Source organism: Fringilla coelebs (genome assembly GCF_963513975.1).
Source record: "Fringilla coelebs genome assembly, chromosome: 3".
Classification (NCBI taxonomy): domain Eukaryota; kingdom Metazoa; phylum Chordata; class Aves; order Passeriformes; family Fringillidae; genus Fringilla; species Fringilla coelebs.
This window is the reverse complement of record NC_140030.1, coordinates 77,900,848-78,017,716: the sequence shown is the minus strand read 5'-3', so window position 1 is coordinate 78,017,716 and position 116,869 is coordinate 77,900,848. Positions and strand designations below refer to the sequence as shown.

Genomic DNA, 116,869 nt, shown 5'->3' with positions numbered 1-116,869 from the left:
CATTTCACGTATTTTGCTGGCTGTACTGGCTGATTTGCCTTGGCCGACCTCCACATTCTCATCTAGTGTAGGATAAGGTGTAGCTAATCCTTTTAATAGCTGTTGGTTTTCTTGGAGTCCCAGCTTTTGGAGTCATCTGAGAGTACCATTTCACTTCAGAAACCATGTACCATAACCCTTTGCTGGGGTTCCTAAGAGGTTTATAATTCTAGATTCAGTATTTTGTGTGAGGAGGGAGGATTGGGGGTGACTGGACATTCCCCAGTCAGGAAGCCCTCCAACCATGAGGCAGATACAGACTATTGGAAGTCTCATTTTCACGTTGAAGGGTGCTGCAGAGGTCACAGGGCTGTGATGAATTTTCCTCCCCCTCCCAAGTTAGGCTGCCTGTGCCTTTCTAAGCTGGCTACATGCAAGCCTAACACTAGAAAGAGTGTCTTGTTTCTCTGTCCCCGTAATTAATGATTTTATTCCTTGTTCCCTTGAGTAGCAGCTGCTACCACAATTTAATCTTCCAGCCTAATCTGCGCCTTGAAACACGATCTTCTTGTCAGCAAGGGACGCCTGGCAAAGCACAGGCAGCGCAACCCACGGTGCTGCTGCGGGCTGAAGCCTTCACCAGGGTGTGCATGGCTGGTGTCAAGCTCCCTGCAGAGCTAGATTAGCCCAGCCCGCTTCCTCCTGGCCCGAGGGAGGGCCCGGGGGACAGAAATTGGGCTGTCACCGACCAGTCCCCGGGGCCGGGACCGAGTCGGGGAGGCGCGGCAGAGCCGTGAGGCGGCGGGCGAGGGGCTGGCGCCCTCTGCCGGCGCTCCAGGCCCGCGGCTCCTGGTCGGGCTGGGCCTGGCCGGGCCCGCAGCGCCTGCCCGCGCCTGGCACCTGCCCGTCCCTGCCGGTAGCTGCCGGCACCCCCCAGACCCTTCCCGTCCCTGCCGGTAGCTGCCGGCACCCCCCAGACCCTGCCCGTCCCTGCCGGCGCCCGCCCTCCCGGGGTCGCACAGTGGCAGAGGCGGACGCTGCCGAGTAGTGCCACCACATCTGTGACCTTTATAAAAGTCTCACCGCGACAGCAGTACAAGCAATAGAAAGGACATCTCTTATACACATCTGAATAAATACAGCCTGCACCCTGCGGGCGCAGCCGGGCGAGGGGGTGGCAGGGCGGCGGCGTGAGCTACACATGCGGCGACGGGGACAATCACAAGCGGCCGACGAGGCGTGTGAGGACACAGAGACGTGTGTAGAGATTCGCTTGGAGCAGGCTCCTGTGCTCAGAGCCGAGGGAGGCATCGGCAGGAGGTGAGATGTGTGAGAAGAGGGCTGGGGAGCCCAGCCGAGGCTGGGGCTGGCGGTGCGCGGGACTCTCCTCGGCAGAAGCAGGCAGGGTAGCCCAGCTACATTTCTGTTTCTGCTAAGAGGCTGTCACCGAGGCCTGATGTCATCAGGACCATCTGGGAGCTGGAATCTGTGTGGAGAGAGGGAGAGAACCATGAGCTGCTCGGGCTGCCGGAGAGTGCAGGGCTGTGCTCCAGATCCAGAGGTGAGGATGAGGAATTAGAACAGAGCAGGGTGGGAAGAAAACTGCTGAGAGAAGTGGGAGATTAGGTAGGAGCTAGGCCTGCTCTGGCTACACAGCAGAACAGAATCGATTTGCGGAGGGGGAGAAAGCACAGAGAGCAGCAGAAGGCCAGAGGAACATCAGGTCTGAGTACCCCCGACATGCAGGTGATCCTGGTTGCACTGGCCCAGCCGTGCCCTTACCCGACCCTGCACAGGCCTTTAAATCTGCATTCATCGAGTGTTTCTCAGTAGAGAAACAGTATCCAGGTGGGGCAGGCTTCAGGCTGCAAGCCAGCCAACGCCACACACGGTGGTGGTGGTGCCTTCTCAAAATCAGGGAAAGCTGTGGGCAAGCAGCCATGTTACAGCAGCAGAGGCCTGGAAGTACTGACTTTCTGCACTGCATGAATGGAGGGTTTGTGCAGCCCTCCCCTGCCTGCCTCGGGGAGGTGAGGGCAGCTTGCTGGCTCTGCCATGGCTCAGAGCCACAGCCAGGAACACTGCGACTCTCCCCACAGCAAGTGAATCAACTGCAAGGAGAATGGGCCTGCATAGCAAGTAAGAAACTTAGCAGGGTACCAGTTTCCCATCCAGAAGCCTTTTGAAACGGAAAAAAAAACTCCTGTTTTTTCCTGGGTGGGTGGGAGGAGATCTCTAGTAGCGGTCCTGCACATGGAAAACTACTGCAGGAGAATCTCTATTTCAGGAATCAATTTCTGGAAGCAAGACCCAAAACTTGGCCAAACTATCACTAAATTATTTTTATGAGTTTAATAGATGAGGATCCAGATGTTTTGAGGCTTAAGGATTGGTTGTGTTTGTCTACTGGTAGTCTGATATGAGAATTGTGAGGGGTGAAGGACAAATGAAGGTTAAAAAAAAAAGCAAACCCTCAAACCAGCTGGATCACAAGGTAGGCATGACAAAATACAATATCATATATGCAAACTACACAGAACAGGCTACTTCTATCTCTGTAATACACCTTTTTTCCATTACAAGCAACAGACAGACAGTGGCACCTGGCTAACCCCTCGCATGTTTGGGACGTAGAGATAGGAACAGCTGATGCTGTGCGGATTGCAAAGAGGTTCTGGAAACAGTGAGGAATGACACAAGTTTTGGCTAGGATATCTGGCAAAGGCTCCCAAGATCTTTAATATTCCTGCCCTTGAGTTTTAAGACTTTCAGATTTCGTTCTGCAGCATCAGGAAAAAGCCTCAGAGGTACCGTTTCCACTCTTTGCAGCAGCCGCATTGTCCTTGGAGGCTGCCTTTCCAAGAGAGGCGCAGCCCAATGCTGTTTAACATGAAGGTCGTGCCTGGAGGTTGTATGTATTCCATGGAGGTTGTATGCATTCCAGTTCATGGGAAAAGGGACAGGCACATCCCACTGCAAGAGGCCAGTGCCACTGGAAACACCCAAGACACCCCAGGAGCCTCTCAGCTCCTGCCCCCCAGCCCAACTCCAAGAGCTCTTACTGTTCTGGCAGATCCAGGGGTTCTTCTCCCTGGCTGTGACTTCATGGACCTCTGTCTCCTCCTCTTCCTCGCCCTCTGAGAGAAGATCAGAGATCTGCTGCTGCAGCTCAGGACTAATGTTGTTCTCTGCCAGGATAAGTGTCCGTAGGGCTGTGGGGTAATTCTCTACCATGTCCAGCAAGGTCTAGGGGGAGAGTAAGATAAACAGGTTGACAAGCTGAGCAGAAAGAGTGTCAGTGCTTTGTCTCCCTGCAAACTCCAGCCCTCCTCTCCTTACTTCTACCTTCCCTTGACCTCCCTTCATCAGGCTTTATCAGAGACTGAAAATTTCCCATCTTCCTGTGGGAAGAGGAGAGTTTAGATTTTCTGGCTCTGTCAAAAGAAGAAGGGACCGCTCTGCACTGTTGCTGTCACATATCTAGGTCTATTCCCTCTTACCACTAGAAGCTGGAGATCTGACAGGAGAGTGTGCAACTGAACCTTGGCCTGCATTTGTCCACAGAGATTTAGTTCTGATTCTCAGCCAAAAATCCAACCTCATTTCTTCCAAGAAAACAGACAGGGGAAAGCAAGAACCCCCCTGGGTGCAGGAAGGGAAAGGGGTGCATGTGGATTCCAGCGTGTGATTGGAGGCAGGTGTGAGTCCTGGAGCCACTGCAGACACCCCAGACCTGGACCCTTGAGGTGTTGGTGATGCTGTAGAGTAACTGTGAATTACTCACCTGAGCTGACTGGTTGGTAAGTCCTGTTCCCTCCAAGTCCAGCACTTCGAGGGTTCGACTGGAGGCCACAGCAACAGCGAGCATCCCGGCTACCTGGTCACCTGTGGGAGGAGCACACCAGGGCTGTCAGCAGAGCCTGCCTTCCCTCATGAAATGCCACATGCCCTCATGCGCCTGAGGCTGCCATGGGAACACCCTCTGAGACAACCTTCCAAATCTGTTACCTCATTGTGGGAAAAAAGCTGTTAACTGAGAAAAGAGACAAGGAGAGGTGCACCATTTTGTGATAATGGGAGCAGTAACTGATTATCGAGGGAACACAAAGGAACACCATGAGATTGGTTTTATTCCCCAAAGAACCATATCTTCCCAAATCTCCTTCCTACTCAAGGAGGCAAGGGCCTTTAACAGTCCCTGTAAGGGCATCCTAGACACAGAATAGGAGCTTAATACTTCAGCCTAGGGAAAGGCTGTAGTCAGACAGAGGACTCTGCACCAGCTGGCAGACTGCCTCCCTGGAAAGGGAGTAGACTTTGATGGGGGATGCAGCAGGATGAGGAGCATTGAAGATTGATGTTGGTGAAGAGACAAAACTCCAGAATGTGTTCTGACATTCTCTGTCGAGTGTCAAGATGCCATACAACCGCGATACCTTCTCTTGGAACAAAACCCAGCCTGCTGTCAAGTACCACCTGGGGCTTTTCCTGTCCAAGAGGAGGTACCTGGTTAGAGAAGAGGGCCTGGGGGAGGCTCTGCTGGCAGACAGGTTGAGGAGGGGAGTGTCATCCTGATGCTCAGGCATGGCCCGATCTCCTCCTCACCACCTTGCAGCAGAGCAGGAGAGAGTTTGTTTCTATGGCAACGAGTGCCAGGCTCTCCTCCTCCTCCTCCCTGCTCCCCCAGTAAGATGAAGGGGGGAGCGCGGGGACATACTGCATCTGCCAAGCCAGCTTCAGCGCCCAGGGCTTCAGGAAAAAGGGAGACATGGAGGGTCAAACGTGACGACAAAGGCGGTGGAGTGGGCAAGGCACAGCCTCCTTTCTGCACCTCCCCGCAGGGCATGTGGCCACCTCACACAAGCAGAGCAGTGACCGTGGCTTCTCCTAGAGGTGAAGGTGCCTGGCAGGCTGAACTTGCTGCTGGGGATCAGAAGGCACCTATGCAAGGAACTGCCCCATCCTGCTGTTGATGCTCTACCGCCTTTCCAGAGCTTGGTCCTTGGCCCCCCACTGGTGCAGGTCACACAAATGCTCAGAGGCAGGAGTGCTCCTCCTCCCCAGCCCCCCCCTTACCTAGGGGGTTGTAGTCCAGGTTCAGCACGCGGAGCTGTGAGCTGTGAGCCACTGCAATGGCTAGGCGTCCCCAGCCTTTACTTGTGATGCCTGGGTTGGCGCTCAGTGTTAGCTCTTTGAGGCCTGGAGAAGAGAGAGAAGCCAAACCAGAGCCTTAGGGTCCCCAAAGCAGTCACAGGAGGACTTGTTCAGCTCACCAGAACAGGGTTGTGTTCCCTGTGCTCTGTGGGGCTTAAGGGCTTGGTTTGCTCTGACAACTGTCATGACGTATTTCAGTGATCAGTGAAATATTTCAGCCTTCAGCTGTGGCCCTTCATTTAACTGTGCTGCAACTGCCCCATTTATCTGCCCTCCCTACCTGCATCCTGCTTATCCTAGATAGCAAGCACAATGGAAAACACAATGGAAACCAAGGGGTGTGTGAGACAACTGACTGGGCAAAGAAGGTGGCATGAGGTGACAGGCTGGAGAGAGGATAAGAGGGACAGTAGGCTCTGAAGCCTGCCCCTGAGAGAGGTGGCCAGCAGAGATAACAGCATCAGTGGCATTGTGCACACACAGAGGAGAAGGTGCTGGGAAAAGGTGGAAAGCACTTTGAGAGTCAGAAGAAAGGAGTGGTATTACCTCAGCACATGCCAGCTCTCAGCTTGAGTGGGTTACTGCCCTCACACCACTAAAGATCATTCCCTGCAAAGACCTGAGTCTTGGCACGAAGGCTGTGACCATGAGCTACACACTCATGGAGTGCACCACAAGCAGGGACAACTCCCAGGCACTGATAATAAAGCTAAGTGCTGAGGTAGGGGTGCACAGTATATTTATCTACAGTGATTATCAACACACAAATGCAAAATAATAAATTCCAATTCCAAGCTGTCCTCTCTTCCAATTTCAAATGCTGCTGACATGAACCAGAAGCAACCTGTTAGTCCCTGAGCTCCAAACTGCCAGCAGGACAGATCAGTAGCAGAAACCCCAAACCTGCCCAAGGGAACCACTCGTCTATTGCTTGGCTTATCTGCTTTTCTTAAGTTAGGGGAAAGAAATCCTTAACCCTGGCAAACCATAGAGCCTGCCTCCTCCAGGACTGAGGATTTAGTGCTGCATCTCTGATCTACGTGAAAGCTCCACCAGTCATTGAGCAGCCCACAGCCCCTGGTGCTTACCAGACTTGGCCCCATCAGGCGGCAGGAGCCCACAGATAAGGTTGATGCCTTCATCACCCAGCATGCAGTCTCCTAGATCCAGAGCCACCAGCGAGGGGTGGATGGAGAGAGCAGGGTTGAGGAGGGCCAAGCCTGCATCTGTCAGGGGACTCCCATGGAGGCTGTGCAGGTAAAAGGGAAAATTACTACGGAGCCTTCTTCCTGGGGGCTAACTAACCTGACAGGGAGGAAGAAGCAGACAAAATGAGGTGGATGACAAATACTAACCCCAAGTGGGCAAAAAGCTTTGGAAAGCCTCTGTCGCTAGGGTCTGTTGGCCGCTACGGTGGCCCTGCTCTCCCGGCCGGGTAGAGGGGTGCAGGGGATGCCAGCGTTGAAGGGGCAGCCCCACCACCGGGGCTGGAGGACCGAGACTGAGAGGCAGGGCCGTGCCCAGCCGGCGGGGGCAGAGGTGGCTCCCTCCCAGCCAGGTGATGGGCAGGGGCTTATCCTCCGCAGCATCAAGGGCATTTTCCCTCCGACAAGACTCAAATTCAGGGACGGGCCCCGAGCTGATAGTCCCCCGAAAGAGCCGTCCCCGCCCGGGAGAGGACCGGGACGCCCTCGGCAGCCCCGCCGCACTGTACTCACAAGAGGGACTGAACGGAGCGGTTCGTCTTCAGGGCCTCGGCCAGCTGCTTGACGCGGTTGATGTTGGAGACGATGCCCAGGTTGAGGTTGAGCTGGGCGAGGGAGCGGGACTCGGCCACCCCGCGGCAGACGTGCCCGAAGTCCCGCTCGGAGAGCTGGCAGCCCCGCAGCGACAGCAGCCGCACCGAGTTCTCCCGCAGGCTCTCGCAGATGTCTCGGATCTCCGCCCCCGACAGCGTCTCCCCGGAGATCTGGATAGACCCCGGCAGCATCTTCCCCCGGCTCGGAGCGCCGCCGATCCCGGGGCCGCGCAGCCCGGGCGCCGGGGGAGAGCCGCGCTGTGCGCTGCGGGCCGGGGCGGGCGCCGCCGCTGCCGCCGCCGCCGCTGCCGGGCAGTCCCGGCCCGGCCCACCGCGGCCCCGGGGGCGGCACCGCGCTGCCTCACCGGCGGCCGCCGGGCCGCCCCGCTCCGCCCGGCGGGGCGGTGTGACCCAGGGCAGCCATCGGCGGGGGCTGATCCGCACCGGGACGCAGGGTCGCGCCGCCCCGCAGCGCCGGGCGGGGGCCGGGCAGCGCCGCGGATCCCCGCCCCGCTCCGCCCGCACCTGCCGGGCCGCCCCGCCTTCCCCCGGCCGCCGCTCCAAGCCCTCCTCCCCGCTCGGCCGGCGCCTCCCGGCGCAACGGAGCAGGCGTGCAGGGGGGTCCGGCATCCCTCATCCCACCCTGGCATCCCGCCCGGCACCTTGGGCCCCGACGCCACTCAAAGCCCGCGAGGGGCGACGGCAGCGCCCGCTGGCACCTGCCCGCTGCCCTGAGGCGATGGCGGGGCCAGGGCCGGCCGGGCTGGGTCCCCGACACTGGGGATGCAGGAGGGGAGGGAGGGTGTGAGAAGCACCTGGGAAAGGCTCTCCGTGCCAGCCCTGCTCCCACCTGGGGAAAGGGGCCCAAGCCATTGGGCCATGGTGCACTCTGGGTGCTTGGTCCGAGAAACTGTGGTGTTCCATGGCTTCGGTTGCTTTTAATACTTAAACTCACTAAACCTGAATCCTCGACCCATGACTTAGTAGTGAGGTCAGTCTGATCAGCTCCGCGTGGCCCAGAGCATGCAAGAGCCAGTTCTTGGAGGCAGCTGCTTGGAGGTGAAAGTTGGAGGGCTGGGGAAGGGCCACAAACTTCCTTATCCCTGAGCACACAGCCTCTGCCCTCAGCCTGACCTGAGGTATACGGGGCACACCCCACCTCCTGCTAATTCACAGGTATGGATCATAGGGATTTGTCCGCTCTCTCCCCATTGAGTAATCCTGTACTTGGAGAGAAATAGGAAGCAGGGCCCCTGCGTTTTCAACTTCACTGAGCTGAAAAAGGAAGGCACTGATGTGGAAATTAGGTTAAACCGCCTAAGTAGGCAGCTTTCTGCACGTAACTAATCTGGCTGCTGCATATAGCAGTGCTCAAATGAATTCCAGCCCAGTGGGTAACACTGGGACAAAACCAGGCTCCTCTGCTTGGTTTGCAGGCCAGGGCCCAGGAGAGGGGGTGGAAAGGGAAGAGAAAAATAGGGTGTGGAGGGGGACATGGAGCACTTCTCCTCCATTGAAATGGAGGAGCAGATCACCTGAGCAGAAGATGCATGTTAGGTCCTGGGTAGGTAAGGGGAGCAGCAGCTTTAAGACTTTGGCTTAAACTCCCAATGTGGGTATCCCCATCCCCTTTGAGCAATCCATCGCTGTTCTCTAGAGTACCTACACAGACTCCTCTTTCTTTCCCTGTTGCACAGAGATGCATGACCTTGATACTGTTCTGCAAGATACACCAAGAACAGATCACTGGCCTCGCAATTAATCTGTGCTGCAATATGAGCAGCAGCTGCAAGCAACCAGACGTGGTACAGCTGTGGTATTGTGGCTTTCCGAAAAGCAGCAGCTCATCTCTAAGGTCACATTAAAAGACACAGGTGAGTATGTGATCCTACATATTGCAGGATGGTGAGGGACAGAAAATTGGGTTTCAGAGTTATAGGCAGGGGGTAGCCAAGAAAATCCCAGCTGCTTCTACTCCATGCAGGTCAACTAGAAGGCTACACTCAGACTCACCTCTCAATTACATCCAGGCACTACTCAACTCACGCTTTTTTAAACAGACTATTATTAGAGAGGTGCTTGGAGGAGAGCCCTTGGGACATGTCCCACTTCCATTGCAGCAGCAGTCCTGAAACATTGATGAAGATGCTCTAGTGCTTCTTCACTGCCTGTTGTCAGGAGCCAGAGCACATTGAGGAGACAAGTATCCCACCTACTTAATGCTCAATTCATTGAAAAAGTGGCACAGAAGCTAACGGTCCAAAGCTTTGGCTCACCAAACCTAATGCAGGACTATGCAGAGGGGACTTTGGCAATGCTATTTTGTGTAGAACTAGGTATTTCTTCCTTGTCATGTGCAGTTACCCAGCACGTATGAGGAAGGTAATTTATTGGTTACCTACTGGGGGCAGAAAGAATGATACCATTGACAGTTAACACACAAACAGAGAAAAACAGTGGATGAACAGCAACTACAGTGAGAGTAGACATAGGAAACAAATGGGAGAAGAAAGAGGCTACCTGTAACCCAAAATCACAACTGAGGTGACCATTAGTGCAAAAAGGATGGACTGTAAGATGAGTTGGACACTCAGGTACTGCATAGGAGAAGAGGAGGTCATAGATGCTTTAATATAAGAGGAGGTCATAGATGCTTTAATATTAATTTTCAGCTTTAATACACAGCTTTCTCTTTCTAGTCTGACAGCTTTGAATGTTCGTTCCATATTTAATAGAGGGGCTTACACAGAGCTACCTTTATTCAAAAGGGGGAAATGATGAGTGGGTTATTTCAGATTTGCTGCAAGGGAGAAGGGTGAAAATTATTTGAGATTTGCTGCAAGAGCTGTGGCAGGAAACAAAGACAGAGATAGTATTGCACGATAGGGTTGTAAGGCTTGTTCTGCTTACTAGAGGACTTGAGTAAGCACTGAGATGCCCTCCCACAAGGACTTCATTAAGCCTGCGTGCTCAGCATGCTCCCTGGAACTGCAGCATGCATGCATTTCTCTGAAAAAACATGTCCTTCTCTGTCAGTGAAAGGCAATGCTGAAGCTCTCAGCCGAGTACTGAATTTCTGGCAGTAAAGAACAGTTCAGCTTCCAGCTGCTGCTGCACAAAGAATTAATCAGGGCTGAAGAACTGGAGCAGAGCAAGCCCCACAGGTTCCAAGAGGGTGGTTGGTTGTCACCCTGATCATGTCCCCAGCTGACACAACACACAAGCTGCTCAGGGGAAGCATGAGGAGTTTGCTTACTGCTCTCCTCTGTGCTTTGAGTGAAAACACGGGGCACAGCTTCATCCCTCTGGTTCAGCCGAGTGGCTCAATACAGGAGGGAGTACAGCTGTTCTCCAATTGTGTCATAAATCAGCAATGGTACAAGTTTGGTGCAGAATGATTTTTTTCTTCTCAGCTGAACTTACTCCAGTGACAATTGTTTCTCCTTTGCTTCCCCCCCTGTCAGTACTTCCAGAATTTGTACCAAGAGAAAGAGATCCTTTCTAGGCTGCCAAGGCAAGAACTTGGAATTAGAAACAAACCTCCCATGGAGATATAAAGAGGGAAATACCAGAAGCAGCATTACAAACTATCATTTCCATTTTGTCAAGTTTTGAAGTAATGAAATTCTAGGAGCTTAAAGTGGTTAAATTGGTCCAAAAAGCCCCATGGAGACTACTAGCCAAAATAATTAACAATTCCCCCAAGTAGCTTGCTCTGAGTGCTGTTCTTCAGCCAAAATGTTTCCCAAGGAAAGGAGTCAGGAGGGGAGAAGAGAATGAGGGAACCTGTCTGTTACACATGTGATTGTTAGCAGAGAAGCTTTTTGCTCTTGAAAAGGGAACAAATTATGAATGTGGGAATAAGCAAATAGTGGAAAGTAGGTCTGTGACTGAAAATAATCAAGTCCTGTCCAGTGACTTTTTTTTCAACTGAAGCAGATGAAAAACCTGATTACAGTAGTTGGCACTATCTTCCTCTCTTTCATTGCACCTTGGCACTAGTCTGAATGCCACTACAGCTGCATCCTCTCCCATTAATATCAACAAGGGACCAAAGAGTGCAGTTCTGACATACTGCCTTGTGCACTTGTGGGCACACCAAGAAAGGGCCATATCCTGGGAGTTTTTTAATGCCTGAGTTTAAAGATGACTTTCTCTGAGGGGTGGCTCCTCTCCCCAGACATCCAGAACCACAGGGAGAGAAAAGATGAAAGCAGACCAACAGAAGTGGGAGCAGTGAGGGAAGGCTGAACTACTCAGTTTTGAGTTACTGCAGTGCAGGTAAGCCTAGACTGGGCTGTTTTGCTTACCCATCCTTACTGGAGATTTCCTGCATCAGTACACTGGAGATTAATATAGCCACTCTATTTCCATTACACACTTTGCTATTTCTCCCTTTGTTAAATGGAAACACTAGAGAAAAGCTTGCCAGAGACCCTCAAGGCCCCAAAAGTCTTTTCAAACAAAGGGCTAGACTCAACTTGAAAAGCCAGGCAGCACACAGCAGAATGGATGTCTGGGGAACAGAATGCCACTCCTCCCAGAGGTGACAGTCCCATGGCTGGGAGACGTGAGGGCCAGCAGCACAAGGGTGGGCTGAACTGGTGTCCTAATAGAAATATCCACTGAAAACCATGCACAAACATGCTGCCCTGCTTATCTCACAGAGCAACATGGGCAGAAGGGTGGCAGGAACAAAAGGTACAGTGAAAGCATGGGGACAGATACATTCCTGACATACAGTGCAGAAGGGATGCTGAGGTGAGCTAGCAGCTTGGACCAAGTGAAGAGAGAGGGATCAACAGGGAACATGACAAGAAAGAGCATGTGGTTAAACACTGTGCTGTTCCTGAAAATCACCAGAGAAAGTGAAGTTTTTGTGCCTTTTGAACTACTAAGCCTTTGAAAAAGGTGCCCAAAACAGGACATGTATCACAGAACGTTTGAAGAAGGACAGCAGAAAATTGCAAAAGATCCTGCTTTGAGTCTAGGACAGGACAGATGAAGGCGCAGAGACCCAAACACCATGCTCCCATTAGACAAGCAGGCTCAAGCATAAGACATCACTCAGCACCAACATCAATTTAATTCTTCCCTCTTCAGGACAGGAACAGGGCAGATACTCCTGGAGTTACATCAGCAAGCGGAAAGAGGGCTAAGGAACAAACTGTGCTGGGAAATCCCAGCTAAACATGCAGGCAACAGAACCACTCTACTCAAGATAGCCCACACCTGGATGGGGGAAGAGTACAGCTCTTCTGAGTCACTGAGGTGTGACTCACCTCTGCTGAGTCCACTCAGCTGCCCACAACCATAACACAGAGGACAGGTCCAGGAAAACAAAACCAAGTTGTCTTCTTGCTGTTCTGTCCTGTTCCTAACAGGCAGCAGGTTACTGTGGCCCTGTGCAGCCCCAAAAGTAGTGAAGGAAGCAAGTCCAAGTCTGTAAAACTAGAGGGTCAATGCAATGGCTTTGGCTGTTGTGTTCAGTACAGCATTGGAAACAACTGGAATGTCTCGGGCAACTCTCTGGAAGGGCGGCATGTTGGGTCCTTCCAATGTGTCCAGGATACCTGGAGAACAGAAAAAAGGGGGGAGAGGCAAGAGTTAGTTCAGATGATAGTAGATGGCACATTTCTTCTTGCTTTTCTCTCTGTCCAGGTAGTGGTTGAGGGTGGCAAGGCCCAGAACAGGCAAAGCTCTTGCAGGCAATGGGAGGAGACATCTAGCCCCAAAGACTGAACAGGAGTAAACACTCCCATCCAGAGACCACAGGGTACACATCAGAGCTTGTGCTCGGGGCAGAAAAACTGCATGTTCCCAAAAGGAACACAGACCCTTTTGCTTTGAGGGTGTCAGATCCAGTCCCCTGCCATTTGACCTGAATGCAGGTACTGCCAGAGATGTTGTGCTGCTGAGGGAAATTGATAAAATCCTGTTTCTACTCCATCCCAGCACAGATATCACTCTTAGACCAAGACTCACTTTCATCCTGAGATACACTTGCAGACTCACATCAGGAGCTGCAGCTGTGCTGCAATGTGGAATTTTTGTCACTGCAATGCAAACAGACCATGCTTGGCAGGAAATACACAGACCAATGCAATTGTTCTCAAGTCTCTGTCAATTACCCTTTTAAGACTGATAATCAGTTTTGGAGTGCTTTGAGGAAAATTGCTTGGAGTATATTTTATTCTATTTAATCTGCCAAAAAGCTGCAGATCAGAACCTTTGCCATAAGAACAGATTCAGGAAAGACAAGATTTATATCCAAAAGGACTTGTAATACTATTAAGCTAATTATGCAGATTTATCAGAAATATCACAAATGGGTCTGGCTGCCTAAACTCATAGAAGAGACTTGCAGAATTGCATATTTAGGGATATTTAGGAATCTGGAAACTCTCTAGAGATGGGGTGGGAGAAGAATTTTGCTTTGTTTTTTTTTTAAGAAGGTTAAGACTTTGTTGGGAGAAAAAAAGAAGAGATAGAAGGAAGACGTGAACATGCATGGCCTGGTTAACAGTACCAGCTGGGGAAGATACTGCTTCTGCTATTTTTGCTATACAACACAAGATACAAAAAGATGTTACACAAAGAAGGAAAAACACTTATAACACATTTCCTAATCAGAGAAAAGCAACCTGACTTCAACAATATTTAGAAAGGGGCTGAACATCTGCATGCAAGAACATTCAGCGCTGTTACACTTCACTTGTGGGGAAATAATTAGGGTCCTGCCTCACAAATTGGGTCTGAAGTGCTAAAACTCAGTGCACAGTAACTACCCCAATGTTTACCTGCTGCCCTACTTGAACAGCTTTTTCTAAAAAGCTAGTGGTAGTGATTTTAGAGTTAGAAACTGGCGCAGATGCCCTAAGGACAGATTCAACTGTCCATCCTTTCTCTCAGAGAGAGAAAAAACAACTTCTCTTCCCCCAGATCTAACAGGATGTCTTTGTATCTCCCTTGCTTACCTTCTACCACCTTGTGATAAGCAAAGTGCAGATAGAGGAGGAAAAGCATATGCAGAGCAGCAAGCGTCCCACACAGGATGAGCCGCTGGGTATGTCCCACGGTGCGTGACACCAACACAGCAACCTAGGAGACAGGAGGTGATCAGAGACAGGGCACCTGCTACCTGAGCCTCTGGCACTGCAGTCAGGAACACATGGAAGAACAGGTCAGGCAGCGAGAATCTGCAGGAATACTGCACTAAGTCTTTTTTGCAGTTTTCACCAACAGATTTGGAGTAATTTGGCACTGTTTTGTGTAGGTGAACCTTGCCCAGTCTTGCCAAGAGTTCAGGATGCTCAGGCATGGCTCTCCACAGCAGCAAGGGCTGTAAGGGAATAAATGAACCTCCTGCAGCTGTTAGAATGGGTGAGGATATTAATCCAAGCAGCACCTCCATACACCAGCGGCCAAATTACACAGGAGCATAATTTTCTCCACAGCAGTTCGACTGGCTGTGAAATGAACCACCAAGGCCAAGGAACAGAAAGCAAACACCACTTCCCTCCCTTTTTTTGTCCCAGGGAGGAGAATCCCAGGCTACCTGTCCCTTACCATTCGTAGTGTAGAGAGTCCACCAACGACCAACCAGAAGATATAGAAGAGGGAGTGGAAGTGGATGTTATAGGTGACAAAGAGAGTGATGCAGTGTCCGAAAAGACCGTAGCCCTGACAAAACAAAAATGTCCATGTTACAAGCACCAGTCCCACACAAAGGGCCATTGATGTAGAGCATCAACAGCCTATTCCTGCAACACTTCACCACGGCAAAGCCTCACAAACCACTCATTCACTGCCCAACAGTCAACCAGAACAACAACAGCAGCTCACACATAGATAATCTGTCTGAAGGATTCACAGGCATGTCAGAGATTGCGACAACATGGGAAACAGAGGAAAGATCCTCCAATCCCAGAGAAATTGGAGTGTCCAGGCTTTTTACCACCAGGTTCTCAAATGAGGAAGTGCAAAGCAGGAGACCTGCACGAAGGAACTGCCTCTTTGTACTATCACTGTGCCTGGGATGGGGCAGGTCAGAAGAATATCCTGGAATTCCAGGTTGTCCCAGTGCAGTTACCAGCAGTTTACAAAGACTTTTCCTGTTCTTTGTACAGAAAAACTTGTTCTGGAACACCGTACAGCCAATGTGCATCATAGGGCAGCTCTGTGAGTACATACCAACAGTGACAGCATCTGCACCATCGTGATTTGGGCATTGCACAGATATGCCAGGAAATACATGAAAGATGAGACGCCCAGCCAGTAACCAAAGCAGGTGCCAATGGCTGTGCCCATCAGTGTGCCTTCCCTCTGTGGAGACAGTGTCAGGATGAGAACTCAAAGGAGTGACCTGCCAGCACCCAAATTAACCCCTGAGAGTCCCAGACACTTTGTAGGAATTATCAAATAGGTGGCCAGCAGCATTCAGGGGGCCACAGGACCTATACTCCAAGCTCTCCCAGCAGTAGAGTGTCAAGAGTTTCTGGAACATCTTTCCTCCCACCCCCAAACCAACATCCTCAAATCTACCTGCTTTTCAGCAAGATGCTTATTCAGTTATAGAAGAGGTTTCCTCTCCTTTTCTAGTGTCAGTACAGCAACCCAGAGCCCAGTGAAACCACCACTTATCACTGAAACTCGACATACAATGATGGTGTCTGAGGTCTTCATTCCATGCAAAAGAATGGCCACCAGTGTGAAAACCAGCATGAGGGGTCCATACAGCTCGCCTGCAATCTTCTACAGGAGGAGACAGAGGAGGGAAAGTTTGGTTAGAGCCCCTGAATATCAGGGTCCCCATCACAGGCGATGTGAGAAGTGCACTGGATGGAGTTTATCACCCAGCTTATCACCTGAGGTCAGGTGACAGCATACTGAGGTTTGGAACAACCATGGAAAGGAGTTACCAACGTTTTCCAGGAGAAGAACACCTAACAAACTCAGTCCTTAATAACATGGATAATGGTAAGTTTTACAAGGTGTCTGTGGGACAGTCACTTGGCCATGGAGTCTGATTCAGCAAAAGGGAACTCACCTGTGGGAAATTAATCATCTTCACAGGAATCATGGACTCCAGCAGTCTGCATCACAGGAAAATCGGGAATGACAACAGGAGCAGGAAGAACAACAGGATAGTTAACAAAATGCTTCATAAGTAAAAGATACCATATACCCATTACCAGTGTTTGCTATTGTGTTGACAGGCCTTGAGGGACAGAGGTTTCTCTCTAAAGGGTGAGTCAAGGTCACTAAAGAAAGAAAACCTTACTGTCAGTGAGTTAACTTTGCTGAGGAGGGGCAGATTCAATGAAAATGTTTAGGAACCCACTCAGGGATGAGAGATCATTGACATAACAGCAAGAAGGAAAGGTAACTTTCCTCATAAAGGCTCACAAGACTTTGCCTTGTTGGACACAACTGTGTTGCAAACCCAACAGAAGCCACACAAGGCAGCCAAGTACAGAACGAGCCCCTTCTCCTGCCCTGAGCAGCAATGCCAGGTGACAGGGCTGCCAGCCCAATCACAGGACATCACTAAGGCGAGCAGGAGAACGCACAATGTGTTTGCCCATATGTGAGTCTTCCTGCAGGGCTGCCAGCCCACTGCTGCTTGCAGGCTCGGAGCTGACAGCCAGACTTCCGCAGGCACGGAGCCGCTGCCTCCCCGCGCCGGGGCTGCCCACCTGGCTCGCACTTGGACGGGCTCCACATCGAAGTAGGGCCGGAGGATGTCGATGTTGGCGTAGAGGCTGAAGGCCCTGGACGCTTGTCTCTTCCCCACCTGCCACATCTGCGGAGAGAAGGGAGCGGGCAGCGGCCGGGCGGGCGGGCATGGACCCCGGGGCCGGGGACGGCCGGGAGACAGCGCTCACCTGGTCAGCGACCTGCCGGCCCAGCTGCCCCCGCAGCCCCTTCATGCCCAGGAACTCCCCGTCCTCCTCCTCGCCGGCGCCCGCCTCGCCCTCCGCCTCCTCCTCCTCCTCCTCCTCCTTCATGCGCTGGTGCATCTCCCCCATGTCCTCGAAGCTGGAGCCCGACGTGTCGTCCATGTTCTCCATGTCGATGACGGCGGAGCCGCCACCCTGCGCCGGGGCAGACACGGTGTCAGCACCCGCTCGGCCCGGCCCCGCCGCCCCGCCGCCGCCCCCGGCCCGGCCCCACCTGCATGTTATCCTCGAAGCCGCCCCATTCGGCGGCGGGGGCACCGCTTCTGCCGCCGCCCGCCGCCCCCGGCGCGGCCATGGTGCCCGTCCCGGCCCCGCCGCGCTGGCCCGGATGGGCGGGAGCCGGATGTGACGGCTGCCGCGGAGCCGCGGGCAGGGCCCGGGAGCACCGCCCATCGCTCTCATGGCGGCCCGGCGGGGCACGGATGAGATGCGGGACCGCGTGGTGCTCGGCGAGTTCGGCGTCCGCAACGTGAGCGAACCCGGCGGGGCGGGACGGGGGGCGGCCGGCGCCCGCAGCCCCTCACGGCCCCGCCTGTGCCCTGTTCTCGCAGGTCCACACCACCGACTTCCCCGGGAACTACCCCGGCTACGACGACGCCTGGGACCAGCGGCGCTTCGAGGAGGTGGGTGAGCGGCGCCAGCCGCCGGGGCTTTCGGTGGGTGTGCGAGGTCGGGCCCTGCGGCCGGGGCTGTCTGTGGGTGTGCGGGGTCGGGCCCTGCGGCCGGGGCTGTCTGTGGGTGTGCGGGGTCGGGCCCTGCGGCCGGGGCTGTCTGTGGGTGTGCGGGGTCGGGCCCTGCGGCCGGGGCTGTCTGTGGGTGTGCGGGATCAAGCCCTGCGGCCGGGGGCTGTCTGTGGGTGTACGAGATCGGGCCCTGCGGCCGGGGGCTGTCTGTGGGTGTGCGGGATCAAGCCCAGCGGCCGGCTGACCCGCCGTGCTCGGCTCCCGCAGGCATTCCGCGTGGACGTGATCCGTGAGGAAGAGGACACCCTGGAGTTCGACATGGTGGGCATCGACGCCGCCATCGCCAACGCCTTCCGCCGCATTCTGCTCGCCGAGGTACCGGCGCTCACCTCGGGGTGCCCGCCTACGACTTGCTTGATAGGGAGCATGGAATGTCCAGCTTTGCCAGCCCTTGCAGACAGCTGCGGAGTTTGGAAAAGCACACACTCGTTCCGCATGTGTGCCAGGAGCCCAAAGTGAATTAGGGCTTTAGCAGCATGGGCCATACCGCTTTCTGGTTCTAGGTGCTGTTGGTAGTGCATGCAGGTCAGCCTTTTCGACACAGCTGTGTTGCCAACCCAACAGAAGCCACATAATGCTGCCAAGTACTAAAAGGTTGAGGATGCCCCAAAGTCCTTTCTCCTGCCCTTCACCTCTTGCGATTGATTGTGTAAAAAATGGGGATGGGAATAGATGGGATGTATCTAGTCTGCATGGCAGTTATTTGTGGGAGAGGAGGGGCACTTGAGCTTGATGATCTCTTGGCATGTAGTTCGACTATTGTCTTAGGCTGACTTGATCTCTTGTCTCCCTGAGGTGCCAACGATGGCTGTAGAGAAGGTCTTTGTGTACAACAACACATCCATTGTGCAGGATGAAATTCTGGCTCATCGGCTGGGCCTCATCCCTATCCGAGCTGACCCTCGGCTCTTTGAGTACAGAAACCAAGGTGAGAATCTTCAATAGAGTAGAAATATTGAAGGTTTCTCTCAAAGTAGGAAATCAGGGTTGTGTAAACTGAGCAGAAGTGTGATTTCGTATGCTTCTTCCCAGGAGATCAGGAAGGCACTGAAATTGATACTCTGCAGTTTCAGCTGAAAATCAAATGCAAACGAAACCCTCAGGCTGCCAAGGAATCATCTGATCCTGATGAACTATATATCAATCATAAAGGTGAGATTGCTCCTAAAAATAGGTGCTGTTTTTTCTTTTTGGTCTTGGAAGACAGGTCTTGGACTGTTTTCTCAAATTTATGTGCTTACAGGGAGAGTTGATTTCGTTCTGCTAAACTTACTTTTTGCTATCTCCAGTCCTGTACAAGTGAGTGACCTGCTCTGAGGCAGCAGCTGGCTGATGCTTGTGGCTTCTCTTTGCAGTGTACAGTAAACACATGACATGGGTGCCCTTGGGGAATCAGACAGACCTTTTTCCAGATGCTGACTTCCGACCTGTTCATGATGACATCCTCATCGCACTGTTGCGACCCGGACAGGAAATAGATGTGCTTATGCACTGTGTCAAGGGTATAGGTGAGTCCTGGCTCCTGGGGCAGTGGGACAAGGAATGTGAGTGCTTGGCCTAGGGCACTGCAGTGTGATGGGGAGGGATGGAGAACTGGCTTTTCCCCTGGAACTTTAGGCCCCAGCATCCTTGTTCCCTGAGGCCTTCTCTCATCCCTGACTCTTAACTCTTCATATAGGTAAGGATCACGCCAAGTTTTCTCCTGTGGCCACAGCCAGCTATCGACTGCTTCCTGACATTACTCTCCTGCAGCCTGTTGAGGATGAGGCAGCTGAGACATTGCAGAAGTGCTTTACTCCTGGAGTCATTGAGATCCAGAATATCAATGGTACTTTTTTCCTGTGCTAAGTGCCTTGTTCCTTGCAAGATTTAGTAGAGACCGATTGGAGCTTAGAGCCAAACTTTGGAGAGACAAAACCGCATTGTGCTGTTGCCTTGCTTATCAATGGCTCCTGCTCTTCTGAGCCTGGTTTTATGGATGAGTGGCTGCAGCGCGCAGATGTGTTGGGTGATGAACAGGGATGTCCCTGAAATAAATTGGATACCTGTCTACAGAGCTCTGCAGCTGCTGACTGTAGCTTCCAGTGCTGTTCAGTTGTGACGCTGGGTAGTGAGCTTGCTAGTGAGCTGGAAAAGCAGCTGAGTGTGGAAACTTCTTGTGTCCTTCCAGAGGTGCATGTAGGCTTAGTGTTTGGTTTTCCTGCCAGGTTGGAGTTTCATGTTGGGTAATTCTTGATATTGGTGTCTCCCAGCCTTTGGTGAGGGGGGAGTGCCTGTTTGAAGCAAGCACGTGCTGTGACCATAAGACACCCACCTGCTGCAATTTGCCCATCTTGTTTCATCTTCCCTTTAGGAAAAAAGGTGGCAAGAGTAGCCAATGCACGGCTGGACACGTTCAGCAGAGAAGTTTTCCGACATGAGGGTCTGAAAAACCTTGTGCGCCTGGCAAGAGTACGGAACCATTACATCTGTAAGTGCCCCGTTTTCCAGAGTGCTGACATGGTTTGTGTGAACAAGCAGTGACTGGCCAGCATATGTGGCTGGCTCTGTGCCTCTTCCCACCCTCAGCATCCATACATTCAGAATGCGGTGGGTAACTACTTGCTTTGGGATGGAATCTGTTGGTGCTTTCTGCTGGCAAAGGAAGCTGCCTCTCTGGCTGTGAAGATCTGGCTTGTTGCTGTGGGGTGTAAGGGAAGGTGAGGGACAGCAGCATGGAGCCAGGTGCACGGAGGCTGAGGCTGCCTGGTGGCTCTGCTGACTTGTGTCTGTGTCTCTGTGCAGTTTCTGTGGAGTCGACGGGTATCTTGCCTCCAGATGTGCTGGTGAGTGAAGCCATCAAGATTCTGATGGGAAAGTGTCAGCGTTTCCTCAATGAGCTGGACTCTGTGTCTATGGAGTGACCAGGCTGTAGCTGGGAAAGCAGAAACCTGCACTGCTCTTCTGGGCTTCCTGCACCTGCCTCTAGGGGGGATTCCTCTTCCATAGGCAGGAGGCTTGTTAGGGGCTTGCTAGCCAAGGACTATCTCTTTGGATTTTTTGGTTGGTAATGAAACGCACTGAGAAGATGCACTAAAATAAAGGCTTTTTTTTTTTTTTTTTAAAGCTGTCTCCTGTGCCATTCACAATTGTGAAACCATAATACATGGAGAAGAAAGTGGCAGCATGTCTAAAGATGAGTAACATCATTTATTTTAGATGGTGTGCAGTGAGGATGACTGACAGGGCAGCATAGTAAAGCACTTCACAGCAGGTCAGTGAGGTTTAACGAGTTGCTATCAGAGCATGGCTGTTTTGTGGTGTTTCACACCAGCTCAGGGATAGTTAATATGGTAGAGAAAAGGCTGTACTATCAAGAGGACTGGAGCACTTCTCCTATGAAGAGAGCTGGGATTGTTCAGCCTGGAGAACAAAAAAGCTCCAGGGAGACCCTATTCTGGCCTTTCAGTATATCAAGGGGGCATGAGGAAAGACTTTACCAGGGTCTGTAGTGACAGGCTAAGGGCCAACAGTTTTGAACTTGAGAAGGTAGACTTATATTGAACATTAGATATTTATATTTTTTACAATGAGGGTAGCGGTAAGTTGTCGCAGGTTGCCCAGAGCTGTGAATGCCCCATCCCTGGAAGTGTTCAAGGCCAGGTTAGATGGGGCATGGTTTGAGCAACATGGTTGAGTGTTAAGAGTTGAAAATGTATTGGAGTATTGGTGTGTCCCAGTTGCTGAAGTCAAAGCACACTATAGTGCTAGACCTCAGCAAGTAAGTAGAATGAAAGTTTTGTTTCCTTGGGGTAGAATTGCTTAGAGTGTAAACATCCTGTTAGGGTGAACATGCTGTAGGGAGGAGGTACACACCCCAACCTGTCCCATGCCATACTGCAGACCCAGGCATATGCTGCACGTGTCTATCACATGTTATCTTTGTCTCTCTCTCTACTTCTCTCTGCCACTGCTTCACATGCTTATGGGACAGACCCTTGAAAAGCCTAAGGGTTTTGCTTTGACAGCACATACCCCTCAAGCTGTAAGCTAGGACCTCGAATCAAAATAAACTAGCAGTCACCTAATTAAACTATATAGCCTGGAATGGTTCATCCCCTCCCTGACAGTTTACTAACCACCAGCAAAGTTGCCTCCTTTTTGGTAACTGGAATAAGGAATGCTGAGAACTCTCCAGGCAGGCAGTCTGGTCAGACCAGAGGCCTCAGATCTTACCAAAACAGATAAAAGAATAAAAATGAAACATGACACCATGTGTATGAAACTGGAATAGCTTTACTGACATTCAGGTGTAACACAACCAGTTCAGAGACAGCTTCGGATTTAAACATTCCTACAAAAAAGGTTTAAAATCCATTTTACAAAAACCCCTTGTGTCTAGCATGAAGTCACAGAATGTTAAAAATATCACAACACAATAAATACACCCAGCCTTTGCTAGAGCCAGGAGCCATGTTAGCTCAGAGTTTAAAAAAGTTTGAGGCTAGGAATAAAGTGGAGGGTGCTGGTGGAACAGCAGGGGCAGGAGGGTGAGTGGATGCCCAAGGCCTGCTCTTCCTATCTGCACTCCCACACCTCCCAACCCCAGCCTTTTTGTCCAGTCTGTCCATGTGGAGACATCACTTCTCCACCTACCACAGTTTTATTACTTGTTTTGTCTCCTGGATGGCAAAACTGGCAGCTAGCTCTGGACAGACCCTCCTAGCTCCCGTGCTAACTCTAGGATAGATTGTGTAGTATTTGTCATGTAAGAAGAACCAGCTTTGCAGACTGGAGTGGCTTCATTAGAGTCCCACCACATCTAAAACCCAGTTTCTGACCTGACTCCCCCCTGTAAACTGCAGTATAAAGCCTACCCCTCCTGCCCCACCATGCAATTCTCTGGGAAGTACCAGACTGGGTAAAAACAGGGGCTACTGTCACTTCCACTGCAACAGGGCAAGGAGATCCCTTTTGGATTGCAGGTGCTTAGGTATTGGTCCAGATTTTATTTACCCTGCGCTGGCCAAGTTCTAGTCTGCAGGGCATGGAAAAAAGAAGAAAAAAAAATAAAGAAAAAAAAATGTCCTGCTCCCCCTGAGATTTGTCCAAGAAAGGCTGGCACAAAGTAAAAGCCTTCCATTTGGCTCTGGGTAGAACAAGCTGTATGATCATATCTATACATACATATGTATATATATGACAGTGTCTGCCTCTTTCTAGAGAGCAGCTGCACCTTAGAAAGGCTGATCTCACAGGAGATCCTAGAGCACTGCTAGGCTTCCTGGCACGCAGCCCTCAGCCCAAGGCTCAGCATCCTGGAGGGAAACGGATTCAGCAGAATTCCAGTCCGCTAGGGACAAGTGCTGATAAGCATGACAGGAGTGTCCGATGTGTTCCCTACAAAGCCTGGCTACTAGCACCCAGAGGAAGATTAGATTAGGGTAGCCCCTTTTCACATGGCACACTACTCTGCCTTTTGCATTAATCCTAAACCCCAAGGGCTGAAGAGGTGGAGCAAGAGTGACCCGAGGCTACACGATGACAGGCTTTACCCTAATGAGGTCTATGGACTCAGCTCCCACCTTGCAGAGAAGCAGAGGTCTAAAGATGCTCATCCAATGGAGGGGAAGGAGTCACGAGAAGAGCTTAATATTGACTGGTTCAAGTGCCACCGCAGGCCCCATCCCAGTGTATGGAAGAGAAGGGGACAGGACCCGTAAGGGGCTTTATTCAGACAATGCTTGTGGAGGCAGTGACAAGGAGAATCTAATGTGCTTACTATGAGGAGAGACAAATTATAAGGTAGGGGAGGAGATGGTTGCAGCATCCCAGGCTCAGGGTTCAAAGAGTACATTGAAACCCTCTCCATCCTCGTTTTCTAGCACATCTGTCTCCAGTGATGGCTTCACCTTTTTGAAGAGAGACGGAAGGTTCCGGATATGAACCTCCTTGCGGAACTGCTCCCCGATGGGCTTCTGCAAAGGACAGACAGGCAGGCATCAATCATTACTGTCTTCATACCCCCACGCAGCTCAGGGGCAACTTGCTTGCACAAGAGGCAGACCCCAGGTTCTGAGCAATCCCTAGGCCTGGACCCTGTGCTTGCATTTTGAGGAATTTCAGGCCTGGCCTTTCCCAAGTGCCAGGGCACTGAGCTAACCTTTAGAATACCAGCTCCTCAGCTTCCAATTCAATGTCAAAGGCTCCACCACCACCATCCTCACAGAAGTCCAATGCCCACCCAGCAGCTTCAACCAAACATTTTAACACCGTTTGCCCCTGCACCCTTGTGCAAGGTACCCGCTGCCTCTCAGTGAGAGGCCATTGCTGGAGGGGCTGCTCAGGACCTCCAGAGTGAAGAGAGGCACTAAGAACAAACACTAAGAACATGCTGCAACAGCCTCCTGGCTGGGAAGGGGGGTGGTTGGTGAGAAGGCAGGCCTGGCCACCCCATCACTTCTGCAGCATAGAGCTGTGAAACTTTCCTCCAGGCTGTCACTTACCCCAATGCAACCTGAGATGAGGCGCTTGAAGTGATCCTTCCGGCGCTTGTCTGCCACTTTTTGCAGTGTTGGGTTGAGAAGCTTTGAATCAAACTGCTCCAAAGAGTCCAGCTGGATGTCTGGGATCTGCTCCATCACTGCCTTCAGCTCACCATAGCGAGGGCGCTGCATGGAGAAGTACCATTAACAGCTCTGCTAGAGTAACAGCCTGGCCCTCACTGGGGTCATTAACTGCTCTGCCCCTACCCACTAGGCATGGGATCACTTTTCACCATTCCCCTCACATTCCTCAACCTCACATTTGGATGAAGAACAGAATTTCTCACCAAGGCCTCGTAGATCTGGAAAGCCAGGTGGACAAGAGCTGCCATGCAGCCATCGTGCTGCCCATGTACCTGCAAGCCCTTGAGCACACTTGTGAAAAACCAGGACACAGCATCAGGAAGGAGGTTTCCTGGAAGCACCTGGGGAAGAAGCACTGTTAGCACTGAAGCAAGATACTGGTGGTACATAACCACCTTTCTGCAACAGCTTGCTCTTCCTGAGGGAGAAGGTTCCCAGGGATGAAGCAGCCACAATTCTCACAACATTTAGAGCTTCCTCTTCCAACCCTGCCAGAACTAATCCTTTCTTCCTCCCAGAGGTACCTGTTTGAGCAGTGGCCAACAAAGTTGTGTTGTGGTTCTTTGGCAGGACAAGGTGTCCTTCCAGGACAGGGATGTGTAGGCAGTGATCAGCACTGCAGTGCAAACATCCTGAAAAGGAATCAGAGAGGAAAACCAGTCAGAGGAACTATTTTCTACTTCCAGCATTCAAACCTGATGGGAGCCAAGAAGCAATCCAGAGAATCTGTAGGAGCTTCTGAGAATCCTGCATCTTACTGCTGCTCTAGCAAAAGGTGTTCACCCAGTGTGCACCATGAGAACCATGAGGGACCAGTGTTAAGTTAAACTGCTCCCTTCATGTTCCTGGGAAAGACCCTGGAGCATCCATGGACTCCCCCCCAACTGCTACTCTCAGGTCACTACAAAGCTTCTACAAGAGCTTCTGAAGCATCCACAACAGAAAGTACAGGAAAAAAAAAAAGCTGGATGAAAACTGGGCCCCAGGATAAAGGCAGAGCCAGGGAGCACCCTGAGGCTGAATATCCAGGGCCTCTTCCCCAAAGGGGCTGAAGCTCTGTAGCACTGTGTTAGAACTGGATCCCAACCCGCATTTGCTTTGTGGCTTCTGCGAGGCCCTTAAAAGACATATATGTTCCTAAGAGGTGATTCCCACATGCGGAACGCTCCAGCAGCCTAGATCTCTGCAGCAGTGTCTGCTGCAGAGCAGACAAGTGTGACAAAGAGTACGGAGAAAGGATGGTGGCAGTCAGAGCACACGCTCTTACCTCTTGCTTCATCAGACACTTGCCAAGCTCAGTGAGCTCTGCGTTGGCAGGGGGAGTCACCTCCGTGGCCATCGCCTCATCATCTGCAGAGCAAAGGCTGCACTGTGAACGTGGCCTCCCAAGGACTGAGGGGGACACAGGGAGGCTGCAAGAACTAAGCTGGGAGCTAGGAGACAGCACACAGAATCAGTGTCCTGGCACAGCTTACCCAGAACATCTCTTTTCAAGCAAAAAGCACCCACCCTTTGTGGGGCAGGAGGGGCATGTAACTGGCTACCTTCAGCTCACATCCCCCTCTGCTCCTCAGCCCACTTCTCAGAACCTTAAGAACCAGCTGTTCCAACAGGCCACCTGTGAGCCCTACAGCACATTCATTTCCAGGCTACACTGGGGTCTTCTGTGCCCCCCAGGCATGCTGGGCAGGACAGAGCTGAAGGCTTCTTTCCAAGCCTATAGCCCTGACACAGAACTTCCAGCACCAGCCCAGCCTCCCGCTCAAGAAACCAGAAAGGAACAGTGTTTGTGTACACCAAGGGCAGGAAAGGCAAAGGTAGGCATTTACTTACCATCTCCATCTACAGCAGCAGTAGTGTTCTGTTCAACACCTTTCTTAGAAACACAGCAAACAGCTGCAAAAACAGTTGCAGGTCAGAGGAGCAGAAAAGGTAAGATGCTACTGCAGAACATGCAGAGATTATCCTACAGACTCCGATGGGCTCACACCTGCTTCAAGCTCCCCCAGCTCTTACAGGGAATCTGAAGAATCAGAAAGCCTAGTATAAAAGCTCAATACTGCACTACCTGGAAGGCTGTAACACCCCACCCACAGTACCTTCCCACAGTGGAATCTGCTGCACAGTGGTTGCTTCCTACTACTGAGAACCAGGAATGTGCAAAACCATCTGAAGCCCATAACCCAAGAAGAACACTGACTTAAAGCAAAAAGGCCACTCAAGAAAGGAGACAGAAGATTGAAATCTGTAATCTCCATGAAATCAATTTCCTCAACCTTCCTGTACAAAGCCACGTGGACACAAAAATTATGTTGGAGAAGAGGAACAGAAGGAAGACTGCTTTGGAGGATGGACTCCTCCCTTACGTCTGCTTAGAGACATGGCAATTGCCAGCAACAAAACTGCTCTACACTTGGCTTGTCCACAAATCCATGTCCCGTACAGGGTTCCAAAGCACAGAATGGGAGACCCCAATTCCCTACAGGACTGGATTTTTACAGGAACGGTGCCAAAACCATGGAGCCCTAAAAGCTAAAAAATTAAATAATATCTCTGAAGGTTTTCAATTATCTCAAACTAGGTTTTAGCTAAGATTTTGGCAGGGCTGTCTCATATCTGCCTTCTCATGGTTATGTTACATACTACTGATGGTTATAATTAAGGTTACTGCACATTGGGAACTCCTGTTGTCCACTCCAGGGAAAACTTCCCAAATATCTCAGCAGACCTAATCTGATTTCACTTACTGGCAAGATCCATGACTTCTCGAGTCAGCAGCCTGACAAGCTGTTCCTCAAGCATCTCCTGAGACTCAGGGTTGTCATCTGCAGCATCATCCTCACTGAGGAGAAAAGGTTTTAGTTTGACAGGAGCCAATGTCTTCAAGTACCCCTCCACCCAAACACAGGGAATGAGTCACCAGTGTGTCTTCCAGCCCTTGCTGGCAGGGCTGCTCCTGGGCAAAGGGCCACATAAAAGACCCTATTTCCCTCTTTGTACCAAGGGGTGGAAGCTTACTTACCAGAGCATACTTCGCTGGTTGATCACCTGCCATTTCTGGGACAACCTCTGCTCAAGACAGAAGGAAAGATTAAATCTGAACATAATGCAAGGAGACCCAAGCAGTATCTGCTGGCAGAAGCACAAGAGCTTTAAATGCCAAGACCCATTTTGAACAGCAGGAGAACTGGTACCAAGTGTGCTGGAATGTGAATGAGCTGTCATGAAAATGAGAGGACACGGGGGAAAAAAAAACCCCAAAAACATAAACAAACCCAAAAACTATCAGGGCTGCAGGTTGAGGAGTTCATGTCCACAGATTTGAACTCACAGCAATGGGTGCTGTGCAACAGCCAGGGTTCAATGCACTTTAAAGCCCCCTCTAAACATCATCAAAATCATTAAGCATCAAGGCTCTGCCCTTGTCTCTGCTGGCTCTGTAGAGACAGACATTCCCACAAGCTGCTGCCAGCTGCTATAGGGAGTCAGAGCTGTCAAGGAACAGGCACTGAACAAGCTATTTCTTACCATGTGCAGATAGGTAAAGAGTGGTCCCAGCATGGGGCAGACAAGGGTTTCGTAGTATTCTGCAGGGCAGGAAAGTACCAAGGGCTTCACAAACACACCTGCACAGACCAGTCAAGGAAGAGATCCAACACAGCCAGCTGTGCCCAAGCCAGCTCATTCCACTGGGAGGCCAAGGGACAGGCACTTGGAAGCCCACCTTCTCACAGCCCTGAACTAACAAGTGGCATCCCTATACAGAAAGAACGTCAGTTATTCAGCTCTTTCCCCTGACAATTTAGCTGAGAAAATTAAGGTTGCTTAGCACCCACTTCCCAGCTGTGAGACTGAATGTCCAGCCCTGGAAAGCAGGTTGGGAAACCCACGATCTCCCAGAGAAGCATATCCTAATGTCAAGCTCCTCACTATCCAAGCCTCCTTGCCCCTTAGAGGCACTTTTCACCTCTCACAGTGCCTCCAGAACCACACAAATCCTTTGCATTTATTCTGACCCCACACACTGCTTGTTCTGCTTGTGTCCTCTTAGCATCACACCTCACCTACACCAGGTGTATCCCTGTTTGTTTACCTCCTCAACCACCCTTCTTTGTCTTGGCCATACTGAAAACAATGAAGGGTTTAAATTTATGTCTTCAGAGCCTGCCAAGCTGGCCTGAGACGGTGATGGAAGGATACGGAGCATGGGACGCAGTCTGTAATCGGGAATGTTGTTGAGGTTGTTGAAAGCAGAGCTGAGGAGTTGGGTGGCAAGACCCTCAACAGTGTAGAAATCCTGTTGCATGGAGGGGCCTGCATTTCCCAGGATGTGAAAACTTTAACAAAAAACAAGTTAGTTACACGTCTGCCAGATAACAAGTACCACATCTCTGATCTGCAAAGGCTACAAGTACTATCATCTTGAGACTACACAGCTGTCACATGCCTAAACAAATATAGAGGAATTTCAGTACACTATCTCTTTTTTTCTAGGATACCTGCAGAGGGACAATGAATTAAGCATTTAAGTACTACAACGTGCTTTTAAATGCTGATGTACGCTGACACATAATGAGAAGTGGCAAAAGAGACAAACTAGGTCAGGATATCAGGTAAGTGCTCCAATCTGACTACCTAACTGCAGAAGAGCTCAAAGCAGATCCCCATTTTGAGGTACTTTTTCCAGATTGTTCCATGTCTGTGTGGCAGGTTACAACCACTGTATATATGCCACCACTGCAGCTTGTACTTGGGTATTGCAGGATACAGCTCACATCAAAAGTCTACTCTAAAGGAAGCTAGGACCCCACAATAACCTGCTGCTCTGGCTGTGCAGTGCTGCATTGTGGTGAGAGATGTGGTGCTCTTACCAGTTGTCATAGAGGGTACAAAAGAAGCCCTGCATCCTTTCTAAGACTGTTTTGTAAACAGGAGAGTCATAAAGCTCCAACAAAGGCTGAGGGAGACCTGTGGGAAGGAATAAGCTGCAGTTACATTAATGAGAGAGCATGGTGCACCTTCAGAGCATGCTGGGCAGGCCCCAGCCAGCTTGACAACAGCAAGGGAAGATCTTGGGAAGAGCCAAATACAAAGTGGTGCAGGAACTCTGGGGCAGAAAGTCAGAGGTCAGCCAGGTTCAGGTTGGTTGCACCCAGAGCAGAGGTGTTTGCACTAAGGTTGTTGTAGCTGCCTTATTTCTCCAAAATAGAACTTACTTGAGCTATCAGAACCTAATCAGCAGCAAAGCTGACAGTTGTTGCAGCTCCTCTAATAGCTCATCTCTTCAGATTTGTATTCTCTGCCAGGATACAAGCTACTCTTGAACTATGATATTAAAAAGTTTAGAGCAGAGATCAAGGCCCAGCTGCTTTATGTGCCGGGGCTCACAGAGTTTTTAAAGTCACAGAAAACAGGTAAAGGAACTGTGTTCTCATTTTATAGATAGGAAATGGAGAAAAAAAACCAAACCAACTTCCCCAAAATATTTCACTGTTTGTCAACCTGACATTAAACCCCAATTTCCAAAGTTATGATCCACACTTTATCCACAAGGCCACCCACTTCTGCTTGGCTAGAAAGGTTTCTGTGTTCACAAACTCAGATCTGTTTTAACTCAGATCTGTTTTAAGTAGGCTCCAAAGGCTTCTTTCTAATATGCTATCTGGAAACAAATGCCAGGGCCACACTGCACAAATTTGCTCTTGCCCTCCAGGACAGGTCTCTGCACCAGCACTCAGGGCTCCTTCTCCACACTAATTCTGCTCAAAGGCAGACAATTACAGCACCCTCCAGCCTCTGCAGCCTGAAATGCCATGTTGCAGAGACCACCACTCCACAGATGGGATAAGCAGTTTGGTAGTGTAGCCTACAATGCATGCAGAAGAAACCAATGTGTCTGAGACTAGTAACTTATTTACATCTTAGTTTCAGCTGGTTCGAATCACAGCTGAGCTGCAAATACTATGAAGAAGCTGGTCCTCCAGCCCTATTTCACTTCCACTGTTATGGACAGATCACTAACTCAAATATCTCTAAGAATCTGCCTACACATTCTTCCTAAAGAGAAACCTCTTACCTAGAATGGCATTCTTCTCCACCTCCAGCATGTCCAAGGCCTTTGCAAATGTATCCCCCAGCCTGGCCACCATCTCTGGCATGTAGAGGTTGTTGTGAGTCCTGAAACAGAAGAGCACTTGGTTTATACTCATGTAAATAAATCCCTTTTTGCCCTTGACAGTGGAATCCTCTCCTTCAGCTTGTGGACAGCTCTTCTGAGGCAGATGATGAGGAAGGTGAGACCACGCACATGTGCATGGGATCCCCCTTCCCCACCTGCAAAAATACTGGGGAAGCTGACCCAACAGAGACATGGAGTGACTCCACCTCATGTCCTGAATCTCCTGGCTGCCCCCTCCACTTATTTCAGTTCATCCCACCCCTTGCAAGCACTGGCAGCAAAAACTCCCAGCAAGTCTCCAGATGATGCTGGGAACAACTTATTAGCTTGGCCAAAGGGACGCAAGAATGTATTTTTAAAACTGACAAGAAATGGATTCTGTCATCTCAAAAGATCTTCTGCACCTAAGGCCCCTGCAGAGGGAGGGGCTGTTTCAGCTCCAAAATACACACACTGCCCCTCAGGGATGGGTCACAGTCCCCAGAATGGCAGGTGGCATTGGAGAGACTAGTGAGAACATCAGTCCGATCAGATGTTACTCATGGCAGGCACACCTGCCCCCTGGACAACACATTCAGCTGGGAACAATTCCGAATCATAGGAAGTGGCCACTGTCAGCTGTCTGCAAGGGACACCAATTCAGCCATGGGTAGCTGCTTCTTGCCATCCAGGCCAAAATGGGTTCCCTCTCTTAGCCAGGGTACTGACACTCAGAGCTGGACTCGGCAGGGGTGTCTCTCTCACCTACCTCTCTCCTTTGAGACCTCAGACCTCCACTCTGGGTGTCGCCAGCTGCACACAGCACAAATCCTGCAGCCTCCTCCAAAACTGCAATGCCATTGTACCTGCTGCTAGAGGTGATCAAGGGCAACTCAGTATCTCCCCCTCGAGCAGCGTTTCCCAAAGCAGGGGGTACATGGGAATGGCTGGGGAAGGGAGGGTGGACAGAGCTCAGGATGTTCTCCAGAGTCTCAGCTTTCACTCATGTAGTAATTATTGGTTTTGGGTTTCTTTTTAAAGTCTACATTCATAATTCTGGCAACTGTGATGCAGTGATGTCTGCCTGCATTTGCAGAAAGCTCCAAAACCACAACTAGCCTGTTTCGCTCTGCAAGCGTTAAATACTTCCCTGCTCACTGCACATGAGGAAGGCAAGTATGTGAACTTCATGAGAAAGAGCTATAGAAATGACTTAATGACTCATACTCTCATTCTGGGCTGGATCTAACACCATGCAACAGGCCTCAAAGGGGCACAAGCTGATCCTGCTTTGCCAAGAAGGGCCAGGGAACAGCCCAGCTTCCACACTGGTTAATGCTGCCCCACTGACTCAAAAATCTGCACATTTCTGCATGAGGCTATCCTGAAACCTAGCCACTAAAATAATCTCTTGTATGCCTCCTGTCCACTCCATGTCAGTGTTGGCTTTGCCTCATGCTGGGCAGAAGGCCGGTGGGGCAAATGCAGGGACTGTTCAATTGCAAAGGTGAACCCTGAAATCACAGTGCACTAACTCCAGCAGGACAGGCCAGACAGTCATATCCTGAAGGTGAGGTCGTGGTCCTTAGCTGCTTTAGAGTCCTTGAAGCATTTTCTTAAGTCTGAGAGTTGGGAGGCAGACGTCCACTTACAGGGCAGTGTCTCCTAATACTTTAGCAACTTCCCAGTGGGAATGGAGAGAAAATGGCCAACCACCAACTCCCTATGGGAGTTAAAAAGGCATCCAACAGCCCTCATGTATGATGATGTAGCCCCTAGGCATGTTCCAGCTGAGACTTATCAGCACTCCTGGGCACCCCACACACAGGAAAACAAACTAATTTCAAGAGACATTTATGCTTTAGAAAAGACAAGCAAAGGATATGGCAGGACTTGGGGAATTTTCAGTGATGGTCACAGCTCTGCTAGAAAGAGTATCTGATGCCTTAGAGAGAACAGCTTGTAAACCAGAAGATAAGTCCTTTAGGACAGTTCAATATTGAAGAATCTCTTTCCAAAGCTGGAGTTGTCTACAATGAAAATGCCTACAGCATCCATGGCTACCCAAGAATTCTTTCACCAGCATTAATGCTTTGGCAATGTCAGCATTTCATCATCAGGAGTTCCAAAAGAGCCTTTGTCTAAGCAAAGCATTTGCTGAGCCTGAGCACCTAATTTGCAACAAAACATGAGCAAGATCCTAGCACAGTAAAGGCTCTGCACCAATCAGGTCATGCAGCTACTGACTACAGGAATGCACCAAGGTGGCTGAAAATCATGATCTGGGTTTAAATTCAGGAGGGAACATTTTAAGCCACAAGCTAGAAAACACTGAAATGAGGTGCCACAAAGCACAGGAGAATCATTACTCTGAAAACTGCAAGCAGTGATTAATAAAGCAACTTCAAAATAATTCATTTAACACAGCTACCAACACAGATATAAATACAGGTAGGCACAATAAGATGCCACTCAATGCTACTTTATTACTCCATTACCTGGACTACCTCGCTCTTCTCAGTTCTTTGATCTCACCCATGACCTACCGTCAGGCTACTTACGCCCTGGCAAAGGCCCAGTGGTTTAACAGCTCCACCTGCCTCTGTCTACTAACACAGCAGCAGAATGCCGCACACTATCCAGAGAGCAGTGGACTCACCTGCTCAGCCTGAAAACCCCCTCTCTTAGCACACTGGTGCCTGACTTGGTGCTCAGTTCAGCTGCTCAGCAGGATCCATGCTACTGCTGCTTGCAGATCTGCTCACACAGAAGCCAACACAGCCTGCAGGGACTTCCATATCTCTGTCCCAGTGCTGCACGTGGGCAACACTGGATGCTGCTTATCCATTCAGAGAGCTGCCTCATGGCACAGATCCCAGAGAAGCATCCATTCCCAGGCAGCACTGTAACTACGTCCCTGAAGGCATCCTAAACACAGCCTGGCAGCTTTCCTGCCAGGCAGCCTTCCTCATATCCCCATACCTCCTGCATGCTGACAGGCAGCTACAGATTCCATATTCTGTGTGATCCATATTAAAGAGGGCTTGAGGAAGACATACATGGAAAAAGCAGCTGAAGTCAGCAAAGAACACACCAGGATCTCCACAGCAGAAGATCCAGTTTGCCAAAAAGACTTAAGCATCATCATCAACACTTGCACCAAACAACTAGGAGCTTGCAGTTGTCAAAGAAAGGCCTATATATCCAATGGCAGCAATGGAAAAATATGAAGCATAAAGATTGACTGTTCTGAATACATCATTCATCAGTTCTTGTTGGACCATCCAGCTTAAGAAAAGCCCAGATGCCTCTGAGTGAAGTACAGGTTACTACCATGTACACAGAAAATATTTGGGTCTGCAGGTGAGATGCTTCAACAACACAGATGCATTATCTCAAAAAAAGCCCAAACCAACCATGGAGCCTCTTCCTTCATATAGTGGATAGAGAACATAGTTCATGTGTTCTCTTGGAGGTGCTAAAGCCAGGCACAGAGTTTTTGCTTCTTCACAGAAGTGGTGACAGAAGCTGGATGACAGTTTCCTAAGCCTGTTGTAACAGAGATCCCAAGTGATTTTACTGAGGCACAAGTTCTGGTAGGAACAGTGACTGCATGAGGAAGAAGTGTCTGTTGCAGCCTGTTCAGACCTTGGGCACTGGTTTAATTGGTCTCACACAATATGACATGTGGCAGGCACTGGAAGAAATGGCACGAGGCTACTACTCAGGGCAACTCTACCTAACCTCTCCCAAAAGCTCATCAATAGGATCTTCAGCCTTCCAGGATAAAAGGCAAAAACACTTCAAACACAATTCTGTAGGTCTATCTGGTCACTGGCCAAAGTACCACACACTGTGCTACAGAGTTTAGTGATGAGGGACACTTCCAGTGTGGGCCAAGACAGCATGTGCTTGTCCCAACACTCCAGCATGTTGCTTCTCCCTGGAAGCAGCACATTCCTGAACTCAGTGACTACTAAACATACTTGACTAGACAGAGCTCAGGCAACAGAGCCCCTTCCCTTACAAACCCAGGAGCTGAAAAATCTAAGTGGATCTGAAAATGCTTTTTCTCAAAAGGCCCCTGCCAAGGACAGAGCAGCAAGTTTTCAAGTTTGTAACATGTTATCTCACAAAATTGTCCCGTAAGTCTGGCAAACTCCCAGTGTCAGGAGTTACCCTGAGAGAGACTTCTCCTTTGTAATTCTGGGAACTGTGTTCTTCAGGATCCCCCTTTTCTGCCTTCTCTTGCTGCCCCAGACCTACACACCACTGGTGACATGAAGAGAGGCACTGCACGGTACCAAGAGTCTGAGAGTATGCATCCACTGATTTCAAGAGCAGACAGTGCTTCAGGCTGCTGCTCATGGTCAGCAAAGCCAGCTTAATTTAACACTGAAGAGAGAACAACGCGAGTGATGAGAGCTGGGACTGCCCTGGTGGTAGACGGGAGAGGTTGCCTTGTAGGGGCTGAGGGCAGAGCAGAGATATTAGTTGAGAAATCATTAACTGGGTGGCAGAACTACAGCAGTGGAGGTGGAGGAGGCAACCCCAGCACAAGCTCCCATTAGCTTTGATGGCCTCCTGCAGGCTGGGCCAATGAACATTCAAAAGGCTCCAGTACGCACAGTACCATTCCCCGCTGTGAACAGTCAGGAACAGTACTTGGGCACTGGCACCAGCCCGTATTCCCACTGGCTTCACTGGGCAAACCATGCTCTGAGCATTCCACGTATTTATCCCAGTTTGGCTTTCAGAGATTTATAAGCCGACACAAATTATTTCAAATCAACTTGACCCACCTTATGAGAGCAAGTAAATTGTCAAAAAGCTTCAGGACCTGCTCAGTGCAGGGATTACGGTACATTGGAGTTCCACTGGGCAGGTATCCCAAAAAGAATCCTCCAGCTTTTGCCTCTTCAGTAGCAGCAGGCCAACGAGCGCGTTTCACAACTCCCAGAATAGTGTAAACACAAAAGCTTATCTGCAGCAAGAGATGTGGAGAAAGCACTTCTTAGCCAGATCACAGTCTGAATCAACAGGTTTTCAGAGAAACACATCATTGTCCCATCTCAAAGGGAATGTTCTACAGTGAGCCTAACCTGGTGATAGGAACAAACTCTGGTGAGTTTGCTGCCAGAAAAATAAGCAAATGATCATGCTGTATTCCACCACTTTCAGAGAGCCCTGGCCATGGCAAGATAGCCTAGGAATTCACTATCAGAAAAAGCATCAATGCATACCATCTCAAGAGCATGCAAGCAGACAGGTAAGCTACTAAAAGTAAGGGTCTAGACCATCAGTTCCTCATGTCCTTCATGAGGGAAGATGCAGTGCTGGGACAGATACAGGATCTGAGATGAAAGAACTGCATTAGCCTCAAATCACTCTATGGACTACATTTCAGCATCCTCTATAGATCTGAGGACAGCAACTCCATTTGCAGTTCAAGTGAAGACTTTACACTAAAAATTCAACACAAATCTCCTCAGATGAATTTAATTATATTCAATGCTCCAGTCTGAGCACAATGTTTTCCATACTGCCTGGTTTAAAAAGCACAATTCACTGTGCCATATTTCTAAAAATCATACACATGAATTGCTTCTCCAAAACCAAACTCTTATTATAAGCAAAGAGTAGGAAGCAGTGTGCTTCACTCTGATAAATAATGTCATTTTGCATGGCCTGCATGTTCTTTACTGTAGCTTAGAGAGCAAAGGTTAGCCTGCTATTCTGCAATCTAAAGTAGTATGTGGTCAGGAGATCTTGTGTGCAATCACAAGAGAAATGGGGATGGAAGGAGGCAGGTCTCCTTTCATTAAGGATTACACCTCTTCTGGTAATGATACTCACTCTAGACCGGTTCAGGCCACTAGGATCTTCCAAGACTGGATCAGCAATTTTGTTGTCTGCACCCACATAGGATATAAACGCTTCAGGATCTGAGAGGACTCTGGCAGCAGCAGAAGACAGCAATGGGATTATTGTTTGTACCAGGGAATTTAAGCAGAGCTTTGCACTGTCAATGAACACCTCACAGATACAGAGCAGGCTAGAGAGGCTAGGTAGCACTCCATCCTGTACATAGGAACATGCTTAAAAAGCATCAGAGATGTGTACACTCTCCAAACATTAACAGTTCTCTTGGGCTGTGGGGATCTAAAAGATTCAAATCTCTTATGAAGACAGCCCTGCTGGGAAAACTCTTGTGTATGCCCAGCTACCCAGAGCTGCAAGACATCTCAGTTTTAGTAAGAACGCAGCTTCTTACCTTCTCGTGGGGATGAGCAAGGATGTCTTTTATTTCTTATTTTCTGCAAATGCTTTGAGCATGCTGGGGAATGTTCCTTTATTACCTTAAGCAACTCTTACCCAGAAATATTCAGCAAACAGCATTCAGTGTGTTGGCAGTTTCTGAACTGTAGAATTATTATCACAATGACTGCCCACAGCACAGGAGGTCAAGAGGCAGCCCACCATCCTCCTATGGTTTGTGTGATTCCTTACTGGGCAGGGCATTACCCCCTCAACACCTGCAGCTCAAAGCTGGAGAAGAAATGACCAACAGAAAGAAAAGTAACCCATACCTCTGCATCTCTGGGGAGAGCCATAAGCCAGCCACAGGAGCCATGAGCTCCTCCAGGAAAGCCTTCTGTCGCTCATAGTCCTTAAACTGGTTGCTGATGAGGACAAGGGCCTCCATAAGGGCACACTTCTCCATCTGCGTCAGAAGTAGCTCATTTGACAGCAGCTGTTTCACGTGGTTGTACAACATCTCAAAGTTTGGCTAGAAAACACATCCAAGTGGAAAAGCATCATGCATTTGGTATGGAGGAGGGCCACTGGGGGAGGTAGAGAAGGGGGGTACTGTACAGCTGGAGAAGCATGGCTGATACCTTTTCTCAACATAACCATCTTCTCTTCACACTCAAACTTCTCTGCATGTTCGGTCTAAGGGAGCTTCTATTCTTCCCTACCCCTCTATCATTATCCTGGATTCATTTTACTTAAACTCTCTAGAATGACTGAAATAAGAAGAGGAAATCTTTCCCTAGGCGGTCATATCCCTTAAAGCAGTGTCACACCTCAAAACAGTTCTGGTGCTTTTATTTGCTCACAGAAAGCACCTGGCTTCTTTGGCCAGACTCAGGACTTATCCATCTGTCTGCTTGTGCCAAGTAACAATTCATATGGTTACAATGACTGCCGCAGGAATTCTTGCATTTCTTCCCTTCCTTCTCCAGTTGCCACCACATCTACCCATCATTTTGTACAAACATTAGCAATCATCCTCTTCAGCAAAGTCCTCTGAACATCTTTTGGGGCAACTCTGGGTCCTTGGCTCTTTCTAGTGAGGATGTTTGGGAAAGAGACAGTTATAGCCCAAGGACCAATAAACTGGTACAAAAACCAACCCATTAATTCTTAGCATCAATTACAGAATGCAGACTAGAACCTCCAAATTACCTTAATTAACAGCCTTTAAAAATGTCTTTGTTTAAAGTAGCAATGTCCTATGGTCCTCCCATAATCCTAAGTCCCACTCCACAATAACACATCTAAAGAATGTTGCATGCAGAGACTGTTTACTTCAGAAAAATGAGCAAAACACAACTCGTGGAATTTAAATGTATTTGTCTTCTAATCGCCTCAAGCTTGTCCAGAAAACAAATACTCTCCTTTTTCTCCTGTATTCTGCTAAGTAACAGAAGAAAATCTAATGATTAGCTATGCTAGAGTCTTCAGCTAAGGAATTAACTGAGACCAACACGGACATTCAGCAAACATTCCCATAAAACCAATGCAGTGCTGCTTGTACCCTCCTCATCATCATCCCTGTCACATTTAACCCACCAATCTACAATTCAACTCCTCAGGCAGAAAAATTTTCAGTGGGGAAGAAGAGAGGTACAGGGAATGAACCACTTTGCCATTTGGGCAGCAGGAATGTCTCCTGCAAAGAAAACAGAGACTGTAGCCAAGGAAGTTGAAGATGCCACAAAATCCAGCTGAAACTGAGGCAAGACTCTTCATGACAGTTGCATTTACCTACCAGGACAAGCTGAGGGTAATCCCGGCACATCTTTATGATTGAGGAGCACGCATGCCTTCTCACATTTTTCACTGCTCGAGTTCTGGGAGCCTGGACAGACACAACAAACTTCAATGCAACAAAACAAAAGTTCAGCCAAATGCAGGGTATCTTCAAGAGACAAATTCATTTTAAATAGATTTGTGCACTGTTGAGCACAGATCAAAAAAAACACCTCCATGCCTCCCCTGCTCCCTCCAAACAATCATGCAGCAACCAAATTTCCTCTGAAGCAGTAGTCAACCAAGCAGTCCTTGTTCAAACAAGCCCTACTTCAGGAGTGAGGATGCCACAGCTCTTACTCATTATTTCAAGACTCCAGGCACTCCTTAGGTAACTGGCAGGTTTAAAGCCATCCTCCAGAGCCATTTACACCAAACACTGAAAGAACACCCACAGCTAATGAAGGGATTTCACTCTCAAGAAGGCCAGCACTGACTGGGGAACTAAGTGCACTGGCCTTAGAGCACACCTTGTGCCTTTTAAGTTTGAGCCAAAGCTTAGTAGGCTATGTCAACCACAGAGATCAGCAATATCTAGACACCCCAGCCTTTTCAGGAGCAGAACTACACTTGAAGCCTACTTCAGCAGAGTCTTCAGACTCAGGATGCTCTCTTCACTAGAATATGATGTGATCCAACTGTTATAACTCATTAGTAGATAATAATTCAGACGTACCTTACTTTCTTCTACAACTTCAAAGGTAACTGAAGCAAACAGCTGTGGGAAAAGGGAGGAAAAATCAAAAAATTTGTATCATTTGTTAATATTTAGAACTCATGTCTCTTTGAGCTCAGGAACAGGTAATAAGGATTTTAATGCAATTTCATTGAAGTCAGTGAAGAACCCCTGAGTGAGCTGAAAGATGAATCATCAATACAGGCACGCCTTGAAATAAAACATGGCCAGAGCATGTAATTAATACTAAGATTTAAGGCTAAAACCAACAAATTTTCGGTTAATTGACATTACTCTTCTTGTGACAAGCCTCAGACTCAGTTTCTCCCATCTTTAACATGAAGGACAGTCCTTCCCTGACAGCAACATCAAGAGGATTGACTCCTGCAGTTTAGTCCAAGAGCCCTTCACACAAAAAGCTGATGTGATTTTAGCAGGGTCTGCATGTACCTACCTTGGAAAGTACTTGGGGGAGGTATTCTGGTCGGTAAGTGACAAACGGAAAGAGAGCAGAGACATTGGTGAGCACACAGGACAGGATGAGAGGATCTTTTGTTTCAAAATTAAGGACAAGCTGCAGCAGATCTATGCCATCATTCACAGGGATTTCCTACAAAGGCAGTAAAAAGAAAGGAAAGAAAAAGGGAGGCAACACTCAGTACTTCAACCTGTAGTATACTTCCTACAAAACCTAGGTAAAAGGCTGAGGCAAAAAGGACAGCAGCATCACCACTGTTGATAGGACAGTCTTGAGACATCAGTCTCTAGTCCCCATACTATTGCTTACACCGCTGGGAAAGGCAAATTTCCTCTCTCAGTCTGTCTCCCAATTCTCCTCCTGACACTGTCCAACAGATTTCAAGCGTAACCAGCTGTACTGACCCACATCATTATTTTATTGTGATTAGATTGATGAGTATATGAGCAGTCTAATATAATTAAAAAAAATTAAGTCAGTCTACATCAAACTGATCCTTCTGATTTGCCTGCTGCTGAACAAGAGAGAGAAAATGCTTCTGATCTTCTACTCTCTGGGCACAGTTTCTCTCATTTAGTTAGGGAAAAAAAAATCCAGTAAGAGGATAATTAAATAAACTCAAGAAATTTTTCCTTAAGTAATCTCTTCTCCTCTAGCAAAGCACTATGAAAAAGCATGTCACCTGAGCACTCTCCTGTGACTTCTCATCCCAGTGTCCAAAACTAAGACAGTATGAGTTTGGTGTCATCAAAACAAGAGTCATTATTCCTCATGAGAATGGCTCACCAAACATTCTGGGTTTTGCATGGAGGTAACCAGTTACTACAAACTGCACAAGGATAACATAACTGCAAAAACCCACTGGTGTTGACCCAGAAGAAGCCAGGAGAGAAGGCAGGAGCATGGGATACACATACATCTTTATCCATGGTTCGAAACATCTGGCTGATGACGCTCTCTGAGAAGAAGGTCATGGCATCCCACTGCACAAAGGATGGAGAGAAGATGGAGCAGAGACCTTCGCCTGTCTTAGCTGAAAGGAAGAGAACACTGGAGCTCTCACCATGCTCCTCAACAGCAGCCTGGTAAGCTCCTCTGCTGCAACACCTTAGCATTCACAAGTATTTTAAGAACACAGCTCTCCCTGCAGATGCCTGGCAGGGATGCACTGGGAGCAATTAAGGTAATCCCGAGTGGTTTGCTTAATTCAAGTGAAGGCTCCTGAGGCAAAAGTCTTTGAGGTACTGTGCAGAGCAATATGAACAGATCACAGAAGGGAAAAGAGGGGAGACCACATGCCCAGACTCAGCACTGCAGGCAAGACTGCCCTCAGTGTGACTTTGCAGAGCACCAAGCAGCCTTCCTTCAGAGCAGGGAAAGCAAAGTGAATGACAAGGAATTTGCCAGATAGGCAAAACTTCCCTAACAAAAGTAATAAATACATTACAAAGATAAAATGGCCCAAATAATTGTAAAATTGTATCAGAGGGGTAGCTGCTGTACCTGTTCTGCGGAGAGATTTGAGGGAAGGAAAGGGGGAGCCATGGGCTTTGCATTAGTTATTCCATATGTAGGCTCCAAAAGGATAAATTAGGGTGGGTTTGACTTGGCTTTGCTTTTAACTTGCAAAAACCTTAAATTCCTTAAAATCTAGCATGGGGTCCTGGCTGCCACTTAAAAAATTCCAACAACATCAACAAAAACAAGGCTAAGAAATTTCTTTTTGGCTTTAATTACAAAACCAAATCCCATATCCCTAATTTTTTCCAGGTAACCTACAGTTCGTGGGTCCAGTATCAACAGGAGCTGTGAGCTGGTACTTCAGCCATTCACCAGCCATTTGGAAGCCAGTCAGAGGGTCCAGACGACAAGCCATCCTCATCACCTCTCCTTGCTGGGCTCGGAAAGCTGCAGAGAAAAATCACACACCAAGAAACCAGCTGATGCTGCAAATTTTGCAGACTCACAAACATTATGGACTTCTGCTTTGGCAATAGCTGTGGAGTGGGCACAGACACACGACCAGTAGAGCAGGTACAACAGGATGGGCAATTTTTGAAGTGATTTAAGTGGACTAAAAAAATCACAGACTAACATTAAAAAAAAAAGTACAATTAAAATGCAGTATGAATTATGAAAATCTATGCTGATGCCTTTTCCTGGTCTTAAAAAATTGAGAGCCAGACATGGTTAAAGGATAAGGGGTTAGGGGTTTCTTCCTCACTATTTTAATAAGGACCCTTTTTGGTGCACCACTTTGCCAAGGCATATTGTGGCACCTTTTACCTTACCAAGGTAAAAATCCCTTATCCCTTAACCATGTCGGGCTCTCAATTTTTTAAGACCAGGAAAAGGCATCAATGCTAAACCAGATTTACTAAAATTAAGCCTCTATTATTCATTTAAAATATGCTTCAAACTTAAATGTTTGCTGCTTATGGAGCATCTTGGGATACTGAGATTAAATACCACATTAGATAACTACCACTTCCTTTAGCTAAACACTTCTCCTAGATTATTCAACTAATGACAAACAAACTTGATCTCAAAACCCAGTTGCCTTGTTTTCAATTTCAAAGATACTAAAGACAAAGTATTTCACTTGTTCCAGGAATTTCACTTGTTCCAAAATACTCCAGTGCATGACCACACAAAAGAATCAGCTCTGCTGACTACACAAAAACAACCTGCATTGTTAATTTAAGTTGTGTTGCCAAGTAATTTTATTTTGTGTTTCAAATTAGTTATATTTTCTTATATATGTAATGTTTTCAATATAATTTAACCCTCTAAAACTATTTCAGATTCTGGCTTTGTGCATTTAGCTGCTTTATATTTTCTATCCAAAAGGATTTCTTACAATAAGTAAAACTATCTAGTAAGCAATAAAAATGAAACATTTAAAATCTTCAGACAAAAATGTAAAATGTAAAAATTTATGTAATTTCTTCACTGGATCCTCCCACCCACCAAGTTAGTACCAAATTACACCAGCCAGTGAGAACCAACTTCAGTTTTGGGAAGAAAAATACAAGATGAAAGAAGAAGTAAAATCATTAATATCCACCGTTGGTTTAAGACCCTTATTAAATGAGGCTATTGTAGTTGCTCAACTCTAGCTATTGGTACTAAACCAGAAGCTTCCTACCAGGGCCAAGATGGATTCTTTCTGGAACGACATCTAAAGTCTTCTGTAAGCTGCCTTCCTCTCCTAACCCGAGCATGACTTGAGGCTGTTTGATTGCCTCCTCTAGGTGACCAAAAGACACATTTGCTTTGACACCAGAATGCTATTAGGCCATCTATCTGACCAGCCAGCAAAACAACAGCAAATGCTAAAATTAAACACACGAACTGCCCCAGGAAAATCCTAACTTAATTTACTCCAAGATCCAGACTTAAAAAGTTGAGAAACAAATGGAAGCTGCCAAGCCAATTTGGTAGGCTCCAAGCTCAGCCAGTGACTAAAAGCAGGAAGGATGGACAGACAACAGAATGCACAAAGGATCATGGCAACTTACAGTTGAAGAAGGCATTGAAGTCCTCATCACTGTCAAAATCAAAACGGGAGTATTCACAGCTGGGGCTGTCTGCTTTGGAAGGAAAGCCCACCTGGAGGCAAAGTGGAAAAGGTCAAGAAGAAAAAGTCAACCATCACAACTAACACAAGCTTCACAGAGATGAAAGCTGGAGGCAAGGAGCAAGATGCAACTGTGCTCAGCAGCCTGGAGATCATGTTTGGCCACCACACAACAAAAATGTCGTTCCTTCCCCCATGACCCACAGGCCACGCTCACCAGGCACCTTCTCAAAACCAACTGTGATTTCCACATACCTTCACCAGGTTGGTCATGGATGCCCGGAGATACTTGGGAACGACAGCCAGCAACAAAGGGTCACGAGACAGAACTTCATGCCGAAAGAGGGCTCCCCATGTGATCTGGGTGGAAGAGCGCAGAAACTGGGGGAAGAAGAAAGGAAAGAGAGAAACAGAGCAGGATTTCAGTGCTGGAATTTCCACTGCTAACATTAAGTGTTGCTATCAGAAAGCAACAGCAAATTATATTGACTAATAAGTTGAGGTCAAGGCACATTGAAGGCACACTGCAAATTCCCAGAAAGCCAAAAATCTCTAATACTAGGGCTGGTTGCAAGTTCTGCATTTTCTACTCAGTCCTCTGTGTCAGGAACTGCTCCTGATGGTGTGGTAATGGAGTAGCAAACACTCTGCCTTCCAGGCCTTCAGCTGAAATGGAGAGCCTAGAGAGCAATATTTAGCAGCTGAAGTTCTACAGTTTTCTACAGGCTAGCTCAATTATGCATTCACACACACAGACACACAAGAGATTTTCAGCCCTTTACATACCTGGCTGGGATGGGTTGTGAAGGCTAAAAATGACTCAAGGTATTTTCCAAAGTTGGCTGGCGTTTCCACATTACAATCTGAGCCCTATGAGGAACATGAAGTATTTCAGACAAAATACTAACTTTATGGCAGGCTGGGCTCACAAATGGTATGTTTCAGGGTAAAGCAGGAGCACTACATCCAAGGCCATAGACTGTAAAGGAGCAGAGACAGAAACACTGAACAACGGATTTTTTTCTGAAACCAGTATAGCTCAAGGAACATCAAGTTCTGTTGACCAGCCTGGAGGTGCTGGAAACACCACCACCCTCATTCAAGAGTAATGGGTGACTTCTCACATAGTGGAGCTCCACTAAAACCAAATTTACAACGACTGCTGCTACTGTGAGTACAATTTCACTCCTATTGGGTCAAAACCACACAGCACTACCAAAGTAGTACAATTCAAACCGAAGAATTTTACAGGAAAATACACCCAGATAATTTCACTCAATGTCTCCAGATTTTCTCAATTTTGTGTATTTAACATATGGGTTTCATGACCAGTAACTTTCTTGGAAGCTTGTCAGGAAATTAAGTTTTGCCCAGAGCCATAAACTCAAGGTTTTGCTTCTTCTCAGAAATTATAACATGATCTGGTGCCTTCAAGATCCCTGAAATTGTACAGCTCAGTGCTGCCTCTCCCAAGTGAATCTGAATTAGCAAACTCAATTTCATTATGGATTTACAGCTCCTACTGCCTAACAGCAAGTGGAGTCACTGCAAGCAGTAATGCAACCTGTATGCTGTCCATTCTTTTTAGGGATGAATTCTCAAAGGTTGTTTTTTCTTTCCCTCCCTATGAGACTTCGCTCTATCGCTTTTACAGGCTGGTTGCTTCAATCTCCCCACAAACAGCATCTCTCAACAAGCCTGCCTTCCTCATTGTAGAAGCACTCAGCTGAATGGAGGGAGTGGGAATTCAGCACCAACATGGCATGAACAGTATGAATTTGCATCTTCATCCCAACATTGACACAAAGCATTACAAAGATGAACAGCAGGAACAAAACCCGTTTCTTCCTTCAGCTTCAGAGAGTCTTGGTAGAAGAACAGGTACACTCTCTGAGTTATTTTTATTGTGAAGTTTAAAAGGCTTCCAATAGAAGAGTAATTTCCTGGACTAGATTTTCTGTAGCAGTAGTCAGCTAAAAACCTGACCAATTTTCAGTGAAGCTCAGCATTTTACAGAGGTTATAGGAAATCGTTCTTGATGACAGCAAAGCCCTGGCATCAGTCAGGGTCCCTCCAGTCTACATTTCTATGACTTGGCAAGATTCAGTTAACCTACTTAAAAGCAGAGCCATTTCTGCCTTTTGGAAATGCATGGAGAGAACCCTGGTCCTACCTTAGATCAGGGTTGCCTCAAGCCCCAGCCCTAAAAACTAGCCCTGCCAGGGTTGCTGTTGGTATTAATGAAGACTTACTAGCAACGCACATAGCTGGCTGCCCAATGCGCACAAAACTTGGCAAAGCCTCTTCAAGAAAACATAGTGCTTCTCCACCAGGCCTTCTCCATCTGCTGTCCTGGGAATGGAGGAAGGGGGAAAAACAGGATCACAGTTACTACTCATGCCGCAGCTAACAGGCACACTCTATGTTGTAGACAGAAAAAGGACTAGAGCAATTTGATTTTTTTATTGCAATGGGATTTTCTTTGCTATTATCAAGAAGTACTGCTTTATTGGCATCTGAAACCTCTGAAATTGCCTCTTTGAAAGAGTCCCTCCTCTGGATTAGCTTCAGGCTAAAACAAAGTCAGGAGAGCTGTGATATTTACACCTCTTCATCTTTCAATTATGGGTTTTGAAAAAAAATCCCTGGTTTTCCAGGTTTTGTAAAAGAAATGGTGGTTTTGTTCTCTCCTATCCAGTCCCTGTTTCCTTCGCTTGAGCAGCAGTATCTTTTGCACCTACAAAGCCACTTGTATGCAGTACTGTGTGAAATCACCAGGGTACTCACTGGGCAGCAGAGAGGATGCAGTGCATGGCAACATCTCCAAACAAGACCATCAGAGGCTTCCGATCCTCCAGCTTACCCTACACACAAAACACACCACATGCTTCAATTAGAACATAACTATTTATTCCCATCGACATAAACATTTATTTCCATCTGCAAGCAAAATTAGGAGAGTCACAATTTTCTTTCCATCTGGGGAGGAGGCTTACAGTCCACGTATGATTTAAGTAAAAACCTGCGAAAATTCCAAGGTATCTGGTCAAAGAAAACGTCCCCAAGCAATCCCACCACAGGAACTCTAAATGGCAAAACTGACCCTGAGACATTATCTTTTATTCACAGAAGACTGCCTAGTTATTTACAGGTAGCTGATAAAACATTCAGCCTTGACACTCAGCTGCTTGTGAATGAATGGGTCAAAATCACCTGTTTAGATCCTGCTGTCATTTCTCTGAGCTGCCAGGTGACACAGCTGATGACACTACTTTCCACTTCACAGGAAGTGGGGGGTAAAAGGTCAGTAAGGACCTCCAAGTTCAAACTGCAAGGAGAAGTGAGCACAGAATTTGGAGAGGGTTCTAATGGTTGCTCTGTATATAGTGCTGGCATGACATTCACACCAAATATCCTTAACAGAAATCAGCTAAATTTGAATTTTGATTCTCAGATAAAAGGGCGAAGATAGCATTGCTCAGTCTGAAGAATTATATAGGAGAATAAGAGAAAAATAAAAGGGAGCCAGAAGAGTCAGAACTCACTTTCCTGCTGACAGCAATCAGGAGACACTCTGCTGCTCCAACTTGGAGTTCAGGCTCATTTAGGAGCAGACACAACATCTCCAAGAGCTTGCAGTTGTCTGCTGTAATATGGCTTAGGGCTACCCAGTCAATGTAGCCAGCCAAAGTGTTGAGTGCTGCTATCCCCACACGACAGTTTGCCTGGGCCTGTGAACAGAGAGGAGGCACAAGGTCAGAGCCAGAGAAAACCAACACTTCCCATCTAAAGTCACCCACTCCCTGAAATAACAGTACCAAGAACCCCCCTGAGAAAGTCAGAGATTTGGACTCTTCTGCCACTCCTCACTTGTCTCTTCTCAAGGGGTTTGTATTAAGAGTGAACAAATCCATCTGCATGAAACTGCAGGCAACAGACTTGAAAGCCTGGCAAAAGCCTAGTTCTAAGTAACCTAAATCTTAAGAATTACTAATGAGCTAACTCTCATATAGCTCCACTCACCTTTGGCTCCTGAGCCAAATCACTTTTCTGAAAAAGAAAACAAGAAAGGGTAAATAACAGCTACAGCACACACTTCCACCCAGTCACTGTTGTACAGGCTTATCCTCAAAAACACAGCCAAAAAAGAGGCTACATGACAGTCTCCCACTCAGGACATTGCTGCAGCCAACAGTCACCTCTGCAGTCACCAGCTAGGTAAGATAAGAGGACTCTAAATTGCCAAGTTAAGCCACAATTCCCTTCTCATCCAAAAGGTAACACTCCAGTCAGCACTCCAGGGAGACACAGGAGACAAGAAGGAAAGGCATTTTGGTACTTCCTGGAGACATCCAGGAAAGAAGCTTTTGTCTATTTAAGAGTATCTTACACCCAAAAGCCAGACTCTGAAAAGATGCTGGTAGCTTTTAAGATTCAGGTCTGAAAAGGTGTTTTGTCCACAGTCAGAAAGGGAGCTGGAGAGAGCTGGAGCAGCAACTTACAGCCCGACTGCAAGGCCTGAACAGCAACAATGCACTGCCTGTACCATCTTTTTGCCTAATGCAAACAAGTCCCTCAGACACTCAGGTTTGATTTGTTTTTCAGTTGCAAAGACACCACAAGCATTTCTTTCTACTGTAAGCTTTTGGTTTCAACTATTCACTGCAGTGATGGTTTTAAGTTAATCACCTCAAGTCACAAACACCTCATATATGACCCATCATATAAACATGTTTATCTATAAATCCATCATACTTATAAGCACTGCACACTATTATGCTCTTGGAGACCTATCCATCATCTCCCCCAGTCTGCAGACAAGTGAACATCCAAGCCTCAGAAATGACCCTGTGCACAAATAGCCCAAAAATCTGCTAACCTGTGGAGTGGTGAGGACTTCTTGTTCCTGGGGTGCTCCAACCTTGCCAATCAGAAAGATTCCACCGTTAGCGGAAGCAGCCACACTTCAGAGCCTCAAGCATTGCAATGCAAATCTTACCTGGAAATGCATTTCAACCAGACTACGAAACACACAAGGGTCACCCTCCCATCACCATGAACTGCACAGAAAACTGGCTGCACTACAGGGTAGGGGGTTGCTCAGCCTGACAGTGCATCAGGAAGGTGTACAGAAGGCAGGCAGAAAAAGGGTTTTTCATTGCTTCCCAGTTTCACATTTAGTATAACTCTGGATTTTAATTAATGGAAAAAAAAAAGAAAATGAGATATGACTAAGCAACTCGTTTCTAGTTTGGTTTCTCAACTGCGCTTCACTCTCAAATCCACTTCCTTTTCACAGGAGTAGATGGGGGTAGAGACTCCCCTTCATCATCCATTGTGACTGACCTGCACATCTCTGATTCTAGATAAGAATTCAGGAAAGAAGTCTGTTTACACAAAAATAGAAAGAGCATTCTTTGTTGCAACTTTGCAAAAAAAGGGCTTCCTGACTTGAGCTCTTGGAGAAAAGGACCAGAGGCCCAGAAACATGTTGACACATCAGAAACTCATGCATTTTGGTGCATCACCTCAAATGCAGCACTGCAGCATGAGAGAGCAGACAGGATTCCTGGATGGCATCTCTTAATCACTATGTGTTACATAAACCATCCCAAATTACCTGTTTCTGCCACAACCACACCTTCATTTTGCTAAGCTGTACATCCCTAGTGCCAGCACACATTCCAACAGCATGGATGAAGCATGCATCCACTCAAGCCATTTACACTAGCAAAATCAAAGTATCAACACTATCCCTATCAGCCTTGTGTGTTCAGTCTCTCTGATCAGCACCAGTTTTCCAGACCACAGATCCCTACCTCAGAGTGGCAGTAACAGATTTCAGTTTCTGCACTTGCTTCTCCAACAATTTGCAAGCTGCATCCCAATTCCTAAATGCCTCCAGCACAAACAAAACCCAAGGGAAGGAGACTCTTACCATGAGTCTGTACTTGTTAACGTTCTGCTGCAGGGCAGTTAGTAGGAAGCTGAAGATCTTTTCCATGTTCTGGGTGAGGGTTTGCTGGATATCTCGTCGCCGCTGGGTAGGTAGAGTTTGAAAAGTCACCACATCCTCTGCCAAACGTAGGAGGATGAACATCACCAGTTCTGTCTGAGTTTCCTGATGTCCCAAAGTGAAATACACTCCATCAGCAGAGTCCAAACATTAAAATCTCTAGAGACTAGCTCAAAGATGTGGAGAGAAAGCAAGCATGCATGAAGACAGAGGTCTCATGTTGAGAAAGTAAAACAGCAGGATGGCGCTCTCTCTGCTAGTCATCTCAAGATAGCTTTAATCTTACAGGGATTTTTGAGTCCATCACCAACCTGTCTCACTTGACCATGAGTAAGTTAGATTTTTCTCAGGATGATGGAAGACTGAACCCCACATTAAGAGCAAGCAAAAGAGACCAGACAGCTGTGTTTCATACCCCTTGCTTTGAAAGGGTATCCAGCTCCTTTAGCATGTCAGGCCAGTGCTGAGGCCATTCCCGCTTGATCATCTCCACCACAATGCGAGACAGCACATCCTTAATGTGACTTTCCTCCTCCAGGATACTTTGAGTTCCCTATGACAGAAAGGGGACAGTTACACAAAACAGCAAGCATCAGGCATTTATAACTCTGACCTGGGAAATAGTGTTTGCAAACATTCTAAACCACAGAAACTAACATTGGGCAGCTCTTCATTGCAGCTACCTTAGTTGACACTCCTATGCTTCCAAGTGTCCATAGCTAATAAACTCTGGGAACCAGATGGATTCTTCTCAAAAGAAGGTCACTTGGTCACGAGAGCAATCACAACAACAGAGAAAACACAACTAAGATAATGGCTTTAGTATTTGTACAAAGGATAAGAACATCTGTAGTTACTGAATTTCCTCCTAAGAAATATACAAGCCTCACAACCTCCTGTGAGGTAACATGGCTATTCACCTGACAAGACAGAGAAAAGCAGTGAAACAACCAGAGATGCAAAGTGAAAAAGCAATGAAATGAAAAACTGAATACAGATCCTCTGTGCTAATTAACTGGAGTATTTTTTACTTTTGCTCTCACATTTCAGAACAGCCTGGGGCAGCAGGTACTTACACTGGATATGAGGCCCATAACATTGTTCTTTAGATAAACTTTTTCTAGGCGAGGCATATTGTTCCAGCGGTATCTGTTAAAAATAAACAAACAAAAACGAAACCAAGTCAAAACATCTGTAAGATGGCTGAGATGATTCTCAAGGAACCATTGTTTCTTTACCTAAAGTAGAGACACTACCAGCTCCCTGCCTCTGCCAGCACCCAATTCCTTAATAAAAGGGCTGAGTTAAAACTGCTGCTGGCAAATGGGCATGCCCCACCGAGGTCAACAGACACCAGAAGCAGCAGCAAAAGCACAAAGCATCAGGTCTGTAGAGGCAGCAGAGAAAGGAATCTCAGAACTGAACTAATACAAAGCCTCTTTGTTAGCAGGAGGCCAATGACAGACCTCTGCAAAGACCTACTGGTAACCCAGTGCTCTTGTTTTCATCTTTTGATGTTAACATGTCTTACAGCTCAGTGAATTCACCTTCCCAACCTGCCTGAAAGCAATTCTCTCCTCTCTTTTTTTCACAGAATAAGAAAAACATCCAGAGCAGAACTGCAACTGTCCTCTACTGCAGAACAAACTCCGTGCGTCGTGAAAGTGCCTCCCGGGGGTGGGAGGTGCCGGAATGGGCACAGATCCCACGCCAGAGCTGGGTGACGGCAGGCTGGGACCCTTCCCAGGCTTGGCAGCACGGGACGAGCTGACTTACTTGACCACATGCTCCAGGATCTGCAGGCCGAAGTGCCGGACGATGGCCGTCTGCGTCTTCTCCGCCAGCTTCAGCCCGCAGGGTACGCAGATGGGGCACTTCTCCTTGAACTCCTCGCAGAACTAGGGGAGGAGGGCCGGGACGCGTACACGCAGTTACACACCGGGGCAGGAGGTGGCAGCCCCGTCCCTGGCGGAGCACGCCGGGCACACGCGGCCGCCCGACCCCCGCGGCCTGCTGACGGCTCCCAGCACTTCACGGGACGCCCGGGACCGGCCCGCCAGGCTCTCGCCCGCCCCGGGGCCGTGCGGACGGGGCGCCCGCGTGGCCGGAGCCCGGCGCCTTCCCTCCCTCCCCGGCCGGGCCGTACCTTGAGGGCCTCCAGGCGGTACCGCTGCGTGGACGCCGGGTCCATGATGACGGTCACCGCCTTCACCAGCTGCTCGCAGAGGCCGCTCACCTGCTCGGCGGACATGGCGGAGGCGGCGGGCGCGCGCCACCGGCCACCCACGGGAGGGACGAGCGGGGCGGCCGGGACGCAGCTCCGCGCATGCGCCCTGGGGGACACGGGGACCCAGGGAGAACGCGGGCGCCGCGCACCGTCGCGGCGGGGACACGCGCACGCCCCACCGCACCCCGGAGAACTACGACTCCCGGCGTGCCCCACGCGGAAAGTACGGGTGCCGCAAAGCGGCGGGCCAAGGCGGGGCTCTCCGCCCCATAGAGCGGGCGGTTATTCAATCATTCACTCAGGCGGGAGCCGGTGGCGGCGGCGGGATGTCTCGGGGCCGGGAGCGCGTAGTGGCTCTGGTAGACATGGACTGCTTCTTCATGCAGGTGGAGCAGCGCCTCGACCCGCAGCTGCGCGGCCGTCCTTGCGCCGTGGTGCAGTACACCGAGTGGCAGGGCGGCGGGTAGGTAGGCGAGCCGGCTTGGCGACCCCGGCTCCTCGTCCCACCCCGCTCCCCGCGGGGCCGGGCCCGCCCTGCACTTCACCTCCGTGTCTTGGCAGGATCATCGCGGTGAGCTACGAGGCGCGGGCCTTCGGCGTGTCCCGCGGGATGTGGGCGTCGGAGGCGCGGGCGCTGTGCCCCGAGCTGGCGCTGGCCCGGGTGCCTCAGGCGCGGGGCAAGGCGGACCTCACACGGTGAGAGCGGGGGCCGAGGGCGGCGGCGGCGGCGCGGGCCTCCCTGGTGGCGCGGGGCGGCGGCTGAGCCCGTGCCCGCCGCCCGGCAGGTACCGGGAGGCCAGCGCGGAGGTGATGCAGGTGCTGTCGCGCTTCGCCGCCATCGAGCGCGCGAGCATCGACGAGGCGTACCTGGACCTGACGGGCAGCGCGCGCCACCGGCTGCGCGAGCTGAGCGGGCGCCCCCTGTCGGCCGCGCTGCTCCCCAGCACCTTCGTGCAGGGACTGCCCGGAGAGCCCGGCCCCGATCCCGGCGGGAAAGGCACGCACCGAGCTGATCCCGGCGGGAAGGGTACGCACCGACCCCCGCCCCCCGGGAAGGGCCCGCTCCGCCTGCTCTGACTCCCCCGAATCGAGAGCGTGGTAAATGGGGTCTGCGTTTTCCGCAGTGAATGGCTTTTAAAGTGCCTCTTCTCCTCCCTGTGGCTGGAATGCGCTTACGGAAGCCTGCGGCTGCTGGCTGGGACTGGCTGCTGCGGGTCCCTTTGCTGGGCTCAGCAAGAAGTGCCATATCGTGTCCCTTTGAGATCCCTTTTGTGTCCCTTTTCTAGAGGAGCTGCGGCAACGTGGTTTGGACGAGTGGCTGGCATCGCTGTCTTTCGATAACCCAGACTGTCCTGACCTGCAGCTGACCATGGGCGCAGTAATTGTGGAAGAAATTAGGGTGGCAGTGGAAGAAGCTACTGGATTCAGGTGTTCAGCTGGCATCTCGCACAACAAGGTACGTGCATAACACATCAGCCTGATTTCTTCTGGGCTGCGGCGTCAGAACATGCTGTAGATGCTCTCCTATACTTACAAGAAGACAAACCAAGTTGGGAATGCAGCCATGTGTGATCACACCTTCGGAGAAATTATAAGACATCTGGAAATGGGAGGAGTTGTTTCCCCAGGACTGTGGCCTGGGCAGTCAGCAATCCCCTCATTTACTGTCTGGATTCCTGATGTACCCTCATGAGTGATCTCACTAAGAACAAAAGGGGTTTAAATCCTCCGGAAGTGTTTTCTGTAGAAAAAACAGAAGCATAAAGCAGATAATCTTCACCTTGAGTTTCAGGCAACAGTTTTGCCAGTTTTACTGACACAAATTCCCAGATACTCTGTGGCAGAAGAACACCAGACTGGGGCACTGAGGTGAGCTGGGTTGCTTTTTCTCTTTCTGGTGAGTCAGTATGTACTCTGCTGGCCATGGGGATTTGGGTGATGCTCACCCAGCTGCCGAGAGCAGCCACAGCAGCACTTGGTGCATGACAGCAGCTGCAGAAACAAACGGACTTTGATGCTGCAGCTACAGAGGATTTCCTGCCGGGTGAAACGCAGGCTGGTTTGCTGAGACATCCCTTTTGCTCTGCAGAAGAGGGGCTTATTTATACAGTAATGACTTTATAAGGGCAAACTATGACTTAAAAAAAAATTTAAAAAAAGAAAGAAAATGAAAACTAAATGGATGGTCTAGAGTTCAAGGAAGATATATTTCATTGACTGCTGCAGAAACACCTGCTACTACTGCCAGCTGTACACAGGGATTGGAACTGGTTCTGCACTGGCTTAATTTGAAACTAGCAGAGACTGTGAGGCAGAAATGAGCCAGCTGAGGAACATCACTGGTGTAGAAATTTCTAGTGGAAGCTATGTTCAATTTGCCTTTTTGCTTTCTTTAGTCAGGAATAACAGAGAACTTCCCTGATACTCCTAGCAGCTTCTCCCAGCTTCCATTTTCTATGCCAGCTTTTTTTTTTTTTTCTCTGAAAGAGTAAGGACATTGTGATGTACTGTGCTATCCCTGAAGAACTGTGTATCTGTAGCAGCAAGCACAGTGCAGAGATCACCACAGCATACTTGTGGCTGTGCAGAGCACTGTGCTGTGCTTCCACAGCCAGCTCATCTTGGTGGGTACAAACCTTTTCTGCAGAACAAAAGAAGTGCTCTCAGTAAGCCAGCCTGCCTTTCACCCAGCAGGAAACCCTCTGCAGCTACAGCATCAAAGTCAGCAAAGTCTGTTTGTTTCTGCAGCTGCTGTCATGCACCAAGAGCTGCTGTGGCTGCTCTTGGCAGCTGGCTGAGCATCACCCAAATCCCCATGGCCAGCAGGGTAAATACTGACTCACCAGAAAGAGGAAAAGCAACCCAGCTCACCTCAGTGCCCCAATCTGGTGTTCTACCGCTGAGTATCTGGGAATTTGTGTCAGTAAAAACCATTCTCAGGCTACAATAACTGTTGCCTGAAACTCAAGGTGAAGATTATCTGCTTTATGCTTGTGTTTTTTCTACAGAAAACTCTCCCAAGGAAATGCTTTTCTCAATGAAGTACCTTGTTAAAGTGCACCAGGAACCCGGATGATGAATGAAACCAAAAAATTTGGAAGCAGCTGAAGGATAACAGCATGGCTTTCTCAAGAACCACTCATGCCAATTCATTTATGTGCCCTCCTTGGCAGCATAAGTGGCCAAATGTGCAGGAAAGACTACAGCTGTGAGGTGTCAACCTTAAAGCTTCTAACACACCTCACCCTGAGCTGAGTAACCTGGTATGACACTGTAGCAGACAACATGGCTGAAGTAGTCTGAAGGGCATGCATGTAGCTGAAGAAAACATTATGTTTCCCATAATGATTTTGTTCAGTGAGGTGCACTCAAATTGGGATGTTCAGAGTGGAATCCTGGGGGGATCTGTCCAAGGTCTGCTAAGAGCCAGTATTTTCACTGAAGCCTACAGAGAGGGAACAACTGTATGAATTCAGGTGTGGCACAGAAGGGGCTCAGGGCCTGGGCTGTGAAAGTTCTGAGATGAAATTAGAGTTGAAAATTCTGAGCTTGAAAAAGCTTAGAATCAGTCTAAAATCACCAAACAGCGCTTTTTATGCTCCTCTTATGCTCATTGACTGTTTTTGTGGTTTATAGAAAAAAAGCAACCAGCAGGATTTTGGCTGAGTCACAGTAAGTCAGGAAGTAGCCTGGAGTTGTTGTGGACAAGCAGCAGGATGAGTCAGTAATATAAGTGCTCTTGTAGGAATGCCAAATCCTGTTTCAGCATGTGCAGTTTACAGAAGGTGTCAGAAAAAGTAAATGATTTCTCCCCATGAAGTCTCAGTGATTGGTTTCGCGTGCAGCACGTCACTTTATGAGGTGGGTAACCTTGGAAGTCTCCAGCCAGACAAGGAAAACAGTGATTGGACATCTGAAGAGGGATCATCTTTGTCTAGAATTGATTTCAAATGTGTGTAAGCCTGTAAAATGGGCTGTTAATAAAGGTCATAGCTCAATAGGCAGGCAAGAAATTTTGCTTAGTTACAGGATGTGTGGCAAAGCACTGAAAGAGAAAGTTATTAGAGTTGTTCAATAAAACCTCAAACACCCAGCTAAATGTACTTCAAGCTGGTCTGTGTATTTTTGACCCTGTGGTAGCTTAGAGTGGGAAGCTGTATAGGAGAACATGCCTTCCAGGCTAGCAATTCTGCATTTTAAAGGTTTCCTTTTGCAGCACTATGCTGTTGCAGACCTCACAGAGAGAAGATTAAAATAGTGACATTGAAAAAAAGCAAGACAGAAGGTGAAGGAAAAAGGCATAGTGAGAGACATAGCCTGGGGGAGGACTATAGGTATGCTGTGGAAGTTCTAGCATGCTTGCCTGATGGAAAACTATAGCAACCACAACAGATGAAAGATCTTTATCTGCCTGGAGCAGGAGTCCAGCAATTCCCAGAACTAAAGCCTGGAAGCAGCTTTGCTTTCAGAGTACCCAGCTAATGCATGTCAAATCCTGAGGTGGATACTGCCTAAGAGCAAGCAGTGGTGCACCCTGCACACATTCCTAGCAGCTGTTAGAGAGGATGCAGCACAAGCTGTTAGGCAGATTCACATTAGGCCAGTGCACAGTGTATAATAACAGTTTCCACCCTCTTCTGTGTTACAGACACTGGCAAAACTGGCCTGTGGGTTGAACAAGCCCAACCGGCAGACACTGGTGTCTGCACGGTTTGTGCCGCAGCTCTTCAGCCAACTGCCTGTCAGCAGCATGTAAGTACCAGGGAGCTGCTGCTGCTCCTGGCCACCTCAGCACAGCCATGTGATCTCACTGAGAGCGGCCAGCAGAGGCTCTCAGCTCCACAGTAACTGCTTGTCAGTGCTCCCAGCAAACAGGGAATCCTGCTAGTGATCTCTTGTGGCTGTGAGTGACAGTTCAGGGGGAGTGTACTTGGGAAGTAGAGCCCTGCTGGTGAAGGGACCACAGTCCAAAAGCCCACTAGCAGCCTGTGGGCATCCTTTCCCAGGGTAATGCTGTGCTCAGGATGTCTGCTGGGGTTGCATAGGTGTAAGACAGAAGCAACTGTGAGCAAGGAGGCCATAACTGTTCCCCAGTGTGACTGACAGCTGTCCTCACAGAGAGCAGATGTGGTTTGCTTTTGAGCATCCATACTGTGCACAAGTACTTTTCCTGGTGTAGGGAAGTGTTACCAGCACTGCTGCTCCAGAGGAATTGGTCCCTAATCCTGCTCTCCAGAGTGTTACCTGCACTGCTGCTCTCTGCTTTCAGTGTCTTGCAAGGGATGGAGAAGGATGTGTGTGGGAAAGGGTCCTGTCTGTGGTAGGAAGAAGGAAGCTGTATGTGAGGCATTCTTCAGAGCATGGTTTGGGATCAGATGGAGCTGAGGGAGAAGCACTAAAATTGGGGGACCTAAGGAGCAGTTCCTACATCAACTCCTATGTGTCCTTTTACTATGAGCAGAAGAGCCTGGTGCCAGGTGTTCCTTTTGTCCTGCTAGTTCCTAGCAGCTTCTAGTTGTCCTTATCTAGGAACAGCTGCTGCAACAAGACTTGTCACAGTCTCCACGTGATGCTTCATCTGTGGTTTTTCTTTGTTTCTCTGCCATAGCCGTAACCTGGGAGGCAAGCTTGGAACTGCTATCACAGACACCCTGGGAGTAGAGTACATCGGGGAGCTGACACAGTTCAGTGAGACTGAGCTCCAGACACATTTTGGAGACAAAACCGGGTAATGATGAACCACTCACCACAACTTGGCTCTTGGCAGGAATTGAGACTTCCTTTCAGTCACAGAATCTTGTTGTGCTCTGATTAGGAAGGTTGGAAGGATGTCACTTCAGTGACATCTTTGTGAAGCATTGATCTCTCGGGCCCACAGCAGGTTTTCAGCCTGCTCCCAAGCACCCTCCCCTGGATAATATTTTGCTTGTCAGCCGGTGCCTCAGCCTTCCTCTGCAGCATCCAAAGATGGGGTGAAAGGGCTGGTTCTCTGCAGGCTGGAAAGAGGGCAGACTTGACAGTCTCATCATAGAGGAAATTATAAGGCTAGGCTGGAGCCAGAAACACAACTTCTGGGCCCAGAACAGCGGTTGGACAGCCCTGCAGACTGGTGAACTGTTGCCACTTCAGGAGAAGAGGTGAAGGAGTTGTGCTGACAGGCAGTTGAGGCCTGGAGGAATCTTACCTGTTCAGCTGTGGCTGTGACTGTAGAGTGGAGGATGAGAGACAGTCACAGCTTGCACTGAGCTGAAAGCAGGGCTGAGCAGGAGACTGACGTGCTGCCCAGTGATGCCTGCCTGTCTGTAGCTGCCTTAACCTCATGCCTTCCCTGTGGCTTTCAGGTCTTGGCTCTATGACTTGTGCAGAGGAATTGAAGAGGAACCTGTCAAAAACCGGCACCTGCCCCAGTCTATTGGCTGCAGCAAGAATTTCCCTGGGAAGTCAGCCCTGGCCACACAGAAGGCGGTAGGAGAAGCCTACATCTACCATAAGGCTTGGCTTTCACACTGGAGAAGATAATACTAAAAAAAGACTAGCTTACAAAACTGCTGCTTTTCTGCACAATTATGCCCTGAAACTCAGACTAGAGGCTCAGTGGGAGAAGGTGGTTTGAGCTCTGTAAGTCCCTGTTGACAGAAATGCATTGACAAACTCCTGCACAAAGAGGTCCATCCTGGTTGTAATTTCCATGAGCAAAACTGGGCCTGTGCTGTTTGAAAGTTATTCACAGTGCCAAGCTTCAAGAGCATGGTTGCTAGAAGGAAGGTAACTAGCCCAAAGAATGAGGCAGGATGCACTTTAGCTAACAGGTGGGGTACGGTTCCCACTGAGCTGTAGGAAGATGGAAGGAGAAATCCGGGACAAGGAACCTAGATTACCTAGCAAAGTCTAGTAGTAATGCAGGGCTTGTATGGTATCTATAATGTCCTTGCTTGCAGTGTTTAATCTCAGCTGGACTGATTTCTCAAGGTCTACTACAGATATGGGGCCTTACAATAGTCTGTTCTTTCCAGTCTGATCCCCCACCAGCATTCCCCTTGTACTGTGGTACTGTGGTGAGCAGAGGCCCAACCTGTCTGTTACCCCTGCTTTGTCCAGGTGCAGCACTGGCTCCTGCAGCTGGCCTTGGAGCTGGAGTCCAGACTGAACAAGGACAGGAGCCAGGTAAGAAGGGGAGGCACAGGGACACATGGAGGCACATTTGCACCATGAGTGGTTTGCAGGAGGCTGAGGGGGTATGTGGGGGGGGGACGAAATCTGCTCACCCACAGCTGTGTGCCTGTGTGCTGAGGTGTCTCAAGAAGAGAGGTGTGCAGGAGCATGGCCAGGCACGATGGTTTTGCCCCAGGACACTGCAGGGTTAAGAACAGTCCTTGTCCCATGCTTTAGGATGCAGGGATCTGAAAGCCACTGCGCCTTCTGCTGCACTGCTGCTCTCTGGCAAGCCCTTTGCAGTAAGAGGGAGCACTGTGCTCCTATCTGACAGGGGGCTGCAGGCCAGGGTGGGAGCAATCCACCAGCTTTGGCACTGCAGCAGGGCCAGGGAAGCTGTGGAGCTGCCTTTGAGGGAGAGCAAGGACTAGCTGCTTCCCATCCTGCGTGGCACAGCTGTGCAAGCACTTGTTGTGTATCCCATCCCTTGGCAATCAGGCCGGGCAGGACATGTCCCACCCCACCGTCGGGAAATGGCAGGGGGGTGGGGGGCTGGGCAGGGCTCCAGGCAGGGAACAGTCCCCTCGCTGTTCCTGCCCCCTCCTGCAGGAGTCGCTGGAAGCACAGCTCTACTCTCCCGGCAGAACCACCGCGTGGCCCGGCAGCTGATGGTAGTGATCCGCCAGCAAGGGGACACCCGCGTGTCACGCCTCTGTGCCCTGTCCCGTTATGACGCACAGAAAATGTGCAACGACGCCTTCACCCTCATCCAAACCTGTAACATGGCTGGGGCTCACCAGGCAGCGTGGTGAGTGTGGGGCAAAGTGGGTCGCCTCTGTCAGGACTGGTTCTGATGTGGGAGGTACTGGACAAGCCAGAGACCTATTGGGGAGGGACTCAAGTTAATTTGAGTGGCAGGAAAAGTGATTCCCAGCACCCTCAAGTAGAGTGCAGAGACCTTTTAGCGGTAGGACAGCCTGGCCTCTTCTGAGCCCCACATCTGGTGAGACACTTCTGTACTTGGAGTTAGGATTGCCACTGGCTGACAGTCGAGGCTGTCCTGGCCCTGCTGGGCTGAAGAAATTAACTAAGCCTTGTTGTCCTACCCTAAGGACGTAGCTTTTTGTGAGGAAGCCATTGGGGTGGGAAGAAAAATTAAAGTACACAACTCCTTCAGCATTTTCTTCCTTCCTTCTGCTCTGCGGTGAAGGCAAGAAGGTCCTGTCTGTTAAACTCTGACAAGGCTGCTGCTCCTTTAGTGTGCTCTCATCTCACAGCAGCTTCAGCCTGTAGTGGACTGAAAGTCCAGGCTGGCAGTTGGCTGCTCCTGCTCCAACGCCCTTCCTTTGGGAATTGCTGCTTTGGAAAGAGGAGTTCTGCTTTGCCCAGCACAGCCTGTTATATCTGTTCTGGAGGTAGCAATACTAACTTTGTCAGAGCAAACATCTGTCCCAACACTTGCCAGATACTACAGTTCCCCTGTCTGTGAATGTTTTGTGTTGTTTAAAGTCTTACCTCAAAAGATTTCTTGCTTTCCAGGCTGGTGTTTGAGCTGATGTTGGTCTGTCCTTTGCAGGTCTCCACCGCTGATTTCAGTGCAACTCTCAGCAAGCAAGTTCTCGGAGCCTGTCACTCTCTCTACAGGCATTGCCACCTTCCTGATGGGTGATGCCCAGCCTGACGGCACTGCCACCACCAGCCAAAACTCCACGTCTTGTGGGAGGGCCGGGGTGAAGTTCTTTAGGAGCCCGAGCAAAGAGCTTCGGCAGAAGCCAGCTAGTGCTATTGAGTCATTCTTCCAAAAGGCAGCAGAACGGCAGCTGTCACAGGCAGTGGCAGCAACCAGCTTGCCTACTGCTGCCACTGCAAAGCCAGCTGTGCCCAGCTCCCCAGAGCACCAAGAGAGAGCTGCTGTTGGCTTGCCTGTTGGACTTGCCTCTGTACAGTGTGACCTGGAGTCCCCTGTGAAGCAGGATCCCAGCGATGCCAGCCCTACTTCTCTGTACAAGAGGCTTCGCCGGGAGAAGTTGCCATCAGATGCTACACAAACACCCTCAACTCCACCCAGCTCCAGGACCCTTCTGAAATTACAGCCAGCTGTGGAGGGAAATGAGCAGAATTTGCCACCCTCTCCTGAGCTCACCCTGCTGCCTCCTGCCTCTCCAGGGGACCAGCAGCGCTGTGAGAAGTGTGGCCAGCTCGTGCTGGTGTGGGAGTTCCCAGAGCACATGGACTACCACTTTGCTCTGGAGCTGCAAAGCTCTTTCCTGGAGCCCAGCCCTCCCATGGCTCCAGAAGCAGCTCCCAGTGCAAAGGCTGTGGCTTCCAGGTCTCCTGCCAAGGCAAAGAACAAGCCCAAGACTCCAGCAGGATCTAGTACAAAACGACCCAAAGAAGGTGTGACAAGAACTTTAGATTTTTTCTTTAAGCCCTTACCTCCTTAACTCTCAGCCACACTGGGTGTTTTTAAATAATCAGTATTTTTAAATAATCAGTGTTTTTAAAGAACTAGTGCTTTTAAATACAGTTAAATGTTTTTATACTGCCTGTCAGGTTTTAATGCTGAAAAGTCTAGTAAATTATCTTCACCCCAAGTCTAAGAGGAACTCAGACTCATGAATTGTGTAGATATAGGCTGTTTAGCTGGTGACAGCTAAGCCTGCTTCTGCCTGCCTGGTCTTACTAGAAGCTGCATAGTACTCTCACCTACACCTCTTACCATAGGTATTTGCATGCCATCACTGCTCAGTAATTCTGTTCCTCCTATAAAAGCAGCTACTGTAAGTGCAGCAGCTTATCCCAGGGAATCTCCAGGTAAGCCTTGGCTTGAACCCCTGTCTAATCACTCTGTATAAAACCTTCAACTCGTGGTTCTACTCTAGCTGCAGTTGCAGGCCTTGCTTACTTACTTGCTATTGACACATAAACAGTCTACTGTTAGAGCCGTCACTAGAAGGGATAGAAAGCATGCCAAGAGTCACAAAGAACACTGTGGAAGCTTTTGTTTGGTGTAGAGTGCATAACCACATTTTTTTCCTCCTTCCCAGACTCTTAAGTGATATGAGATACAACTTGCTGACAGGTACCTGTTCTGACTAGGTTCTGCCAAATGACTTGTTCAGCTCCTTGAGCCACAGGCCACAGCACAGTGGCCACTCCAGAGCTCCATAGATTACAACAGCCAACAAAGCAGAGTATCATGGAGGGTGAAACTGGCTGCAGGGCAAGAGAAGTACCCTCAGCTGCCTGGCAGGGCTCAGATCTACACTGCGAGCTGCCTGGAGCCGGCCAGAAGCACTCCTGCCAATAATTTGAACGTGGCTCTTTGGGCGGGGCGGGGGGGCGTGGGGGTGGAAGAATGTGCCACGTCAAGGCAGCTCTGGGTGGGGTTAGGAATCGAATTTCAGGGAGTTTCATCAGCTGCAGGCTTCCCTTCCTTGGGCAGGGGGGAAGAGAGCGTTTCAGGCAGCAGATAATGATGCAAGCTGCAGCTCCCTATCTGTGTGCTGCTTTCTGAACTGCATCATCCTAAATGCAGCTGTTGAGCTGCTCTCTCCTTCCAGCAGACAGCCTGTGCTGGGATGCTGCTACATTACTGTCAGTGGAGTCTAATACGTGACAACACAATCATGAGATTTCAAGAACAACATGAAACTCATTCTGGTGTGTGCAGCTCTGGTAATCAGTAGAGGAAGGAATTATGAAGTCACTCCCACTAATGACAGTCCTAACATTGCGAAGTGAGAAATTTCCCAAAGTCCTCACGTGAAGAGAAACAGCAACCAGTCTGGCAGGATTGTCTCATCTCCGGTGACAGTGGCACATCTCATTCCCTAAGTGTCTTGCAGGACTGGACTCTGCAGATGCCACTATCTGACACAAAAACAAGTCTAGAAGAGGCAAATCCTTTCAGTCACAAGTCATCTCCACAGGGAAACCTTTCTGCCTCTACTTGTCCCAAGGGAACAACCTGTTCTCATGGAGACAAGGCAGTCACGAACCTCTTGATAAGGTCGAAGCTATTTTAGAAACAAATCACCAGTTAGATGTGTGCCCTAGAAAGCGTCTCTTTAATTAGGCTCTGGGGGAATTTGTGACTGTGAGGAGGCTCTCACCACAGCCTGTCCCGCCCACAACAGCCCAAAGTGCTGTGCTCAGGGTGACGTGGCTGCCCGTCACCTCAGGCTGCACACCCAGGCTTACTCAGATAAGCCGGGAGCGCAAGGTTGTAAACAGCAGCGCGTGCATTCTTTCCACACCACGGCACGGTATTTATAGGGCTAAATGCAGGAAGCTTAGGAATGGGTGAAGGGTAGCCAGCTCCAACTGTGACCCAGCTCCAAGGGCAGCAGGGTAAGAGCCCAGCTCCACCCTCACTCATTGTACAACTCAGCCAGCCAGCTCAATAAAACATCTTTATTCTGTACATTTATATAGATGCTTGGAGAACAGGGACAATCCCCAGCATTAGAAAAATTCAAGACAACAAAACAGCAATTATGAAGAGCATGGCACCGAGAACAGTCATGCCACAGATGGCAGGGATGAGGTGAAACCAGCCATCAGCTGTTTCAGAAAAGGTCACAGCACCCCCCTTTGGGGCAGAAAACACCAGTGCAGAAGAGTGCAAAGAGCTGGAGTCCCCCACCCCCAGCCAACTCTCTTTGTGACCCACTAGCACCAAAGGGAAGAGCCTGCTGGCAGCTGGGGCTTGTCCTTCTTGCAGGCATTGGTGAAAAGACTGTCATTGAAATACCCAGCTCACTGCCAGAATGGGAAAGAAAAGGGATCCTGCTTGAGCAGTGACCCTGAGCCAGCAACTCCTTTCTCTCTGCTGGGGATGCAGCAGTTTTCAGCTGGATCAGTGCTCCCTCCAAGGGACAGGTCACTCCTGCAACTATTCAGCTGCCTTCTCTTCATTTATGCCACCACTTGACAGGCTTCCCCCCACCTCAGCACGCTCTTGGCAGGGTGCAGCCCCCACCTCCCCACCCCATGATGGCCTCACCCATCGCAGAGACCCATGGCCCCACACAGCAGTGCCTGTGCCAGCAGCCCAGCAGCAGAACCTGCTCTCAGGATGGCACAAGGGTGTCCAAGTGCTATCACAGGCCCTCGCCCTTCTCTTCAGTCAGGGCTAGCAGGCCACCACACAAACCAGCAGGGTTTGCTGAAGGCCTTTTGCTCACAGCAGACACATTTGGTCTAACAGTCAACAAAAAAACCAAAAGCCTATGTACAGCTTTACAGACCCTGCTGAACCCTCCAGGCTACACAGCAGAGCTGCAAGACAGTGGGAGACCTGTGCTCCACTCTACATACAGAGTCCTTGCTGGCAACATCAGCTTCCCTCTGACAATAAACACTGGTGGCAATGGAAAGAAAGGAATTCTTGCTCCAAGAGAAATAAAAATTATGCCACTGTCAAAACAGAAGTCACCTGGTTTTGTGTAGGTAATGCAGCCTGTCCTCCTCACACATTAAGGCAAGCGTGTGAGGAACAAGGTGGGCTGGGAACACAGCCACACCAGGGAGCCCACTGCAAACCACTGCTACCAATCTGCCGATGGCACCTTCAGGTGAACATCCATGGAAACAACCTGCTCACACCAGCATAGGCCTGGGCCCTGCTCTGCTCCATAGAATGGCTTCCTGTCCCGCTGCTGCAAGGAACAGATCCAAGTACAAACTCTGTCTTCATGATGTTACGTCAGGAGGCTGTGCCACTCAGAGCAGCCACAGCTTCCTGGAAGTCATAAAGAGGGATGCTGAAGAAATGTGTACATGTGAGTGGGGAACAGGACATCTGTCCAACAGTAAGACACTCAGATTGGAGTAACGCAAAACCAATGCACAAATGGATACACAGCAGATTAAAGCCAACCAAGATTCAAACGGTTAAAAAGTGTCCTGAACACATTCTGAGAGGTACAGCCAAGCCCCTGATGTGGGTAGCATGGTCTGTTCCATCTCCTGCCCAGAAGGATGTACTGAAGGATGATTTGAGAGAACACTGTTATCAACTCAGTGCACAGACAGCAAAAATGGGACCAGACCTCGTCCAGAGATGGAAAAACATCCCTTCACTGCTTGTCCTCAAGGTTGCTGCGCCTCCCAACCAGCAATTTTCAAACAGTAAACAAAGCCAATACTTGCTTGCCCAGGTCTGCAGTTACCTCTGATCTATTCTGAAGGAATCTATTCCAAATGAAAGCTGCAGGCGATGTGGAGAACATGCTTAACTTGTCCCACGTACGGCACTGAATGGAAGAAACTCTCTCATGCTCCATCTCACAATGCAGAGGAGGGACATCCACACTAGAACGGGACAGCAGCAGCTCCAGGCATTGCTCAGAAAGCCACAGGAGCTTCCAGCCTTCTCCCCAGGTGCTGGTGAGTGGAGATTTCTCTGACCTACTGGTAGTCAGAAGCTCAGCTGTCCAGGCCCCAGGGACTCCTCCAGACCGTTTTCTTTGGTGGTGATGGCTTGGAGGTTAGTGACATGCCCAATGCCTTTGGTGACTCCTTCACGGAAAAGTAGTTTGGCTCCAATCTTCAAGTATTCAGGATGCTTGATGAACCTGAAACAGACAACTGCCTTCTCTCCTGTCCGCAGCTTGTCCTGAAAAGAAAAATGGGAGAGCTTAGAACCATCTCCCAAGCTGATGCATGCAGGCAGAGGTACATGTGGATGGTAAGAAGATGAGGCAAATGAGCAGCCTTCAGACTGCAAGGCTTCAGCCCTTCCCATTACTGTATACATAAGAAGAGACAGGAAGACACAAGCCCTGAAAGACAGAGTTCACCTCTTCTTTAACATGTTTGGAGGAAAAGCAACCAAATGGGCAGGATAAAGGGATAGAGTCTGTTCCTAGGAAGAGACACAGCTACTCAAAATACCAGCAGCCCCAGGTTTACTAGAGGGCGTGGTGGAATCTTTACAAACCAAACAAACCCCACAGGGAGGTCCATCTTCCTCCCCTTTCTTCCCATGGCCTACCTTTCCATGGATCTTCTCTACAATAGCTGTCTGTCGCACATTCCCCACGTGCACCGTCACCTGAAACCCCTTCCGGAAAGTTGTGGCGTGGAATAACAGCACGATCTCGGCTTCAAACACTGAGCAGATGGTGGGATTCATTTCTGGGCTCACCATGACCATGCCCTGTAGAAAAACCCAAGGCTCAGACCAGTCAGGGCCAGTCTCCTTGCTTCTGAACAGCCCCCAAAACCACAAATACACCTCCACTCTGTGACTTCGGCTTACATCCCATTCTCAGCCTTGTAGTCGTTGTAATTTGTAACCTGGCCATTTCTTCCCCTTTGTTTCCTGCAAACATTTCTACTTTGTTCCCATCCTACCAATGGGGGATGCCTAGGGAAGCCTCCAGCCCTGCTCACTGGACCAGTGAAGGACCTGCAAGAGCAGGACTAACCTTGCGCAGCAGGGAGCGGTCGAAGGGTCCGAGGGCCAGGGTGGCTGCCTGCCCAGCCCGCAGCACGCGGCAGGCAGAGCGGTTCCGCTGGATACTGCACACTTTCAGCCGAAGGAACTTCCCATCATCAGTGGGACCAACCACCAAGTTCTCCCCTTCTCGGCAGATCCCACTGCCCAGGGTAGAAGAGCAGGACACAGTTAATCAGGAGACAAAGACATTTCACCCTCCAAGATTAACCTGAAAAAATTCCCCAGGGTCAAGTCTTTGGACTCTTACCCTGGACCAACTAATAGGGAGCACAAAGCTGCTGAGAATCAGGATTTCTTACAGCAGGAGTGAAAGTCACACTAGCACTCTTATGAATCCCGGTACAGACAGGGGCCATCACACCCCCAGTGCTCTGCCACACTGCTTTGTTTCTGGTGGAGAGACCTCAGAGAACACTCCTTCAGTGTGCGTGTGCTGATGGACAGATTGCTCTGATCGCTCCCGAACACGGAGGGACAGCTGCCTTTTCATGACGTAGTGTGTAGTTAACCCCTGCTGGAATCAGAGGATCTACTTTTTATATTTCCTCCCCCGACCTGAGGAAGGAAGAAGGCAACTCCTTGGGATCATGCCTAACCTCTGCCAACTCTAGATTCCAGCATGCCTTCTTTCAGCATGCTTCAGGACACATTCCTAATCCAGCAACTTTAGAGCAGCCTCTGCTTGCCACCACATGACCAATGGTCTGCTCATGTCACTTCCCAACACCCTGTAGGGCTCTACTCTCACTTGAGTCAGTCATCTTGCAGCAATCAGAACTGAGCTTCACACAGCTTCCACTTCTGCAGCAGGTGACTAACCTTGTGGGAACTCCAGCAATCATTCACATCCACATGTATCTGCCTAGGCTCACTTACCTTGACAGAGTTCCTCCCACAACAGTCCCCACCTCTGGCACCGTATAAATTTCATCAACCTGCAGCAAGGCAACAAGAATAAGCTGCTCAGACAGACAGCTATGAAACGTCACTCCAGAATGAGGACAAAAAGCCCTCCCCTTGTGTGGAAGGAGGTGATCTCTCTGCTGGTCATCAGACACTGTCTCAGAACTTCACCAGCTCCCACTACCTTCCCATTAGAGGAACAAAGCTCTTCCTTTTAAACAGCCAGCAGAGAAATTGTTGTATCCCTGAGACAGACATCTCATGGTTACAACAGATTCAGCCTATCAAGCTTTTATCAAGGACCAAGTCCTTTTTTTAATGTCTCAATAGTCCAGGAGTTCACCACATCTCTACCCATGGTGTCCAAATTCCCCAAACGTCTTTCCCATGTCACAGCAATGAGTCAGTATCAGAGCTAGAAACAAATGACCCTTACCCACCTGAAATTCTGTATGTTGCTGCATTAATTCTTCCTGCTCTTTACTGTTGGTCAGTGGAGGGAGGATGTTGAGGAAGACTTTCAAGAGATCCAGGTTCTCCCCAGAAACACTGGACAGTGTGAAGATTGGGGTGATGCTGTCAAACACAAGTATACATAAGACAGAAATAAACAGAAGGCCACAGCACAGTTCCAGAAGGTTTCTGGGATTCTGAATCTACTGAGACCCACAGGAAGATGGATACTGTAAGTGGCTAAAGCAGGAAGACTCCACAGTAACCCCTGAAGTAACTCTATTGCAGCCTTTGCTCCCAGAGCCCAGAAAAAAGTTTGGGAGGGGAAAATGCCTTCTTGGAGAATGCAAAGGTAGGAAACAAGGAGCAGAGATGTTCAAGATGTAGTCACATCCCCTGTGTTCACCCATCCCCAGCTCTGCATGGCAGCCCAGTCTGAACTGCCTGCTGCCAATAGAAGAAAGGAACGGTCCCTTACTTGGGAGATTGTGCAAACTGTTGTGCTGCTGTAACTGCATCGTCGTCTGAATTCACAAGCAGGGGGAGCTTGTTGCAGCCTGGCTGCTTCAGGATTCGTTCCAGCTGCTTCACTGTCCGTTCCACAGTGGCTTTTGAACACAAGTCGACTTTGCTGATGACAATGAAGAAGGGGACCTTGAGGGCCATGGCCAAGCCCAAGTGCTCGCGTGTTGTGCCCGCTGCAGGAGACAGGTGAGAGCGTAGGTGCATTAGCAGTCACCACTGTAGCTCGTTTATGCTGATAGCTGTCTCCTGGCTATCCCACGGGCCCACCCTAGAGATTTCACTGTAACTGCTTAGTTCACGGTGCATTGAAAAAGCAGTTATTCTTAAACAAAACTAAACATCAGTCCAGAAAAATAAAACCACCAAGAAATTTTGTGACTGATCTGTCTGCTTCAGAAAGATGCAGCAGTTTTCATTCTTTGACCAAAGTTTGCCAGAGAACAGTTACAAAAATGTCAGATAGATGTGGGAGAACTCCAAATGCCTTTTCACAAGACTTTGGGATCCAGCACCCCTAAGGATATTTCAAAGTTGTTTTCTTTTCTGAGAAACACTGCCCCAAATGCCAAACAAATCCTCTCAGTCCAGGGTACAGTTTAATGTGGTCTACAGCCGGTAAGAGGATCCCAGATCTACTCCCCTCCCAGGCACTCATAGACACTGGCTTACAAGATATCAGTAGAAGCTTACAAATGAATAAACTTTTCTGAAAGCTGACAAGGACCCATTCCCCTCATTCTCCATTCCTCTTCACATGTTGCGCTCAATCCATGCAGGCAGGGAGACACTCACCAATGCCAGTGTTGGCACTAACCACCAGCATAGCAAAGTCTGGGCAGTAGCTGGTGAGGCCAAAGATGGTTGTTTTCAGATACTTGTGGTGGCCAGCCAGGTCAATGAAAGTGATCATTTTGGAAGAACTCTCACAGATCTCTTCTGCTGTCCGGGAGTCGCTGTAATTTACCACCTAAAGGATAAGGAGCTTGTGAGAGAGGCAGCCCCAGCAGGCATGTAAAGAAAACCCTTATCTATCCACTTTGATGTCAGAATTACTAAGTAGAGATCATCCACCATGGGTGCAAGAAGCAGTGTCTGCTGCAAACGTACAACCAACACTCAGGTTCAGCTTAAGGGACAGAGAACTGTTCCACCTCTCTTCCCTCCTGTCCCACTCACAGTTCTAAAAGGAGGGTAATCCTGGTCTCCTCCAGCTTTCTGAGTTCAGCAACCCACTCTCTCTTACCTCTCCTTTGCTGTTGAAGCCAAGGATCTCAAAGCTGATGCTTGATGTTCTTCCTGACTGGATTTCATGGAGATGCCGGAAGAGGTTGAGGCGTGCTCTGCCCCGCCCATTGTCCAGCTCTCCTTGCGTTAGGACACCCAACAGTGTTGACTTCCCTGAGTCCACATTCCCTAGGACAGCTACTCGAAGGTCTAGGAACTACAGGAAAAAGAACAAAGAAATCATGAAACTTAACCACTGTTGTGCTGAGTGCACAAGCACTACTGGGCAGTGGAGATGCAGCTCAGAGAGCTTCCCTACATCAGGGACAATGTGCATTTTAATCTTGTTCAGATTCTGCTCCTGCTCCCAGCAAACCACTGCCCAGCAGTTGTGATACACTCTATAGAGTTGAGATGTGACACATATCAGGCTTTGATATCACAAAAAAGGCTATTTGTTGCAGCAGAACTCTAATTCCTTCCTTGTTTGCACATGGGTCTGCATCAGAACCACTGCCATAGAAGTGAAATAAATTTTCACCTCTGATCCAGGCAATCTTCTGCACTGACGTCTGCCTCAATCGCAGTCTTGGAGATAAGAAGCGTTATCATCAAGCCTCCCTCTGGCAGCCCTTTAAAGCATCTGCTATGGGCCAACCTATGACAAAGTGCCTCTAGGGTTTGGGCTCCCATCCCAAAAGGAAGCTGCTCATACAAAGCCTCTAGGTCTCCAGCGGGAGGAGACAGCCAAACCACAGGTCCCTACCTGCTGGTTGTCAGGCACCTTTCGGACAAGCACCTCCGTGATCTTCCTTGGAACATCACTGTCGTAATCAACCTCCCTCTCCCGCAGCACCGTAATGTCAGCCCCAACCCTGCCACAAAGACAAAAGGAAGGAGTGAGACACATTTGTACTTGACAGCCCTTGCACCTCTACGATAACAGCTGACAAAGTGAATGGGATGAAGGCTGGGGATAGGAGGGAAGGAGCCTCAAGCTTCCAGACAAAAGCCCTATAACTTTCTTCATGTTTCCACAGCCTCAGGACTGAAGGAATGTCAGTCATACAGGGGCTTTGTAGGATGGAGCTTCCAGCTGCTCAGGGGACTCCAGGGAGTGATGCTGGTGGGCCCTGCAGACAAAGGGAGCACGTACTTCTCTGCCATGCGGCGCAGCGTCTTGAGCGAGGCTCGCATCTCCTCCTCCGAGAGGCCCACCAGCAGCCCGTTGTCCTCCACGCCGATCTGATAGACGGCCTCCCCTCGGCCCTCCTGCAGTCGCCACTTCATCTGTGTCACCAGGTGCTCAAAGCGGTACTGCGAGGGGTTCACCAGCTTCAGCTGTTTAACAGAGGGGTAGTTCTAGTCACAGCCTGGATACAGAGGCAATCCCATTGCCCAATTCTCAAGTAATGTTCCCAACTCTGACCCACCTCTAGAAAGCACAGCCTGTATTAGTGTCTGAACAGAAGCCATGGGACAGGTGAAAAGGGGTTTCGCAAAGGTACAAATATATGATAGAAGAACTTTCCCACACCCTGACAAAGGGATCTGTACCCTGCCTGCTTAAGGGTTATAGACAGCACTCTGTGATTGATCTGTGATCCAGGAACCAGTAAGTGCAAATGGCAGAGCAGCCACAGGAAAGTGTCAAATCATTTTCAGGGATATCTGCATTGCTCTCTCAAGAAAAATACAGTAGGCATCACATACTAGAAGAGATTCCTAAAACTCAGTACTGAGACCAAGCTCTTCCAGCTTAGCAGAGTGGGTAATGCTTGGCACACAGACACAGAAGATGAATGGTAGTTCCTTAGTGCAGTGCCGACTCTTCTGTCCTTTCCTTGGCCATGTTACCCATAGGCTGTCTTTGGTGAAGTTACTCACTGCAAAATAACCCTCTGGGAGGAAGACTTCCTTCTGCAGACTCAAAAGACTTACCTTGTACTCGATGTTCCCATCTTCTGCCTAGTCAGAGAATGAAACAAGACAGAAGAGTTAGATGCTGTGCCCACAGGGACTTCTATAGGCACCAGCTGCCCATATATTCTGAAGCTGGTGCTGAAGATTTCAAAGAGAGGGAAAGTGGCAGAAAGAGACTGTGTTAGGTCCCAGCCTTCTGCCATTCTTTTCTACACTCAACTAGAACTTTCCTTATGGTTTGTTTGTGCTGTTTGTATCCCACATCATGAACACCAAAGGACAAAACTAGTGGGGCACAAGGGTAATACTATCCGGGGGGAATTTTTTTCTGGACAGTAAAGAATAGGGCCAGCCTAACAGTCACAGGGAGAGAGAGAATTCCAGTTTCAAAAAGGTACAGGCCAGCATATGATTTAAAGTCTCCCCCTTCACCGATTCATGATCCACAAAATGCCACCCACAGCATCCCACTCCCACCCTATCCAGCAGCTTCCATCCATCCAATGTGCACAGAAACAGAGGCCTGAGAACAAAAGCTTCTGCTTCCTCTACTGCTCAGTGATACTCTCCCTCACTCAATTAGTTTTTCATTAACTCCCTTCTATGTATCTTCTCTGTACAAGGAAGGACTACAGACATAAAGAAGCAAGGTAATGACTCATTTGCCAGCTAGTCACTGGCCAGTTCTGGAGAGCCAAACCTGACTGGGACTGTCTGTACACAATATGCTCAGAAGTACTTTCTCAGGGAAGGCCAGATGGAGTTGTAACAGAAAAGTCCAGGTACTCATCAAGCTCAATTTGACCAAAACAGGCTCCAGCTTACCAAAGAGAATATCTAATTTTACAATTAGATATACAATATTTAAGTATTTTTTCCCAGTGATTCAGTATAAGGACCACTATGAAAGGGCTGGAGCCCTCAGGAAGCCACATACTCTGTCAGACTAAATGGGGCTGGCAACAATAAGCACTTCCTTTTCCTCTGGATACCTATTTGCATGTCAGGAGAGGGAACAGCCTGCTCCTTGCCTTCCAGCTCAGCTCTTAACCACAGCGGTGCTTACAGTGGCAAAAGGCCAACAGAAGTTCTCAACTGTCAGCTCAGTTCTCTGGCAGCAGAGCTGTGCTGTGAGAAAATGGTACTAGTAGCAGGTTTTCCTCTCTTGCCATCTACCAGCTTTCCACTTCTAAGCAAAACCCATTCACCTGTGCACTATCATCTAAATAAGGGAGTGGGTCTTCTCCAAGGCACTTGAGACTAGAAAAGCAACAAGCCTAGACTTGCTGGGGCACACACTGCACAGGGTAGCCAGAAACAGGAAGCTGATTTGAAACCACAGGCGAATCTCCAGCCTCCAGCTGAAAGGAACAAGAACTAAACTGCGGCTGCAGGGCACAGTCCTGCCCGTGGAGAAGATCTAACAGTAGCAAAGCGCTGTTTTCACATGTTCCCAAGAGTCCCAGGCCTGCCTTGTGGAGGAATTGCTCCCTCCCAGCACAAGCTATTATATATTTTACAGAAAGTTCACTAACGGGGGCCAAGCAATTGAGTCTGAGCCACCGTCATTCTCCCCACAGAGACAGTTCTATGAGAGCAGTGACAACTGCCCCAGCTGAGCACACACCCGCGGTACTACCGCTGCCACTTCCTCTTGCTGCAAGAGACAAGTGCCTCATCCTCTGTCCATACCACCTGCAGCCCTGTGTAAAGAAACAGCTGTCAAATTAGCTGGGAAGGGAGTCACCAGAACCTGTCTGGCAGCTGGAATGGGGCTCAGACCCACCAGATAGTCTCTCGGGGAGGGAGAGATGCAAACGGGATGTTTGTAACTACGAGGCGAGCAAAGCTTTATTTTCGAAGCTATTTCGATCGCAGGCGGCAAAGCACCAACAGACAGACGCCAGGCAGTGCGATACGACTCACGGACAGGCTCCGGTGGAGCCCGCAGGGAACTCGCTGGCACCAGGGGCGCGAGCACGGCCCGGAGGAGAGCCCGGGGCAGGCGGGCACAGGGCTGCGGGGCCGGAGCTGCAGGACAGCTCCTGCGGCTGCTGTCAGCCCAACCCCGGCACGGCCCCGCACCAGCACCGCCGGCACCTCCAGCCAGACCCGCCACCCAACCTGCGGGGTCCGGCCGTGGCACCGACCCGCTCTGGGGGGGCACCCACCTCCGGCCCCTCCCGCCCCTCAGCGGCAGCGCCCCCCGCCCCCGGGCCTGGTCTCGTTCCCTCCGCGGCTGACGGGACGCGGCGGCCGCCGGAGCTCACCTCGGGCGGCAGGTACGGGGGGTTGTTGGCCTTCCCTCCGCGGCTCCGCCCGTTCTTCTTCTTGGTCTTCGAGCCGCCGCCGCCGCCAGGCGCGGCCCCCCCGCGCCCGCGCAGCGCTGCCCCTGCCCCGCCGCCCGCCGGCCGACAGCAGCCCCCGAACAGCTCTGACACCCGCGAGTCCATGGCGGACACCGCGGCCCCGCCGCCCCCTGCAGCGCCCGCTCCGTTCCCCGCCCGGCCCCGCCGGCCCGGCTCCGGCCCCGGCGTCACCGACCGCCGCGCGGCGCCCCGGGAAAGCGAGTCCCGCCCGCCTACAACGCCGAGAACGCTCCGCGCGCCGCCCGCTCGAAACTACGCCTCCCGGCGTGCCCCGCGGCGCGACCAGCTCGCTCCGTACGGGTTCCATCCGCGAGGGCTGATGGGAGTTGAAGTCCAAGGGAGAGGGCGCCGCCTGTCGGCCGCGGCCGACAACGCGCGGGATGCCACCGCTCCCCGGGATCTGCGGACGCCCGTGGGTCATCCCTTTGGCAGCTCACAGCCCCGGGTTCCCTGGTTATTGACATCGAGCGATCAATCATTCTGGATTCGGGAAACTGGGGCACTTTCGAAGTTTGGCATTGGAGGTACCTCATGACTACGCAGAGGAAGCAGCCCGACGCAGAGCGATCCCAAAGCACACATTAAGATCCAACGGGGGGGGTGGTCCGAAAGCAAAATAATCTCTAGCTGTGCGCCGCATCCCCTCACTAAGTGTATTCCCAGTCTCCAGTTCAACGGCCACTGCGCCTTCTCTTTCCCCGCCGCATGCCCTGGGGAGAGGGACGCTGGATCATTGTTCGTGTACAACCGACACCCTCCGTGGCGCTCCGCACAGGTGGCCGCGGTTCCTGTAAAGCAGCCTCGGAGCAGCTCCTTTCGCCATCCCGCCCTCCACTCGCCGTGCGCTGGAAGCGGCACCCAATGGGGCGGCTGACACAATGTTTCCAAACACGGCGCTCCCCGCCTCCGCCTCCCCGCGGCAGCACGAAGGCTGCTCCTTCGCAACACAGCCGAGCCGCCAGGGCTGCCGGGAGCGGGGCGGAGGACAGCGGAGCCCCTTCCTGCAGCCCTCCCCGGATAGCCCTACAGGAAACAGCCCGAGCTCCCGGCACAGCCTCAGCCTGGCGGCCCCGGGACGGGATCGGAACGGGGGAGCGGAGGGGCGGGGCTACACAGAGACCCCGCCTCCCACCACGCTCACCAAGCGCGGCGGTTCCGCCGCCGGGGGGCGCGCGGGCGGCCCGTGCGCCACTCCCGTGAGGCTCCGCGGCGGCGGCGGCATTTAAACCGCGGCGGCCGTTGGGGGAGGCGTGTCACTGTCTCCTCGTTCCCCGGCGCTGGCGGGTTTGGATCGCCGCGGGATGAGGCCTCGGGGGGACAGGTCGGTGCTGGGCAGCCCCGCGGTGGCCGTGGAGTTCCCGGGAGCTGTGTGCCGGGGCAGCGGCTACCGCTTTGCCTGCGAGCTCCTGAAGCACGTCCTGCACCAGCGGAACCAGCTCCCGCTGCCCTACGAGCAGCTGGCCTACTTCTGCCGGCGGGCGGCCCAGGTGAGGGACGGCGGCCGCGGGGTCATCCCCACGCTCGGAGGCGGCCCCCGGGCCGGCAGATTAGGGGGGCCGTGGCGTTTGAGGTTTGCTTGCGAGCTCCTGTTCTCGCTCGGGGACTCGCACGGCAACGTGCTTGACTTTTAAAGTAAATTGCTTGTTGTGGCTGCATCCCTAAATGTTACCTCTTCTTTTCAAAACGAGGCAAAAGCACCGGTAAGTTCAGGCTGCTGGAGGTGCCGACAAATTGCTCTTAATTGATTGTTTCCTGCTTTCCGCTCAAAGTGTGTCGCTGTTTTGTTTGTTACTCTAAGCAAAACATCAAACAAACAAAATACTGTTAAGAGACTTCAGAGAGATGGCTGATCTTTGAAAGATGGGCTTCTAATTCCTGTTGGAATTCATCAGTAGTGCGATTTAGAGTCCAACTGAGTAGCTATGGATTGTGCTTTCGTGTTCCTCTTGCATCTCCTGATGTGGAGAGATGTCCGTCTTCCCCATGTGGGTACCTGTAGCTCTCAAAATGAACACAAACTGCTTGTCCCTTCACTGTCTGGGATGGGCCATGCTTTCTGCAGAGTATAATACATGTTCATAACTGTTGGGGTCTCTAGTTTGTCAGAATGACCCCCGAGAAAAGTTAGAAAGTCTCTTTTCCCAGCCTGGCGCTTGAAGAAGGAGTCAGGGCTCTTAATTTCTCCGTCTCAAGGTTGTTCATTGTATCTTATCTATAAAATTCTTTCTCCTGTCCTGCCAAGGTCCACTCAGCAGGACAGTCAGAGTCATTCTGCCTGCCCCCAGGGCAGTGTTATGTCTTTATACTAAAAGCTACGTATTCAATGTTTACAATTACTTTCCAGTCCCTATCACCTATGTTAGACAGTGAGCTTCTGCTCTAAACCAACCTAAAGTGCAACATCACAGCAGAAGATGGAGGCCAAGAAGAAGGAGAGGCTGGACACACCCAGATTCCTCCATCTTGCCCCCTGAACCCCCATTCTGAAAACCCTAAAATCTATTTTTTCACCTTTTGATAACTTCACTGTTATTCTACTCAAACTGTTGTGGCTTGCAGACCTTCATATAAAGGTTGGTAACTTGCTCCACGGGTCATAATCTAAACCACAGGCATTTTTGGGCTCTGTGCCAGGGTCCCTGAGAGACCCCTGGCAGGAGTCTTGGCTGCTCAGGACAGCTGGAGGGATGTCCTGGGTCCTGACACATAAACTAAATGTGTTAATGTGAATTTTTGTTTTTGAGGATGGAGATGGAATTGAGAAACCGCATTCCCTGGGCCTGGCAAGCAGAAAGTGCCAGCAGCTGCTGACGGAGCTGGAGGGATTGTTCCAGCACCTGGAAGTCATGTTTAGTCTGACGCTGGTTCCTCGGGTTCTTTTCCTACTTGGAGGCAACGTCATGAACCCCAAGGAGCTCTATGAACTGAATTTGGAGGGGTTCTGTGAGGGCTCTGCTGAAGAGAGCCTCCAGACTGCACCCTGTGTTCGTCAGCTCTTTCACCGCCTGTTTGTTGCTGATGTCTTCAGTGAACTCAAGGCTCTCCCTGTCACAGGCACTCTTGTCCTGGTCCAGGGCCACCGTGACTGTGGTGTTGAGTGGTTCCAGCCCAAGCTCAACTACCAAGTGCCGAGCCGAGGGAGGAAGCTGACTGTTAAGTTGTCCTGTGATGGAGACCTCCACGTTAGTGCCTCACCTCCACAGCAGCCAGCACCTGCTTGGGAGGACTATGTTTGGTTCCAAGCACCAGTGACCCTCAAAGGCTTTAGTGAATGAATGGTTTCCATAGAAATTTAACTGGAATATTGATTACTTTTTTTTTCTTTAGGTGTTAATTTTAGCAAATGTAACCATGTATTTTTGAACCATGTCTGTCTGAATTTTTTTTTTCTTCATGGTGTCTACTGCCTCCCTGGATCTTGGTGTGCTCCTCTATTGTTCTTATTTCCTGAGTTGTTGTTGAAGGCAAATCCACTTTAAGGCGCAGTTGCACACAGGTCCAGCGATTCTTTAGGGACCTGATCTGTGACTCAGGATGAATTAATGTGTTGGGAGTGAAATTTCCCTGCTGAGTGCTTGCTGAACTGGTACATACTGGATACATCCAATCTCCTCCTGAGTTTAATATGGCCGTTTTCTGATCCAGCATTTGCCATGTTACCCATAGGCTCTCTTAGGTGAAGTCACTTCCTGCAAAATAATTCTCTGAGAGGAAATCCTGCAGTCCTTAAAAGTTCCCCAGAGGAGGAAAACCAGTGGGCAAAACCTGAGCAGGGCACAGAAGTAACATTGTTGCAGAAGATTTATTTCCAGCTGGTAAAGAATGGGCAGGATGAAGGCAGGTCCTCTGCAAAGGGCTGGAGCTGCCAGGGCTACTGTGGAGATGGGCAGAGCTGCTTCCAGGGGCCCCTGGCAACCCTGCAAGCAACAGCCGACTGTGGTGTGTGCCCCCTTTGAGTAACTCAGGTGCTCTTAAGTGCTTGTCCAGCTATTTGATAAAATTACACTTTCCTATAATTCACTTTCTGTTCCTTAACATTCCAAAGTAAGACTTTTCAACTAAGAAAATTTTGTAGCTAGTGCTGTCTTGGAGATGGAAGGAGACTGGTACTGTGGAGGCAGGGTAGCAATAAGCAATTTTTTTTTTTTTTTTACTAATACTTGCCTAACAGCCCTGACAATTGGTTAGATATAAGATTAAAAGTAAGCAGTTTCTTTGCTAACCCTCTTCAGAGAAAGTTAGAAGTACTGCTGCAATAATGGAAGATTACTCTCACTCGAGGAAGAAATTTTGACTTAAATGTTTCTGAAATGCATAGAAATCAGGGGAATGTGATCAAGTTTAGCACTTGATCTTTACCTGCCAAATTCATGTTCTTAGACTGTATTACCTAGAATCAGAACTTGAGCCTGTTATTCTGGGCTGGTGTCTACTGCAGAACAGGACAAGGAGAGAAGCCCTGAGAGCAGTGTGTTAGAACTAGATATCTGCTGGAATTGTCTTCAGTCAGCTGGGCTGTTATCTGTGCTGTAATGAGCTTTTAGTAGCTTGAAATAACTCCATTGCATTTGAAGAGAAAGGTGAACCTACTGGTACTGAGGGTACTTGTTGTTACTGGTCAAAAATGCACAATGGGATGGTAAAAGTCCTTTGTGAAGAGGGTGAAGGTTGAAGTAACCCTCTATGCTTGGTGCATATTTTAACTTTGACCTTTTGGATAGAATAAGATGATAGAAGTAATAGGAACTTAATTTGAAATTTTTGAGCTTGGAGAACACTAGAGTGCCCTCTGCTGTAGTATCCATTAATATCGGCTTACAATGTGCAATAGCTGCTTCTTAAGCTTGTTATAAGCTTCTTCACTTCTTTGAGTGAAGAAAGCTGCCTATGTGCAGCTGCCCACTTGAATATGAAATCTCAGGTCTCTTGAAGGAAATATAACATGAATGTAGGAGTGTTTGTGCTCAGGAGATCAAAACCTTTTATGCTTCCACCAAAGCTGCTTGTAACACATGTTTAAAAATGCAGGTGCCCAAGGGTTTAAAGAGGCTTATAAACAGAAGCCTTGGCCAGTTCCTTTCACCTCTCTTCCTCAGATGAGTGCAATGTTACCGCAATAAACTGTTTACATATTCTGTTATACTTGAACTATGAACACAGCAATGACAGGGTGCTGGGAACAAAGGAATACAAGATGCTTTTTGGATGTTTTGTTTTTTTTTTTCCTTATGAAAACATTACAAATTGATTTAAAAATCAGTACTGTAATTATTATCAAAATAAAATGCTGGCTTCTATCTGTGATTACTTTGAGGGATTAAACAAATCCAGTCTAAGGTTCTGCCACTGGTAGAACCACTTGTTTCCATTCTATGCATATATTTCAGCTGCAGGCTCACAGCTGTTCCACTTTTTGGACAAATTGCATGATGTCTTGTGCCAGGAGCTTTGGTTCCTCAAAGGCAGCAAAATGCCCTCCACGTGGCATGTAAGTGTAAGTGATGATGTTCTTGTAGACCTGCTTTGCCCAGACACGTGGTACGTGTACAATCTCCTGAGGAAAAGCTGCAATCCCTGTGGGAACATATACTCCAACCCTAGAAGACATAAATTAATTGCATTGTTGAAACAAGTTCTGGGGGAAGCCTATAAAAACCTGTCTCTGGGAACACATTCAGCTGGAAAAGTTTCCCTGCTTTGTGCAGTGCACCTCCTGGTCTGTACTCCATGAGGGGCTTCATTTTTGTTCAGATATCATTGAGTTTTAGAAGATGATATCTGTAGAGGTGCAAAGTAGAGCCAAGTTTGCATGCAGGTTGATCTTGAAATGTTTCCCATCTTTGAGTTTTTGTAAGCTGCAGTGTTGTGTTATGTGACAAGATGCAGTACCCCTCTGAGAAATGACCCAGCTCCTGTTTGCTTTAGAATATGATACCAAATGCACAACAGATGACCCTCTGGAGAGGAAAGGGGTTGGTTCAGTCCACCAAGAAAAAGACTCCCCCACTTGTTTAGATGATCAGTTACTTGGAGAAGTCTGCTCAGCAACATATTGTGGTCAGCCTGTCTTAGCATTATCTTAATGTACCAGCTATCACGAGGTACTGGGTTTCAAGTACTGCTCTCCAAGTTGCTACCCCAGGTTTGTGCTTAACTATTGCAGTTCTTAGCTTATCCTCCAGCAAGCAGTAACCTTCCTAATTCAGTTTATACTTCTCTCTTAGGATTGCCCATGATCTCCTGTTATGTTTTCACTGAACTGGGCTACAAGTCACATTTGTTTGGTGAATAAATATGTAGACTTGTATTTTGAACACAAGGCTTTGCTTGGTACTTTGATAAGTCTTTTGCATTGTATTGGCTGCAAGCTACCTTGTGTGCATTATAGGTTCAAAAGAAAAGTGACCCTTAACTATATTTATCAAAAGCAAGTAAGAATTTGGACTTTCATTTTTCTCAGAACTAATTAAATGTGCTGTTGTAAGTGATCTAACTGTTGACGCAGGTAAATGTTTCAACCTCATTTGCAAATCTGCCTTGCAGCTTGCCATAGAATTACCTGTCATGAATTCTTGGGTCCTTAGAAAAGTTTTCCTTGTAGTATCTCATTGAGGACACAATGGAGGATGTCACCCAATAAATCATCACATTGGTCAAAAGCTCATCAAGAGAGTATTTGCTGTTGAGAGAGAGAGAGGAAGAAATTTAACTGGAAGCTATTCCTCAGTGCTCTGTGCTGGGCTTGTGCCCTGAAGAACTGCTGTCCCTCCTAATCTCCACTTATTTTCAAGCAGCAGATTAGTTGCCACCTGTGTGTTCAAAGCAAAACTGCCTGGTTCTAAAGCAGTAGTGTGCAGGCAGTCTGCTGTAAGTTTAAACTAGTGCTTGTCCTGTCAGTCTTTCCTCCTTAAATTTCAGCTTTGACAGTCCAGTATTTTACCTGTATCCTCATATTAGTTCCCACCACTCATTCTTTTAATGAGGCTTCTCACAGAATAACATCATGACCTGACATCTTACCTTTCCAAGCCTCCATCATCTTTATGCAGAAATGATTTGTCTGTCCAGGTTGAGAATTTCTCCATAATATATGCAGCAAGCCCCACTGGGGAGTCGTTCAGTCCACACCCTAAGCGAAGAGAGAAGAGCTGTTGCAGTTGCCTGGCACTGCAATACTTCAGTGCAAGTTAAACTGGACTTTCATGAAGAGTTCAGAGTTTTCTAGAGAATTCAGTGGAGAGTCTGTATTTATCTCTCCCTCATAGTACTTTATTTGTGACAAATTCCCTGCAGAGGAATTCTGGCTGTATCTGAAGGCACTACAAATTCAGATAATTCCTATACAAAAGAAGCTGGAAGCTAAGGAAGTTCCATTGGCTTCTTAGTGATGTGTGGCAGAAGGAGCAAATTCTGATGTAAAGAGATGGCACTCTGAAAAGAAATTTCAGATTAAATATTTGAGAGCATTATTGTGCTTAGGATGGGATGTATTCTGTTTCTAAAATATGATTATGAAACAGGGCTAACAGGAATGCAACAGATTCAGAATATCATGGATATAATGGATTCTCTGGTTTTGCTTTTTGTTTTTTTGGTTTTTTTTAGAGTTTGCGAAATTGCCTTAATCTTTGATCCAGCTGATTTTTGAGAGCACTACCCTTGAATCATGGATTTTCTCACATGGGAGCAGCCAAACTTGAACCCATTTGAACTGTGACTTTCTTGAACTGCTTTGAACTTTGTTGATATCAGTTTTTATTGGCTGGTTTTATCAACCAGTCATTTATAAACCAAAGTTTGGATAACTGTCAATTTCACATCTAATTATTAACTTTTATTCCTAGAGAAGTTTGGATCTTGTATAAGTGTCAGCACAGATTTTTGTGATTCTCTCCCTCTCCTGGAACTTGTGGATTTATTCCTGTACTTGGATTCTCACATTGACTAATTTCAATCCTTTTCTTAAGGCAGTTCAATTTCTTAAGAATGCTGGGGAAGGAGTCTCAACAAAATATTTTTGGAAATGATAAAAGTTCCATTAGTGGATCTGCAGCTGTTTGATTCTGCCAGAGCTCTGATTCTTGAAGCATGTTTTCCCTGTGATATTATTCCCTGTGAACCAATTCTCCTTCTTTAAACAATTCTGTCAGCTTCCTGGTCAGAGACTAGACATACTAATCTTCATTTTTCTGTGGATACCTATAGGTTTTGGCCCTTAAAAACACCCAAGCAACCAGAAACACCACCACCACAACTCTCCCCCACCTGTTATATTGTTTATCTCATTTGATTTCCTTGGGTTTGAAATCTCTTCAAGCAATAATCTAGGCATTCACTGACATTCCACTTTGAACTGCTTCTTCTTCTCCTTTGGTGAATTGCTGGGATGGGGGGCTGTTTGTTCTCTGGTCTCCAAATCTGACACCAGCCTGAGACAGCTCTGCTGTCTTTCCTGATGAGGGATTATTTCAATAAAACAATACCCCAGAATCCTTTCTACTGGGGACTGATGCAAGGAGATCCTTTAAGCATTATGAAATGGTCATATCTTTTCCTCACAGTCCTTATCCACTGGCCCCAGGACGTCAGCATTCTGGCTTTTCAGGTGTTTGAGCTTTGTCTACGTATTTGTAACTTTCACATTGCACCTCTTTGCTTGTGATATTTTTCTTGTTTTCAGCCCCATTTACTACTCAAATCTTCAATTTCAGAACCCTGTGTTTTACTTTTGAGAGACTCTATGGAAATGGATTAATTCTCAAGGAAAGTGGTGTGCTGTTTAAAAGACCTTGAAAAGATATACTTGAAATCTCCATCTTTTTTTGAGTGGTTTCTTTTAGCTTCATTTTATACAGTTCTTGTCCCCATAAACTCATTACCCCCATGAGTCTTGCACTCAAGTCACCAGAACTCATTGCTTCTCAAATTTGGCTGGCCTTGGTTTTCATGTACCACAAGTGAATAGTGTACCATGTTCACAGGGATACAGAGAAGGTACATTACCTGCAGTGTCTGGTTTGGTGGCTTGGATGTGTAAGTACCCAGACTCTCGTAGGACATCCAATATGTTCTTCTGCACGAAAGGGTAGAGACGTCGAGCATCTTCCCTACTGAAGCCTACAAGCCATGGTACATAAGCCCCAATCATCGTACAGATCATCTTTCCCAAGCCTCGTGCGGTGATGAAAACAAGATTCAGATGAAGCCCTTTCACAGACCTAAAAATAAGTTAAGGAATAGAGGGTTATATCAAGCCATTTTCTGTCTCCAAGTTTTCTAGAAAACAAGTCTGACTGCAGCTGTGAGATAAACACTGGACTGAATCAAATACACAAAGCCTTTCAGGTTCATCATGATTTAAAAAAAAAATTCAATACAAAGCATATGAATGCAGTTGAATATGCAGGATGGGGTTGTTCCTGAAGGAAACAGAGCATAAGGGCTTGAGAAGCAGGGCAAACAGAAGGTAGGACTATGGAGCCAGAAGGTAGGGTAGGAACTGGAGGCAGCTTTTCTGCACTGATTTCCTTTGCTACTTACTGTGGCAGCATCTGGGCCATGTTAGTGGTAATGCGAGATCCCCAGTCCCCTCCCTGTACATAGTATTCCTTGAAGCCCAATCTGTTCATCAGCTTATGAAATATCCGAGCAGTTGCTATGGAGTCAAACCCTGTAGTTGAAGGGAAAAACACAGGAGAACTGTTGGTCCCAGTGTTCCTCCCCTGGCCAAAGACTGTGACCTGACTGAGGCACGTGTGTGGGGGGGGTGTGTGGGAAGGGACAGTGTGCAATGCTGCTCTGCCTCACTCCTTGGAAAGAAAGTGAACACAAGATGAAAGAAATTCAATGGAAAATGAAATCCGACCTGACTTCCAGTATTGCAAATCTCCACAGCCAGCCCCAAAGCCTCAGCCACATGGTCCTTAGTGAAGAGCCAGGCATTTGCACTACAAATTGCAGTGCCCAGGGGTGCCTGGGATGGTTGAGGTGTTTGTTACTCCAAAAACTGCAATTCCAACAGAGCCTTTTCATTGCTTACCTTTCTGGTGAGAGGCCTCTGAGAAACCGTATCCTGGGATGGAGGGGCAGATGACCTCAAACACCACATCACCTTCATTCAGGCCGTACTTGGCTGGCTCCGTGAGCAGAGGGATGATCTTGTAGAACTCATAGAAGGAGCCAGGCCAGCCATGGACCATCAGCAGAGGTCGAACAGCTTGACCATGAGGAACATAGGATGGCTTCACATGGATAAAATGGATATCAATCCCTGCCACATATCCAAGAAAGAAAGAAAAATTAAAGCTCTGGGACCACAGTTTCTGCTCTGCATTCTGTAGAAGGAGGGAGGCAAAACTATAATTAGAATCTGGATCAGAAGTTCCACAATCAGCCCACTGCAAGAAGATGCCTGGCTGAAAGGGAATGCCTGGCATAGTATCAGTTGTCTCATCTTTTACATACAGACAGAGATACTGACCCCATCCACAGATATTGGGGTCACTGGAGATTAGCATCCATCTCCTGAGACACTGGACTCATAGTATATAAGTAACACCTGCACTTGAATGTATACCACAATGGGGATAAGATACATGCAAAAACATTACAGTAGTTAAAAGAGAAACATGAAAAAGGGCATGATAGAAGGCTAACATAGAGATCAATTATGTAAAGCCTTTCTACCCTAATCTAGAGATCATTTATGTAAAGTCTGGCTAAGCTCACTTTGCTAAACTACTGTGTGGTGGGGAGGGATATTCCAGCCTCAGTGTGGCTAAATTTCACAGTTTTCAAAAGTGGCTTCAAGGCAATCACTGAAGAGCACCTCATCGTTAGTCAGCATGGGTTAGCCAGATGAAGCCCATCTTGAAGCAGACCTAATCTTATTGCCACTGTGTAATGGTCTTAATCCCTACAAGGTTATTAATAATAGAGCCTCCACTAGTTGTATTTCACTTGTATCACGAAGCCGTTATGCATAGGTTATCTCAAATATTGTCATGTTTTACATCTCCCCCTTCTTGCTGTGCATTTCTGAGTGTGACCTGCTCAAAGCACAGAGGCCCCCTCACCTTCAATGGTGGTGTGGAAGTGGGGGTATTTGTTCAGCACTTCCACTTGCTTGCGCCAGTCAAACTGATTCCTCCAGTAGGCCACCACCTTCTGCAGGTAGCTGGAGTTGAAGCCGTAGTGGAAGGCGGCTCCTTCCACGTGTGGTGTGAAGCGGAACCGATCCAGGCGCTGGTGCAGATCCTGTGGAAGGAAGCCCTTCTTGCCAGGCTGGCCAGCTGCTGCCATGTGCTCTATGCCAGGGCAGGCACAGACAGGCTCTCCTGGCTCTGCTGGCTTTTGTATTGCTCCCTGGGACACCACAAGCCCTCCTGAAGTAGTGCCATACTCTAACTGACCACCTGATATTGTTTGTATGTGGAATACAATTTTCTACAGGTTACAAGTTCCCCATGGGCACCAAGGAATACTAGATCCTACTCCTGGCTTGCTGCTAACTCACTTAGGGTTTTTGGTGTTAGGAGCTTGGCAGCACTGCTGGCTGGGAGAATAAGAATCTCACCTTGAGCTGCTGGCTGCTGCTTGGTCAGATAATTAGAGACAGGCACACAGGGATGGAGGACCTATGACTCAGTCAAGATACCATCCCTCTTCAACCTTACAGTCCTTTCCTCTGTGGAAGCCCCTCAGTCCTGCCCTACTGGTGTCACTGCTGTCCCAATGCCCTTCTGCCCTGCTCCACCATCCACAGATTCACTGCCAAAGTCAGCTGCTCAAAGCGTGGCCTTTCTGCAGGAGAAGCCCCAGCTTGCACAGAGGGGATGCTGTCCCAGAAAGTCTTTAGGGGACATTGCAAGGGACGAGAGCTCAAATCCCCTTTGTAAAGAATGGTGAGCCAGAGCATCATCTAATGTAGCTGGGTAGCTGCCCTGGCACATGGAAGTGCCCTGCTGTCAGCCCCAAGGCATCACCTCAAGGCAGTGAGGTGGGTGATGGCCTGCCTCCCCTTGCAGCTTTCTGCCCCTCCTTACCCCCCAGCCAGCTGTACCTCGATTTCTTTGTCAGATGTTTCGATCTTGAAGGGACGGATGCTTGTGTCTTCTTTCCCTTTGGGGGGCCTTTCGCCTGCGCCCCACCACCCATCGCCCATGTCAATAGTCTTGGTCTTGCGTCCAGATCTGAGCCAGTAGAGCAGCATCCCTCCAACCCCCAGGGCGGCCGCAGGGATCAGGACTGCATTCTTCTGAGAATAGTCAAAAGGCCTGGGGAGGCACAAAATTGCTTGTGTTCAACAACAGCAGTGTCAAAGGGAGTTATGCTGAGGCTTGTTTGCACATCCATAGGGACTGAGCTGGGACAAATGCCTCCAAATCCCAGACAGTCAGCAGGGACTGGGCATTTCTGTTATTTTTGAAGATCACAGGTAAGATTTGGGGAATAGTTCTATCTATCAAGGCTTCTTAGGGGTCTCAAGCCCTTGCTGATCAGGACTTGCTGATCACAAGTCTTCCTTGTCCCTTTCCTAGTGAACCAGGATGCCCAGGGGAACAAAGTTCAATAGGATACGGGCCAAGTTACTTTGAGGCAGGTACTGCAGTGAATGAGACAGTAGCAGCTGGACTTGTCCAGGAATAAAAACTGCATGGGCAGAGTGGGCTGAGGAGCAGGAGGAGAGATAAAAGTCTTCAGCTGCTGAAGAGAGCTGGATGTGCTGGACATGCTCCTCTTGCCAGTGCTTCATACACAGCTCCCCTACAGATTCAATTATCTCTTAGGGCAATCCTGGCTCTCCCCTGTAGCTCTCAAGTAAGGAGTGTCTGCTGGTGTCCCTGTTTCAGTTCTGAACAGCAAGGTGTCATGCTTGAGGTGTGGGAGCCAAGCTGCCAGAGCTGGAGCTGACAGACATGCAGTCCTAAATGCAGTGTACCTTCCCACCCCTCTGACTAGTGTTTCAAGTTCCCCAGCTCCCCTTGGGGATTAGTAGAGATGTCTGGGGCTCCTGCAGGGGGCTGCAAGAGGGCTGTGAATGAAGATTTTGTTGCTGCTGTCATCCAGAGTACAGAAGGGACGACAGTGCCCAATCAGGGCACTGACCAAAAGAGGAGAGCGCAGCACAGAACAGCTATTCCACTCACCGGATCCGGGACATGACGCTCTCCCTACAAAAGGGGAAAAAACAGAAAGATCTTTACAGTCTGATAGTGTTGTCCTATTCCAACCCTTCAGGGTGGTGCAAAGAATGTCCCCTGCCAGCACCACTCATTGCCCAGGGATGTGATCACAAGCTCTTTAGCCACCTGGCAACATCTGCCATTATTTTTTGAACTCTTTGGATAGGATGGGCAGAGAGGGGCTCGCCAAGCGCTGCCTCTGTACAAAGAGACAGTGTTTCTGGGCTGTGCTTCAGCTAGATAATTTGTTGCCATAATATTCCCTCCTGCAGTACAATTTAGATGAAAGGCACTAAATAGCTGCATAGGTGTCCTTGCAGTGGTTCATCCTGTGAGCAGCTGTGTAGCTTCCAGCCAAGAAAATCGTTTACTTTGATTGCTGTGTTGCAATAGGTGCACAGCCTCAGCAGGGCAATTCCAAGCTCCAGGGATGTTCTGCTCCCAGCCATATGGTGCTGATCGTGCTGCAGGGCTGGCACCAGCAGAAGCTTTTGGACCCTTCCCTGTCCAGAGTTTAAGGAAATGCTGTACCTTTGACACTTCTAGCTACTCCTGACTTTAGGTTTTCCTTGTCTGCTAGGAAAAGAAAGTATCCTCCTCGGTTCCCTTTAAGCCTAATAGCTTCTGGTACAAAAGCACAGTCTAAAATCTAGCAACAATAGAAGCAAGTCTTGTTACTCTGCCTTGTGGAACGCAGCTACATTAGGGAGTTCTTTGGTACAATAATTATAGTACTTTTAGAAAGCAAACCAAAACAAATGCCAAAAAGGAAAAAGACTTGCTAATCCATGAAAAACCAATTCCACTGTGTGTTTGTTATCACCTAGAATTGTTTCCCCCTGCTGTCTGAAGCGCAGAATCTGGAGCCTCTACTGGATATCTCAGTAATCTCCAAGGCAATTTGCTCACACTTGCTGAAACAGCCTACGCGTAGTTTTTTGGGGTTTTTTCCCCTTAAATCACTTCCAGGCATGGAAGAACAGGGCTCCTAAGAACAAGCAGCTTATGCAACAGGTAGGAATATCCCCCTACACTTACATCCGGGAGGTTGGTGAGCAGAGGGGTGAAAGCAGCTATCAAGGCAGTAGCACAAACCCCGCGCTGCCAACAAAGCAAGGCTGTCCCAGAAGCAGCTCTCTAAGCGACACAAACAAGGCTCAGCGGATCAACACCTCCTCCGCACTCGTGCTCAGGAGATCTCAGCTCCTGCTCCCACTCTCCCACGACCTGGTGACCCTCCCGGGGCTTTCACGCACCCCAAGCGCCGGGAGCCCAGTGGGGAATCCCTGCTCCCGTGCCGAGGAGATCTCACCATGCGTTTGGAAGGCTCTCCCGCCACATGTCTGCTGCTCCTTGCCTGGCCGCTGCTCCGACACAGTCCCAGCTTCTCCTCTCCGGCTCTCTCTTCCGCAGTGACGTTTTCTCGGGGACAACGCAAACTACATCGTCCCTCAGTGCCACCTATGGCCCGAGTGTGCAGCTGCAGACGGAGCCGGACACAGGCCGAGCCCTGCGCGCAGCAGGAGCAGCCCTGCGCTCCAGTGCCGCCTGGATGCGGCAGTGCCGCCTGGATGCCGAGCGCACCGGGAGCTCCCCTGCCGAGCCTGCCCTGAGCTCCCCGGCTCGGGCTGTGGCAGCACCGCGTCCTCACAGCAAAGGCCAGCTGGGTTATACAGCCCCTACAAAGCCCTGTAGGGGGAACTTCAGCCAGCAGCCTGAGGGAAGGGATTCTTCACTCTCCTCAGCGCTCCTGAGACCACACCTGGATTGCCGCGGCCGCTTCTGGCCTTGCTGGTAGAAGACGGACTGGAGAGGGCCCGGCCTTGGGGCTGCAGGGCCACCAAGCTGCTGGCTGGGACATGTGGTGTATGAGGAAGGTGAAAAAGCATCTTCATCCTGGAGAGGAAAGAGTAAAGGGTGGGATCTTATTGCTGTCTACAGTTAACCAATGGAAAGCTGAGGGAAAATGGACCCAGAGTCATCCTGGAGAAGCAGCAGGTGAAGGACAAAATGCAAGACCCAAATTGTAACAAGAGAAGTTAAGGTTAGATATGAGGAGAAATTAGTCCTCCACCGAGATATTCAGATGAGGATGTGGGATTTTCACCCTTGAGGGCATTCCAAATTTGACAGGAACAAGGCACTGAGCAACCTGACAGAGCTGAACCTGTTCTGAGCAGGTGTTGGCATGAGCTCACCTCCAGGTGTCCCTTGCAACCTGTGTATTGCTTGGCTGCATTCCAGGTGCACCCATGATTTGCAGCAGCCAAAACATAAAGGAAAAGTTATATTTTTAATTTTCTACAGAAATCAATGCTATGTTTTAGTTCAGGTGCCGAGATTTCATTTTCCTTGTGGTTGGTAAAATAGTCCTGGATAAAGGCTTCTCTTTCATAGGAAATTGACAACTTGGGTGAATGAGAGTTCAAAGCCTAAGGAGTACTGGCTGGGGGGAGAGTGACCGGAAGAGCAGTATGGAAAAAAGAATACATAGATGAAAGTGGAAGGTGAATCACGGACATATTATGCACCATACTCAGTATTTTGCCTTTTACATTTTCAACAAAAACATGTACTTTGGTAAGGACTATTCTCCTTGCTTCCACGAGTAGCAGGGCAGTAGAAGGGAGATTGTCACCAGGGTTTTATTTGCTTACAGTCAAGAAAGAATGATATTCACCCTTCTGTTACTTTGTTCTGCCTCTCAGAACCCTCTAGTTAAAGATTCTTTTCCACTGTGCTATCTCTGTTATTAAGCTTCCAAATAAAACACATTATTGGAAGCCTTTATAAACAAAAGAGAGAATTACAAGCGCAGGAGGAATGAAAATGAACCACAGCTTTCTAGTTTTTTTATGTTGACAGCTTATGTTCACATACCAGCATCTAGAAAAAGAAGCATTTACACTGCATAAAATCCACAATAAACCCGTGGGTTTCCTAAATCAAAATATTGTTAAATCAAACATTTGTGATGTAACTAAGTAGTGACTCATGTATATACCTTCAGTTATTTACCAATGTTTATGAATCCAGTCCCCGTGGCAGTGGCAAAAAGCAGGTGAAACACTACCAAGACCTCCACAATCGGGGGAGTCAACAATGGTTCAAAATTAAATGTTTACTAAATTCTTCCACATGAACAGTTACCTCTGATTATCCAGCCAGCTACTAGGGCTGATGATTGCTACCTCTTGGTGCCAACTTGCTCCCATTTTGTTGTTTTTACTGCAACCCTTGAGTACTGTGCAGCCTGTCTGCCCCTCCTTGCAGCACAGTGCAGCAACTCTGAAACTGCTCATACCCGGGTGTCCTTTCTGCTGCAACTTCTGTGACTTCCCTGGCTTCAGGACATGAATTTGGATTTGAACAACCACATTGCCATCAGGATGTGTCATGGATGGCATTGGATGCAAATATTTCAGATGTGAAGGGCCACCATTACTGCCTTCCGCCACGAACCGTGGTCACTTTGCCATCATTGCTCACAGCGCCTCTCATTCAGAGGTGCCATGTGAAGCTTGACTGGCTACTGACCAGTTTGGGATGGTCAGCTTCTGTGCAGAGTAGCACTTTAGATGTGCATAGGCACTCTCCAAGCCATTTTCATTCAAACAGCCCATAGGAATTTTTTAGCATGTGGTTGATTTCTCATTATTGATTTTATAATCATTATGTGCCCTTGGACATTCACACTCAGCCCTGCCCTATTGTTAAGGAATTGGCATACCAAACCACAGAGCTGAAGGTGATAATACCACACCCTGCAACAGAATTGGTTAAGTTACAAGGACAGAGACTTTTTGAAAATTTTACTGGGGAAATGAAATAAAGCTTTTTGAAGAGAAAGCACATGGAAAAGGACTCTAGTATTTTAAGTATACTGTTTCATACTGTTACATGAAAAATTTAAGCTTGTTAGAGGGGGGAGAACTGATCCCTCTCCCTGCTCCAACATGTGATGAAAGTACTGGGAGTGTGTGGGAAGTGGTGGGCTTCCTAACAGTGCCCAAGAAGGAGCTGATACCCTGTCGGCCTTCTCCCAAATTATTGTTATTCATTCCAAAATTTAGAGATCAGGCCCAAGACAAAAAAACTTTCAGAACCACCCCCAGCTTACAAGTTCAAGTATCAAACATAGTTGTGTAGATTATCTAATATTAGATAATGTTAAACTTCACAGAAGGAAAGTGTCACCTCCAAGAACACACTGGAAATCATGGATGATCCGCTTGACTCCCTGTGTGCTGAAAGATTGCGGCATGCATTTCCTCCCCAGACTCAAGAGCGCCAAGAGCTGCTGGAGGGAATGAACTTCATAAAGGGATATTAACTAGATTTATGAATAGCAGCTGCCCCTTACAGGAGTTTCAGCATGCTTTCCTCTTCATTCCTTTCTTTTCTATTCACTAGATGGGAGCAGGAGAGGAAAGGTCCCAGTGGTGGTTCTGGTCTGTTGTACTGAGATATGGGGTGGCTGTCAGAGACTGGATGAGCTGAGTGTCTCAAACCAATGCTGGTGTGTGTGTGGTTGAGCATAGGTCAGGCCTTGCTTCTGGTGAGTGCCCCACCCCCAGACACCCAGCCTGGCTGAGCTGTCAATCAATCAATCAATCAATCAATCAATCAGTCAATCACTAGAGGCTGTACTAACCCAGCTCCTGATTCTTTCCAGCTATAGACAGGGAAGGATTAAAAGAAAGATTTAAGTTGGAGAGCCACTGAAGGGCTTGGTTAAGTTGAAAATGCTTATGGTCTGAAATCATGACCCTGAAAATGATACGCTGAGGAGACTGGCATGAATGAGTGTTATTTTCTCTTTAACTCCCACTCTTTAACTCTGAGGCAATCCAGATCGTTTTAGTCGTAGAATTGTACTGTATGTCATTTCCTATGATGTCCACTGACCTTTTCTCTCTCCCTGAGTAAAGGTTCAGGGAATCTCCCTGAAACCTGCTGGGTGGGAGGAATAAGGCTGGTGATCTGAGACATGTGTATTTGTTTGGGTTGTAGGGATACCTGGACATGTAAGATTGTGGACACCAAAAGGCAAGGTGACCTAAATTGAATTTGCCAAGCTTTTTTTTGGAACTTGGCTTACAAGTCCAACAAGTATCACAAATAGTTGTGTAAATTATCTAATGTTTAGAGAGCGCTAAACCTCAAAGTAGGAAAGTGATGCCTCCAGGAGCACAAGGACTCACAGATGATCTGCTGTATTTCTTTAGGTGCCAAAAGACTGCTGCATGTACTCACCCCCTGGAGCCTGATTATCCTGTGGTTTTAGGACTCATGGGATGGTGGGGGGAATGAACTGCATAAAAATATGTTAATTAGGTTTTATTGGTATAGCAATTGCCCATTATATGAGTTTCAATACCCATTCCTCTTCTTCCCTTTCTACTCTGCTTGCTAGATGGGACCCTGATGAGACCAAAAGAGGAAAGGTCCCAGTGCTGTGCTCCTGGTTGATGTCTTGAGACACAGGATCACTGTCAGAGGCTGGGTAAGTTTAGTGTCCTGAGACACTTTTTGGGGTGCTTGAAGTGCTTGCTTATGTGTTGCTAGGTGAGGTGATGCCCTGCCCTCATACCCCCTCAGCCCTGGCAGAGCTGTCAATCAATCAATCAATCAATCAATCAGTCAATCAATCACTGACATGGAGGGGTAGTGCTAACCCAGCCTCTGACTGGCCAAGCAACTGGAATTCTCTCCTCAGGGGAAAGGCCCATGGAGGCTTAATGGAGCACAGGGCCAGCACATGGTCTTGACCCTGCCAGCTTCCTGGAGTTCCTATCTCACCCACAATGGAATCCTAGCAGGTGGTAGCTCTCCGTGTGCTCTTCTAAATCTCTTCTGTCTTTCTGTCTCTCTCTGTCTCTCTCTTTCTTATACTAATTCTCTTTTCATAGAACTTTGTGGGTAACGTAAGATCTCATAGGTTTAAAGGTTTCTAGGTGAAATGGGCTAAGTAAATGCTAAGTACTAAATTAATGTTAAGTACTGCTATGATAAGTGAATATGGTGTCATATTTAATCCTTTTGCCAAAGTCCCTTTATTTTCTGTGCTTTTGCCAGTGAGCTGTTGTGTGATTTTTCATCTCTTGAGAGTATCTGGTTGGGATTTCTCTTTGTGCCAACTAGTGTAAAAGAACCTTCAATTTAATTCCTGGATTTAAGTATTTGGGGTGTAACAGGGGTGAAGTAGGAGCCTTACAGCTGCTGTCCCATGCAATCATGGTTGACTCATACAGGTACAACACGGATACTCTGGCAGACAGTGACAATTGCTCAGCTTGGCTACTGCTTTGCAATAGCTACTTAACACTCAGCCAGTAGTGGTATTTATTGAGGATTCCTATGAATTATTACATAATTCTTACAACCAGTCATAAAACCATACTTGGAATGTTGTTTCTGACACAGGGACTGCTTTCCAGAAAAATTAGCTTGCATCCAAATTCAGTGGGAAGCCACTGCATTCTTGATCCAAGAAACAAAACCAGGAATTTGGACAAAACCAGGCTTTGATGGCTGGGTACGGTCCAGTCCCCAAGGGGTGACTCCATATTGGACAAATCTGTTCTTCTCTTGGCAGACCAGAGGTTCTCCAACTTCAGCCTGGGGAGGAAAGGAGAGTATGACACTAGTCATGCAAACAGCAAAATGCTGGCAGGAATAATATGGTAGCTCCAAAGGCTTTAAAATGTGACTGACGCAAGGACTGTAGAAAGTGTTTTATTAGATCTGCTGGAGTAAAAGAATTGGGGGTGAAAAAAACCCATGTCTCTAAGCATCCAGGCCATGCTCTTGGTCTGAAGATCCACCAGTCATGGATGTGAGTACATCCCCAAATCACTGTGAGGTCAATTACACACACAAAAATAGAACTTTCCTAATTTTCCATATCCCTGATCTACGTGATCTGGACAAAAATAATTTAACTGTTGGAATGCTTTAAATTCCTTAAAATGCAGGCATAGCAGGATATGAATACCTGTATCTGATGATTTTTGACTCTACCAATGAACGCACTGCCCACAGTCTCTAAGTCAGTATATTATAGTATATATACAGTATATTCAGTATATTACAGGCTTTGCTTCAGGTGAGTGGGATATTCACAACACTGGGTGAATATGAGTAATATATTACCTTACGCAATTTTCCTGCTTTTCTGATTGACTGTGTAAGAAAAAAAATTGCTGCGTATACCTCAGTTCTTAGGCTTCATGCAGAGATGTTGAGCTTCTGAAACTATTTCTGAGCCTTGAAAGTCCAAATTATATGCATATACTTGCTTACAGTCAAAGTTAGATTATTCTTACCCCACAGTTATCTATGCTTCCCAAAGTAAATTCACCACAAAATTACTGATTTTCAACACTTCCATTCATAAATCCAGGGTGATTATATATTGATATCAAGGAACTTCAGGCTAAACATTTTCTGTAACATATTGCAAATATGTGGAAAGACTTCAAGATTTTTGCTAAATTGGTATCAGTAAGCACTTTCATGAGAGAGGCATATTTCAGCAGCCCATTAGACTGAAGGAGCAACTTTTGCTTCCAAGGACTTTGCTACAGGTACTTCTTTTCTGCTGCATGTAAGAAGAGCACCCAACTCAATTTAGAAATGTGCCTTTTGTTCAACCCTGCCACCTTCCAAAATAAGTAACTCATGCAAAGCTCCCCTATACTTTAAGAAATGTCATACCACTTTGACCAATGTGTTAATTAAGGAAGTAACAAAACAGGACAGAGCAAAACCTCATTTATCTAATTTTGCAAAACAAATCTGCCTTTGAACAATACAAGCTAAGGTCACCCTCCTGAAAACATAAAGCACAACACAAGCAAAATTCTTATGATAATAATAGTCACATATTTCAATAGCACACAGCTAGAGAAATACTAGAAAAGTGTGTTTTCCTCTTGTTCTTCTAAATAAAAAAGGTGAATTCCTTCAGAATGCACTGTAAAATGACATAGACTACAGGATATATACTAACTAGAGAGCACTTGCTGCAAAATGCAGCAGTACAGATCAGGGAGCTGCAGGAGGGATGTAATTATTACATTGCAAGCCTAGTCAGTGAACTGGTTTTGGCTTAGATAGAGTTAATTTTCTTCTTATAGCTGGTAGAGTGCCGTGTTTTAGATTTAATATCAGAATAGCAATTATTACACACTGATATTTTGGTTGTTACTAAGTAGTGCTTACTCTAACTCAAGGACTTTTCAGTTTCCCCTTCTCTACCAGTGAGGAGGTGCGCAAGAGGCTGGGCAGAAGCATGGCCAGGACAGCTGATCTGGCCTGGCCACAGGGATGTTCCATCCCATAGAACAACTTGCATAAGCATTACATGCACTGGATGGAGCCACTAATTGCTGCTCAGGGACAGGCTGGGTCAGCAATTGTATTGTGCATCACTTTTGTCCCTTGGGTTTTATCTCTCTTTTGGGTTTTCATTACAATTATTACTATTATTATTCCCACTATTATTATTCTTATAGTTATTGTACATAATTTTGTTTCAATTATTAAACCATTCTTATGTCATGAGTCTTACTTTTTAAAAAATTCTCCTCCCCACCAAAGAAGGGATGGGGGAATGAGTGAGCAGCTGCATGGTACTTAGTTTCTGGCTGTGGTTAAACCATGACTCTCAAGAATAATTTTGGTAGGTTGCTATTTCCTTTACCATGGACACAACAGGAGGTGATGCCTATAGACAGCTGTTACCAGATGTGGTGGGTGTAGTCCAGCCAATGTTTTGTTCTGTCATTCCAGGGGAGGCATTTGATGCAGGCTCTTGTGTGTGGTCATCACACCTCTTAAGATTGCAGTACTCCCATCTGGTGTTGGGGTCAGTGGTGAAACACCACGGGCTGCTGTCACCGTCTGGGTTTCTACAATAGTTGTCCCTCAAATCCCTGCACAAATAAAGTCAATAGTCATGCTGCATAAGACTGAAAGTAAGCATAGGAATATCTTGACAAAAGAATGTACTATGTACATCTACTATGTACAAATAAATAGATTTATTGGCCAGATATCCTATTACCAGCAAGCACATCTATGGTTGTGATGCTAGTGAAGAGTTGTATTTCACATGTTCATTGGAATCCTGAATATATTTATGCGTAAGGAAACAATTCAACTACTGGCTTATACTCTGGATGTGATATTTCAATGTACTAGTATCTAAATAATTACCCCATTTGGCAATTTAAAAAAAATTTACAAGTAGGTGTGTGTAAGCATACACAATTGTCAGAATGTGTGAATTAGTAATAAATATTCAAGAAAATTCATACTATTGGGGGGAACTTAGGCTTTTCCAAAATTTTTTAAATGTCAAAAGGTTCCTTCTCATATTCAGAAGAATGGCAAACAAATGCTTATGCAATTGATCCCCTCTTACAACCCAAACCCCCATTTCTGCTGAATGGGGTAGTTCTCTACTGACTTCAGTGAGAGGAATTCCATGTCTGTGCTTGCTGGGGCAGAGGCGAGTAGAATTTCTCTTTTCAATAATTTGCAGAATTGCAGTATTTCCCCCTCCTAAATCACAGCACAGTCTCAGAATAAAAAAGAACTGAAATGCTTTTTCTCCGAATATGACAGAACACATGAATGCCACATTTTCCCTGCTTGATTTTAATTTTCTAAAATGTTTTTAAAAGATATCATCCCCTCTGGGGATATTCCAGTTTTTTCATGCCAAAATATAACTGAAAATTTCAAATTATTTAGGGTGACAGCATAAAAAGGGCAAAAATTTAAAAAAGTATCAATCTTCCTGCTTATAATCCACTAAGCATGATGGGTTTCCTCACAATTGCTCCTGTAATTGTAATCCTGTTGCTCTCCTGCCCTTACTAAAAACTGGCACATTAGTGATTTTAATTAGCTTGTCACTGCTCCAGTCATTCCTGGTGCAGTTTTGTTAATCTGAAGAAGAGAAATCAAGGGGAAATTTCAGTGCACAGAATTCTGGGTGCCCAATTCCAACGGCAAGAACACTTAGTTAGCATTTCTAAGCATGACCTATCTGACTGCATGTTTTGTATCATAAATGCGGTGTCCTGCCCAGATTAAATCATTAGAAAGGCCACAACAACAAGTCTCAAATTCATAAATGAAACACATATTTCAGTAGATGCCTTGTCTCTGGATGCAAGTCTCCTGGTGTTGGTTGCAGAAGATCATATTTCAGACTAAGGGGCACAGCTGTATTTTCCTCAGAATTTAGATAATAAGAAAACACAATTCTTACAGATGAGACTCACAGAAAACATTTCTGTATCTTAGAAAAGTTCTCTTTTATCGATATATTCCCTAGCAGTGTTTTAAAGCATAGCTGTGCAAAGATAATACAACCAGCAGCAGTTATTGCCGGGGAAAATGAGAAAAGGTGAGATAAACGTACGCGTCTGGGAATCTGTCCGGGGTTTTTAGATGCCTGTGTGGGAACATGGAGCTCCAGGCCTGGCACTTCCTTCCCGATGCAGTGACTGAAGCTGTGCCACGATAACTCTGCCCTTTGCCTCGGTAGCACTCCTCTGTTTGGGGAGCTTGTACAGGCACATCTGCAGTGGACAACAGAAACTTTGTCTTTGGCATCATATTTTAATGTTCTTACTGAGCAGGCACAAGAAAGCCTCAAACACACAGGATTACAAAAATTAACAACTCCTTTATGCAAACAGTATCCAGTGAAGTCATCACACCTGCAGCAGAAGGGCATTTCCAAAGATACTGAGAAAACTTTCACAGTTTTAACATCTTACGTCAGATGTTTTTCAGCAAAGGGTTCATCAGTTAGTTTCATTTTGGCATAAGTGAACATGTCAGAATTAAAGATAAGAAAATTCTTATGCAAAATCCTCAAAGATTAGATACTAGTTATTTTGCCCATGATATTTCTCAAATAGGCATTATGTTAAACTTCAGGCTCTCTATTTTCCTTTTGATTGTTCTAAGACTTTCCTGTTAATTTTGTGCTTAAATAAATGAATGTTTCAATTAGATTTTTAATTGTGTTGAAATCTTGTTGCCTCATTTGTGGTTAACTTCCAAAAATAGGAGTTAATTTTGTTTAGCAATTTTTCATCTCTTTAAGCCATTTCATTTTTCAATGAATTTGCCATAATTGGCCTACCTTTGGGAAGAAAGGAATATAAAAACATAAATATCTTTAATCCTGTGACTCTTCTGTCGATTCAGCTTGTGATTTCTATCTTTCACTGTATTTCCCTAACCACTCAAAGTTTATTATTTGGCAGATTTTGCAACATGCAAGGCAGACAAATATTAAGAGTGATAAAGTGACTGAAAAAAAAAGATTAGCACATTTACAATATGAAACAATAAATCTTTCACTGTTTTAAAGTCCTTATCTCAAGTACAGTCCTCTATTCATACCAGCAATCCCTTGTTCTGTTCTGTCACAGGGAGGAATTGTGCAATATTCCCATCTAATCTTGCTGTTGGTGGTGTAGCACCAAGGCTTCTTTTCTCCATCAGGGTTTCTACAGTAGTTTTCCTCTAAGCCCCTTAAAACAGGAAACAGGAATGCTGACTTTAAACCAGTCACAGAAATCCAGAAGAGTTGTGTGCATGACTATTAATAACTACTGCACACAGAATTCAACTCAGTGGTGTATTTATTCCTTTTGGAGATTGATTAACCCATGCATCACTCTTTTGGGACTAATCAATGGTCTTCAACTTCACAGTGTGCATGCTGAAGATATAGGAAGAACTTTTCCAATGCTTACACTTTCTGCTCTTGTTGTTGAGGTCAAGATGCAGCAGAAAGAGCTGACTTAAAACACAAGGCACTGATATCCCTGAGATTACAGTAAGAACCAGGCAAGGCGGGATGTGACAGACTGGAAGTGTGTACATAGGAGCACTAGTGCATGCTGCTTTCTGCCCTGTGAGAGTGGACAAGGTTCCAGCTCCCTAGGAAAGCTTGCAGGATCAAACTACAAAGCTATAATCTGGGTCAGTTCCAGCTATTCCTGCACATCAGTAATGCTCTGCAAACCCAGCTCCTCTAACCTTGGAGCACAAGGATGTACGGGTGTATGTTGTCCTTGGAGCATCACTCTTCAGAAGAGTAATGCTTTGAAGATGTGCCAAAACATAGCCAAAGGATTTTTAACATAAAAGTAGTGAACTAACTATAGTTCTGCTGTGGGATGTGGAGGAGAGAAGTGAGAAAAATACATGAGAATAAACAGGGAGGCAGAAAAATACTGGAGAGCAAGACCTGAACAGAAGTAATGAGCACTGACAAACAGTGAGAATTACAACCTAACAACATAAATGAGGAAAGCCTGTCCTCCTTTTTCCTCTGCACCTATATTGACAGGGAACCACTGTTCTTTGGTATTTGTTAGAATGATGAGGCTCAGCATACTTGCAGGGGTATCTGTCAGGAATCCAGCCATGTTTGTGAGGAAACTGTGTGTTCCACTGTTGACAGGCATTTCCTGATTCAGTGATGGCTATCCTTCCTCGATAGTCTTCACCTCTCCCTGAAAGACACTGGGAGCCTAGGCCAGAGACTGGTGGAGGTGTAGCTGTAACAGGAAAAGAAAAAAAAAAGAAAAGGAAAGGGAAGGGGAAGAAAATACTGGTAAGTAGTGCTTTCAAAAATATATAAATGCCTATGTTTCTGTAATGTTGAAGATGTATTTTTTTTTCTTTCAGCAGAGGTTATACTGGTTAAAAGCCATGTCAGAATCAAAGAGGACATTTTTATGGGCCTCCAGACTGCCAGATGAATGTCCTGAGTCTGCCCTTTCACAGCAGCCAGTAAATAACTAGGCTGGGTTGAGCCAGACTCTGTGCCTAGTGCCCCCTGAGAGCAGAGCAGGAAAGGCAGTGAGTAGTCTTGCACAGCCTTGTAAACCCGAGTGAGATGGAGTTTTATTGAGTATTGTATTACAATAATACAACACTCAATACAATACACACAGGTAGTATGGAAGGGCAGAAAGGACCAAGAAGAAATTGTGAGAGAAAGCAAAGCAGCCTTCAGAGCTGAACCTCTGGAGTCAGTGAACTGGGGAAGAGGGACAGAAGGAAAAGTGAAAAAAAGAAAGAAAGTGAAATGGTTCGCCATGTAGGGAACAGCAAAGAAAACAAGAGTAATGATCAGAGGCATAGAGCATGCGGAGGGCAAATGGAAAATGAACTTACAGCACATATTTATAATATACAGAGTTCCCCAAGGACATGAGTGTGGCCCTAAAAGGTTGGTATGTTCCTTAAACTTTGAGTTTTAAGTACAGGATGAAAATGCTGTAGTAACTGTCACAATTTATCATACAAAAGTCTATAAATAGTTATTCTGCCATCTGTAATTGAGCAGGCTAAGAGAACTACATCTAGCAAACACACACCACTGCTTGGAGCACTGGCAAGCGCAGATACATAAGAAAGCAATCTCTAGAGAGAAAAAACACACTCATAATTGCTCTTTCTCAAAGTGCGATCCACTTCTACAATAGGGAATGTTACCTCTTAATTCAGTGCCTTGGAAATATCCAGATTTACTGTGCTCAACTTAATGGGTTAAGCTAGCTCACTGATAAGCCAGGTTTTTCTTCTGAGGCCTGAACCTGTTTCTCATGATTCATACCTTGCTAAGAAAAAGGCAGTGCTGGCTGTGCAGAACAGACCCAGGTAAAATATCACAGTATAGCCATATGGTAATGTAGATGATTTCTATGAGATCAGCAGGAAACTACCACCTGATTTAACCTTAATGTCTTGCCTCCCAGGTAAATTGAAAAGTAAAGTGGTTAAGGGCAAATTATGGTTTCCCATAGCATCTTTGGCCATACTTCACTGTATGATGCCTTCATCTTCACTGACCATACATGATTTTACATAATAGAAGTTTAATTAGGGATTCTGCTTATTAATGTGCACTTTCCCTGATTCACAGAGATACCTGTAGGTTACTCAGAACTGTGGTTTCCTTTCTTTCTCCTCCCTGCATAATTTTAATGAGCCACCCTCTGGAGCGACCTCAGGAAGTCAGACTCACTGCAGCGAGGAATGTTGCAATATTCCCAGCGTTTATTCGGGTTGGTAGTGAAACACCAGGGCCGAAGTTCACCATCAGGATTGCGGCAATAATTCATCTTCAGATCCTTCTCTGGATAGCTGTACATTGAAAATGGAGAGAAACTTGTGAGTCAGCAACAGCCACGTGCAGCAATGAGGCTGCCTGCAGACAGGGTCTCCCAGACTCTGTGGGAATGAATTCGGTACTGAGTGTTACTCACTGCTTCAGGATAAATCCATGCATATGAGGCTCTTGGACATCCCAATATTGGCACTCCAGTCCAGACTCTGTTCTGGAAACTTCTCCACGGTAATCCTCGCCGTTACAGTGCATGCACTCCCCCAGAGGTCCTAGGCAGAAGGAAAACAAAGTGAGGAACGCCCCAGCCTATTCATGGAAGATTATGCTGAAAGGACAACTGGGGTTTGCTCCAGCTAACAATGAAAGGAGTTCAGAAAGCTGTGCACAGGCTGGCCAAATCAGTAATGCTTGAGGAATATGTTTCGCTTGCAGGTAGGAATTTGTCATATATCTGTATGTACTGTTAGCAATGGGAGTTCTGTGTGTTGCACAGCACTTGGGTCAGTCTTTACCCTTGCTACAATTAGATAAATTACTGGTGTAAGAGCAATATAGTCCTTATCCAGATCTCTGCAGTTCTCTGCCAGTAGAGTCAAAAGTAACAAGACAGATGAAGATAAAGCAAACAATATCAGCAAATGATTAAAAAATTTTAGTCCTTCCATATTTACAAAATAACTTTGATAATTCAGACCAATTAGGAAAACAACCTCTCTGTTGAGAACTTCTTAAGTTCTTCTTGATTTAAATTCTAATTTGAAAAAATCTGTAAAAATAAAGCACAAAAAAGTGGTAGGAATAATATTACCTACTTGAACATCCCTTCTCTGAAAAGCAAATATACCTTCTCCAGTGTGTGTGACCTGGTCCTCACACTCTGGGATGGCACAGTAATCAAATCTCATAGCAGGATCTGTTGTGTAACACCAGGGTCCATTTTCATCTGCATCAGGGTTTCTGCAGTAATTTTCTTCCAACCCTGCATTGGGGTGTTTTTCAGGTGTATACCTGTAATAGTATTAAATTTCTATTTTAATGCCAGTACTTTAGGGGTGTAGAAGGGAAACATTCAACCTGCTCAGCTAGTTGAGAATTTTATTAATTCACAGTAAAAATGAGAGAAACTGATTTCCCATTGTAAGCCATAAATGAAAACTGAAAAATCATTCCTAACTGCAATTATTAGTAGCGTTCTCCCTAGCCCCAGTTGCCAGCAAGAAGTGAGCTTACAACCTGTAAGAACAATGACAGTCTCAAAGGACAATTGTTGTCTTTAATTCGTGCATCCAGTTGATCTAATGACCTCACTACAACCTGTGGCTCTGTCATGTGTTTGTCTTAATGGAGCTGCTTTAAAAGTTGTGTATTTCTAGAGACTATTCAGCAAGCACAACTAGGTCTCACAGAGATCTGAAGCAAGTGAACCTAGGCTTCTTCCTACAGCAATCTTCCAGAGAAGACTAAATTACTTTTAAATTATCTGAACAAGAGTATCTGAGTGTATTTAATTAGAATAAATAAAAAAAAAAAAATTAAAAAAACTTCAACATAGATGAGAGGACACAGGACCTCTGCTTCCCCACTTGCTTCAGTGAGCCCAATGGCAGCCAGCCCTGAGAAGACTCTACCTAGCCAGATCCATTTGGTCCTTGAATACTTTTCTCAATTTTTTTTTTTTGACTATCTGTATGGCAGGTAGGAGGACCCTAGAGTTGGACAGATACCACTTTATACAGAGGAGTTACCACTGTTACCAATAGCAAAAATCTTCATCGTGTTGCAAGAAGAAGCATTTAATCTGCTTAAGACACCTCACTTTTAGACACAACTTATCTAGCTGACACTGCGTCCTTTCCTTATCCAGGTCATTGCAGTAGAGTCAAAAGTAGCAAGACAGGTAAAGATAAAGCTGCTTCTAAAATCAGCTGACAACAGGATTTGATAACTTGCACTATAAATCTGTGTATATATATGAAAATGAGGAAACTTGGAAAAGGTTCAGAACAGCAAAAATAAATGTAAATAGGGACATACCTTGGTTTGTGGGGTATTTCTTCTGCCCACTTCTGGCATGGAATACCCCTCTGAGTCTTGGCTTCTGTTCCTCTGTAGTCTGTCCCAATCCCTCTTTTACACTGCATAAGGTAAACTGAAATGGAATCAAATTTGTAAATTCAGTGGTGTTACAACATTCATTGGTACTGAAAATCTGCAGATATAACTGAAGTTCATCTGTACATGATGGACCATGTTTTACTTGTGTTTTGAACCTCTTGTGCCTGCAAACATTCTATAATGCATTTTAAAATAAATTAGTTACAGCTACTAGGCATCTAAAGAGAAGCATTTCTGAAGCATTGTTATAAAGCTATATAATCAAGTCAAGAGGACAGCTATATCCAGTTTTTGATGTAGAAAATAATGCAGGCTTATACTATCATAATACTGGGATAAATAGGAATGTCTTTCACCAGCAGCTGGGGATTCTTGGGACGGCATTGTTCATAAGCACATTTGCAGTGTGGGTGTCATCCAGCTATCCCTTTAAGCCAGAAATACTTAGTTATCAAAATGCTCTTGTCACATAAGTGGCCCCCAAACTTTTGATTCATCTAAGCCTCGGGCTCTCCCAGGTGTTTTTCTAGTGGGATTCCAAGACAGAGAATGCAAATCATGTCGTGATGCTTTTATTGGCAACAGACACTGAAAATTTTCCAGTTATTGAGGGCAGTGATCTTGATTTTCCCTTCCTTTCCCCCTTTCTTGTTTGCACAAGAAGAATCTCCCAATACCTCAAAATATAAAATGGAAATGTTAGAGCAAGGACAGGAGACCAATCTGCTGGGAAAAAATGGTTTCCTCCTAAATTATTTTTACCCTATCTAAATAATAAAGCTGGACACATCTGACACCTGGGGAGAGGAGATGAAGGGGATATAACTGGGTCTGAGAGGAAGGCAACAAGTTACTTCCCAGTTCGAATGGCACATGGAGACCACCATAGATCTAGGCCTTGGTATTTGATACCTCTTGAACAGCTTTTTTAGTTATTTGTCTTCTTCCTGTTTGGCCCCCAAATTCTCTATTAGTTTTCTGCCCTATAGAGGGATTTGCTGCAGCACTGCAGCAGGGAACAGAAGGATGCCATTAGAATAGGTTTGATGAGTAAATATGTTACATCTTACTGTACACATACTTATCTTCTCATAAAGAACTGTGTCTGTGCTGGCAAATGTCACTGTCATTTTAGCATTTTCAGCCAGTGTTAAACACTGTAGCTTTTTCCTGGTGAATAGGAAAGCCCTGTTGAAATTGAGAAGGAAGCAATATTGACATAGGAAGCAATATTTTAAATTCAATTCATATTATTAAACTTTTAAGTATTTTTCTATAAATTATTAATTTGCTAGCACTGTTTTATATTCATTCTTATCTTTCAGATACTGCACTCAATATTTTAGACAAGTAAGAGGTTAGGGTTATCTCCTACTCTCAAGTGCCTCACTTATTCAGGATATATGACTTCATGAATAAATTATTGTGTGGGGAACTAGAAACTGCACTGGCAAAACATTATCAACATCATCCTAGCTGCTCAGGTTAGTTACTGTCCCTACAATGAACTAGAAACCTTGCACTCTTGTGAACAAAGCAGCATCCAGCTAGAGAGGCTCAACCAGTTCTCCATGTAATGCTGGATAAGAACGGGAACTTGAACATTTTCTATAAAATGAGCAGTACGCTGTAAATCCACTCTTTACTTGATTTTGTGGTAATTTATGGCTGGAGATAAGTCACAAGCTAAGGCACAGCATGGGACACACTGCTGTAGGCAGAGCTGCAGCAGAATGGGGATTTTGGTTCTGAGTAAAGGTAGGAACATATAATTGATGTGCAGACACCCACAATGGCACAGTTTTAAGATTCAACAGAAATTACCTGCAGGTAAAATTTCTTTCAGCTTCACATTTTTCTGCGCATTCTTTTTCATTATTTGTCCCGTAAAACTGTTTGTTTCGAGTAAATATCCAAACACCATCTGTTCTTGAATAGTCATCCAGTATATCTCCTTTCACTAGAAGGGAAGGAAAGGAATCAGACATTACAAATGAGAATTCTGCAGTTAAGAAGGTCTCTGGATTTCAGTCCCACTTTCCATATAGCTTAGACAGGTGAAGACACAATTTCTTTTGCATAATTCTGGGTAAAAGATGATAAACTCTGAGGTTATTTCTGTTTCCTGACAGAATCACAGCTGAATGACTGCAACATGTTATGGGAAGAAAGAGGCAGAAGAAAGATGTAGAGGCAATTCTGATTAGAGTTATGCATGAGTTTGAAGCTAAAAGCAAAAATTGGGAAACAAGAGTGAGGGGGAATGGAGGGAGAGAGACTAAGTGGTGTCAACACCAACCAGAGAAAGATGAAGGGAAGTGATAGCCATATCAAGGTTTTAGAGAAGCATCAATTAGGTGGATGGGAGATTATGACCTGTCATGGGGATTCTGCAATCCCTGCAGCTTCATTGGTCACTGCCTAATTATTTGTACCACCATGTCTTGCCCTAGAGCAAGAAACCTCAATCACGAAGTTACTATACAGACTTTTACAATGCCCACCATTGTTTTATTGCAATGGGCTGAGCAGACTTTGTAATGAAATTGTCATGCTACATCTCTGTTGCAACAAATTAACCCAAGATTTTAAATTAGTAAATCAGTTAGTATTATTAGATCTGGAAGTGACATACGCATAAGAATTATATTATCTACCTGCTAATAATTCTAACACACCTCTAAAATATTGTAGCTCACAATAGAGTTTACCACCTAATTGATTTTTTCTTTTTATGTCTAAAAAGATTCTGTGTTTCTGTATCTATTTTCTGCAAGAGTTTATTTCTGTCTCCAGCATCAGTTTACAGTGTTGCACAAGTGAGTCTAATTGGTCATAGGGCTTAATTATTTCATTTTTTTCAATATAGATTATTATTGACAGATGCAGGAAGTTCATAATTTTATACAGCATGCTCACAAGTAATGTTGTGAATTTTTCATTTACACACTCATATTACGGCTAAATTCACTGCAACATCACTCCAGTGTTAATTCCCATGACATATGGGCCATTCATTACCTACCTCCATATGACACAGATCCACACAAAATAAAAGATATTTTGGCCACTAATGAAAATAAGATTATTCATTGCCTGAGGGCATTTTCTGTGTCTCTTTGCAGACTTGGCTCAATGCTATAAAACCTGCATGTCTTAAGAAATCCCTGACACTGAGGCTTCCAGTATCTGCTCCTACCGTTACAGCAGGGCTATGCAGAGCACGAATAGCCTAGCCTACTAATTTCTCCTGATGGAGTTAGTAAACAAGTGCTTCCTTTCCTGAATTTTTTCCTAACTTATCTGAGGCCACTGTTCCAGGGGACCAGAAAAAGAAAAGACTCCTTTCCAAACTTTATTTACTCATCTTAAAATTCTGTATTTTTTCAAAGAGCTCTCCTTTGGATACTGTTACTTTTCAGTAACTATAAGAAAAAAAACTATTACAGTTGGATTGAGAATGAATACATGGGAACTTGGATGACGTGTATAAACTAAAAGTCAACATAGATTGGCAGAAACTTAGATAATAGAAAAGAAAAGGTGATGCTGGTTGCCTGAAAAACACTGCAAAGTGTAAACTTAAGAAAAGAATATAAGAGATTTTAAATGCATCAGGGATTATATTAGTCTGACTAAAATCTATATAAACCCAGGTATTGCAGAGGATAATTGACCAGAATATTCAAATACATGTGAATAAACAAATTTCTTAATTTCCATAAGCCTCTATACAAATTTGACCAGTACTAAGCCAAAAACCATCAAAATTGGCTTTAAGGCAGTTGCAGACCATCACTTTTGAGCAAGTCAGGTAGAGTTGATACAATGAACAAATAAAACCCCCCACTTTCCCAGTTTTCTTTTATAACCTGGTACAATCACACAATGATATGTCTCTGGTATTCTGACCTGAACTATTAAAAACTCATAAAAACGGTACTGATATGTATTTATCAGTATTTTTAAAAAGTCATTTAAGTGCCATGCAATTATACGTAATTTCAAAGTACAAGAGAGTATGGTATCTGATTGAAATCTGATTGAAATATATACTACATATGGAATATTTAGTTACAGATTTTGTAGATAAGCTTGAAATCCATATATTACCATCAGTGGAACGCCTATCATCTTTTGGAACTGTAAGAAAGAATTCTGGACACATTCCTGGAAAAGGTGATCTAGGTCACTGGGGAGTAAATTTCTACCTACTGCCCTCAGGAAAACAAGGGAGAACATTTTATTGTAAGTTTTCTGTTTGACAACAGAAAATGTGAAATTGTTGGAATATAAAGAAGCCTGTTAATTTTTCATTTTGTTTTAAATATGCCATTTCAAAGCTTTAAAACTCCTGTCATAAAGGATGAAAATGAGTATCACCGTGCTTAACAGTGCTTGGCAGTAAACACAGCTTTACCTCTAGCATTTGATCCAAAGCCTGCTGAAATTAGAGCTAACTTCTGACTGACTGCTGTGGGTTTTGCACAAGCCTTTGACAGGCTGCATCCCAAGGGTGCCCTGTCTCTGGCCATGGGAAAGGTTCGCCTGGGGCCATTACTTGCCCATGCAGACACCAAGGCAGCTGGTCGTCTGGTGTTGCTAATGAACACAACCCTGGGGCAGCCACAGCTCTCTCTCTGCTCAACAGCAGCTCTTTCTGACCAGCAAGGCCCAAACCCATCATTGTCTAGGGAATGAGTGACACATTGACTCAGCACCACATGGAGCCTGCTAGTGTTTGGCCCCAGTCTCAACCAGGCAAGCAGAAGGCAAAGGGCTCTTACCTGAGCTGAGCAAGAAAAGGAAGAGAAAGGCAGCTTTGCTAATCTTCATTTTGGCCCAGATGGCTGAAAGTGTGTTGGTGCACAAAGTTTTATTGACTCGCACTGGAGTGAGGCAGCATCAAACAAACAAGGCAGGAGGATTAAGTTAATCATTATTCTGTGTGCTGTGCCCCCCCGCCATGGTGAGGCTATGAAAACAACCTTGAATTGGATGGATTGCCAAATCAGGCTCAATAATTTCTGCTGGATACTGGGAAATGTGGAGGCACTTTCTTTATTGTGGGACATGTTTTTGGTTTTTTTTCCTCAGATTGCTTGGCTTCACTTTGTTAAGGTAAAGATGAGGATCATAGTGGTGGAAAGTACAGGAACAAGACACAATCCACACACCTAATTCTATACAGTCCTGGGTATTCAGCTTTAGGTCCCAATAGTATTGCAAATCAGAGACTTGGACTGCTTTAGATTGAAACTGCTGCTGATTTATGCTCCTGTGTAAGTCAGTCCCCCCAAACAGACAATGATAATGCTAACTCGCAATCAGAATTGTTTTTAACACCCTCCCATGCCCTTTCTGGAGGAAAAAAAGTTACTTCCCTCAGCTTTTTTCTGTTTCTGGTTTAGTTTTTATTGTTCATGACTTGGGACGCACCATTCACGTTGGTTCAGTGTATGATGTGCCTTTCACCTCCAGGCAAAGCTGCTGATATCTCAAGTCTACCCAGATCTCAGGGTGTGTGCAGGGTGCCCCATGCATTTCAGCAACATCTGTCACATCTGTCAACCCCATGGGGCTCAGCTAAGGCAAGCCAGGCAATGCCAGCCACAGGACCTTCAGGAGTTTCAACTGGCTTGTCTGCCCAGTCAGGGTAGCCTTTAGCTGGAATTGGGAGGGCAGATGGGAACAGCTGGGAGGAAGGTGGGAGTCCTGCATATTCCCCTCTGTGCTGGGAGTCACCCAGGGTAAAGGCAGTGGCCAAAAGGTACATGCCTCCAGGGCACAGGCGGGAAATGCACCCTGGGCTACTGAGGAGGCAGTGGGGGAGTGGCCTTTTTGTGGGTTTTTGCCTCAGCTTTGTCACCCTGCAGAGGGCTCTTAGCCAATGTGTAACCTGTAGTGAGAACAGGCAGGAGTGACACTAGCAGGAAAACAAACAGTTGGTACTAACTGTTTTGTGCTGAGCTGTGTCCATATGCCAACACATCCACAGCTCGTCTGCATCCCAACATACACAACCAGGGTTTGAGCATACCATTCAACCTGTGTCAGCATATCATTCAACCTGTGACAGAAGGATATTCCTACAGGGGTGTTCCTACAAGGCTTCAGAAAATCAGTGGTTGATCAGGGAAAAGAACCCAAAATTTCTGTGGAGGCACTCATGGTGGAAGCAATCACCACTGATTTCTGCTTGGCCAGCCAGCCGGTCTGTACCCTCCAACCAGCGTGTCAGCTCACACATAGGGAATCCTGGGGCCACATGGCTCTGGGAGAGACAGGCTGTCCTCATGGAAGCCCGGAGCAGCTGACAGGGCCTTTATGGGGACCTGAGTGGGAGGAAGCAGGACTAGGGGACCATTTGGGGAGGTGGGTAGAAGGGCATGCAGGACCTGAAGATTTCCCAGTTTAATACAGCAGAGAAGTGGGGTTAGCAAGAGATGCAGTGGGACATGATGAACAGGGATATGAACTACAGGGAGCCAAGCCTCGTTTTTTCTGTCATTGACAGCACTACCTGCTCTGTCCTCAGGTAGTAAATGCTGTAGACTACAGATGCAGAAGTCTGAAACCACTCTAGATCTGCTAGCAAATAGCATGGAAACGTCTTTTCTCTTGGAGTTAAGAGAAAACAATGAACAATGAAAAGCAGAGAGATTTTTATGCCTGTGTTCTAATAGCAACAAATAAAACCACATCTTTGCTGATGAAAACTATGCTGCAATCCCACCTCACACTGTGGGAAGTTTTCTGGAGAACGTGCTGTGCTGACAGTGTCCAGAGGGGTGCAGCAGACGATAGCTTTTGGAAAAATGAGTGACATCAAATCCCCAGCATGGAAAAAGTGTCAGACCACACTCAGGATACGTTGTCAGGCGATATTTGTCCACAAGCTAGCTCATGTTACAGGTCAAGCTTATAAGGAAATTTGTTGTATGCAAATATGCTTTTCTTTTCTTTCTCTGTTTCCCTTTTTCCTTCCTACCTTAATACAACAGGTTTCAGATCTATTGGTTTGAACTTACACAAATAGGTTCAAAAGCTTTATTTTCTCAGTGCAATAATCTGTGTAGGAAAGACAGCATGCAAGTGTGAAACACAAATTAAAAACAGAATGAGAAAGAGTGAGGGGAAAAAAGCCAAATGTAATATTATCACTGTAAGGTACTCAAAAACATAATAAAGGTTGTGATGCGGGGGAAAATAGTCTCTTTGGAGCAGAGAAAAGCCCTAAATTTGTGAGAAAATAGCACAGATTTAATAAAAATTAGGAAATTTAGAAGGACAAGAAATTGCTAGATTGAAAAGGAAAGTAAATGATAAAACAAATAAGTGAGATTAAGTGAGAGTAAGTTCAACATAATGTTCTTAAAATTCATTTGGAAAAACACAGATAAAGAGATGAACAGTAATGAAAACACACAGAAAAAAAGAATATGAAAGTCCAGTATCAAATGATAAAATACTTTCTCTAGTCTTTCAGCTTGGAGAAAGAAAGATTTGTACACGCTTGCTCATTCTATGCTTGTGCTAGAGAACATCATGCAGCTCTGCTGCACTGGCTTAGGGTGTGGGTTTTCTGTAAGAGTTGAGCAGAGGATTTGTTATTTAATCATGGTCCTACTTCCAGCCCCTGATTCCCTCAGTGCTGGCAGTGGAATCACTGGGCTTTTAGACAGGCCTTGTGTAAGTTTTCATCACCCTGTACTCTGCACTGTGAGGTCACACCTCAGCTCCTGTGTCCAGCTCTGGGCTCCTCACTACAAGAAGGACATTGAGGCCCTGGAGCAAGTCCAGAGGAGGGCAATGGAGCTGGTGTAGGGTCTGGGACACAAGTCCTGTGAGGAGTGACTGAGGGAGCTGGGGGTGTTTAGCTGGGAGAAAAGGAGGCTCAGAAAATTTGCCAGGGGGGTTTTCGGATCTTCATGACTAGAAACTTCAGAAATCGGTTTGATAAACATCTGACAGACATTTTAGATCTGTACATGTTCTTACACCATGATGGTTGAACTCAATAATCCTTTTCATTGTCTTTTACTTCTCATTCTGTGAATTAGATTTGTGACACCTAAACAATTCCTCAGCAGAGCAATAGAGCAACTTTCCATAAGCCATTACCCATAACGCTTCTTTCTATGTTGAATGGCTTTTGCACCTTTTGTCTTCCTTCTCCATGATACACTCTCAGCTTACAGACATGAAGAGAAGGATCACATTTCCAGAACTTCAGACTCGTTCACTTAAGAGTTGGGCTTGATGAACCCTGTGAATCCCTTCCAGCTCAGAATATTCTGTGATTCTTGAAATGCTCACATTCCCACAGCACTGTGCCCATTAGCTGCCTTGCTTATGTCTACATGTCCTGCTCAGCTGGCAGGCTGCAGCTCTGTGCTGTGGGTCTGTGGGTCACTCTTACAGCGCTTAGGTTTCCTTTGGGAAAAGTACAGAACACTGAATCCAGGAAGACTGACTGATCAGAGTAACTCCCTTCAAAGAAAGAAAAATCTTTTCCAAATCACTCTGGGAACACACAGAAATCTCCTTTCTCAAGACATCTCCAGTATGAGCCTACAAGCAACATCATTTTATTCAAGTGACAGCTTCCTTTGTCCCAGGGGCACACCAAGCACAGTTGGTTTGCCCCTGCTCTTCACAGCATAATTGCAACTTCTGGAGTTACCTCACCTTGACAGCTCTGTTGTTTTCAGCTGGGGTACCCCCCAGCTACCATGAGAAATGCAAGTCAGACTTGTTTAGGCCTGATCCCTGGCCTCTGCCAGTTCTGCAGCTGACGAGGGAGACTTTGTGTCCTGCTGGCAATCCACCAAACTGGGCTCTGGCTCCCACCCAGCAGCTGCTTTCCTGCCTCAGGCTCTCATACACCCAGCTTCTCAGCACCGGAACCACAGGCATTACCAGCATGCTCCCAGCACTGCTGAAAGCTCTTCACTTGGAATAGCTGGATGGTAGTGTTATCAGATCATAAAATGCTTTAGGAAAACATCTCGACTAAAATGACATTGCTAAATAAGAGACTGATACTTTAGTTTATATGGCCCTAATATATTGGTAAATGAATGAGACCCACCCAAAGGACTGAGTATTCTCATGGAGTGTTCTCAGAGGAAGGATGCCCTTGTCCATAGTCACAAGCAGCTGCTCTCCAGGCAAAACACCTTCCAAAACTGAACATCGCTGTAGCTTTTTACCTTTGAGGAAGGTTTGAGGTGCAGGCCTAGAGCTCATTTCCTCCTGCAATTGTTTGTTCTGTATTTTCTTCCCCTGCATATGAATACCAACAACTGAATCTTTAATTTGAAATGTAGTGCATACACCCAAATTTGGGCCCTTTCCTATAACAGCTGAAGAAGAAATGAGCCCCAGAAGCCCTCTAATCAGTCTCCTTTCCTTCAAGCAGAATCAACTCTATAATATCCTTCCTGACTGCTGCTTGAACAACCCCAGGTTAAAAACCTCCCAGGACACCCTTGTCAGGAAAGCAGCTAACAACTATCCTTACTGTTAAGGCTATGTCTAACCTAAAGGGTTTTGCCTTAATATAGTTCTTTCATATATCACAGCATGTGGGAAATCAGCAAGGCATCAAATAGCAGAATTGTAAAAAAATAATAGTACAAGCCTCATAGTTTCTACAAGCTCCTCTGTGTGCATGGGTTAGGTTTACATAATGTAGCAAATATAATGAATGGCTGTGTTTTTTTAAATGTGTTGAGACAACTGGATGCGATACTAAGTTTGAAGTATATTCAGAATACCCCAAGTAAACCACACATAAATAATACACAAATTTAATATTAATGTAAATTATTAATATTAATTCCATATTAATGGTAAATATCAGCACTGCTAAAGCAAGCAGGGATGTGATGGTAGTGCCTCAAAAAGCTGTTTGATAACAAGTATCTGAGCTGACATTTTTGTGCTGACTGCTCAGAGTGTCTCATAGCCCTCTCCGGAAGGACAGTCTTACACCCACTCCTGTGACATTTGGCCCAAGACTTTTCACTTGTGCTCCAGTTGTACCTGCCATGCTACTCCTTATCCCAGCAAAGCTTTCACACAAGCAGTGCAAGAAGGGCTGCATCCCTGATGTTTACTGTGTTTTTCTTGTCTATCCTTCTCCCACAAGTGGTCCTCAAACATCTTCATACTAGTTGCTGACAAAGCCAGAGGCCTGCTGGTGCTCTGACACGTTAGATGATAAATCCCCTCCTGGCAGATGGTAAACCTTGGGCGAAGGGCTCCCTTCCAGAAATTCAGTTCCTAAAACAGCCTGTCTCTGGATGACTTTACAGAAGCAGGTCTCCTAGCCCTGCTGTGAACCATTCTGAGCCAGGGAGCGTGGCAGCTCCTGCAGAGCGCGACGGTGTCCGTGCAGCCAGCCGGGAGGAGGCTGTGCCGGGGAGCTGCCTGAGCCAGGCAGGAATTCCCCTGCTTTGGCTCCTGCACCCTCCCTGCTGCAGGGACCACTGGCTGGAGACAACCAGGGTGGGAGCAGGGAATCAAACAGCAAGGCACAAACCCTTTCCTGATGCAAGGACCACGGAGAAAACAGTTTTGCTCCCTAAGGAGCTCCCTATGGGCATGTCCCACCTCTAGATAGGAGCAGCAGCTGGGGGTCACCAGGGCAGCCCCAGAGCCGGGCATTTGGCACATCCCTGAGGATGGGGATGGGCTGAGGCTGTGCAGGTGGGCCTGGCTTTGAGGGGCCCAGGGCTGGTCAGGGCTGTGGGGACCTGGAGGCCAGCACTGCTACATCACCATGTGTCCTGGACCATGGGGGAGCTCTGTGTGCCTGGCAGGGACACCAGGGCTCGTGGTGCCTGACAGCTACAGGACAGGGAACTGAGAAGCAGGAGCTTATTTCTCTCAATCTTGCACCCATGCCATCCTCTGCACTTCTCCCTAGACTGATCTGCCATTCAGCTCTGTGGGAAAGAGTCCAAGGTCAGAGGCATTTCTGTAGAGAAAAATCTGCAAATCCATTCAGCAGAGAAATTGAAAGTACAGAACACCTGACTGCCTCTTATCTTTACTTGTACAAATGCATCATGAACAAGGACCTTGTTTCCTGATTTTTTTCTGTGCTTACATCTATTGTGACTTTTCCTGAATGGTGCTGGGCAGGGAGCTGGAGTGGCACAGGGAAAACTGGTGCAATCGCCTCTTACAGCCCTCAGGAAGAACTTACTCATTTTGTGTTCACTGGGCAAAGAGATAAAAATCTGCTATGACATCTATTAGTATGTGTTTTATTTGGTTTCAAGTAAATGTCAAAACTGACCATAGGAACAAAACAAGCTACAATGCTGGACAATATTTTACATGCACCTTGTATAGGCTACATAGCTCTACCTTCACCTTGTGTCCTTCGTATTTCTCAGGTATTATGTTGCAGTTTATTTCTCTGTCCTAAACTAAGCTTCCCTGCGAGGGAAATCTTGTTCTTTCTCATCTGAGAAGAACACTTCCCACCCAAACCTCTCTTTCTCCCTGACAGACGTGGTAGTGATCAGCTGCATATGCTGTCACAGGTCACTTGTCAGTGACTGACATTCACCAGTACAAAATAGATACCAAACAAGTGCAATGGCAACTTACATTGAATTTAAATGAACTGCCAGCAGTCAGCTGAGTTCAGAGGTAGGAGCTAATGTTGCCTGGCAAAACGAAGACAATATACTGTTTGTCCAGTTGTAACTAAGAGTGAAGGGATGTCTGACGTCTTTGGATTCTGCTCTCCAGCAAATCTAAAACTTAGCTTGTGTTGTTGGCAACTGGATTTTCTAGAAAAAATAGTAGTGTCTTTCTTGTAAAGGATAAGTTTTTAGGAAATCACAAGAACTGAAACTATTTCACCTTTAAAACCACCCTAGAATACATGCTTTTGGATATAGTTCTTTTCAATAGCAGTATTATTTTCCTTGGAAACAACTTTATTTGACATTAAATTCCTACAGCAGAAGCTACTGCCCTTTATATTAGGCCATGCTGGCCAATCCATGCTGTAATGAACTATTTTTGTGCTCTTCCCTCTTCTGATGGAAGGTCATGCCACGTTCTTCCCGGATGAGTTAGCAAACAGCTTCTTAGCACCATGATCCTCTGTCCTCTGTGCAGCTGTTGCCCAGGTTCTCTTCTTGCTTCTCCTCTGCTTCTGGAGTTTCAGACTGTCAGATTATGCAGATTGTTCCTTGAGACACTGTGCCTTTTTTTAACAGCAGAGACTGAAACAATCCAGTCTTTAGCTCTGTTGCTTCTTGGCTAGAGACACTAGGAGGAGGTATTTGTGTAAAAAAGGATCTAAATTGGCTGCCTGTTGGGAGAGTGAGGAGACACCTACTTATGTAAAGGTAGGACAGGTCCAGAAAACGTCCCCTTGGACAGTTACAGGAAAAATGTTTTCCTTTCCTCTTCCCCTGCAATCAAACCCTCCATGTGTGAAACAGATCCAGGGACAGAGTGCTCAGTAAATGATAAAGAAAGCAGTGCAACCTCTCAACCATCTGCAAAACTTGCAGATTTTGGGACTTGCAAATGCCTTTTTAAAATTTAGCCTGACATTTGCAAATTCAGTGCATACCTAGGTACCCTGGGAAAGAGGCCTTGATGTTCAGAGACATTGTGCAAATGCGATTTCTATTCTGCAGCCAGGCTTCACATTAACAATGCAAAACAAGCCCACTTGATCTGGAGAAGCAGAAATTAATTTAACTGTCCATCTTGGGAATCCTTCCAGGAAGCACATTAGATTTTATCACGCTTTTCACAGGGAAATAAGCTGTTGCTTATGTTTGAAAAATATCTTTTCTTTCAGCACCCTTGCCTACTGCTAGAAGAAAGGAGAAAAGAGGGTTGCTACTAAAGCAGCATCTAAACTTTTGTTCACAGTCAAGGGTATTTGGTATTGCTGTGATAATATGTCTGGCAGATAGAGTGTGCAGTTGGATCAGAACACTATTTAAAATTCAACAGCTCAGCTGTGTGGCTTGTTCAACAAATTGTTCCTCACACTGAGCAAAAACCAGGCTTTTTCATCCACTTTTATGGTACACACTTTTGGTGGTCAGATTAGCAATTTATCTATGTACATCTTCAGCAAAAATTCATAGATAAGCTATGACCAGATCATCTTTAGAAAGCTTAGCTACCCAGCATCTGTAAAAACATCCATAGAAACAGGGCTTTAGGAGTAAAGAACATATATAGAAGTGCAGCACCTGCATTGCTGTGAACTCTTCCATAACTAAATCTATTTTTGGGTATTTTTGTCACCTTAACTGCATGAGAGCGATTAAGGAGGAAAAAGTCTATCTGTTCAGTTACCTTCTGAAGATGTGGGAATCATTTTGAGGAATGAGAGTCCTTTGATTCTCAGGGTTTCACCCCTTGCAAATCAAGGTGGAAAAGACTTTATTTCCTTGTTCATGCTGTAATGGTGGTCTAAGAACAAGGGCAAGACAAGATTTATAGGTGGACTTAGTATTTTTCTCTTAGATCAGCTATTACAGTTGAAAAAATGAGTCAAGTTTTGTGCACGCAAGTCCTTCCTTGGGCCTTAAAGGTCATCTAATTTTTACAGCCATGCCAGCTGTAAAAATATGTTGGGCCAATAAAACAAGTAGCAGGAGAATCAAGAGATACACAGGGGTGAGATGGAGCAGGTCGGTTACCACACACAGCAAGAGCTTATAATTTACTTTGAAGAAAGTCTTTTTGTACAGGCTTAATCTGAATACTGAAATATGACCTAGATAACCAATTCAATTTTATAATAAATATGCAGAAATCAATATGTTTTATATTATCCTGGAATTACAGATAATCTAGAAATATTGAAATGTTGTTTAAATTTTTTTTTCATTAATCCTCTAA

The 116,869-nt window shown here is 47.2% G+C and overlaps 9 protein-coding genes across 16 annotated transcripts; 3 read left to right on the top strand and 6 right to left on the bottom strand.

The window, feature by feature from the left end:
* Positions 1–1,394: 1,394 nt before the first annotated feature.
* On the bottom strand, positions 1,395–7,123 carry LRRC73 (leucine rich repeat containing 73; the record flags this gene model as incomplete). The annotated part of the gene is made up of 6 exons (XM_084201617.1): positions 1,395–1,465; positions 3,042–3,225; positions 3,764–3,864; positions 5,056–5,178; positions 6,222–6,382; positions 6,852–7,123. 6 exons carry the CDS (start codon positions 7,121–7,123, stop codon positions 1,395–1,397), a joined length of 912 nt encoding a protein of 303 aa, XP_084057743.1.
* Positions 7,124–9,640: 2,517 nt separating this feature from the next.
* On the bottom strand, positions 9,641–17,220 carry YIPF3 (Yip1 domain family member 3). Its single transcript, XM_084202160.1, has 9 exons — positions 17,108–17,220; positions 16,819–17,028; positions 16,630–16,736; positions 15,981–16,026; positions 15,593–15,685; positions 15,125–15,256; positions 14,501–14,614; positions 13,909–14,032; positions 9,641–12,504 (listed from the first exon to the last, which is right to left on the bottom strand). The coding sequence occupies exons 1-9, from the start codon at positions 17,186–17,188 to the stop codon at positions 12,383–12,385; spliced, it is 1,029 nt and encodes a 342-aa protein (XP_084058286.1). The 5' UTR covers positions 17,189–17,220; the 3' UTR covers positions 9,641–12,382.
* Positions 17,221–17,261: 41 nt separating this feature from the next.
* On the top strand, positions 17,262–20,741 carry POLR1C (RNA polymerase I and III subunit C). The gene is made up of 9 exons (XM_084202171.1): positions 17,262–17,362; positions 17,445–17,516; positions 17,844–17,951; positions 18,432–18,564; positions 18,669–18,788; positions 18,992–19,144; positions 19,315–19,464; positions 19,990–20,106; positions 20,421–20,741. Exons 1-9 carry the CDS (start codon positions 17,294–17,296, stop codon positions 20,537–20,539), a joined length of 1,041 nt encoding a protein of 346 aa, XP_084058297.1. The 5' UTR covers positions 17,262–17,293; the 3' UTR covers positions 20,540–20,741.
* A 1,173-nt stretch (positions 20,742–21,914) lies between these two features.
* On the bottom strand, positions 21,915–51,634 carry XPO5 (exportin 5). 4 transcript variants are annotated; one of them, XM_084203358.1, is made up of 33 exons: positions 51,395–51,634; positions 51,025–51,146; positions 50,325–50,397; positions 49,664–49,801; positions 49,171–49,353; positions 48,112–48,153; positions 47,256–47,282; positions 46,778–46,963; positions 46,020–46,096; positions 45,485–45,584; positions 44,019–44,102; positions 43,488–43,613; positions 43,174–43,264; positions 41,432–41,560; positions 40,570–40,685; positions 39,629–39,784; positions 39,175–39,216; positions 38,458–38,565; positions 36,992–37,191; positions 36,258–36,357; positions 35,204–35,385; positions 30,321–30,421; positions 29,116–29,212; positions 28,445–28,581; positions 27,773–27,870; positions 27,267–27,313; positions 26,992–27,086; positions 26,078–26,140; positions 25,512–25,594; positions 24,769–24,876; positions 24,448–24,585; positions 24,122–24,286; positions 21,915–23,593 (listed from the first exon to the last, which is right to left on the bottom strand). In XM_084203358.1, the coding sequence occupies exons 1-33, from the start codon at positions 51,497–51,499 to the stop codon at positions 23,453–23,455; spliced, it is 3,660 nt and encodes a 1,219-aa protein (XP_084059484.1). In that variant the 5' UTR covers positions 51,500–51,634; the 3' UTR covers positions 21,915–23,452. The 4 variants fall into 4 exon arrangements, with proteins under 4 accessions (XP_084059484.1, XP_084059485.1, XP_084059486.1 ...); XM_084203359.1 differs by having other exon boundaries at positions 38,458–38,547; XM_084203360.1 differs by lacking the exon at positions 48,112–48,153.
* Positions 51,635–51,787: 153 nt separating this feature from the next.
* Positions 51,788–61,210, top strand: POLH (DNA polymerase eta). Of its 2 annotated transcripts, none has more exons than XM_084203362.1 (10): positions 51,788–51,938; positions 52,037–52,171; positions 52,261–52,502; positions 52,762–52,931; positions 56,124–56,227; positions 57,084–57,203; positions 57,817–57,940; positions 58,574–58,639; positions 59,272–59,435; positions 60,204–61,210. In XM_084203362.1, exons 1-10 carry the CDS (start codon positions 51,802–51,804, stop codon positions 61,069–61,071), a joined length of 2,130 nt encoding a protein of 709 aa, XP_084059488.1. In that variant the 5' UTR covers positions 51,788–51,801; the 3' UTR covers positions 61,072–61,210. The 2 variants fall into 2 exon arrangements, with proteins under 2 accessions (XP_084059488.1, XP_084059489.1); XM_084203363.1 differs by having other exon boundaries at positions 51,809–51,942.
* A 1,814-nt stretch (positions 61,211–63,024) lies between these two features.
* GTPBP2 (GTP binding protein 2) lies at positions 63,025–73,622 on the bottom strand. 3 transcript variants are annotated; one of them, XM_084201985.1, is made up of 13 exons: positions 73,394–73,622; positions 71,142–71,168; positions 70,357–70,541; positions 69,967–70,075; positions 69,220–69,417; positions 68,769–68,943; positions 67,930–68,149; positions 67,439–67,574; positions 66,972–67,030; positions 66,064–66,235; positions 65,628–65,792; positions 65,042–65,249; positions 63,025–64,945 (listed from the first exon to the last, which is right to left on the bottom strand). In XM_084201985.1, exons 1-12 carry the CDS (start codon positions 73,574–73,576, stop codon positions 65,052–65,054), a joined length of 1,827 nt encoding a protein of 608 aa, XP_084058111.1. In that variant the 5' UTR covers positions 73,577–73,622; the 3' UTR covers positions 63,025–64,945; positions 65,042–65,051. The 3 variants fall into 3 exon arrangements, with proteins under 3 accessions (XP_084058111.1, XP_084058112.1, XP_084058110.1); XM_084201986.1 differs by having other exon boundaries at positions 65,046–65,249; XM_084201984.1 differs by having other exon boundaries at positions 63,025–65,249.
* A 1,171-nt stretch (positions 73,623–74,793) lies between these two features.
* MAD2L1BP (MAD2L1 binding protein) lies at positions 74,794–77,043 on the top strand (the record flags this gene model as incomplete). Its single annotated transcript, XM_084201620.1, has 2 exons — positions 74,794–74,979; positions 76,237–77,043. 2 exons carry the CDS (start codon positions 74,794–74,796, stop codon positions 76,765–76,767), a joined length of 717 nt encoding a protein of 238 aa, XP_084057746.1. The 3' UTR covers positions 76,768–77,043.
* A 1,634-nt stretch (positions 77,044–78,677) lies between these two features.
* Positions 78,678–88,096, bottom strand: LOC311152110 (epoxide hydrolase 1-like). The gene is made up of 10 exons (XM_084202938.1): positions 87,989–88,096; positions 86,641–86,664; positions 85,554–85,767; positions 84,568–84,748; positions 83,532–83,762; positions 83,033–83,162; positions 82,496–82,710; positions 80,513–80,621; positions 80,052–80,171; positions 78,678–79,089 (listed from the first exon to the last, which is right to left on the bottom strand). Exons 1-10 carry the CDS (start codon positions 88,015–88,017, stop codon positions 78,888–78,890), a joined length of 1,455 nt encoding a protein of 484 aa, XP_084059064.1. The 5' UTR covers positions 88,018–88,096; the 3' UTR covers positions 78,678–78,887.
* A 5,079-nt stretch (positions 88,097–93,175) lies between these two features.
* LOC311151380 (plasminogen-like) lies at positions 93,176–107,803 on the bottom strand (the record flags this gene model as incomplete). 2 transcript variants are annotated; one of them, XM_084201760.1, is made up of 12 exons in its annotated part: positions 93,176–93,297; positions 95,384–95,615; positions 97,115–97,274; positions 98,110–98,240; positions 99,113–99,275; positions 100,751–100,869; positions 100,992–101,121; positions 101,697–101,860; positions 102,887–103,001; positions 104,049–104,155; positions 104,792–104,927; positions 107,755–107,803. In XM_084201760.1, the coding sequence occupies 11 exons, from the start codon at positions 107,801–107,803 to the stop codon at positions 95,408–95,410; spliced, it is 1,482 nt and encodes a 493-aa protein (XP_084057886.1). In that variant the 3' UTR covers positions 93,176–93,297; positions 95,384–95,407. The 2 variants fall into 2 exon arrangements, with proteins under 2 accessions (XP_084057886.1, XP_084057887.1); XM_084201761.1 differs by having other exon boundaries at positions 93,184–93,297; positions 95,425–95,615.
* Between the last annotated feature and the right edge of the window lie 9,066 nt (positions 107,804–116,869).

Bases quoted from the DNA above. Each gene is read 5' to 3' on its own strand.
- YIPF3 (XM_084202160.1), bottom strand. From the start codon at position 17,188: ATGGCCGCGCCGGGGGCGGCGGGCGGCGGCAGAAGCGGTGCCCCCGCC. The intron at 17,029-17,107 runs GTGGGGCCGGGC...GCCCCGGCGCAG, and splicing joins GCTTCGAGGATAACATGCAG to GGTGGCGGCTCCGCCGTCAT. The intron at 15,686-15,980 runs GTGAGTTCCCTT...CTCCTCCTGTAG, and splicing joins AGATGATTAATTTCCCACAG to AAGATTGCAGGCGAGCTGTA.
- XPO5 (XM_084203358.1), bottom strand. From the start codon at position 51,499: ATGTCCGCCGAGCAGGTGAGCGGCCTCTGCGAGCAGCTGGTGAAGGCG. The intron at 38,566-39,174 runs GTACGTCTGAAT...GTTGCATTGAAG, and splicing joins AAGTTGTAGAAGAAAGTAAG to TTTGTTGTGTCTGTCCAGGC. The intron at 37,192-38,457 runs GTAGGTAAATGC...TGTGTTTTCTAG, and splicing joins ATTACCCTCAGCTTGTCCTG to CCAAACTTTGAGATGTTGTA.
- POLH (XM_084203362.1), top strand. From the start codon at position 51,802: ATGTCTCGGGGCCGGGAGCGCGTAGTGGCTCTGGTAGACATGGACTGC. The intron at 51,939-52,036 runs GTAGGTAGGCGA...GTGTCTTGGCAG, and splicing joins ACCGAGTGGCAGGGCGGCGG to GATCATCGCGGTGAGCTACG. The intron at 57,204-57,816 runs GTAATGATGAAC...TGTGGCTTTCAG, and splicing joins CATTTTGGAGACAAAACCGG to GTCTTGGCTCTATGACTTGT.
- GTPBP2 (XM_084201984.1), bottom strand. From the start codon at position 73,576: ATGGACTCGCGGGTGTCAGAGCTGTTCGGGGGCTGCTGTCGGCCGGCG. The intron at 69,418-69,966 runs GTAGGGACCTGT...TTTTTCCTGTAG, and splicing joins AGGTGCCTGACAACCAGCAG to TTCCTAGACCTTCGAGTAGC. The intron at 65,793-66,063 runs GTTAGTCCTGCT...GTTTTTCTACAG, and splicing joins ACCGCTCCCTGCTGCGCAAG to GGCATGGTCATGGTGAGCCC.
- POLR1C (XM_084202171.1), top strand. From the start codon at position 17,294: ATGGCGGCCCGGCGGGGCACGGATGAGATGCGGGACCGCGTGGTGCTC. The intron at 18,565-18,668 runs GTGAGAATCTTC...GCTTCTTCCCAG, and splicing joins CTTTGAGTACAGAAACCAAG to GAGATCAGGAAGGCACTGAA. The intron at 19,145-19,314 runs GTGAGTCCTGGC...CTCTTCATATAG, and splicing joins GCACTGTGTCAAGGGTATAG to GTAAGGATCACGCCAAGTTT.
- LOC311152110 (XM_084202938.1), bottom strand. From the start codon at position 88,017: ATGTGGCGGGAGAGCCTTCCAAACGCATG. The intron at 86,665-87,988 runs GTGAGATCTCCT...CCCCTTTTGTAG, and splicing joins GAGAGCCTTCCAAACGCATG to GGAGAGCGTCATGTCCCGGA. The intron at 83,763-84,567 runs GTGAGGGGGCCT...GATATGTGGCAG, and splicing joins CTTCCACACCACCATTGAAG to GGATTGATATCCATTTTATC.